General features: G+C 46.0%; 1 protein-coding gene across 1 annotated transcript; it reads right to left on the bottom strand.

Moving 5' to 3' along the window:
- Window positions 1-77,152: 77,152 nt before the first annotated feature.
- On the bottom strand, window positions 77,153-143,368 carry LOC149364870 (carotenoid-cleaving dioxygenase, mitochondrial-like). Its single transcript, XM_089574815.1, has 12 exons — window positions 143,157-143,368; window positions 96,318-96,454; window positions 95,562-95,686; window positions 93,988-94,129; window positions 93,146-93,287; window positions 92,781-92,989; window positions 90,428-90,585; window positions 89,248-89,341; window positions 85,596-85,707; window positions 84,341-84,441; window positions 82,764-82,878; window positions 77,153-78,682 (listed from the first exon to the last, which is right to left on the bottom strand). The coding sequence occupies exons 1-12, from the start codon at window positions 143,215-143,217 to the stop codon at window positions 78,528-78,530; spliced, it is 1,551 nt and encodes a 516-aa protein (XP_089430941.1). The 5' UTR covers window positions 143,218-143,368; the 3' UTR covers window positions 77,153-78,527.
- Between the last annotated feature and the right edge of the window lie 811 nt (window positions 143,369-144,179).

Genomic DNA, 144,179 nt, shown 5'->3' with positions numbered 1-144,179 from the left:
GAGTTCTCGTACTAGTGGTGCATAAGTGCAGAGGTTAAGCGATGCGTCATTGCCCTGCGATTGCAGGTGCTGCCACCGGTGGGCCTTGTACGACCCAGGTTGCTCTTACCAAGCAATCCCAAGGCCACGGAGAGAGGCTTCAGACAGACAAACATCGGTGAAACCTGAGGTTGGGGGCCATTAGTGCTAGCGTACTACAAGAGGTTCTATATTCCACTAGTGACGTAGCCATAACTGAACTTGAAGCTTCTGAGAAGCTATTCTATAAGACATCAAGCTTACTAAGTTTTGAACATTGTGGTATTCAAGAGAGCTAGCTAATAGTGTCCTCTAAAGTACGCCAAGTACCTGTACGTCTTCCCGCTTACAAAGTCATTTCTTGTTCCGATAGCCTTTGTACTTCGAAGGTTAACCAAATTTTCTCAACTATGACAGCTGTCTCATGTCTCTATGTTCTTGAACGATGCGCTGTTGCTCAATGTCCTATTCTCAACTTAGTCGTGCCTGCAATGCTTGCCGTCCACGAGAAGAGAGAGGGAGATGGAGAGGGCAAAAGTGGGGAATAAGTTCGTGTGCTTCGATATCCGGCGCGGCTATCGACAACGCGAGTCGGCTCCGTTGAGTCGCATCACTCCCGGCCCGGTGCTGCGGCCTCGTGTGGTGAAGACCCGTGACGTGAGCGGGCCCACGTCGGCACCGCGCACTAGGTCACGCTGGCAGGAGATTAATTTCAGCGCCCCGGTGTCAACAGTCGCAGCTAACTTGCAGCTGGTCGGGAAGAACCCGCTCAGACAGGAGGTCCCACGTAGAAAACAACTGGGACACATATAAATGGGGCTTCGAAAAGGCTAGCAAATGCTTAATGCTTGATCGATGTTTCAGCTTTGCAGGGTTATGACCACGGTTATAGCTTTTGGTTAGGCTGTGGAGATGGGTTAACGGATGAATTGAACGGGCGGGCACAGAGAAGAAAAAAAAAACCTTAATGATGTTTCTGCTATAGCTCTCGTAGAAAGTGTTTAAGTGTACACTTGCTATTATTTTCCCAGTGGACGCTGCGAGAGAGAAATGTCGGGGACTTGGCTCCGAAAAACTCTCAGTAATTAAACTTGTCAACAAGCTAGTTTTAAGACAGCACTGTACTTGTGCGGTTATTATATTATGTACCACTCAGGACTGTGTACTTTGTGTGGAAGACATAGCTACGGGACTCAAATATATTCATAAATTATATTAGTACGTTGACACCTGAACACATTCACCGGCGAAGAATTTCACTCACCATTTTTAAAGCTTTAAAAAGAAAGTTGCCTAAGAGTCTTCGTTCTCAGCGAGGTGCATACGACCAGATCTTGAGAAAGTTTAGCCAGAACGGTCGGCAATGTATTCCGGATTAAAAAGATATTGATTGAGTGGCCCAGTGTTCTGGTAGATTGTCATAAACCGAACAACTTTGAACGGAGGGTCTTAATCCTTTCTTATAATGCGGAAGCACTGTTTTTTTCACGCTCGCTTATTGTAACTATTTTCTCTATCACTACCAAAGCGCTCGCGAGAGTCGGCAGTCAAATGTCCTTTTGTGGTTTCGCATGGTTGCCTCACAGCGTAAAGCAAAATGAAAATAACCAAAAAGAAACGCTGAGAATAACAGCAGTTCCTGAGAAAATAATCCCAATCCGGTTTCTTCATCTGCTCTGCAAATATGCGACCGAATCTTCTCGCCCTCTCTCCTATTTATAGTTGAGTTATTCGGTTAATATGCACTGATGGATATTCGACCACTACACTGGACAAGTTATGTTACGACAACGTTTATCAGAATTTTTTTATTCACTGTATCACATTACGTTGTAAACTGTATATATTTTTCTTGTGGTGAAATTAAGCAATCACTTGCGTCACCCTGGCACGGATCGCGTTGTTCACAGATAAGGTGCACAGCAGCAGCAGCAGCCTTCAAGTACGGCTTCCGCGACAGCTGTTATCAATGCCGATATCCTGAGAAAAACAGCCGACTGCGTGATAGTATACTCCGTTCAAATCTAGTTGCGAGTTTCGTCAAAATAGGAGGAAACCCGCGACATATGCGGGCCCTTTTTCTAGACTAATCTGTGACAGCTTCAGCGTCACTCGGTTCGCAGGTCATCGCATCCAACAGCTTATGTGCTTGAACTCGTTGCCTCACTTGGACCCAACCAAGCGACACACGGAGCAGATAATCTTATCGCATGTGCGGGGCTAGAGCGCATTACCGTCACATACATGTGAAACGAATGAAGGTCGTGCTACGCGACGGCACTTGCGCCCTTATACACGCTATTGCTTCGGTTTTCGGTGTCTCCGGGCCGGAAGTCGCCTGTTTCTCAGCTCGGAGCAATTCACGCGATGGCTGGTTGCCCAACGCAATCCTATACCCCGGATGAAAACGTAAGTCGCTTTTCGGATGACTTTGCACCTTCAGCCTGCGCTTTTTATTTTATTTTATTTTTATTTTATTTTTATCAATAGTTTTTCTCTAACATTTTAGTGCTCTAGCACAAAATTTTGTCGGTCTTTCTCTGAAGCCTGCTTGACCGGTGGCAACCTGACCAGGTATTTGTGTACATAATCATCATCATCGTCATCATAATAATCATCATCAAGCTGACTACGTCCACTCAGGACAAATGCCTCTCCCATAGCTTTCCAATTAAATCTGTCCTTTGCCAGTTGCGTCCACTGTGTCACCGCAAACTTCTTAATCTCATCCGCCCACCTAACTTTCGGCGCCCTCTGCTACACTTGCCGTCTCTTGTAAATCCAATCCGTTATCTTTTTAACGACCATTTGTTATCTTGCCTTCGCATTACATGTCCTGCCCAAGCCCATTTTTTCCTCTTCATTTCGACTATGATGTCATTAACCAGCGTTTGTTCCCTCACCCACTCCGCCCGCTTCCGATCTCTTAACATTACACCCCTCAATTTTCTTTCCATAGGTCGCTGCGTTGTCCTTAGCTTAAGCTGAACTCTAGGTGAGCACCGGCTAGATACAGCTGTTGTATACTTTCTTTTGAGGAATATTGGTAAACTGCCATTCATGATCTGAGAGAACCTGCCATATGCGCTCAAACCGATTCTTATTCTTCTAGTTTTTTCCCTCTCACGATTCGTATCAGCGGCCACTAGCTGCCCTAAGTGGACTTATTCCGTTACTGCTTCCAGCTCCTCGCTACCAATTGCGAACTGCTGTTCTCTTGCTAGGCTGTTGAACATTACTTTGGTTTTCTGCATGTTAACTCTTAGCCCCACCGTTCCACTCGGCCTGTCCAATTCATTGATCATACTTTCCACTTCATCTCCTGAGGTACCCACTCCTCTTAATCGCTGCTGGGTTGTCTTGCATCAGTAGATCTTTGTACGTATACGCCGGCTATTGTGCAGGTCGACGCGTACGCAGAGGAATTGCGGTTTGTTTTGGTGAAGGATAAATCTGTCAGATAGTACGTCTAGTGTTATTGCTTCTCGCATGCCACATTCTTAGCAACAATGACTGCCTAGGAAAAAGCAGTTATTTTATGATGAAGTTCAAGTTTCCATTAGGCAATACGATTTTTTTGTGCGTGTTTGGTTGACTGATACTCGCTTCTGAAAACTCCAGGCCTTGCAGGACAGGCTTTGCTTGTCTTAAATAAAAGAATAAACGAACAGCGGCACGGCATCTACATTCTAAAAATTCTGCTGTGAAACGATAACAAGCGCAAAAGGAAAAAAAAATTGAGCCTACAAACCTCCTCACAATTTCAATAAAGTGACGTTAAAAACAGGTGAAAGCACATAAAAGACTTCGGTTAATCTATTTTTCGAGGTAATTGATCACAGGTCACAATACGAGTGTGGTGAGTATATGCTGGGAAGCAGTGGCTTTATTTGTTGCTTTGTTTGTTTTATGGGGTTTAACGTCCCAAAGCGACTAAGGCTGTGAGAGACGCCGTAGTGGAGGGCTCCGGAAATTTCGACCACCTGGGGTTCTTTAACGTGCACTGACATCGCACAGTACACGGGCCTCGAATTTCTCCTCCAAAGAAATTCAGCCGCCGCGGCCGGGATCGAACCCGCGTCTTTCGGGACAGCAGCCGAGCACCATAGCCACTGAGCCACTGCTCATTCGCGAATGAATGTCCACTCTTCGCACTTATGCAACACATAAGAACTGAGATGCCTTTCTCGTTGGCAATGATCTCTACGGCAGGAATCGGTACTGCCATCGCTGCCTCTTCTTTGCCTCAGGAAGAAGCAAAAAGTCCGCGAACTTTGATTTGTTTTTATGCGTGACTTCATGGGTGTTCGTGCGTCTGAGATTGGGATCATGTAAGAGTTTATGAGGTGTGCAGACTCACAGAGGCTGTACTCTCTCCCAGATAAACGGCTTCGCGTTCTGCGCAGTATGTTGTAGTCAAAAGCTCCCTTGCTCACTTGATGATTTTTGAAAATGTTGATTAGGTAAACCAGTGAGCTGTAACTATCGAAAAAGTGCCTTCGAGGTGACGTCATAAATGCATGTTTGGCGTAGCCTATGTAAGCCTGGAAGGGGGCGCTTACTCGCGGGTGGGTGGTCACGGTATCGCCGTCATTGTCGCTTCTTTACCCTGAAGTAGGAGCCTAGAAGTACACTCTTTGAGTGTGAAATCACTATTACGATGGGTAAACCCCGAGCATGATATTGCGGTGTTTGTGGGTTTGTTCCAAGTGAAATTAATAGATAAAGATTAATCAAATAAATATTCGCGACTGGAATTCGAACCAACGGCGGCGCGAACATCTCAGCTTCGCTGGCCACTGTACGAAAGCACTGTGCTGTCGCCGCAGCCGAACACGCCTCGTATTAAGCTGCAACACACTCTCACGCTGTGCATTGCACTTCGTCGTCTTCATCAACTGATGCTGCTACCAAACTTATAACCACGCTTTGAGCTATGGGGTGGCAGTGACAGAGAGATGAGCGGTTCACGGTTTGGCGTGGACAACGCTGTGGCAGAAACACGGCACTAGAGCAACACGCGTTGGCGCTGACAACACTGCTGCAGAAACGCGGCACTGGAACATATGCCGCCGACGTACATTACGTAAATTGGCATTGACGTTGAAAAAGTTGAAGACGCGCATAACTGGCTCCCTGAGTCATTGGACCTCGCTTTCAGGTATGTGGCGGTGCTTCACCTAAAAAAAACAAACAAAAAGAAACCTGTGCTTTCGCACAATACTTCGTGCTTAGCATTGAAAAGCCTCCAGCCGGTTTTTAATTATTGAAATGGACACGCTAAACTCAAATGCGCCTGTGCGGGAGTAAAACGCAGGTATATTGACTTATAACGCACTCCCTTTTGTGTAAGGGAGTGTGCTGGAGGACATTTTACTCCCTTTTTACTCATTTCTGTTTTTTATGTGCACAGGCGTCCACCCGTGAAAAGGTCACTCTGCCCCGCTCTGCACCTTTGCTCATCCTGCGCCCCTGTGCGGTCGCCTAACGTAGCTACACCAGCGAGCATTCCTTTATAGAGCTAGGAGTGTAATACACAGGCTTCAGAGGGCTTCAGTGCAGCTCTAAGCTCACGTAGATAAGAGAAGAGCACCTATGTCCCCTTCCCCTTACGATAGCCTCAAAGAATACATGGACATCTATGGGAGCTCCGTTAAGAGAATCACAGCAAAAATGTGTCTAACTTCAAAAAAGGAATGCGGAACTGTAATCCAACGTGACATGGGTAGACCCGCAAGCTTTATTTCATCATTTTTATAAATACGTAGCACCTTCATGTAATGCGACACTTACGGAAGATTGCTGGTAGATACTGATGTTTTGGAGTCCACATGTGTCCTCCATTCACAGGAAATAAGATTTGATCTCAGGCAATGTGCCAGCTATGTCTAGTGTTGCATATCTCGCAAGGTCCGACACCATGCCGAGGCGCACTTGCAAACGCCACGTAAACCGGTTGCTGGACTTGTGCATTCCGCGTTTGATAAGCGCAATGGATATGTCATTGTCAACACGAATAAACCCATATGGGAGTAAAAAGGTTACATCTTGGGAAATTCAGAGCCACAAAGAGACGAGTACTCGTCCCTTTGTTGCGCAGAATTTTCCAAAATGTATCCCCTCCAACTCGCGCCACACAACATAATCGTGCAGTAAAAAAGTTGTAGGCTGTCCTCTAGCGCACTCCCACTTAGGAGCAGGGTATGTTGCCGATGCTTCATAATAGATTTGGATTACCTAATATACGGAATGCTTAGTCTCGGCAATGGATGTATATTCCCGCTGCAAAGTATAGTAGCTTGATGTAGTTAGCATTGGAAGGAGGGTTTTAAACGCGGTACCGGAGGTTTTGAGGTTGTTAAGTAGAGGAGGCGGAAGCCTCGGTTAAAATCTTCGTAACTGATAGACACTTCGCATGTTTTGAAGAGGGAATTTGCTTCCGTTTCCAACCGTAAGTATTCCGTATTTTTAGTGATAGAAGTCTATCCCAGCTGGGCTTGGGCAGCATATCCTGCCCCGTAAAGGTAGAAGACAGCTTTTTCCCTTTCTACTCCCTTTTTTACTTTTTTTTGTGTTTAGAGCGTACTCTGCATGCCGTATACGAGGCAAATGCTCCACCAGTGCTCCGTCCAATGAAGCAAAGGACAAATTGCACTCGGTTAAGGCCATCACCGAATAATGGAGGCCATGGTAGGTTTCATTTTGGTTTATGGAGGTTTAACGTCCCAAAGCGACTCAGGCTATCAGCGAGCCACCGCGGCGGCTGAAGGCCTTGTTAAACTTTATCGAATCTGTGTCATGTCAGAAGATCAAAAGACTGCTCTCTAGAGCTATTAGATATTCGTCGTTCCGTCACTATTTCAACCTATTTCAAAGGTAAAGTTCAAAGGTAAAAACGAGCTATTCTTATGATAACTTATTCAAATAATACATACCGCAGCAGGCCACTCTTTCAGCAGCTTCGTATCTTACCCCTATCAATGGCATATAAACTGAAGATAGCTGAAATAGTAAACAATGTAATAAAATCTAACAACCCCCTGCCCCTTAGTTTATTTAGATTACCAATGAAACAAACAAGAGCTGCAACCAACAATCTATTTAATTTACCACCTTGTTACAATATGTACGGCCGGAGACTCCTAGAATTCAGCGGAGCCCATGTGTGGAATGAAATCCCTAATGAAGTTAAAGAAAAAAATAACTTTTCGGCATCTTTAAATCACTATTTAATTTCCATGGAAATGTAGGAATGAATTCAATTGTGTGTGTTAATCTTGAAGTTTTTTTTTATTTTACACGTTCTGCAGTAATATTGTACTTGTTTTGTATTTGGACCCCTCACTAGCCGTAAAGGTTATGGGTCCAAACAACAGTTTGTGTACTGTTTCTGAGAATAAATAAAGAAAAATTTCAAAAAAAAAGTGCCAGGCCATCTCCCTCAGCTTCCGAAGCGCCTTCTTGCTTTTTACGCTGGGTAAATGATCGCTACAGCATTAAGCGCATCCATGGAAGAACTCGAGCTTTCAATTCATCCGTGCTTCCATGTTTCATCGTTCTTTGGAATGATCCTCCCGACATTATTTCATCGATCTTCGACCATAAACCATTCCAAGAGAAGCTGCGCAATATATCGAACTCGAAGGAGGTTGCGAAAAATTTCGGTATATCGTAAACTCGATTGCATCCTATGTTCCCATTAAACACGATATATAAAATGGCATTGGATAAAATTATCTCTAACCTACAAGAAAGAACACATTGCACCAATGCTAGTGGCGCGCTTCTTGCAGCGTCGTGCCGCTCGCCGGTGGGCCGATAGCGCGCTGCTCCCTTTGCATTACTAAACCTTACTTGCTTCGCATCGAAGCCGCAGCGGACGGTGCTTTGGCAGTTGCCACGCTAAAAATAGAATACTCTCATTAAAATTAAGGTACAGTTGGTTTCCGCAGCGTATTCGGCAGTGAAGTGAGCGAAGCACGCCAGGCGAGGGCTGTCGCTATAGGCTTTAAGCAATTATGCTGGTTGTACCACCGCATGACTGCAATGTGCTGTGGAAAAAGCGTACAAGAAACCGAAGACCACCTTAAAGCACACCCCACGTTCATCTCCTCTGGCAATGGTAACCAGATCGTGCTTATATGACCAGCGGGAGCGTTGGGATTTTCAACGTAAGTCGCATAAAGTGAGAGCTTGTGTACGGGCCTAACGAAGTGCGGGTATGCGCCTGAGTGTAACAGCCGTACAGTCTTTGTCAAAAGTAACCAGGCTGCACGTTTTTCTTCTCAGTCGTATATTAAAGGCATTATGCCAGCCCTCAAGCTCTAAATCTATCTATTGTAAAAACAACCACTGTTCCCACCTTCAAAGGACGTTTTGGTCTTTAGGGAAGCCGTGAGGGCTCTTTTATACGAATGAGAAGCAAACCATGGAGCCTGGTTACATTTGACAAAGACTGTACATTCATACCGAGATATCTCAGTGCCATGCAAATTGTCGTGGCTAACGTCAAGGCTCCGATATACACCTTCCGCGTGTGTGTCCAGTGTTGATTATGGATTCGGATTCCTGGTGTGTGAGTTTCATTACTGAGTTTATCTGTTATGCATAGTGCGGAGGTGCGCATGTTTTACAACGTTTTCCACGTCTGCGTTACGCGAGTGATATTCAACAGCTAGTTTTTTTTACGAGGTTAATTGCTAGTAGTGTGAACTACCGCGTTGTTTAGCGACACATTTTATGCAGTCTTCGTTCTTTAGTTTTGTCTGTTCATAAATACGACTTTAGTCCTTGTGTAAAGAAAATAAATTGTTCGCAATCTTAGTCATGAGTGTTGAAGTCACAAACGTTGCAATTACTAGCGACACACATCGACGCAAATAAAAATTAAAAATGAATACTGTTTCACCTCTATTCTCAACACCTCCTTTAGAATTTTACACGGCCCCTCCCCTAATTTCAATTCCTTGCACAGAAGCCTTCGAAGTGAAGGGCTTCTATCAGTTTCGACCACCTGCATCATGCGTCGCATACCAGTGGAGTGGTATTTGCACTCCGCATTCATCGAAAAAAGAATGTAAAAATGCTCGTGTGCTCTGTAACCCCATTTGTGACGCAAGCCAAGAGCGACAAAGTTGGCTCGTCTCACTGTGGCAGCTTCGCTTGGCCTTGCGCTTTGAGAGTCGACCATGAGGTGTCATGATGCCGTCTATCCCATGTGCTGATTGCCACGCTCTCTCGAGCGTCTTTCCTATGGGATGTCTGGAATAAGCCTTTTTGGAGAACAGTGGACTTATATGCCAGCTGAACCGGCTAGCCTTTTTGCTTCATTTATCACGTAGGAACAGACGGCGTCTGGTGTTCCCCGAGCAGGAGCCCACTAAATTTAGCAAAGCAGAACAAAACAAAGAAAACAAAAAATGGAAAGTAACAAACCTGAAAGGGTGAAAGGAAGAGAAAATTCACGATGGTGAGAGCAGCCTCGTGTTCAAGCCGGAGCGGGCCAGGAAAAGCGTTGGTGGAGGGGGAGAGGGGGGGGAGGGGGTGAAGACAGGTGCTTTTTACTCGTGAGCTCCCTGCCGGAAAAGCATCTTCTTCCCCCCCCCCCCCCCCTCCCTCCTGTCTTGCCCTTGTGTAATTTTATGTTTGTGGTAACATTCTTTTCGGTGAGCAGCGTGCGTGCTTGTATTGCAAGGGCAGACGAAAGCTCGCAGCCTTCTTCTCCGGGAACACGACTGCGTCTCATATTTACTTTTTCTTTCTTTATCTTCGTACGCTTTTCGCAATGCGGGGACTGTCACTCAAGCCTTTTCTAGGAGTGCCGCGGTTCGACGACGCAAGCGTAGAGGGCTTCCCTACTGCAACATTGCGTCACCTTCACATGTGCCAGTTAGAAATCTACTCCACCTTGGGGGATCCGCCTAAACATTCGACCAACACTCTTCGCACTTCTAGTTATTGATAAATTCGCTCTTTGCTTACCATATGCTAGCCGTCCCGGTTAGTTATGTTGGTAGAGTGCCTGCTCCAGTGATGCAGTGGTCCCGGGTTCAAACCCCGGACAATGATGAATTTTTCTTTAATTTCGAAGTTCCTCTGGAGGCTGTATAGCTTTCCTTTGCTGCACTTAGATGGATGCCAGTGAGTAATTAGTCCCTTATTATAGTTAAGGAGTGGCTTATGGTAACATATACTGTAATGCGGTAACGCTGTAGTGAGGTTCAGTTATCAGCTTGCGTTTTGAGAAAGGGAGGCATCATCAAACGAGGTATACTGAAATCTACCAACGGCTCACGTTTTCGCTCTCTTTTTCAGTTTTGATTCAGTTCCATATATTGTTGCATACAATATAAAAACACGTCTGAACAGAACATCACGGTGCGTGAGTGGCAAGCCGGCCAGTTATTATTGAGCAGCGTCTTACCGGACTTTTTAAAAGTATATATGTGTGTGTAAGTGTGCGGGGGGTATCTGTATGCCGATGCTTACAGACCAGACTTGAGGTAGAGCCTGATCCCGGCGAAGGACATCAAAGACGTTTGCTGCGGTCAGCAGGGATGGCTAAATAAATCTCGCATTCGGGTGCTGAGTTCATGGTTGTGGGATCGAATACCCACCGCGGTGACCATTTCGATGAAGGCGAAATGCAAAAACGCTCGTGTGCATTGTGATCTCAATGTATGTGTAAGAAGCCCTAGTGGTCAAAATTATTCCAAGGCACTTCGCTACGATTTTTTTTTTCAAAACCAATGTGCAGTTTTTAACTGTCACCCCTTCTACCTCACTAGGAGGGTTCACTAAGCGTGAAAAAAGCAAAAACGCCTCCCTCTCTAGAGCGGAAGTTGGGCACCATGAAGTAGCGTGCGCGTGTGAGTACTCGCAGATGGTATAGAAAACGGCAGCGATGGCAAGAAAAAAAGGATGACGTCATCATGCTGCCGTATGACGCACACAGCAAGCTGAGAACCGCCACTTCATACAATCCTATGCACGTCCTTCGTCTATATGCACTCGCCATTGGCTGACCTCTATGTTGCGCCAGTTTTCCCAACATTCGTACTATAAAATTGCGACTCAACGTTTGTCGTACAACGACCCGGGTGGTGTCATACGATTTCTCGTTGCTTATAGCTTGCTTGTGCTAGTCAAGTTGGAGAAGGTGCCCGAAGGCGAAACGAAGATGAGGCAGGAAAGAGTGCTGAACTGACGACTGATGTTTATTGAGGGAAACGTACACATAATGCACAGGAAAGCAGCGACAGTGGCAACCATATGCAGCCAGGGTTGACTGCATTTGATTTCGCTGAATAACAATCAGTTGAAGTTCAGTGCTCTCTCCTGTCTCATCTTCCTGTCGCCTTGGGGCGCCTTCATTCGCGCTGTTTTACTTATGCCACCAAGAAACTTAGTTGAACGTTAGCACTGTGTGTATACTCTTGCTTTCCAAGTCTCCTTGCGTTGCGGTTTTATAATCAGTGTGCTGCACAAACACGCCAAGCACTCACTTCTGCTCGTCGTCTACTTGTAACAGGCTTTCGATTCTCCACCTCTCCCTCGAAAAAGCATTACTGACTTGGCGCCACACTCGAAGGGGCTCACAAGAGGTGCTCCGCTGTGCCTATCGGTGTGTGTGCGTGTGTGTGTGTGCGTGTGCGTGCGTGCGTGTGTGAGACACTGGGAATGTTGGCAGCAGCGCTGGCAGCAGTGTGTAGGCGTTGCATCAGCACGCGCTCAAGGGAAGTTCGGAGGAGGAGGAGGGAGCGAACGACACTCTTCTTAAGTGCGCGCCCTCTATCGTCCAGCTGAATGGAAGGAGCTAGGCAGCCATTACGGGGGCGTCGCCGAAAGGAGGCGGTGTTCCGGGGTCGACACCCCCTGAAACGATAATGGCTCCTTCCCTCCTCTGCCGCTTTCTCTTTTTCGGGCGCTCGTTATTTCCTGTTCATGTCGAGATCTCGAGACAATAGTGGGTACACCTTCTGTACAATGTTCTTGCTGGCTAATTGGCTAATTTTCAAGGAAAGTCAAGAAGGATCATCAATAAATAAAGAAAAAATGCCACGACTGAGATTCGAACCCGCGGCGGCATGAACAGATCGCGAGAGCGCTATGCTATCGCGCCAACCGATCACGGTTTGTATTAAACTGCAACACACTCTCGCGCTGTGCATTGCACATCGTCATCTTCATCAGCTTCCATCTCCGGCGCGAACAGATCAGATCGTCTTAACCTTGATCAGAGGTTAATTTGAGTCTAATATCACCGCCAGACGTGCCGACGACCCAGCAAAGAAAAACAATGAGCCAACCAGGCTAAGCACACGCTTTCGCACGTCTACTGGGTTTAACTACGTTAAAGCCCTATCAATTTTTTCCCGGCTGTCGGACGTTGCGTGTGAAAAGGGCCGCAGGTGGGCTTTACCGCACAAAGCGGATTTCGGTCCCTCTGGGATAGATTGTCCATAGAAGGAGGGGGAGCTGACCAAAAGCTACAGCGCAGTTCACAACATCCCAACAATTCAACGTCACGACCTACAACACAGTTCTCCTCAACAGGCAGAAGTCTAATTCTGTACCGTGTTACTTCAGTGTCCTTGTTAAGCGTTCGTTGTAATATGTTCCGAAAGAACACAGAATCACGGCACAGAATAAAACAATGATGGGGAGACATGGGAGAGGTCCTTTGTCCTTCAGTGGACGCAGTCAGGCTGATGATGGTGAAAAGGTCTCTGGCCTATTGGACAGGCGGAAATTCACCCTGCAAGGCACGAACACCACCTCAGCGTGAAGCCGTGCCTTGACACGCAGCGTCGATGTGTGAAATTAAAAAAAAAAAAAGGTTTTTGCAACAGACTGAATGCACATTCGCTTAACACACTTTATAACTGTGGAGTCAAGAAACCCCCGATTATAGGAAACAACGAATCATTAAGAACCTGAGCGGCTATACAGGTAATTCAAGAAAAGAGCACAGTCAGAAAATAGCAGGTGCCCGCAACTTCCATATAGGGAATCCCCCTAAAGTTCCACGTGAGCCTGTCCAGTCGGCGCGAACAGGTAAGGAAAATGAGCACTGAGATGACTAATAAGCACAGCTACTGAAATAGAGTGGTTTGCCGATCTAAAAAAAAAAAAAAGCCAAACAAGATGATGCACAACCAAGCGAGCAAGGCCTGCTTCACCAAGCTCTAAATCTAGAAATAAGTTGTAACGATGCATCGGCTCACACTGAGACCGCCACACAAAGGTTGCGGATGTTGTGTGCATTACCTGCACCTTCTTTCACGCACAGTGCAGGGCTTGCAGGGCGTAGGCAAGCTTTGCAACCAAAATGATGTTGCAGACTTGCGCCCTACCAGTCACTTAGAGTTCCCGATAATTTCAAGCTTGTGTTTTGGCGCGTTCACATTAGCGATTAACGGAGGTCGTGCGCGACGCAACTGAGCCGATTCATCTCAGAGGGGAAGCCCCGAACTCGTCGCCAGCGACCCTTTTGGGGCAGTCGCTCGCTGACTGATTTCTTGCGACGCGGCATCATGCCATAGAACTCCTCAACCGGTCCGCGGCGTCTCAGGGTATGACACCACGTCACGTGACGTTAATATCCGAGCTCTTGCTCTGCCGGGGAATTCGAGCCATGGTACGCGGCAGCCGCCTCCTCTCTCGCCCGTTCTAGGTGTCCTTGTTCAAACATACACGCTATACGGCGGCCACATTGCGCCTTTTGCTGCATACGCTGCTCTTTTCTATATCTGACGACATGTTCGTGCCTCTGTCATGAAATTTTTCACAGAGGCAGTCAACGGCGAGTGGCGAAACTCAGCATGTCGTATTCCGAGGAACCACGTCTTGCTCTGTTCTGTTCAGTGTACGGCAAGGCAGTGTTCTTGGTCATACTCCCTTCTCAATCTTCATCGACAGTATCACTGACAATATGAAATGTCTCCCTTTTCTTTATGGTGACGACATTTCGTTGCTGCAGCCAGCTTGCACCTTAGCTGACTATTCGACTCTTCTAATCGTGTTCGACACCGGTCACTCCTGGGCATAACGACACCAGCTACCCATCATCGTCATCAATATCATCAGCCTGACTACGCCCACTGCAGGGCAAAGGCCTCTCCCATTTCTCTCCAATCAACCCTGTCCTGTGCCAACTGTGGCCTCTGTATGACCGCAAACTTCATAATCTCATTTGCCCACCTAACTTCCTGCCGCTCCCTGCTACGCTTGCCTTCTCTTATGGACCATCGGTTATCTTACGGACCATCAGCCCTTAAGGAGCAGCTGTTATCTTGCGTACGCATTACATGCCCTGCCCAAGCCCATTCCTTCCTTTTGATTTCGACTAGGATGTCATTAACCCGCGTTTATTCTCCCACCCACTCTGGCCTCTTCCTGTCTCGTAACGTTACACTTATCATTTGCCTTTCCATAATTCTCTACGTTGTCCTTAACTTAAGCTGAACCCTTTTCGTTAGCCTCCACGTTTCCGCCCCATAGGTGAGCCGCCCATTAACATCAGCACATCTTCCACACTGACCTTCTCAACCATGCGCCACCCTCGCCAAATGCCGCCAGTGTTGACCCTTGGAAGCCAGCCCCTTCATGACGTCACCGCCACGACAGCCCTTGCCATTGAGCTGGATGCACACTCGTCCTTTTCATCTCATGTACACCACGCACTTGCCCAACCATGCGCGTGCTGGGCTTCAACATCCGCGTGACGGTAGTCATGTTCCCAGTGCATTCCGGGCCTTTACACTACCCTTGTGCTTCGCATCCTTGAGTAATGCCTCCTCGAGTTTGCCTACCCAACTCTGCTTCTCGTCATATCAGCCTTGCCAGCTTCCAACCTCGTCCTGCATATACAGGTACGTTCTACCGCCGGAGTACTCCGCATAACCAACGTCTGCCCTATGCACAGCTCTCATTCGCGACCCTCCTCGACATGCCTCCTGTGAGGCCTTCTCCTCTCGTGTAGCAGGGGCCACAATGCGTCTTTTTTTCCGCCGAACTGCGCCAAGTTAGCGAACGCTGACTGACGGGTCATGGCCCAACCGCCAGACTGGCTACGTAGAACCGCTTCTGGCACGCACTATACGTACGTTGCGAATCTTTCTGGCTCCTCCGTGTCATCTCTCTGTGGCGATGTTTGCGTGCCACCATATGTCCGGTAATTACCAACTCGTGCTTCTGATGTCCCAGATATTGCGAAGGCAGCACAACGGCTATAAAAGCCTTGCATCTCCCTCTAGCTCCCCATATTCCACATGCCATCACCCTGTACATCTTGGGCCCCAGGTAAGGGTCAGCAAGCCTTCGGGGTATGGGCAGCATTGCCTTCTGCTACCCATGCACGCCTGTACCACAAGCCAAGAATGCTAAATAAAATTATTATTATTATTACTATAATACTGTTGTATTTTTTATTCTTATGATTAAGCAGCACTTCAATTTCATGTGCCGTTAAAAAAAAAAGAAAGCTGCAAAGTAGAAAGAGGTATCGGAGTTGTCTGAACATTTATGCAGAAAACAGGTCATGCGTGTATTTTTCATGCTGGCTTTGTGATATAGGAACCATTACCGCGAGTAATTTTCCCGTATCGACGCTTAACGATATGCTTTTTCGCGATTAGGTTACTCTCACTACGCGTCGTCAGGTGACGCATATGTGTCATTGACCTTTTCTTCACATGTGGTAGTAGAGGAGTGTGTTACATGCATGGTGAGACGAACACGTCGCGGTAGCCTGAGAGACGAAACTGACTTTCGGTAGCGCCATTCGTTGTGCGCACGCCGCTGGATCTGGAGACGCTCGCGTGGCTGGCTACTTGTCGCCACCGCAAGCAGGGGCGCATACATAGGCACCGCTGGCCTCAGCTTTCTGGCGTTTCGAAGCCGCATGACGCTTGTGCTTGGTCGCTACTTCTTTTGCTCACACCGTCATGTGCGAGCTGAAAAGGAATAGGGCATGCCAGCGGCGCCTCTCCTCCCCCGAAAATTCGCATTCGGAGGGAGAGGTCTCGGTCGGCACCCGTCGCGAGTTGGCCAGAGTCGCGTCGCCTTCTGGGCTGACGAGTGTGAACGTGCCTTAAGTCGTTTCGCAGAGAAGATTTGGAAATTCCAGTATGCCCCACTGTTGCGAACCTGGCGCAGAGAAACCTCTAGTTACTGAAGGGCGTCACAGTCCCAGCTTATGGCACCAAAATCACTTGACCTCGTACCCCAATTACCAACCAAAATCCTATGGCTTTATCTAAATTAAGAGCCGAATCAGGTACCTCGCCAAACTGTTCAGTCGAACGTAAAGCCTCACGTGCACTATTTTTGTCAGAACAGAATAGGGCGACGTCATCAGCATAGGCTTTATCTCACAAAGAGCCGGGGAGAAACCACGAATGGTTACGCTGCTAATTGCACTGCGGTAAAGTGATTCAATACATAGGGCAAACAACTAAAGGCGAAAACGGACATCATTGGTGAGCAGATGATTTCAGTTGTGTACGACTGGCTCGCTCTTGATTAGCAATTAGCCTCTTATACGAATCATTTCAGTCCAGCCCACCCCTGACTAAAACATCAACATTTGAATGTTCCGAGACAGCTAACAGAAAATCACGACGAACTTTATTAGAAGCATTGGTAAGGCAATCTGAGCTACTTGGCCGTTCTCATCTGATACTGTTTCTTATACCTAACGTGCAGTATGGATATGGGTTTGGATACGAAGCATCTAAAACCTCGGATATAAATTTGCAAATTATGCGGATATTTCTGGCCCTTTATGCCAGAAATGTTACATTTAATTTCTTGAAAGAATGTCGTACGCCAAAAAAGGACGAAACAGGAAGGAAAAACACAGAACAGGAAAGAGGCGCAACTTCCAACTTTAATAACAGGAGAAGCGACCTCCTTATGACTTGTTGTGCTGTGTTGTAGTGTTGTTATCACTCGTCCACCACCGCATTTGTTTTTTAGTTCACGCACCCTCATGCAGCTCAGCGGCTATAAAAGAGCGCCTGGTTTCCTTTCCTGTTATTAAAGTTGGAAGTTGCGCCTCTTTCCTGTTCTGTGTTTTTCCTTCCTGTTTCGTCCTTTTTTGGCGTACGACATTCTTTCAAGACAATGTACCAACTAACCCGTCAAAATGTTCTGCTCCATTTAATTTCGTTCGAAGTGAACGGTCTTTCCACCACAGCACGCTGCTCACCGTCAAGTCGAGGCTAGGCTTCTAGTAAGCAACTTAGTAAATTGGCTGCTTGCTGTCGGAGACTGCTGTAGAAAAAGTGGCTGCCAAGAATGTTCGACGCAGTGGACGGCAGTATCTGAGCTAACAAGACACGGCGGCCTGGGCACTTATCTGCTCGGGACATCGAAGCTTATTTTACAACCGATGCCGCTCACAAGACGCAGCTGCGCAGCGACGAATCATAGAGCGCCAACTCATCCCCCGACGGATTAAAAGGGCTCTGCAATCTTAGCTTGGTTTCAGTCCGGCGGAGTGCTTGAACGAGAGCTGATCGACTGTGTGCCTTTGATAGGTAAGGATTCGAGCGTTCTTTCTCTTAGATTTGCCCATTGCATCCCGCTGGACTGCACCATAAGCGTAGTTCTTTGAGATGTCGGGCGTGCAGGCGTGTCCAGCGTGTATGAAGGCTGCTGCGGGAAAAGAAATGAGTTGCACTGCATGCCAAAATGTGCACCACATTGGTAAATGCTGCGGCCTAACAAAGCAGGGTTTGAAAAATATGTCAAAAGTTGATGTAGCTTCTTGGCCATGTCTAACTTGTTTGTTTGAATCAGGCATGAACTTAAGGAAAACTGTGAAATTGATTGCGGTACAAAATGAGTTATCATTAAAAGCTGTGTGCGATAGCATTCTGGTGATGTAAGCAAAGCTGAACGTCGTACTGAAGCGCTTGGAAAGGCTAGGAAAAGCAAATGATGTGCAGTCTATGAAATATGACGACTTTCTTGCCAAGCTATAACAACAAGAGAAAAAGAAATTGGTGGATTGGAAAGCTCGTCGGGGTATATTTCTAGCACATACAGTGAGATGCTTAAATCAATACAAAACCAGAGCAGTGACGTAAAGCGGCTTGAGGAGAAATCGAACATTGGAATCGAGCCTTCAAGATCAAAACTAGGGAACAGCAAAAGTGAAGTCAGAGTTCCATGGCTTCGAATAATATTCCTGCAGGAGAAATGTTGACATCCATGATTTAACACAAGAACTGAACAAAAATCTGTGCGAAATCGTAGTGAGTTGGGCTGAAGCAATATGTATTGAGAAACTAAAACCAGAAGACATTAAGGTGGTGCACAGACTAAAGGCAAAGACTGTTTACCTCCAATCATTGTAAGATTCTTGACAGAAAAACACTAGGAATGCGTGGAGCAGCAAAAGAACACATCTAAAGAACGATGATGTTTACATTTATGAGAACCTGACTAGCCACTCAAGAAACTGCTCTGGTTCGCAAAAAAAAAGGACAAAGAAGAACCCTTACAAGGACCTGTGGGCACGCAATTGTCACATATTGTGAGGAAATAAAAAGGTGCAGGCTCTATCAGGATTGAGACTGAAGGCAGACTCCTGAATATTACATAAGATGGGTCACCAAGTTTTGTAAACTCGTTCAGGATGGGCTTCAGAATCAGATAGAGAGTTACCCTGATTTAGCTCATGTGAACATAGAAGCATTCAGGAACTTTAATTTGTTACATGTATATTTGGAAAGTATAATTGCAATTTAGATGTAATTATTTTAAAAGTAACTAACACAAGCCGCTGCAGAGCGCAACTTTTCCAAATTGGTAATTTTGCAGCAGTTTTCTACTTGTCGTGAAGACTGAAGAGGTGGCGGGTTGATAATGTATATTCGGGATTCTTTGCTATGCGATAGAAAATTGAATTCTCTGATTGAGGCTAAGGTACTTCTTACAATTGAAGATTATTTTAAATGCTTTGTGATATACGCTGTGTATAAGTCGCCACAAAAAAATTCGATTTTCCTAATTGCATTAGAATGCCTTATAGCACAACACAACAAATATGATGAGCTTATGTTAGTCGCAGAATTCAATATAGATTTATCATCCCCGGATAACCACTGGGTCGCACGTTACCTAAACCTAATTTCGGCATGTACTAAAATTGTTGTGCAGCATCTTCCGATAGTTAATTTATAATTAGAAAATAGATTCTTTGTACAGTAAATATAAGTGGAGTGCATTAACGCAGCTGGACCATATGGACGTGAACAAAAAATTTTTGTCAAATTTTCTGACTTTCTGTGGACTTTCCCAGAGAAAAGTGAACATAAAAAGAAGATATGTTCATAAACCATAGATAAACAAGAAAAAATCGAACTAAGATACTAAAAAATATGAAAGATGCATAAAGGACCAAGAAAACTTAGTGTTGAAGCAGGGGCTAATACAGACTATATTTAAACGAACCTCAACGTTACGAACTGCACGAAACCGATACTATCAAAATCCGTTCAGTGACTGTAAAAAGGACCCACGCAAACCTGGGAATATTCTCAATTTATCAGGTAGGAGGTAGAGACAGAGCAACATTGATGACGCTGTCTTTGTTAAATTTTGTAGCTATAACAGTTCGAGCTGTTCACCCGCAAATTTTGCAGATAATTTTCTTTTGTTGCCAACAGACAGAGAAGATATTCAAGTTACTGACCTCACCTTGGAAGTCATTACCAATGTGCAATCAACATAATGCTAGATATAAATGAAGGAGATGTGAGAAGTGCTGTTTATAGTTTTTTTGTCAGGCCTACTGGTTATGATGGCATTATAATGAGAGATATCATTCTGAACTTTGATAAACTTAAAGCTCTAGCTTTGCATGTATTATAGAGTATAGTAAGGTATAGCAAGATCCCAGCAAAAATGAAAGTATTAGTGATGAGGCCAGCATAAAAGGGGGTAATAAACATCAGTGCTAATATCACAGACCTGTTGCTACTTGATATTCTGTTGAATTTGTAGGTGACAAAATATTGTTGAAAGAAATGTCTTCCTTTTGTGAAATGTTCGCCCTCGTGTCTGACGCGCAGGATGGCTTTTGTAGCGGCCACAGTACTACTATGTTACTAGAATATTTCCCTGACTTCGTAAATCAGAAAACTGATGCAAATAAAATGGTACCGATACTTTTCCTAGACATAGAAAGGCGTTTGACACTTTTGACCACCAGCTATTAAATAGAAATCTGTCCATCATAGGATTTCGTGAACAGTATCAATTTTTATTTTCTGATCATTTTCACCGAAAGCACAATGTGGTTAGAGTAAATAATGTGAATAGCTTCTTGTAGCCATTTTTTTTTCATTAGCTCAAAGATAAATTTTGAGTCTTTTACTTTTTAATTTATATATAAATGACATCTTGCAACTGCCACTAAATTCTACGTTTTTTTCAGTACGCCGATGATTAGTTGTGTGATGTGCTGTGTGCTTACTGTTCTGTATTCATTTGTAATGCACAGTTTCTCGCTCTTGGTATTTAACCGTGCTGCGCTGTCCTGTAAAAAAGCATAAATGCTTGTGCGGACAGGTGTTCACTTTGAGATTCCAATTGTGGGCAAATAAACAAATAAAATTACAAACTGAAATCTTATCACCCATTTTGGCTCTCACAATTACAAAAAGTTCCGAATAATGGTCAAAAAAATGAATCAAGAATACCATACCAAGTGCTTTCGTTGTACCTGCAACCTCTGTATTGAATTTCCAATATTTCTATCGCAAGAGCAGTCTGCCTTTCATCACCTAGGGCCCGACGAGGTGGTTGCTCATCTAGATGGCTATGGCATCGAGACCTTATCAAGTCCCCTTTATATCTTTTGGTTGCAAACTTTTGAAGCTGTGCTTTAACGCTATTAATTTCTCCCATATAGGCACCTGGGCTAATCTTTTCTAGCTAGCGTCACTCAATTAAAGTATGCCCGAGCTCACGAAGGTGATGCCTCTTCAGGAACGCGGTTCTTGCTGTGGCATCAATAGCAAAATTCTTGACCCTTGCTTAATTAAGTCCCATTCTTGAGAAACAAGAGATCATCGCGTGACCATGCATTTTGCGAGGAAGTAGTTGAAAGATTTCACCTGAGAGTATGTAGTTACTCGTATTCCACAGCGCCCATCAAGGGTGCACCATGCGTCGACTGCACTTTCCTATTTGAAGAGACACCATGTAGGGATCACTGCAGCATATGGGCTGCACTCAGTAACCAAGCACACTAGCTATCGTATCTGCCGAAGCTGAGTACCACACGAAGAATCAAAATGAGTAAAATGGATACTGTCTTCTTCTTCCTGCCCAACATCCACAAGAGTGTATTCACATGACAAATTGGAAAGTAGAGCAGAACTAGGGTCACAAAGCTTGTACGGCACTGCTGGGTCGCCATCCTTAGAAGCACAATTAAAATCTCCCAGCAGTAAAATAATTTTGCGGTTCATGCCAAAACTGGTCAACTAATGAATAGAAAATTCTTCTATTTCGTTTCTCAATAGGTGCATAAACAGAAATAATTCCGCACTGTGCACCTGAAATTACGAGGTCAGAGCATATAAGTCGCCCCCTCATAATTTATATGTTCTACGACATGGCAGTCATCTTCAGTGTTTTTCCTAGGAATAGCATACACGTACGCTCCAGATAAGATTCTCGAGTGGCTAACGATAACATTGTATTTTGGCAAAAATGGCTCGAGAGCAGCTTTCGTCTCTTCATCAGAGCACAGCTTGGTTTCCGGATGACCGCCGCACTCACACTCCATTTCTTTAGAGGGTGCCTTAACTGATGTAGCCCGCGTCGATTACGCCTACCTCAACGTTAAGGGTAGCGACTTGAAATGCTGCGACGCTCGCCAACGTCGCAGCCATTCTCGCCGCGTGTCAGCCTTCCGCGCTGTGCTTTTGAAATCTTTATCAGCTTTCATCCGTGCGCTATACAGTCGAAACGCACCAGCACGCGAACACTTGTTCGTGACAGTTTAAGTTCGAACACGTGACCTGTTTTGTGCAACCTGTTAAAACGCAAGGGCAGGCGGGCACTTGGATGCGCGAGGCAAAGTTCGAATGCGTGGCTGATCTGAAGCCTACGCTTGATGGCACTGCTCAAACACCTGATCAAACTGGACACCTCGTTTTAACAAATTAGACGATGTCCCAAATGTTTTCAAAGAATTGGAAGATACTTTAAACAGCCTTTTCCCCCGCATGTGAAACTTCCAGCCTCTCGTGCTGTGGCACTAGTTTGCACAGCAGCGCACGAAAGGCGCCAAAAATCCGTGGCTCATGCGCTAGTTTTCGTCACCGCGCAAAGAGGGCGCCAAGAATCAGTGTGGTCACAAAGTCGGAGCCCACATGCTAACGCATTCCCCTTCACATCAGTCGCATCTTTCGCCCGTGAATTTTTTTCGCCTAAACAAAACAGAGTCCTATAAAAATCGCGGAATGTTATTACATTCATATTGGCCATGTAATGAGCCGCCTTTCATATTTTTACTTCGAACAGCTCAGTATGAAATTTAAGGCTGAAGACGCGGAAAATTGTGATTTCTTGCAACTTAGGAAATAAAAAATAAATTGAAAAAATATTTTATACAAATTACTTAATTTCAGAATTCAGTTTCATATATTTATTGATAGAAATGTTTTTCTCATCAACAACTTTTGAGTTGTCCCGCAATGTTGGACATTAGACAAAGACACCACCTATTTCGTGTCGCAAAGGTTCAAAACGTTTATCTAACATCGGCTTTAATGTCACATTTCGCATCACGCGTAGTTTTTTTCTCCATGCAATTGTTATCTCCCTTTTTTCTTTTCTCGGCGAATGACAATGTACTAGATGTGGTGGAATCTGCTCACTTCTTCCACTGAAGACTGGCGCCTCTTTTGAAAACACACAGCATACAAGACTGAACGCATAAAGTACAACGCTGACAAAGGAAAAGTTTATAGCCTCTTGAACCTAGGCAAGTGGGCGCACGGTTTTATGCAGTAAACTTTCAGAGTTACTGCACAAAAAAGGCGATGTCTTGCATGTAAGACAGTAGATATATGTGGATTAATTTATCCTGTCCTAATCGCGATCAAACATTTTCACCATGTTGTGCATGTCCCAGAGGGCTGACGACGTATTATATCGCTCACGAATGTGGCGTACGTTTCGTGAGGAAATTGCAAGAATATTTTTGTGCTGAAATAAAGACATAAAAATATGTCAAAGAATTTCTAGTGGCTGTTTCTTCCTAGCTGGTAGTGAAGTACAATACTTCTAAATTGTTCACGAAAAGTTTTAGCTGTAGAAGTACGCGTTATTTTTGTAATTTTTGTTTAATGAGACCTGTTTTGCACTCGTCTAGAAAATTCAAAGGGCTGTCACACGACATAAAATTTTGTGTCCCTAATTAAGTTTTGGAAAATTACTTTAGACCATGCGTCAAATGTTATATAAATTTTCTGGAGCAAATTGGCAGGCCGAGCACTAACTCTCGTGCGTTTCGCATGAAATGATCCTTTTTTGAGCGCTTGTACTCACATAAACGCAGACGACGAACTAAACCAGTCTGCAAACCGAAGATCTTTCTGCTTCTGTAACGGCGCCAGTAATGCAGGATACTACCGTACGCAAAAATAGGAAATAAATTGATTAATTACGGAGCACTTACCTGCAATACGCATTTACAATGCTTTGGAATTTGAAGCTTTTATGCACTATGTAGCGATTCGCGCAGGTTCGATGTTTCTGGGTGGACTTTGCCCCTTTTTGAGAACTCTGCTTTGTCTTCATTCTTCTTGTTAGTCATTATGTCATTGTGCTTACTTGTTTGTCTTAGCCATCCTTCGTCATTTTGAATTTTGCTGAGCCATTCCTCGTAATTTTCATTTTTACTGAGCCATTCTTTGTCATTTTTTTTGCTTGCTCATTCTTAGTCATTACTAGGCAATATCTATTTTGCAAAGTAATTTCTTTAGAAGAATCGTGGTCTTAGCTAGTAGATAAGAATCGACATTAAAGAAAAACCCCTGCAAAAACGGGACGAAGAAGACGCGGTACACTCAGGGGTATGTGTGTCGCTTCTTCTCTTCTTCGGCCCGTTTTGTGCGCTGGTTTTTCTTCATTTATTTAGTCACATTTCTCGTGGCTACCTCCTTTCGGCCTTTTCCTCCGCTTCCCTACAAATGGAGAGGGGGATTCCCTCTCCTCACTTTGACACCTGCCAACAATGGCAGGTGGCTGGGTCATCATCATCAGGGTCATCATCTTCATCATCATCAGCAGCAGCAGCAGCAGCCTGACTACGCCCACTGCAGGGCAAAGGCCTCTCGCATGTCTCTCCAATTAACCCTGTCCTTCGCCAGTTGCGGCCACCGTATTCCCGCAAATTTCTTAATCTCATCCGCCCACCTAACCTTCTTCCACCCCCTGCTACGCTTGCCTTCTCTTGGAATCCATTCCTTTACCCTTAAGGACCAGCGGTTATCTTGCCTTCGCATTACATGCCCTGCCCAAGCCCATTTTTTCCTCTTCATTTCGGCTATGATGTCATTAACCCGCGTTTGTTCCCTCACCCACTCCGCCCTCTTCCGATATCTTAACATTTCACCTATCATTTTTCTTTCCATAGCTCGCTGCGTTGTCCTTCACTTAAGCTGAGCCCTCTTTGTTAGCCTCCACGTTTCTGTCCCATAGGTGAGTACCGGTAAGATACAGCTGTTGTATACTTTTCTCTTGAAGGAAATTAGGTACACAACCTTAATCCGCCTACACCGACGGGTGCACACAACAGAGCTTCTAACGCATTAATAAATGAATAAAAACACTGTGTCACCACCACTGAGCGTGCCTTTCTTGACGAAGAACTCAACTCTAAGGAAAGATTAGCGAGGTAACGTCTCCCTCGGAGCGAGCATACAAACAGCCGTTCAGTGGTGTTTCGACAGGCACTGGCATGTTGGTGCACGTTCAGTGGAACCTTGGAAATAATGAAAGTTCTCTTTCGCCTTACTTGCGCAATTTCATGTGTCTCCATATAGTGGATGCAACATGATTATGCAATAAATTTATGGCTGCGGCTAAGCTACAGGTCGGGACCTTCCGACTTGGAAAATAACTGACGCTGCGATGAAATGTTGCAAAGACAGAGGATGACAAAGTCTACTGAAAAGAACAATGGAGCAGAAATTCTTGTATTTTCAAGCGTCTTCAGGAATATGTGTGCCAGACACTCTTATTCACTGCAATCTCCATCTTCTACAAGGTTATTCTACAGTTTACAGTCTCTTCATAGTATATACAAAAATAACCACTTGCGTTGCTTCCTTCCTGACGAGAATATAATGAACACCCTGACGCAAAGCTCACATCTATCGTGAATAGAAACGTTTGTACAGCGCAAGGAGAGATAACAAGGGTGTGGCGCGGATCAAGACACACAAGTCTGCGGCGTTCTAGCGCAGCTCAGGAGACACCGAACGTAATCTTACGCAGGACATGCTAACCTAATGGCGGCCGACACAAAACCACGCAAGGCGCTACAGGAAAATTTGCAGTGATAGGTTGTATGCATAACTGGCGGTGGACAGACGTAATTAAAGAGCTTCGGGACACATTGTGGTTTCTGTTCTGCTGTGGAGCTGGCTTGGCTGATTACAGCTATGATAGACGATTAAACTCTCCGTGCAGAGTTTCAAGACGGGGACAGGAAAGGGGGTTGTGCCTTCCTGCAGCTGCACCATCATGCCATCCCTCTCTTTCCTGATTTGAAGCCCCGAAAACTGCGCTGTGGTACCAGCTACTGGTGCTCACTGAAGCTCTGTGTAGCCACGCCGACAGATAAGAAGCAATGACCTGTGTCGTGAATGAGCCGTTCAAGAGAAACTGAGCCGTAATCTGTAGGAAGCGGCAAACCTTAGCCGCGGCTAACCGATTCTCCCGACTTCTCTTCCGGGCAGGCCCCGCCCATCGTACGACTCCTTCTGCCCCTCTGCTCTTCCAGGGCCCCCCCTCCCCCGGCTTAGGTTCCTGCTTTGACCTCTCCGGTCTCCTTGGTGAAGCGGGCCTCTGGCTTCGAGCGCCGGAGTCTTTCGGCCGGGACACGAACATGCTGTATGCTCAGCCGACAAGGGGAGATAGTGCCACAGCTCAATGGTTTCACGGCACGTGTACTGACACATACACGCTCGCGTGAGCCACGTCACAGCGACGTCAGGGCAGAGAGGGCGCCTGGTAAGGTCGCCGGAAGAGCACGTCGTCCCGGCGTATTACCTTGCACGCGTCATCCCGCTATCGGCGTACACTGAGCCGTGCGGCGGGCACGTAGGCAACGCGCCGTGTCCTCGAGAGGCTTCACCCGAAAAAAAGAAGGCGGTTCCTCACATGCTCGGTTCATGGTGATCACGTGCGCTAGCGACTGCTGCTGCTGTCCCAGGGATAAAGACCTGCCCCCTCCTCCTCCCCCCGGGCCAACGCTGCTCCGACGTCGCCTCTGCCCGAGATACTCCAAAAATGTCCCCTGTTCGAGACGAGCATTCCTGAGAGGCGATGACACGTGCGCGACGATCCAGAGATTGTCGCTACGACGAGGTCGCAGGAACGGGGCGACCTTTCTGCTACACTCTCCGCCTTGTAGCGATGTCCATTAGCGTGTTTAATACCCGTCTTTACGCTTCTATCGTGTACCTCGCGCCTCCGTTGGACCGCCATCCGCGAATTTTCGACCGCCGTTCACATACATGCGCATTTTGAGAGTGCCAGCTTGTCATAGAAATATGGGAACTATAGCCTCACACATACGTCCCAGTGAACAGTGATTATTTCTTACTCCGAACTAAGTCATCCTTGTGCTGCCTTAGAGTAGGCGGAAGGTTGGACTAGGTTGTGCCGATTTATATTTGAAAAACACAGTGGGCAAAAAAAAAGAAAGAAAGAATGAACGGAATACTAAGAAAGGGACAGAGGGCAGGTCAGTCCGTGACTGCGACTGCTGTTCGCATTCATACCCATTCTTACTGGCCCGAATTTTCTTTGAAGCGAGAACATCGCAATGTCCAATCACTGAGGTTGTCGCAACATTCATCGTTGAAAGGAAAACTTGGACTTTTCAATACGTTTCTGGAAGCGTTTCTATGCTCCTCATAACAAGCTGTGTTCCACCTTTCGTACAGGGCTGCTTCATTTGATTGAAGGTCAACGAAGCAAGAGGAAGCGGGCAGCCGCCTACCCCTTTACCAAGGTCCTCCTTTTCCCTTTGCTTCTTATCACAGCTCTCTCTTTTGTTTCTGCTACTCAGCTAATTCACAAGCTAAACGAAATGCAGCGCCGCCTGGTCACCACCTGAGCCCTCCTTCTGCTGGTCCACATACTTTTTACAGCAGTCCCGCTGCTGAAAACCAGAAAAAAAATTATTTCTTAGGAAGCTCATAGCACCCTAAAATCCCTTTCTTTTGGCGAAGTCCTGTATTGAAATGCTTTTTGACTTGAAATCACAAACGGAACTCAGCACCGGCTTAAACAAACGTCAGTCTGGGCTAGATGCTGCATATTAATTATTCGAGGCCGAAAAGTCAATAGCGCTAAAAGGAGGCATACACAAGAAAGACTGACGCAGGACATGCGCTTGTCCCGCGTCAGTCTTTCTTGTGCAGCAAAACTTTTGTGGGGCCTAGTTGGTACATGTTACTGTTAAGGTGAAGGTTGCGCAAACACGGGACGATCCACAACGAGGAGACACAGACACATACACAGGCGCACGCACACACGTTTCTTGTGCATGTCTCTCTTTAACGCTATTTTTTAATTCTAAAAACGGATCGAAACATGCTGCTGAGAGAAGAACAAAAGGAGACTTCTCATTTCTCCGCATTAAGCGTAATTGGCGCTGGATGCTTCTCGATGGCTACGCCAGCCACCTGATGAATGTGAGAGGTTAGAAAATCCTTTATTGCTTGTTGACGCGGTTATCATCATGAAAGGTATTTTGCGCATTGCGGGAGGTTTTCGCTCGTTAATGGAAGCGACTCGTTTCCAGCGGGTCAGTTATCGATTGAAAACACTCGACTCCTGCAAGCTGGAAGACCATTCCCTTGCTGAGATTATCGCTGTACTACTACTACAAATGAGTCCAGCGTTCCAACTGGGCGTGTGGCCTGGTATTTCTTGCTTGGCAAAGCAGGGCCATCGAGAGCACTGTCAGGAGGGTTGGGAAAGGAGATGGACTTTTGAATAGCTCCGCTCATTACAAATATAAGAGAATACACATGATGGTTACCATAGGGCAACGCTGGACTCAGCGACAGCTACTTGCGGTGTTGAATATAATATTTTTTATTCATTTTTATTTCTTTGCTTCTCTGGTAGAGCGAGCGTGACGTCACTGAATGATGGCAAATCAGAGGGGTGCGTTGTTACGCCAACGCCCGCGGCGCAGTACCTGGAAACATACCCGTAACAACCATCGCAGTAAAAAAAAAAAAAAGGGGGGGGGGGGGGTGGAACAGCGAACCCATTTAAATACCACTTTCACAGTGCTCAGCCAGCACAAGACAGAAAACAGCGCCATACCCACGCACGTCATCGTTTAGGCGTCCGAACCGCGGTATCCATGACATCGACACCTCGCGCCTGAGAATATCCGCTCCACGCGCATTCCTGCCTGCTCTCCTTACCTTGCGAGCAACGACCGTAACCGAGCACCGGAACGCCTCGGGCCCACGGTCTCGTGGGAAGGTTCGCGCAGCGCCAATTCCCTTCTCGACTTTCCACGACGACCGGAAACCGTAGCTTTTGCATAGGGTGGGAGTCCTCGTTAGGGCTGTAAGACCGCAAATAAAGCTGAGGTCTATAAGAAATCAAGTATACGAGGGTAGTTTGCCTTTTATAGTCAACAGACGTAGGCAGTGGTGTGAAAGTGTAAACCTATAGCCACACGCTGCTCGTCAACAACTGGGGCAGTCTAGAAATTGCAACTTTGGCTTCAACAGGCATGGCTCTTACTTCTGCGTTTCATGTATGCCCCTCCCGCTAGGGCTTCGGCCTGCAGTATTTCTTAAATAAATAAATAAATAAATAAATAAATAAATAAATAAATAAATAAATAAATAAATAAATAAATAAATAAATAAATAAATAAATAAATAAATAAATAAATAAATAAATAAATAAATAAATAAATAAATAAATAAATAAATAATAATAATAATAATAAAGAAATTCCATATGTGCGGTTGTCGTACGCTTAAATGCTACGTCAGCTTACTTCAACAGGGCCCGTCATCAGTGCGTCAGCTTTCGGATTACCATTTTAACCCGATACAGCTCTGGACCACCGTTTGATAAGGGGTCGATAATACGCCAAACATGGGAGGAGAGATGATGCTAGATTTTCCATGGGCGATATTTTTGCAGCCGATGCAGCTCTCCTCCGTCAAAGGAAGCATCTCTGGATCCCTGTTTAGCAACAATGAAAAGGTCATAAAATCGTATTTCCTCACGTAAACCCTGCAGTGTTCTGCTTATCACGTACGATACCGGCTGTAAGCACACATGTGAGAGCAAAAGGACAAGGACAGTGTAAGACGACAGCCGACACGCACTCGTCGTAGCGTGCTGTGCTGCTTAAACGCAGCGACCACACCATTGATTTCTTTGGACATCATTGCATAAAAACATTTTTGTGTTCATATAACCTTCCCGCTTTTATGCTCTGCAGCAATGAACACCCTATAATAAAAAAAAAGGATCTAAGTTCAGAACTTTTATCAAATATTTTTGCTTTGCCTATAGGCGTAACAGGACTGAAAAAAAAACAAAAAAAACGCAAAGCCAATTTACTATCATTTTCCGTGGCGGAATACTCTAGTGTGTTGTATGTGTTGTATGTTCCACCGTGATGGCCAGGCTGTATGTTGCTGGGAAAGCAGTCAGAACACTGCATGCCTTTTCCTTTCTCCTGTCGCCATTCAGTTCGCTCATCATCCCGACCCTACCCCTCTCTCTTGGCGAGCATGACTAGTATCCTCCGCATCGGAGGGTCGACGGGCCCTGGTCCGACAAGCGCCGACCTCCTTTGCGCTTAATTTTGCACCAAAATAAAGTTTAATACTATTACTACTATGTTCCGCAAACGTTTACTCTTCAAAAATCTCTGCCGCGGTGTGAAGATTGGTGATTCATTTCTACCGAAAACGTACTCTTGTTCTTTCGCTGCTTCTCTTTCGCTGTCTCAGCAAACTAGATCGAGGCACATAGATTGAAGCCAACCAGTCCGTATATCCTACGCGTCACGAGCACACACTACAATTGCGTTTGAGCACGCTGCCTCGATCACATGATATCTGGGTGCACCTTTCAGCTTTCTGGGAACGCAGTGAATACGAAGACAGGTGAGGGGGTGTCCTTCGGAGAAGACGCTTCCAATCGCAGGCAGAGGCATCGCAGGTGTTTTGTTGCTAGGGGAGAATGCCGCGCGCAACAGCGGCAGCCAGTAAGCTTTCGTCTTTAGGGGTGTTCTATGGCCCAGTTATACGTGCTGACGCATGCATGGACGGCTGCTCGAAGGCGGTGTCTGTGAGACGGTTCTCTCGTTTGGTGTGAACGATACCATGCCGCGTTTCTACGTCGCTTGCCTTTGGGTGTAGAGTATCCCGGTTTGTCGTTGGCCGAGCCGGCGCCTCTGCTTCATTGTTCTGGCAGGCTCCTCTTGGTTCCCGCATTGTTCTCTCTGCGTGTCAGTAGCGAAATTTCCGGACTATAGCCCGCATCCGGAATATAGTCCCCAGGGCTCCATCCTTACTGAGAAAAAAAAAAACTTTTTTTTTACAAGATAGTCCACACCTGGGATATGAATGAATGAATGACTGAATGAATGAATGAATGAATGAATGAATGAATGAATGAATGAATGAATGAATGAATGAATGAATGAATGAATGAATGAATGAATGAATGAATGCTTATACAGTCAAGGTACAAAAAAGGTCTCTCTAAGAGGCTGACAAAAGAGCACGAATGCCTGACCAGGATCAGTATTCCTTCCCAAAACACACGTACGACGCTCAAGCATGCGGTGTTTGACCAAGGAAAAACATGAATGAATAACATACCTTGAAATAGAGGGTGAAAGCTCTACACACCACACACGCACTGAAAGCAGGGCGCGGTAAGAGGGTAAATAATATATTACAGGCACTGAAAGCGGAACGCGATAAACTCCATGTAAAGCTCCATGCACTGCATGAATTGGGGAAGTTTTTATTTTCCTTTATTTTGATTTAAGTACCTCTCAGGCAGTGAAACTTATCTTTGCAGGCACTTTTGTGACCTCAACTTACAAACGAATGAAAAATGAACTGGCACAGAATAAAACACATTTTAAACACGATTGTGTTGACAGCTTGCCTACGCCGAAAACTTGTCCCACGCATGTACTACGCAGCGAAAACTCTCCGGCGACAGAAAATAAAAGAAAACGACCTGACTCTACAGGAAGCTTGTGGTGAAATGATAAACTCAGCAACTGCAGGGATTGCATGTTAACCACGTTGGGTCAATAAAACTTGGTGCTGGACTAGTTAGTGCCTCATACTCATCCTTTCGCCCTGTGGTCTTCGTTAAAATGCTACCTTCCCTTTCAAAAACCGCATTGGGTGCTTACATGTTGCGCAGAATGATAAATTGTTCTCAGTGAATTAAATAAGCTCTGAATAAGAAATTGTTCTCATTGAATGAAATAAAGTAATACCAATAAATTTTAAGTAAATACTGATACTTAAAATTAACTATTATCCAAACTAAACAATTCTCGCTTAAACCTGAGATCTAGCGACCCGTGGCAACTCGTTTTATTTCTGAACTCACTTTCAGAGACTGTGTTTTTTCAATGAATAACAAATAAGACAGTTTCATGGAACGCACGTTTCAGGTTCGTGTTATGAACGATTGCTTTGAAAGTGGCTTTAACTAAACATTTTTAACAAAATGCCTGGACCTTTTTTGACCTCTTTTTTCATTAGGTTTTCGGGACGTTTCCATTTCTGTGTGTTCTATGTTTGCTCTTAGCGTTGCCTGGGAAAATGGCATGAAGGGAAATACCATTGGTAACTTTCTACTATAGCACTCTAAACACAAATCAGCCTATATAGGAGTAAAAAAGGTATACGTTGTACTCCAGCGCACCGCCTTTTAGGGGCTAGGTATTCTGCATAAACCTTGGGGTAGATTCGAATCACTGAAAATGTGGAATGAGTAAAGCTGGCAAAGGAAAGAAGCTTCGTTTTCAAAACATGCCAAGCTCTAGCAGTTACGACGATGTTAATCGTGGTTTCAACCTCCTCTATTTGCTAACCGCAAGACCTCCGATGCCGGGTTAAAAAAGCCTCCTGCCATTCTTAACTGCATCAAGTTCCTATGCTTTGCAGTGAGAATATTCCTCCGCTGCCAAAAGTAAGCTATCTGTATATTTAGTGATCGAATTGTAGAATTGTATATAATTCTGTATAATTAGTGATCGATCGGACAGCATACCTTTCCCCTAAAAGGGATTGTGCTAGAGGATAGCTTGCTTCATTTTCACTCCTATAGAGGATAATTCGGGTTTAGAGTGCAGGCCTGCAGAGCCAACCAAAAAATTTGGCTCTCTTTTTGGTATCTACAACAGTCTACAGTCGTACAACCCTCTATAGTCTATACTAGAAGAGCCTACAGCTGAAGAAAACACTAGAGAAGGCAGCAATTCCCAACACTCGCATATATCACAAAACCCGATATTATACGGGAAATGACATGCACAAAGCAACGGTAATATGAGTTATCTGCAGGACATGCATTCTGAAATTGGCTAGTGGTAACCTAAAAAAATCTAAGCGTTAAAGAGAGAAAGAGAGAGATAAATGTCGGTGTCGGATGGAAACTGTAACTTCCGCATAACTCCTGCATGGTGGTTTTTGATATTCATGCGTTAAACGAAATTATAAACTAGTTATATGTTGCGTTCAGCACCGAAGATGCCTCATACTGGCTGTCACAGCCGCCTAACATCTGGTGTCCGCCGTGCATTCGAGCTCCTGTTGACACAGGGCTATAGAACCTCAGCAGCTTCACGTGTACAAGGCACCCAAGGAGCAACATTCCAGACAGGAGAGGATGTGAGACGAAACTGAAGACTCGGCATCCTTCAAGAGATACGGCGGTGGGACTGGGCCGAAAATGTGAAAGTCATGGTAGAGCGACATGTTTAACTTTCCCTTTCTTGATCTGTGGTTGCATGGACCCTAAGGAGACCTCGATTTGGAGAGCGCACTGTTTGCACATGGTACGGGTCCATAAAGAGATACAGTCTATCTTCTACCCCGGTGATAGCGCTTTCACAGAAAGAGAGAATGAAGAAAGTTGAAAGGTGAAAAACGGGCCCCATAGAGGCGTCGCTGTGGAGGGCGCCAACTACACTGGGTGAAGTGTTGAGGCCGAGTGCAGCTGCAGCGTGAGAAAGGGGGAGGCTGGCAACTCGTCACTGGAGCGGGAGAGTTTGCGGTGCCTCCGATGGTTTTAAGGCGGCGGTACCACGCTAGCGGCGGTCAGCAGCCGTTTTTCGTCATGTTTGTGTGAGCGGTGTGGCTCATCCGTTTGTGCTAGAAAAATGATATTGAGCGCATTGTAAAGATAATTGTATCTTCTTTGCGATAGTATGTGTCGCTAAAAGCTCTTCACGTTAGTATAATAGCAGTGAGCAAAAGAGCGAGGGGCATAAAACGATATTTTTGCTCGACTTGCCTGCGTTTGCTTTGCTGTTTACGAAAACTACTGCTCCGAAAAGAAAACTGCTTCTGCAGCTTTTAGATGAAGTGTGACTCGAGAACCTCACAGGCAAGTTATTGAGTTATATTGGGTAGTTATTTAGAACTGGTGCCATAAATAAGTGTGAAATTTAAAAGAATGACGCATTAATAACTCCTAGTACAATTCATAAATCACAAATATATTTAGCAGGATTGTAGATAGTACCCATGTTGTTAATTCTTGAAAATTTCATTGAGCTACATGTCATAATTTTTTAGTTTTCATTGTTCAAAGTTGGTCGTAGCCTAGAAACTGCGCTTTTTTTATCTGAGTTGTAGAAGCAAGTAAACGTCGTATAGGTAACAAATTCGGCACACGAAATATTTATGAAATATTCCAAATCCTCTCAAGTCGGCATTTCGCTATGACAAACAGAACGGTAGTACTGCGCCATTCAATTGCGCCATTTTTTGTGCTCCGTAACCTCCGCAAAATACATCCAGCGCGAAAGATCGCTGCTATATTCCAGGCTTTTTTGACAGGAACTGTAGTCGCCGGTCTTAATACTACCAGTGATGTAAATTTGGGTATGATAAACGACTCATGTTAGCTCGCACTCGCCCGCTTTGTTGGTCGACGGGGCTGCTGCGTTTGAAACTCGCGGGCGTTTTGACTCAACAATGGAGTTCCGCCGGTCAACGACAGTGGCGCTGTCAAACATTTTGAAGCAAGGCGGTCGTTTCTTCGGCTGCTCAGCAGGCTGTCATCGGCGTATCGTGCTGTTTTGCTTGTTGGTGTTTTTTTTACTGTACTTTTGTATTTATGTGCAGCGCCGTTTTTTATCACGTTATCTTGCCAGTTTTTTTGTGTGTAAAAGTGTCAAATGGGGAATCGGCGGCGATACCTTCAGCGCAAAAGGTCGACGATGACAAAGCTTCGTACGCGCATGGCTGATGTCAGGGCCAAACGCAGGTGAGTCATTCGGACCGCAATTTTGTTATTAGTATGTGCATTGAAGTCCCAACTGTACCTGTGTCGCGTGCGTGAGCTACCTCGTAGTGTGTGTTATGGAGTGCGGTTTTTCATGAACGCGTGTGCAAGATTACGAGTGTCACGGCACTGTGACATTTCGTAAGGCGAGAGCAGAAATCTGCTGCATAATTCTTTGTTCCTTAGCTGGGGTACTGTAGAAGTGGCTCTAAATTGGAGAGTTGAGGGGCTTGTGTTTAGAAATAGGCGATGAGTTTTAAAAGTCACAGAGGGCATTGAGGGATATTTTATGTACCTATATGACGACTCTCGTCCTGAGCATGCGCACGTCGCGGGTTGGATCCCAGATGTGGCAGATGGAATTTTTTTCTTCACTCCGCTCTGAAGTAAGTCTATAAACTGTTGGCATTTCTAAAAAATATACTACAGCTTATACAGGGCGATAAAATCACCTGCTGATTCTGTATTGCGCAAAACATTTCGCGTTTGTGTTTTGCATTCCTCCTGAGCTCGTTAGGAGCTCGCAGTGCGTGGAAGCGGCAGTTTACGTTGTGGGGGGATGGACACCTTTCTATGCGAGTGGCATTTGGCAGCACGGGGAGCCTAATTTCACGGGGAGCCTAATTTTTATACGCACCACATCTAGCGCTGGAAAAAATGCTGGTACTGTATTTTCAAAATGGCATGCAACATGTCTGCACTCCCTGAAGACTTGCCGCTGCAGACCATCAGACCTCGCCTAGTCGTTTGCTCTTTTGCAACAATATAGTTTTTCTTTACGCCCTCCTGTTATGGCCTCGTAGGTGAGTATATGTTAGGTAAAATCATTATAGAGGGTATTTTTGCTATAAACTTATCACTTGTTTCATACAAATGCTTGAAAGCTACACAGCCCTCCTTGAGTTGGGTGTTTTCCTTAGCTGAAAAGGCGCTGAAGCACATTTGTGGATGAATGCACTCTAAATATGTTTCTAATTGATTTTCAAATATAACCGTTGAGATCGCTGCTATATGAAACATGAAACAGTGTGTTTTCATTTTTTCCCGCTTTATATTTTCAAAAATGTGGGGCTTTTATATTTGCGTTGCAACGGCACTGTTGAGTTGTTTCTTTTTCCCAAGTATAGCTTAGTTGGACATGTTGTACTTCTTATGCCTGCCCATTACTTTCCTTTCTTCTGTTCTATAGCTGCGTCTTTTCTTTTGCTACTAGCCCGCTTGTGGCGTTCACTTTCCTTGGAAGCACAGTATCAATATACACTTTCAAGGGATATTCAACCTCACAGCTCACATTTTTCTGCTTGTGTGTAATGGATACAGCCTTCTGCTGGTAAGCTTTTTCTTCGTGAACTTCTGGTGAAATCAAAACAAGCAGTGTATCATTGTTCCAGCAGCTTTGTATCACCCTGTATGGCGTAAGCAGAATATGTTTCTGTCGTGCTCAGCAGGCTTTTATCCTAACATATCTGCTCTCATTGTTACAGTGGCAGCAAATTACTTAGATGTATGTAAGGACTTTTCAGTCCACTTGCTATGTTTAGGCACATATTTTCTTTCCTTTTCCATTACTGCCCTCACATTTTTGTATGACGGGAGGTAAGCATATGTCTTTGTGTGTTACTGAAACACTAAGTCAATGGAAAGTAACTGCAATGATTGAGCAGTAAAGAACAAGCTAATACCCACTTTTGAGCACTGACATTTCCTGTCACTTCCTGGAAATAGACTCACATATGACATTGGTATGGACTTGTTTGCTTGCAGGCAGCCACCATGATGTGTGGGGGAGTTGTGCAAGGCATCTGAACATGCTTAGCAGATGTTGCAATAAAATGGTCCTGTTTTTATAAGGAACATGCGTTTGTCTTTTGAAAATGCACATCAATGGAAGTGAATGAAGCCTTCTGCTTCTGCCTCTACCACTGGCGAAGTGCATGTGTGGACAGTGCGATTTCACTAGCATTGTAGTGAATGCAAAGCATGCCCCCAAAATTATATGTCAATCACACACTTCAAGAAAAAAAGAATGAACGGATAACATTCTTGAAAGGTATATGGGAGCGTAGCTGGTGATATGCATGCGCACAATGCAGCAAAAACAATGCCAGCATCTCTTGCCATTGTTTGCACTGCATAAAATACCAGTACTTTTCCTCAGCGGTGTGCAAACCACGGGTACCGAAATCGCTAGAAATGCAATCAGTTGTCAGTCTCGGCTACAGGGTATTATGATTCAAAACTAGCTCTTGTAAATGGCGCGGTTTCCGGGAGAGCTGCTCCGCAATAGTACAGCGACATTTGCTGCGCATGGCGCTGCACGAATGCGCGTGTAGTGTCTAGATAGGAGTAGGTGAGTTGCATACATATGGAAGTCTGCTATGGTGGGCTTGCTGCTCGCACCGCTGGCACTTCCTCTATGTGCACGTGCCAATCTGCTCGCGGGTGCTCAAAAGGGGTGGTGTCCCTCATTGTTAGTCATGGCTGGAATTCCGCTCCGGTCAAGAATGGAGAAAATTGTGCTGCGGGCGTGCGGGGCAGCTTGGTGCATGCGAGTGAGAGGGGAGCTTGCGGAGCGGGCGAGCGTAGTGTAAGAGTGTGTGAGAGAGAGAGAGCGCGGTCGCCCTCTCCCGAAGTGCGCGCCTCACGTGTCAGGTCGCCGGCAACGCGAGGCTGCTGAAACTTTTCGCGGTCCTTCCCACTGGCTGTATCGCCTCGCGTAATGGAAATACAAGCAGGTGGGAAGGTATTCCCTTTTTCCCTCTCTCTCTACCCTTTGTTTTCCCCTTCAATGTCATCTCGCTTTCCATTTCCATCCCCCAGCCCCAGCTCAGGTGCTTCTAGACATGATAGCAGATGCCGGGGCTGGCAAGAATCCTTTTACCTTCTTTTGCATTTGCAATAAAAGCCACTTACTACTACTACTCAGGATAGTTCCGTGAACACGAGGGGCCGAGAGCTTCCGGTGAAATTTCTTGGAAACCGGTATGAAGTCCTTTGGCTGCGTGGTCTGTGGATGACATTGGTGAAAACATTTCGTCTAAGAGCTATTTTTCAGCAGATTTCAAAGCCCTCTCACCAACACCATCAAGGACTTCAGGATAATTCAGCAAGGTTATGTGGGAAGCAGGTTTTACATCGCAAATTGTTTTTCGACCTGGTTTACAAAGCGGGGAACATAAATTGACGTTAGTGTCGATCCGTATTCACAAATTAGAAGAAAGACCATAAATATTTTCAAAATTGTGCTCGTCTAGCTGATAAACATTTACGACCAGATTTTCATTAGCGTGGTTATGAAAAAAACCTAATTGGAAGGGGCCGGAACTCTACATTTTACCAGATCTGACGAACGCTTCAGCCTCTTGCTCAGGACGGTTCCTCATGCTTGTTTACAAAAAAGCATACAGCAGCAGCATGCTTGCATTGTCTTCGCATTCCGGCATTGAAATAGCATTTGCCACAGCGGTTGCTTTTGTGTGCATGGTCATGAAACGTGAAAAAAATCTGCCATCATTTACACACACATCTATTTTCCTCAATATTTCATGAAATTCTAAGATATTACGGGAGTAGGCATTGCTCTGGCTGAATGTAACTTCTAAGTCAAAATGTTTGCTTGCACATGAATGAGCACATATAGCTATGGCTCTGCAAATAAAGTGTTCCCGCATGCGCGGTAATCTCTTCAGCTTCGCATATCTGTTTAGAGGCACTTTATTTTATGCTCGCATAAAGATTGTGTTTATTATTATTAGCGCAAAACGTAACAAAACCCCATTGTATTGGCCTCGAATTTCAAGTTGATTCACTTAGGACACACACTTCCCCATTGAGGTAACAGCGTTTCATTGACAATCTGCTCCACGGAGTGCACGTGATCAATTAGCAATTTTCGCTCCTTCAAGTTGGAAGAAAAAAAAATGTTTTCACTATTTTCGGGGATACACATCTTAGGCTCTGCATTTTTCTCACCTGAAAAAGAAAAAAAAAAAACGCGACTGCGCATACAGATTTGCAGGCAGGCCAACACGTGCAAAGAAAACTGACTTCCTTCAAGACACACGTCATCAACGCACGTGTTTCTGGTCCGATGGGCAAAACATGCGCCGTACCGAGAAGGCTCACACTGGGAGAAGAAAGGCTGCTAGGCGTTTCGAATCAGGGAACAAAGCTGGTGGGGAATGCTCGGCACCTGAAAAACCGGTTCAGAACCGAAAGTCGACGATTTTGCCCATCGGGGCACACCTTTTTGACGTCACACTGTTTACATCAGGGAGAGGTCTATTATGAGGCACCGGCCGGATTCACTGGCGCCTGGAGCGCGCTCCTGCCACCCGCCCTAAGTCATTCAGCGCAAGCGTTTCCCCCCTTCTATCCTGTGAGGGCAGGCGAGGCGTCTCGAATCGGGGTAGAAAGGCGCCGAAGGAGCCCTCGGGACCAACAACACCTGCTCAGAACCAAAAGTTGTCAGTTCTGCCAACCGGGCCACAACTTTTTGACGTCACGTTGCTTACAATAGGGAGGGGGTTTCACAGTTCTGCGAAGCTGATGTTTTGCAAAGGCGATTGACATGCGGCCGTTCCAATCCAAGGTTCTTCTGCAGCCAAGGCCAGGCTAGAAAGAGGAGACATACCTGTGTGCCTCTGCTGCGGGGAGAAAGAGCAGTATTCGAAAGAGCAACTTTTGAGAAGGAAAACCGAGACTCCTCTACTCTCTTCCTCGATTTTGTTTTTCACATTCCCTCAAAATGCGGACTGAACTCGACTTCTGTCGGGCTTATGTATCCACGGGACGAATGCCCTGTGTTGGCTGACGCTCTGACAACCGGTGCCGTTGCGCAGTTTCCACAGCTATTCTAAAAGATTTTTTTTTTTCAGCGAGAGAGCTACCGGGCGCTCCGTGTTAGAAGGAGCACAGGGAACGCTGTGAGTAGCGAGACAGGAGGCGGCCAGAGATGATTATCCTAGGGCGAAGACACGATCTTGCACCCCTGCCTCGCGCTATGGCTCATCGGTTGAGAAGCGCTGTCTTGAAACGCCGCCATATATTTCGCATCGGCTCCTGGACAATGCAGACCACTGGGAGGCCAGATCTGCGAATTTCCGCTACCTATCGCCGAAATTCACTAATTGTGCAAGGACCGATTCGCCCCAGACCTCAGGGTGAGCACAAAATGTTTTCTTATGCTAGATCAAACACGAAACAGAGCAAACGAAACAGAGCAGCAGAAGCGATTTCAGTTGAAAAGTGACGTGAAAGCAAAAGTCCACTGATTTTGCGGACATTAGCTAGAGGACTACCACGGTGCGTATAGTTTTGACTTCCCGCATTCCCCGGAATGGAGAAGAAATGAGCCTTTTACTATACAACTTTACTGCACAAACAGTGCCAGTACAAAAAGATGGGAGGGGGGGGGGGGGGTAGTGCAATATCCACATTCGATCGCTTATTTTCTAGACAGATGCTGCCGCACGCTCACATCCGTGTTCACAAGACAGCAGGGAATTAGAACTGTTGGAATATCACAATTTCGTGCTGATCACTAACGATATCACAAAAGCAGGAACGTTGCCTCGTGTGGCTACAAAATGCAGTTCCAATGAATGGATGGAAATGCTATGCTAAGGCCACAGTAGGGAGAAACTCGACGCGATTGTAATGAGTACTTATTAGCTCTTTCCAGCTATGTCCCGCAGTCTCCAGTCGAAGTTTCACAGCCAGTGTTTCCTTTTCGTTTTTCGAACCTTGGTGGTGGTAGCAGTTTATTTGACAATAAAAAGTGAACGAAAAGAATGTTGCCGGCTGCGGCCGTAAGCGCTTTCGGGATTTTTGTTATCATGCATGGATGCGCGGACGGAAAAAAAGAAAATCAGCATTACTTGCAACGTATCTCAACGTCACAGACTACCTCGCCCAAGCTATTATCGGGAACGGGTGGGAGATGAAGGGGGCTAACACACTGTGATATTGCTTTCTTTTCCTCTCTGCAGCTACTGACCCAACGACTTGAACGCGATATGTTTGTACCATTCTGATATGCCTTATTCTGCCCATTTTCTCTTATTTACTGTTACCATATCAGCTGTCTCTTAGAATTCTACATAGCACTGGCAGTGTGTGAGTAAACAATAAAAACACTCGCCATGCTTCGAAATCTCGGGTTGATGTTTCACTGCAGGTGTTTTTCCTGGAATTGCGAAATAAACGTTTGCATGGTGAACGGGAATCAATAGCACACAAGCTACGCGCCACACGCCTTTGACCTCAGAAAAGGCTGTGACAACACACATGGCAACCGCCCTTTGAAACCAAGAGGTCATCTACTGTTCCGCTGCATCCATTTCGACATCATCCATAGTTTTACGAAGGCCATAGCCCATAGATGTCTTGTGGCCCTTTGTTATGGATGCCAGTGGAACCTACGAAGCTTTATTTTGTAATATTGCTTGCCGTGGCTGCCGCTGCTAGTCATCAAAATATTTGTCAGGGTCGCGAGAAAAGAATAACTATAAAACAACGTGTACAACTCTGGAAAAAAATGGAAACAAAATATAATTTCTATAAATGTCAAAGATATAGAGACTTCGTGTTCAGTAAAGTAAAAACAGCGCTAAATTCTACACAAAACACACAGAAAGACGGACAGGACGGGCGCTGACTCCAACTGAACACAATGTCACATCAACTAGCCCCGCAAAAGGTCACATTCGAAATAGTGCCTCCTAAAAAAGAATCGCCAGGCACCATGGCAGGGCCAGTAAAGGGGTGCGTAGGGGCGAAAGAAGCAGTACGGGTGTGCCAAACACGTTCGAGCGCGGTCGTCATTGTCGTGGCGTTTATCCCCCCTCCGTGACTAACCGCCTCCTTCTGCCACAACGCGAGGGAGAGGAGGTCAAGGTAGCGCAGAGAGGAGTACCAGACCGTCTCGGAGGAGCGCTTTTTCGCTTCCACGGACAAGTGGAGCCGCCCTGGTGGTTGAACTAACGTCTTGTCCAAGATGGCCGCCGTAGTACCCCCGCCTTAAAAAAAGGCGCTGTCACCTCTATTGCAGTCGATTTGTAATCAGAAGATTCCCACGTATATGCGGATACACGATATTCCTATGGACACACATCGATACAGGAGTTGTTACGTGCTCAGTTTCTTCATTTTGGCAATTAATTTGCCGTTATAATTTTTCCATCTTTAGTTCAGTCACTTAACGATGTCCCAAAACACTTCCTGTGCTTATTTCTGCCTTAGTAACGAGCAAAACAAAATTACGCGCTTGTTATGCTGCTTTTCATCAAAAGAATTAATCAAATAACTAAACGAAGTATGATTTTATGCGATGCTTTAATGAATTTACAGAATGAGCTCCACACTAAAGCACAGCTGTATAATACAATGCAAAAGGAGAGGGAAGGGGGAAGAGGGAATCAGCCGGGCCACCAAATCGGATGTCGCTCACCTTATAGTGATGCCTCGAGCCGCGTCGGTGGCTCAGTGGTTAAGCGCTCGGCTGCTGGCCTGAACGACGCGGGTTCGATCCCGGCCACGGCGGGCGAATTGAAATGTAGGCGAAATTCTAGAGAAACGTGTACTGTGCGATATCAGTGCACGTTAAAGAACCCCAGGTGGTCGAAATTTCCGGAACCCTTCACTGCGGCGTCCCTCGTAGCCTGAGTTGTTTTGAGAAACTTGAAAAATTTGGCCATAGGCGTTGCTGTTTGTTGCTGCCTATACTTGCGCGGGTGGAGTTAATTAGAATATGGTTGAACAGCATTGAGTTGTGCGCGCTGTTGGGTTGATTTTGATTAGTTGCGGGTCTGCATGACATATTAGATAGCTGTGGTAGTAGCACACCCAACAATTCTGGACAAAAGTGTTTGTGAGGGGGAAACCGTATATGAACGCAGTTTTTTCATATAATGGAATATTTCACTAAAACAATCAATATACCCGCAGATAACCCGACGGCAGTCTTGTATATTTTTTTTCTATTAACCTTTTGCTATCGTCAAAAGTGTACCCCAGTGGTTTTGCTGCGGCAGTCTTGTTCGATGAGATGTAATCGATGGAAGCACTTTAAAAGAAAAAAAAATTGCCACATATCAGAAAATAGGCCTTTAATTTCAATATTTCTATAAGTGTCTTACAACTATTCTGTTTTAAAAATTTGTCTCCTAGAATGTTGGACATGAACATGACTATTCATTTCGTCAGGAAAGTTTCCTACAAGTTTCTAAATTACTATAATCTACGAAAGAGTAAAATGAGAGTTGCTTGTATTCTTAGGCAACTTTATTTAAGAAATGTATTATAAGTTAAGGTACGATAGAATAAATTGGCCTACAGCCAAACTAAACCGAGTGTGAAGATTTTTTATGATTTCGAGCCCAGATGATGTCTACTGACATTAGGCGCCCGTCCCTAAAAAACAAGATGTTTTCTAGAGGCGCAGTTAGTTCTTTCTTTCTTTCTTTCTTTCTTTCTTTCTTTCTTTCTTTCTTTCTTTCTTTCTTTCTTTCTTTCTTTCTTTCTTTCTTTCTTTCTTTCTTTCTTTCTTTCTTTCTTTCTTTCTTTCTTTCTTTCTTTCTTTCTTTCTTCCTTTCTTTCTTTCTTTTCTTTCTTTCTTTTTTTCTTTCTCTCTTTCCTTCTTTCTCTCTTTCCTTCTTTCTTTCCTTCTTTGTTTCTTTCTTTCTTCTTTTCTTTCTTTGTTTCTTTCTTTCCTTCTTTCTTTCTATATATTTCTTTTCTTCTTTCTTTCTATATATTTCTTTTCTTCTTTCTTTCTATATATTTCTTTCCTTCTTTCTTTCCTTTTTTTCTTTCCTTCCTTCTTTCCTTCCTTCTTTCTTTCTTTCTTTTCGAATCAGCACTTTCTGAACCAGCAGGCATAACCATTATATCCTCCGCGTAACCAACACACTAGCACAGATTTATAACAGTAGACAACAATTTGTACGAAATGACAGCAGCCTGGCAAGAGGTAACGTGAATGTACATTTTGGAATAATTAATGAAAATTTAGTGCTACTTTTCGCAACAAACTTCCCACCATGATGCTGTAGGTGTTAGCAGCGCACAAGAAACAAGGACGGACAGAAAAGGGAACGAAGCACGTCCGTCCTTGTTTCGTGTGCGCTGCTAACACCTACAGCATGAAAAACCAACTAGCCCAAGAAAAGACGATTCCCACCATATTTCTTAAAAGTTTGTAGACCTTTATTAAAGTCTATCTGCGTGTCTTTTTTTGTTCAGAGCATTAGCCATTTGAAAAAGCAATGTTTGCCTTCCGTAGTTATAACTTACTGCATTTTTCGTTTTGGGTTTCAAATGGCGTAATAACTTCAACTGCGTGCTGGGGAAGCATATAACTTGGGTTTACACATACACTGAGTACTTTAAAGAGGTACAAGAGGTACTTCTTTAGGTTTAAAGAGGTACAGAATTTAATAAATATCTTAGAAATATTTATTGTTTTCTTACAGACTGCTTACTATATTTATAATCTTCCAGTATGCGTAATAGTTGCTTTAGTAATACATTAATTTATCCTAATTAGACATTTTGTCGTTTCCCAAATAACGATAACATAGCTTATTCTGGAGTTAACTAGTGAATAGTATAGTGCCTCTTTTAAGCGTTTGGGTATTAGTTGTAATACTTATTAATACTGCCAATAGTGCTAGAAAAACGTGATTAAACTTAACATTCTTTGAAAGATCTTGGCTGAACAAGAAGCCAAAAATTTTTTATTCATTAAGCTGTTACAGCGAGCATCCTTCAAATGTAATGCTAACCGAGTTGCAGTATTTTTTATTTTTTGGCTAAAATTAATGCATCGTTTTAATTTTAGCCAACGATGCATTAATTTTAGCCAAAAAATAAAAAATACTGCAACTCGGTTAGCATTACATTTGAAGGATGCTCGCTGTAACAGCTTAATGAATAAAAAATTTTTGGCGTCTTGTTCAGCCAAGATCTTTCAAAGAATGTTAAGTTTAATCACGTTTTTCTAGCACTATTGGCAGTATTCATAAGTATTACAACTAATACCCAATTAATGCATCGTTTAATGCATTAATATTAATGCATTAACGATGCATTAATATTAATGCATCGTTTCCAGAACAGGATTTGGCCACCCTGGTGTAGTACTTGGCCACAACCTTCTATGAACAAACCAATTAACCCTCGGCCCTCAGTCCCCAGCGGCTGCGGAGCAACTGACCAAGGCGGCGGTCAGATCTGTGACGCAGCGGAGGGTGCTAAGAATCTCTGGCTCCGGACAGGCCGCCATTGGAAACTGAACCTGGCAACGTTTAACGCAAGAACCTTATCAAGTGAGGCTAGCTTAGCAGTGCTATTGGAGGAATTAGCCGGTATTAAATGGGATGTCATAGGCCTTAGTGAGGTTAGGAGGACAGATGAGGCGTATACAGTATTAAAGGGCGGGCATGTACTGTGCTATCGTGGATAAGTAGATAGGCGAGAACTAGGTGTGGGATTCCTCATTAATCAGGATATAGCTGGCAACATCGAGGAGTTTTACAGTATTAACGAGAGAGTGGCAGCTATCGTAATTAGGCTTAATAAGAGGTACAAGCTGAAGGTGGTGCAGGCCTACGCGCCTACATCAAGCCATGATGACCAGATAGTTGAAAGCTTCTATGAGGATGTGGAATCGGCAATGACCAAAGTAAAATCACAGTACACTGTACTGATGGGCGACTTCAATGCAAAGATAGGTAAAAAGCAGGCTGGAGACAAGGCGGTAGGTGACTATGGCATAGGTTCTAGGAACAGTAGGGGAGAGTTATTAGTAGAGTTCGCAGATAGAAATAATTTACGGATTATGAATACCTTCTTCCGCAAACGAGCAAACAGGAAGTGGACTTGGAAGAGCCCCAATGGTGAGACTAAAAATGAAATAGATTTCATATTGTGCGCACACCCTGGCATCGTAGAGGATGTGGAGGTCCTCGGTAAGGTCCGTTGTAGCGACCACAGAATGGTAAGGTCTCGTGTTAGCTTAGATTTGAAGAGGGAACGGAGGAAACTGGTGAAGCGAAAGGCTATTAACGAGTTAGCATTAAGAGGGAAGGTAGAGGAATTCAGAATGTCGCTGCAAAACAGATTTTCCGCTTTAACTGATGAAGACGACCGCAGTGTTGAAACAATGAATGATAATCTTACAGCTATCGTTACAGAGTGCGCCGCAGAAGTAGGTGGTAGGACGGTTCGACAGGATACCAGCAAGCTATCTCAGGAGACTAAAGATCTGATTAAGAAACGCCAAAGCATGAGGACGTCTAACTCTACAGACAGGATAGAACTAGCAGAGCTATCGAAGTTAATAAATAAGCGCAAGGTAGCCGACATAAGAAAGTTTAACATGGAGAAAATTGAGCATGCTCTAAGGAACGGCGGTAGCCTAAAATCAGTGAGGAGAAAACTGGGCACAGGTAAAAACCAGATGTATGCGCTAAAAGACAAACAGGGCAATGTCATCAGCAATATGGATAAGATAGTTGAATTAGCCGAAGAGTTCTACACAAATCTATACAGTAGCGAATGTAATCATCAAGTTACTGAGGGAGGCAGTCAAGCACAGCAATGGGACATCCTGCCAGTAACGAAGGAGGAAGTAAAGAAAGCCTTAGGAGCAATGCAAAGAGGGAAAGCAGCTGGTGAGGATCAGGTAACAGCAGATTTGTTGAAGGACGGAGGAGAGATTGTGCTACAAAAACTAGCCACCCTCTATACGCAATGCCTTGTGACCTCGAGAGTACCAGAAGCTTGGAAGAACGCTAACATTATCTTAATTCATAAGAAAGGAGATGTGAAGGACTTGAAGAATTACAGACCAATCAGCTTATTGTCCGTTGCCTACAAGGTATTTACTAAGGTAATCGCTAATAGAGTCAGGACAACCTTGGACTTTAGTCAACCAAATGATCAGGCAGGCTTTCGTAAAGGATACTCGACAATAGACCACATTCACACTATCAATCAGGTGATAGAGAAATGCGCAGAATATAACCAACCCTTATATATAGCCTTCATTGATTACGAGAAAGCATTTGACTCGGTGGAAACCTCAGCTGTCATGCAGGCATTGAGGAATCAGGGTGTAGAAGAGTGTTATGTGAAAATATTGGAAGATATTTTTAACGACTGCACAGCTACTATAGTTCTCCATAAAGTCAGCAATAAAATTCCAATACGGAAAGGGGTCAGGCAGGGAGACACGATCTCGCCAATGCTCTTCACTGCCTGCTTACAGGAGGTATTCCGGGGACTGGAATGGGAACAGTTGGGGATAAGAGTTAATGGAGAATACCTGAGTAATTTGCGATTCGCTGATGACATTGCCTTGCTAAGCCACTCAGGACAAGAACTGCAAAGCATGATCAATCAGTTAGACAGGCAGAGCAGAACGGTGGGGCTAAGAATTAACATTCAGAAAACCAAAGTAATGTTCAACAGCCTAGCAAGGGAACAGCAGTTCGCAATTGGTAGCGAGGTGCTGGAAGTAGTAAGAGAATATGTCTACTTAGGGCAGGTAGTGACCGCAGATCCGGATCATGAGAGGGAAATAACTAGAAGAATACGAATGGGGTGGAACGCATATGGTAGGTTCTCTCAGATCATGAATGGTAGCTTACCAATATCCCTGAAGAGAAAAGTATACAACAGCTGTATCCTACCGGTACTCACCTATGGGGCAGAAACGTGGAGGCTAACAAAGAGGGTTCAGCTTAAGTTAAGAACAACGCAGCGAGCTATGGAAAGGAAAATGATAGGTGTAACGTTAAGAGATCGGAAGAGGGCGGAGTGGGTGAGGGAACAAACGCGGGTTAATGACATCTTAGTTGAAATCAAGAGGAAGAAATGGGCTTGGGCAGGGCATGTAATGCGAAGGCAAGATAACCGCTGGTCCTTAAGGGTAACGGAGTGGATTCCAAGAGAAAGCAAACGTAGCAGGGGACGGCAGAAAGTTAGGTGGGCGGATGAGATTAAGAAGTTTGCAGGGATACAGTGGCGGCAACTGACAAAGGACAGGGTTAATTGGAGAGACATGGGAGAGGCCTTTGCCCTGCAGTGGGTGTAGTCAGGCTGATGATGATGATGATGATGAATGCATCGTTTTATTTATATTTAAACTCAAGCGGTTTTACGAAGCCATTTAGATACCTGTATTATATACTCATTAACAGAGTTCTGTACACACTGCGCAGTTTCTTCGATTAAAATACATTTGTATTTGCTGCATGCATTGTTATTTGCTTGGACCCAGGTATTGTTGCAATGTCATTTATGCAAATAAGAAAAACGAGAGATCCCAAAATAGAGCCCTAGGGAAGGCCGCGTTGTGCTTGTAGTTTTATCGAGGAACAATTACTAACACATAGATATTGAAAACGTTTCTAGAGATAACTTACGCTCAATTTTAGCACCTGTCGTCTAATGCCATGATTTCCAGATTTCTTAGTAAAATATTATGATGAACAGTATCAAATAACGTTTTGCTTAAATCTAGAAATAAGCCAAGAGTGAGCAGTTTTTTCCTATATTTTCCTATAACTTTGCACTGATGTCAATGAGTGCACGCTAAGCTGATTAGTATGCTTGAAAGCCGTTTTGAACTTAAAAAAGCTTAAAAGGCTTTCTTAAAAGAAAGTGTTTAGCATGTGTTTGATGGAGTTCGAATACCTTCGAAAGCACTGCTGGAACTGAAATTAGCCTGTAAGTACTAATTTTTTCCTCACTGCTCCATTTATAAAGAAGTAAAACTTTTGCAATCTTTAATTCGTTCAGATAATTTCTGCTAAAAAGCATATGATTTATTATCTGCGATAATATAGGGCTTATCAAGAATAACACGTGCTCAGTAGGCAAGGCTTTTAACACACAATCACCACAGGCGACACGTATTTTGATATCTCAAGATTATGTTTATAATGGTAATGATATTTATAATGTTTTATAATACTATTTTTTTTCAGTTCCGCAGCTTGTTGTAGGAGGAAACATAATGAATCCTATCAAGCTGTTTACACTCAAGCAGTCATCTGCACTGTTTTATCGTCCTGATAAAGACCCACTTTGACAAGGTGCTTACTCATTGCATTTAGTAGATCGTTCCAAGTTAGAAGCACATTGTCAAGGCTGATTTCCTTCAAAATACAACCAGAGTGGTTTTTTGTGAACATGCTATTTATCATGTACCATGTCATTTCTAAAGCCGTCATTTTGATCGTTTTGCAAGGTTTTTTGGAAATAATTTGATGTTAAGCTCTTGAAATTCGAGTTTAATTTGCTTTTTATTTGTTTAAATTTACTCACTAAATATGGTTCTCAATTTTTTAAGTTCTTGAGATTTTTATTTTTCTCTCTCATTCTGCTACACAGCTTCCTTGTAACCCATGGCTTAATTCGTTTCCTCTTGCGAATTTCTCGGAGCGCAAAGGCCAAATCGTAGCAGTGCTGAAATTTCTTCAAAAACACCTGGTAAGCTTGTTGGGCGCTGCACTTCTCGAACACATTAACCCAGTTCTCTTGCTCTATAAGGCTGTGAAACTTCATACAGGCTTCGTCAGTTATTGCTCAATACAATTCTTTTTTTCCAAGAGGTGAAACACATATCTAGGTCAAAGAAAACCCCCCAAAAAATCTAGGCATATATGATCCCTGACGTCATATACGAGAACAACACACATAAAACATTCGTATCATTCATGTTTGTGATGCACAAGCTCATCAAGACACGTGGCAGTATCTGCTGTAACTCTTGTTAGTAGTAATATCAGATTAGAACAGGCGTCGTGGTTCAGGATGTCACGAAAGTCTCTTGCGTATGGACTGTCTGATATGGTATCAATATTGATGTCACCAAGAAGCGTGAATGATTTCGTAACAGTATTTAAAGAGTAAAGTGAGTACGTCGTAAACTGGATAAGCTCTTTCGGTTTGCTTGCACTACCCTAGCACAATCCACTCGCCTTACCTTCTCTATCTCGGCTTTCTGACATATTGGAAGCCAGTGGCTCTAACATAAATGTTGGCAGTCAATGGCGAGACTGATGTCAGCGCGCACTTGCAAGAATGCCTACGAGAGCCCTCTTAACGCCGTGAGTTTCGATTTCTTGGCCGTTTCCACAAGATGTGTAAGAGTAAGGAGGAGCATGCGGCTTAAAGAGAGTTTTGAGACTAGATTCTCAGTGGCGTATGTACTTTTCTTTAAAAGAACAATGAATATTTTGCATGGTACGCTGTCCTTACAGACCCTTCTGTTGCTGTATCATCATTACCATCATCGTCATCATTTGGCATCTACCCTCCTTGCCATGTCGCTTTTCATCCTGCAGTTCTGAGCAGCAGCTCAGCAGCAAGGGAAAAAATATGCATTTGCGTGTCCCTCTGCAAGCTCTGCAGAATCCGCCTTTTACCCAACGCCGCTTTGCGCATGCGTGCCTCTCTCCCCCAGCTCCACTGGTTGAAAGTCAAGCCGCCAGCTTCACCTGCCCATGCGCAGTTCGTGTTAGTGACAGGTGCATGAGACAGATGGTGGCAGCTCTCTGGCTTTTCACAGAACCAGATCGCGCCTGCGTCTCCCACGTGCGTTTGATTTCAACCATTAGCAGAAGGATTTCCACCACTCCCCAGAGAGCGCCACATCTTGTGAAAAAGGGGAATTCAATTCATTAGGGAGAGAATGAAACGCTCTTAAAAAAAAAAAAAAAACAACTGCACACATCGTTTGCAACCAACCAATCTAAGACAAATATGCGAAGCCCATTAGAACTACTAATATAAAATTCCTATCAAAGTGATAACGTTGAAAACACATTATGTCCAATCGCATACAAAATCAAGTGCGACCAATATGTACACTATACGTGCGTGGGTGTGCGCTGTACGCTGTTCAGATACTTGCATGATGATCACGAGTTCTCAATGTAAGCCTGCGTAGTGTGCTTGCTGTACGGTGATGATGATGACAATGATAATTTACTGCTAAATACTAATCAGCACATCTGTTCCTCGGCTGCTTCACCCCAACCGCAAGGACCGATTGAGCTGCATTTCGCATTCAGTGCGAGCGGTGCAATGCGAAACGTCTTCGCCACGCGATTTAAACCAAGCCGGAAGTACCCGACACAGTACTGAAATGCTATAGCCTTTCGAAAGCTGCGTGACCACTGTACCGCGAAGTGAAACAAGCGCATTTTATCGAGTGTGTTGCGTAAAACTCTCCTGCACCACCGAAGGAAACACTTTCCTTGTCACAAGCCGACGGGAGAGGGATCAGGTTCCCAGACGGTGTCCGGTACGCATCGAGTGTGCTTTGCGTGCTCGGTGGGCGCTCCCTGAGGCAAACCGCCAAGGCGGTGGTTTTATGTCGCAATTTTAGGAGTGTATTACGCTCCCTTGCACGAGTCTGAGGGACAAACATTCACCTAAAAACTATCGACCCATTTCACTTGTTAGCATCCCGTGTAAGATCATGGAACATGTCATCCGCTCTCACCTTGCCAATTTTCTTGAGTCAAATTCCTTTTTTCAGTCAGTGACAGCACGGGTTTTGTAAAACACTTTCTTGCGAGACTCAGCTTCTATGCTTTACACGCGATCTTCATTTCATCCTTAGCCGTGATTGTATGGCAGACAGCATATTCCTGGATTTTCTAAAGTCTTCGGTAAAGTTCGTAACCAATTACTTCTTTTCAAATTGAGTAATCTTAATCTCGACTCGAACGTTATTTTATGGCTGCATTCTTTCCTACTAATCGTTCTCAATTTGTTACTACAAATAAAACGCTCTCTCGTTCCTTTCCAGTTCGTTCAGGCGTTCCCCAGGGTTCGGTTCTATGGCCCTTACTTTTTCTCATTTGTGCAAATGATCTACCTAATAATATTGCCTCTTTCCTGTGTCTTTTTGTCGATGATAGCGTTATTTACTATGAGATTACCAGTGAATCTGACGCTTCTCTTCTTCAATCTAATATTAAACAAGTTTCAGATTTTTGTAAATTATGGCATATGGAACTCGGCGTTAATAAATCGACACATATGCATATTTTTCGGTGTAATGCAGTTACAGCCACTTATGAACTTAATAACACCGCTCTGGAAACTATGTCTTCGTACAGATACCTGGGTATATATACAGGGTGTTTCACCTAAGACTTTCTGCAATTTTTTAAAATAAGCTATTTGAATTAGATGCGCGCTTTTTCTGGCATAGCATTGTCAGCGGTGTAGTACATCATAATGCAGCTAAGACGTGCTAACTAGCAGGCTTGTTAACCAATATTCAATAGTTAACTTTTAAACTATTACCGTTGGGCTCCTTAATTATTGCGAGGCATGTAGCCCACCGTAAGTAATGTCCATATCCGTTTTTAGAATTTCGAGAACGCGATTATCCTCGGCGCTGTGGCCCAACAAATTTCGCTTACATCGCGCCAAAATACATGCGGTTTGAGAAGCTTGCAGGCAAAGCAACCTCTCCAGTGAACCTAACTCGTCTTAATAGCCAAAATTTGTTGGGCCACAGCGCCGAGGATAATCGCGCTCTCGAAATACTAAAAACGGATATGGACATTACTTACGGTGGGCTACATGCCTCTCAATAATTAAGGAGCCCAACGGTAATAGTTTTAAAGTTAACTATTGAATATTGGTTAACAAGCCTGCTAGTTAGCACGCCTTAGCTGCATTATGATGTACTACACCACTGACAATGCTATGCCAGAAAAAGCGCGCATCTAATTCAAATAGCTTATTTTTAAAAATTGCAGAAAGTCTTAAGTGAAACACCCTGTATAACCTCTAATCTCCATTGGAAACGGCATTTTGAATTCATTGCTTACAATGTAAACCGCATGTTGGGTTATCTTCATCGGAATTTCTACCTTTCGCCTAGTTCTATGAAACGATTTCTAACTTCATGAAACACTCGTTCGACCTAAATTGGAATATGCAGCACCTCTCTGCGCCCCTTGTTTTGAATCACTCTTACCTGTCCTTGGACCTGTTCAAAATCTAGCGTAGGGTTTTGTGCTTTACAATTATCACCGTACCTCTTGTGGCACTGCTGTGAAAAGTACCTTATCATTCATTGCTTTCCCACCGCAAATTAATTTCTGGCTTGTGCCTATTTCATAAGATCTACAATAACAGTCCTGTCCTAAAGAGCCGGCTACTAACTCCCGCTACGTACGTTTCAGGCCACATTGATCATCGCCATAAAGTAGGTGTTCCCTCATGCCGCATTAACATTGTTTTATTCATTTATCCCCAGCACTTCTGAGAGCTAGAACCACCTACCCAGGTATGTAGCCGACTTAACTAACTTTAACACCTTTAAGACAACTATATGTAATTTCTCTTTATAAACGCAGCTGATGTTAGATTAAACCAAACCTCATGTTGTATCTGTAGCCCCACCCCTTATGTAATACCCCTGAATAGGGGTCTTTAAGGAATTAAACTGAACTGAACTGAACTGGACTTCCCTTTCATTTTTTCTCGCTGTCACTTTTTTTCGGCTCAAAAGTGTGTTTCTTTTTTTGACATTCTAGGCAAAAAAAAAAAAAAAAAACAGGAAAAAGGAGGAACATAAGAAGGCTTAAACAAATTTGATTTCTATATTAGTCTCCTTGTCATAAGTATAATCAGACTCAACGATGACCGAGTAGCGGTGGTGATTTCCATGTGATCTCGATGCAGAAGGGAACATTGAGGCCACAGTGGCTTGACATCGATGAGGCTAAATGCAAAAAGGTCTGTGAGCTGATATCTCTGAGTATGTTTAGAAACAACCATAAGTGACTAAAATTGTGTCACAGCCCTCCACTACGGCGTTTTTCATCTCCGCTCCTTCTCCAATGAACTGTACCGCAAATATCCATTGATTAGGAGCTTTGACTTTGACAAGAAAAAATTCCTTGATTACATCACACACAATGCCGCTTGCGTAAGCTTTAGGTTGTCCAGGGGCGTGGGTCAGGCAAGGTGCACTCTGTAAAATAAAAAAAATAAATAAAGGAAAAGAGAAAGGGCGAGGGGAAGGACCTGACGAGCTCAGTGCTGAGAGCGGCGCCATTTATCTCGCCTCATGCACTATCTTTCGAATCGAATGGGAGGCCAGGGGAGTCAGCTTTCCGTGTCAAATAACGCATCGTCACCGCCGGTTCGCCAGGTTTCCTTTCGGATAGCAAGGCCAATTTAGATATGATTTTCGCTGACTAACGTGCTGTAGGCTGCACTGCATACTCCAAGAATCATTCAGACTCATCCTTGGGCTTCGTCAAGGCAACGCACCCGGGTGTGCAAACAACTGCCCCTGCCCGTGATCTTAAGGGCAATAAAGATTCTTGAACTGTGGAGGAGGGCTCTCGTAAACTTGATGCAGACGATGAACTTATGAAAGGCGGGGATACAGGGAGCCTTCCATGAACGGGTTTTGTTTTTTGTATACATGTTTACTATTTAGGCCGCCATTTCTGGGCTCCTGAAGGACGGCTAATACGCGACAATTCGAGAAGCACTGAAAAAAAGTTAGAGCACAGAATCTGTCATTAAAAAGGAATCAGTTTTCTGTTTACTCTGCTGGCTCAAAGTCACCGAACAGTACAATGGTGCGCAATTGCAGTCAGTAAAGCGTGAGGGGAAAAAGAAGACGAACGTTTTAATCCATTATTACTTTTATGCCGGGCATCCCAGCTAAATGTAACCAAGCATTAAAACAGACGGAGTGTCGTCTCAAACTGAGACCAACAAAATGCCGTTAAAAGACACTTCCGTTAGCCACCGCCGCGGTTGCTCAGTGGTTACGGCGCTCGGCTGCTGTTCCGAAAGATGGGGGGTCGATCCCGGCCGCGCCGGCTGAATTTCGATGAAGGCGAAATTCTAAAGTCGGATACAACTTAAGTCTGCAGTGAAGCTCCGCCCACATTCAGCCTATGCGCACAGAATTCTTCCACGACGAAAAAGTAGTCCGCTGCTTTAACGTCTCTTGTTACCTAAACAAGAAGCTTATCACAAGAAAAAAGATTATGGGCTCTAATATTTTGATACGTGGATTGTTTGATATAGTCAAACATTAAAAAGCTAATTTCGTTTAGAGTTGCGATTGGCCAGCAGAGTAATACAGGATTCCACGGACCGCGGCCCAGTGTTAGCAAATGCTGTTTTTTTTTAAGTTGTATCCTACTATAGAGGCCCGTGTACTGTGCGATGTAAGTGCACCTTAAAGAACCCCAGGTGGTCGAAATTCCCGAAGCTCTTCACTACGGCGTCCCTCATAGCCTGAGTTGCTTTGGGACGTTAAACCCTAATAAACCAAACCAAACTTGAGTTAGTCTGAAGTACATTTTTAGTTTCCCAAAATTTAATTATTTAGTAAGTAATATTTAGCTATTTTTTAAAGATTGGCTTCATGAGCAAAGAGTCAGTTCAGAAGTTGTAGATCTCCTTGAAAAACAGTTTGCTGAATTGCTGGCACGTAGGCACAATTTACGCAGCTTATTGACTGCCATGAAAAAAAAAAAGGCCTACGAAATACAAAAGCTACCACAGGACAGCTGCTGTCGCATATATATCTTTCACAGGGCACACGAGAAACCTCGTCGTGGGCAGCACTACTGAAGAGAGCAGATTTTGCTCCTCACTGAGGCTCTTGAGACGGTAATGTAGCACTGCTGCCACGTCGCAGCTTTTATATTTTGCGTGCTTTCTTTTAGGACAAGTGTAAAAATTTGTGTAAACGGTGCTTTGGTGCAAACATTTCAGACTACAACCGATCTACAACCTGCGCTATGACTCTGTATTCGTGGCACGAATGTTAAAAAAGTCATGTCTAATTAGCTTTCATTCATGAATTAACTTTGGAGAACGAAAAGTATACTGCATACTAAATCACGCGACTATCAGCAGCAGTCAATTGGTTTGCTTCGCCTACGACAGTCCGTCTCTTTAATAATTTGGATAGCTTAAGGTGGCGCTCAAACCTTCGAGGTTGAAGGAGAAAAAAAAAAACCTTAGTAGTAAAGCTTGTGAGTTGACACTCACCTTTAACTTTAAATCCTGTGTGCCTGCATTATTATAGATGGCGAAGATGAGCATCGGAGAAAACCAATGTTATTGAAAATCGGCATATGGTACGGGTAGAAGGTCAGAAAAAGGTTTAAAAAGCGAACATGTCAGTGGGTTAAGCGCTGAATTCGTAGCGATGTATTTATTTACGAAGAAATAATGAATATACCATGATTAACGACAGGCTTACTACAGGCAAAAGCGAAAATGCGGAAAGTTGTGTGTTTAGAGGTGATGTTTGCATTTTATTTTAAGAATAGTCTTCTGGCGGGCTAGTTGGTTCTTTTCGTTCATGGTTTAACTGCGCGAAGGAAACAAGGACAGAGACAGAAACACACGTACACACTGAGCGCAGAACTTCCAACTTTTATTCGAAAAAGGCTTCGGGCATTAGCTTTTATACGCACTAAACAACCACCACATGACACAGCCGGGATAAAAACCGATAAGTATTGACAGTAACGTGTCCATGATGCGCCGACCCGCCAGAGCGCCAATCTAAACTATACCAGTGTGTGCAAGCTTATGCACCATTGATACCTAGATACAAGGAAAAAGAAAAGGGAGACTGGAAGATTAAGATCCTAAAAGTGAAGATAAAACGAATACCACCAAAGAGGTCATCAACAAAACGCTGTATTACTAGCGCAACCTACTCAGCAATGGGATGAGACGCGGAACAACAGTAATAACAATTAACGATGAAGGTGCAAGGCCACTAAAACACGTAGGCTGAAAAGAACTAAGAAAAACACTAAGAAAAACTAAGAACTAAGAAAAAATTTTATTTTAGCTCGATAGATACTGTAAGGCTGTGATCAAACGGTAACATAGCACAGTAATAAAACATTAATCTTCCCTTCTTTGCGTTTTTTTTTTAGTGATCTCCTAGCATAATGGAGGATGCCATTGAAGCGTAGTCCAATAAGTACCGGCTACACATAGATGTTTCATAAGTCCCTAGTGAGAGAACGATGCATCGTTTGCCTCTGTGAAGAAAAAATTGCGAAGCACTTGAGCTCAAAGGTCAGCTTAAATTGTCCTTTGAAACGTATGGACGATAGAGAGAACAATACTCTGAGATTATTCTTTGCAGCAAAACACATGTTAGAATGCTCCCTTCGTGTTATATCGAAAAACAATGAAAAAGTTTGTTTTCCTGTTTCTCGAAGCCCATTTGGAAATACTTCAAGTCAATGACCCGTTCGTGCTCAAAAGTCCATACGAAGTTACTGACTTTCTTAAACCTCAGAAAGGTGAGGGATTTGTGGCATTCTCCATAGAAATTAAAGATCTTTATTATTCAATCCCACAGGACAAATTGCTCTAGTGTGTCGGAGGGAGCATAGATCACTTTGGTAGCATTGCTTTCCGAAATGTTTCTGGCATATAAGTGGAAGGATTCTTTGAATTGTTTTCTTTGTACCTCTCATCAACGTTTTATCCCGGGGAAAATGATAATTACCGCCAAAAATTTAGCGGATCGGGTATCGCGCTGATCCTAAGCGAATTTTTTCCTTGCATTCGCAGACAGGGTGGTGGCTCCTATTCTTGACAGCACTTCTGCGATGAAGACGTTTCGATATGTCGATGACTGTTCAGTTTTCGTAAATAATCACAGCCACGCCTTTAAAGCAGCTGTACAGGAAGTTTTTAGGTTTTGAATTCGGCCCTGACCCTTCTGGCTCTGGCACATGAGCTGCACAAAGATCAGAACATCCAATCCCTGAATGTCAAGCTGTAATTAAAAGCGTAGGACTTTTTTAAGACCTCGAAATATAGCAAAAAAAAAAACTTTTTGCCTACCATCCTGCACCTTCGATGTTGGTGATGTGTGTCATACCAACGCTGTGTTTTTCCAGCGCCTTAAAATAATCATATCGACGCAGTTTCTATTCTAGCTCTGAAAAACCCTTATTTTCTTCTGATTTTAGTAGCAGAACTCCAGAAAAGCAGGCAGAAACATTGAAGTCAATCGAAATGATCAGGCTTGGTAGCTTTGAAGCAATCAAAAAGAAAAAAAAATGGTAGTTGACATCCCGTATTGATACTTTCGTGTAATCTCAAGACGCACATGAATCTTTCAAACATTAATGTGAATTTTTCCGCTCCATAAAGTACGTCCATGATATACAACCGCGTCAATCGTCGTCCTAAGTAAGTAATAATTTGGGGGGAAGTAATAACAAAAAACAATTCGGTCCATGCGAGGAAGAAATGATGGATTCAATTCCCTTGAAATGTGGTCGAAAATACATTGGGCGAAAGGGCAGGTGACAAAATGACTGGTTGAGTGAACTCAGGAATGACGTGAACAGCGGTGTCAAAGATCATCAGCAGCCCGCTTCAGAAAAGGCCGCGAGCGCCTTCCAGGTTTCATCCATTGTAATGTCTTCTATGGCCACTAATATCAGCTCACAGGAATGGTAACTGAGGCTAATATAATACCTAACGAAGACATGTGTTTAGTGCACCATCGGTGCTTTTATCCGGCAAAAAAATGATGCTCTTTTCTGTTAAGAGGTCGAACCTGCTTGACGAAAGTTTTCTTTGATCACTTCATACCTTCCCTTTTTTTTTTGGTTTAACTTTTGCGTATTATCCTCTTTATTCGGCGGCTACCTACATACGGGTGTTTTTTAACGTTTATAGATTTTTATTTTAAAAAGTGTGAGAGATAAGCCGGTACGGTCTGTGCAGGTAAATTCTGCAGCAAGGCGGAGATTATGTAGGCAGTATAGTTCAATAATTAGCTGATTATTAATTAAGCAACCTTTTATTTTTATTTTTAGGAGTGATTATAATAGCATACTCTAGGGTTCGACGAAAGTTCGTCTGATGCCCCAGGCTTGATAGTGATGAAGTAGGCCACTGACCATGCGATGTTACGATCTGTGTTTGCGTGTGTGTGTGAGTGTGCTAGAGTGAGTGTGTGAGTGTGAGGTGTGAGTGTGCGTGTGTGTGAGTGTGTGTGTGAGTGTGTGCGTGAGTGTGTGAGTGGGAGTGTGTGTGTGTTTGCGTGTGTGTGTGAGTGTGTGTGTGTGTGAGTGTGTGTTAGTGTGTGTGTGTTAGTGTGAGTGAGTGTGAGTGTGTGTGTGAGCGTGTGTGTGAGTGTGAGTGTGTGTGAGTGCGTGTGTGTGCGCGTGCGCGTGTGCTTGTGCGTGTGCGCGTGCGCGCGTGGATGGATGGGTGGTATAGCAAATCCCCTTTGAAACAGAGTGATGTCAGGCACCAGCAGGCGCGTAAAATCAATGCATTTGTGAATTGTGAGCGCCACACTGCGGTTTTGATCAGTCAGCGAAAAGACCGCAGAGGGAAGAAAAAAGGGGAGAACGCGGTGAGCCGTGGTTCGAGCTGCCAATCCTAAGGTCGTGTCATCAGTGGCACGCGCTCCCTAAAGGCCGATTCACACGACGGACCGTTCGCCCGCGGCCCGCGCACTACGTGTGCATACGTCAGCACTTTGAGAGGCGCGCTGGATGCATGGATGGATGGCGGCCGACAGCGCGCCCCTCAAAGTGCTGACGCATGCACACGTAGTGCGCGGGCCGCGGGCGAACGGTCCGTCGTGTGAATCGGCCTTAACCAGACGCCGACCGCCGATTGCTTCCCATCTAGCTGGGGTGGCGACGCGACCAGCAGTTCGGGCAGCAGACCTATGCGCTGCTGCCTCGTCCACTGGCGGCCACTTTCATCCCCTGCATTTAATCCTTCCTTCTGTGAGCCAAGAGCGAATAAAGTTCTTAAATGTCAGCCCTACCCACAACTTCCCATGGAAGCAAGCTCTATTATTTATCTATTTAAGGGCTCGTATGAATGGCCCAGGCCAAAAAAGAAAAAACAACCTATGTTCGAGGTCGGCGCGAAGGGCTTGATAGTCTCTAGCCGTCCACCGATTCCTCGGAGCGACCGATAAGAGAGCACTCGAAACAGGGTTGCTGCGCGCTTTGGCTTACTGCCTTGATAAGAACGGCGGGAGGCATCAGAGTAACAAGTCTTGGCGGACGCCTTTTAGAGCGAGAGATAGAATTGTGATGACGATGACGTAGCGCAAAAACACCGGAAGTGTGTGTTTGGACGGGAAGTAAAAACAGGCTTTATTCAACAGGAGGAAGATATCGCTGCCTCACGCTATTTCTTAGACGGCAGACTGCTAGCAGTTACTTGCCTGGTCAAGCACTTAAACCTTTTGATACATCTCAAATACGGCTTATAAATTCATACTCAAGTGATAACTCATATAGGAGAGCGTTATGAAGTCGCTTTCGTGAGGAAAGTCTATAAGCATTGAACAGATTATGCTGGTACTTTCAGACCTTTTCATTCGTACTAAGCTGCGAAGTTAAAGCCTGCGCTGTCCAAACCAGCACGCCAGGTGTTTCAGGGAAGGTGATCACTAATTTCTAAAAATAGGGTTTTTGAGGCAAAGAGTAGCTTTTTGCGGCAAAGTAATACCAGTGTTGGCGGATGTCAACAAACAGGCTAATCATGTTAACTAGTGAATGGATTAACTAAATTCTAATGGTTAACTTTTTAACTATTACCATGCACCTGATGGTAATGAAAAATTTGTAGGCGTTCGTTAGTAATAGCCATATCAGTTTTTAGAATTTCGAAAACGCGATTACCCTCGCCGCTGTGGCTCGAAAAAATTTGGCTACATCGTGCCAAAATACATGTGCTTTCGAAAAGCATGCAGGCAAAGCAACCCCTTCAGGGCACGTAACTAGTCGAAATATATAGCTAAATATTGTTGAGCCACAGCGCTGAGGGTAATCGCGTTTCCAAATTTGTAAAAACTGATGTGGCTCTTACTAGCGGCTAGCTACAAATCTCTAATTGCAATCAGGCGCCTATCAATAATCCTTAAAAACCTAGGCATTACAATTAGTTAATCACGTACCAGTTAGCATAATTTGTCTGTTTTTTGACGTCCTCCAACACTGGTTTTACTACGCCGCAAAAGTTTCTGTTCACCTCAAAAACCGTATTTTTAAATATTTGTGATCACCTTCCCTGAAACACGTGGTGTAAATAAAGCAATGCCTCTGTTCAAAGTTTCTGTTCACGCCGTAAAAGTTTCTGTTCACCTCAAAAGCCGTATTTTTAAATACTTGTGATCGCCTTCCCTGAAACACCTGGTGTAAATAAAGCAATGCCTGTATAAATACAAACAGCATATGCGCATGACTTCTAATTTCATGTCCACGTAAGCCGCTTTGGTGTGCGGCGCTTAGAAAATTACGGAACAAATTGATGCGGCGGAAATGGGCTCTCCAAAGTGCGGAGATGCGAAGACAAGGCTTCCCACCACCTTTTTGTCTGCTCTCGATGGGACAGTGAACGAGTACCTCTGAAGGCAAGCCTGCCGTCGCTTGGACTCACGCCCTCTAACGCGGCTAAGATTGGATGACCTTGGCCCCAACCTTTGTCTGCTAGGAGAGCCGTCAATGCGCTCCTTATTTGCAAGAGGGACACATGCTTGAGCGTCAGACTGTAGACTTGCAGCACGAGTACTTAACGTGATCCTCCGGTGGTCCACAAAGCAGTGACCGTGTTAAGCCCTTGAGCTGCGGCCGGCGGAAATTACAGAGACGACGGCTGAGATAGGGAGGAGAAACGTAGAAGAGATAGCGAGAAAGGATAGGGGAAGTAATATAAACAACTATGTATAATGTCTCAATCACACGCGCACGCGCAAACTAAGAAGGGCTACATCGCTGGAATAACGGTGCCGAGGCCCAAAGGGAACATTCCTTTTGGCTTCATTTTCGCCGTCATATGATTTCGCCACCAGCAGCGCGTGTTTAAGAAAGATAAGCGGAGCCGATAAAGTCAGAGTGACAGAGAGCAAAGGAGAAGAGAAAAAGGGTTCACCGATGCCAGTGTTTACATTCGGCTTCAAAAGCAAAACAAATCTCTCTCTATCGGGCGGCAGTGGGTTAAGGAACTGCTACTGTTTGCGACAGAGAGGGATGTAGAAACGGTGGCTCGTAGAAGTGCGCTATCTCGCGGCGCGATAAGGAAAACTCTTCCTCGCTCAGTTATCGTCCCGCGAGCAGAGTGGTGTGGTGTGACTGAGTATGCCAACATAGTGCACACACGTGCGGGTCCCGCTTGTTTTATCAAAATACGCATGCATGCGATGAGCGCGAAACGGCGCGACTACGCAGAAACGAGTCCGGAGGGGCATTAGCCTTGAGTGCACCCGGAGCATTGAAACAGAGACTAACTATGAAAAAAGGAAAATCATATAGTGCTGTTCGCATAGCGCGAAGTTCTGAGGGCACTAAGGGAGAAATAACACAAGCGGCCGTGCGTAACGAAGGAGCTAGGTATCAGCAAGCCGACAAGGACTTGATACGGGCGTAGAAAGTGATTCGTTTCGGAGAAAGTGATGTCTTATTTTGGACTGGAAAGCACAACGCTTTGAGTGACATTCCCGGAAGCACGCTTCTGCTGAAAACCTCTGCTTTACGTCGTTCCTTCTGTACTCTGCGTTGAAGATTGCAGTTGCTGTTTACTATGCCACAGACGTTGTTGGTTTTAGTTGGGGATATGAAAAAAAAAAAAAGGTGACAGGCGTCTCGAATGCGACTGCGCGTATGCTATGCGTAGAAAGCTGGGCTAGTTGGTTGCTAGTACAATTGTGAGACATTCCAGCGGCTAAAAAAGACACGGACGAAGGTAGACGAGACAGGATGAACGCCCGGTGGAGGTGGTGGTGAAAACTTTTATTTTGTGAAAAAGAGTTTGGGAGCCACAGAGTGGCCCCGCTACATGGTCGGCGTCCCTAGTCCGGGACACCGCATGATGAGGCCCCGTTCTCAAGAGACGCCGGGTCCGGACCGGCGTTCGTCCTGTCTCGTCTACCTTCGTCCGTGTCTTTTTTTAGCCGCTGGAATGTCTCACAAGCGTATGCCATGTACCGCTGAGTAAATTGCATGCGAGAAAATAAAACAAATGAGCAACAAAAAGTGTTACCACTAACAGCACGCTTAGCTCACACCACATATCCTCGTCACATGATAAGCACCCTTTACACGTCATATATTTCCTTCTGCGTTGGTTTATTATTCCTGGAATGGTCACTACTTCCATGCCATACAGCGTGCAAAGAAACGATTGCTCACCAACGTTGCCGCTGGCTCCTCTTCAACGAGTGACTCTGCAGGTAGCACTGCGCCGTTCGGACTCACGACCCCTGCCTTATCGGGGTTGAGTACGCGGTCTTGGTAGTTTAGAATCTCACCGAAGCTCGCGTCAAATATTTAAGAACCACAGGTTTGAGATTAGACTGTACACGGACTGTTGACATCGCTTTTTGTTACAAACAGAAATACATCACAAGAGGGCAAATACGGGCTGGTTGGTACATGTTTTACGAATTGGAAAAACAGCGCAATCAAAGACGAGACACAAGAGAAGGTGTTTTGTCCTTCTCTTGTGTCTAGTCTTTGATTGCGCTGTTTTTCCAATTAGTAGAAAGACATCACGGGCACGTCGCATACTATGAACTGAACTGAACTCTCAAACCCTTCTTTCATTTCTCCTCACCTCGTTCAGAGTCGCGAACTGGGCCTTGCCTTGTTACCGTTCCCTTGTTACTCTTGTCACCAGTCATATCTGGCATATGAGAAGGAAGTATTTCAGGTGTCCTTTTATTTAATTCCTAAATCGATGATATTGTCGATACTGACACCTCAGTTCAGTTTGTTATCTATATTCGGACAATAGTACCGAACTCATTTCTAGGAATAATTCAGCATACGTGCAATGATTTTGTCGCGTAGTGGTGACAGCAGTCCGCTAGTCAGGAAGGCGCCGAAAATTATTATTAATATTAGATTCTTTATTAATAAAGTTACAATGCAAGAAAAAGATGCTAGCCGCGGCATCTGACATCGAAACCTGAAGCATCTGAGCTGCGGCTAGCGCGTGTAAAAGGACAAAGAGAGGGAAAGAAAGGTGAGAGTGGTAGTAAAAAAGGATAGGAGTAGGGCAGTAAAAGGGCTATCAAAAAAAAAAAAATGTTTATTGGGCTGATTAGTGCCAACATAGAACTGAATCACTCGGCGGCGGCGTTAGCAACAAGCGTGCTTGGCGGTCGTCGAACAGAATGCCTGCAGCTCTCGGACGCGCTCAGTTCGAAGATGGCAAGGAACCATCGAGATAAGGCGCCAAAGCAACTACAACAGTGTGAAACAATGGGGAAGCAGTCTCGACTGGCCGACATCATTCGATAAAAGTCTGTCGCATCTGATCAAGCCGAGTGCCGGTGGCTTTGCGCGTGAACAGACAAACAATGTAAACATTCGAGGCAATGTACATACTAATTTGACACCGTAGCCCAGAGTAAATCAAATTAAGGTAAACTCAATCAAATCAAAAGCCATCGTCTTTCGTGCATACAGTAGTTCTTCCACAATGCTCATTTTTAAATACCAGCACATAGAGATAGTTAACGAACATAAAATTCTCGTTATATGCTTTTCTTCTCACCTTAAAAGAAAGAATCATATAGTCCATTTATAAAAAGTGCTTCACTGTTACTGGTGTAATCTCATGCTAGAAATACATCTCGCATTGTTAGCTTCCAATATGAGCTTTTGCATTCTAGTATGGGAAACAGGAGCTAAAACAAATATAAACAAGCTTCTCGTTTTGTGAAGAAAAAAAATATTGGTGTCATCGAAAACCTTGAACCTACGTCGAGTGTTAATCCTTCAATAGCATTACTCCGTACGATCCGCGTAGATAATATTTTAGTTTGTCGTGATTACCGTACTTTTTTCAACATGTATATATAATTTCCTGGCACAACTTGCATCTCTTGAATATGGAACACTATGACTCAAGGCCTGTGGTTTGTAATTAGCGCTAAACTGCGGTACAGACCAAGTACTCGTACATCAAGTGTTAACATTGTTAACACTTGATGTACGAGTACTTGGTCTGTACCGCAGTTTAGCGCTAATTACAAACCACAGGCCTTCAGTCATAGTGTTCCATGTTTTCCTGACAAATATAGACACTGTTTGAGTTCAAAGCAGCTGAGCACTTACTTTGTTCTAGTGTAATATGTATCCTTCCCTCTTTTATTACTTCAATTGTTATTTAATTCTTCATGTCTATATAAACTCTTGTTGCTAAACTTGCTATATCATAATTCTTCACAAATTCTGTTACTTCGTTCTGTTTGCTGCTGCCATGCAATGTAATGGTACAGCTTTCAGCCAAAGCGACCGTCCCTTTCCGAAAATAAATTTGAATTTCATTTCATTTCGTATGCACGTGCGCAGAAAAGTAAAAATAAAACATGTTCCGAAAAAGCAGACAATGTCCGCTAGCGTGAGAGCGAAGGTTCCACGTCTCTCCTGACAGCTGGAATGAAGTGGGTGCGCCTCGCTCTGTCGCGCCGTTTATTCTCAGCACTTGCAGAAACATGCGCGCTTCTCAGAACTTGTAATGCGCCCCTGACGGCAAAACCGGGGTCTCTCTACTTAGTTTTCTCGACAACGTTTTCTTGCTCTACGCTACCGCCGCGACCGGACATTGAGGACGCGATGGTTGCCCAACGGGCAGGCAACGACACTCAGTGCAAGACTTCAAGAGGCGAACAGTGCCTCGACAGAGGGCGACCGTTTTTGCGCATAGCGGCTGTTCGTGAACAGCGGGCCCCTTTCTCGCGCGATTTTTTTCTTGGGAAGTTTTACGCACTCCCGGTGTAACGTGGGGAGCTTTGACCGCTTGATGAGGGACTTAACGGCAGCTCGCCCCTCCGCTTAGGCATGCAGCTATCTCTTTGGCGGTGTCCGGATGTGCAAGTCCTTGTGGAACTGCTGGTTGCGTGCGTGCGCCAGAAAGAAGCGCCTTATGTCAGTGTAAAGTAAGCACAGCAAACGCTCTCGAAACCTCTTCATATGACCCCAGAGAAATTGCAATCGGAGCAGCTAGAACAGTCCGACCAAGAGAAGTACTCACTCGAGAGAACAGTCTAGGGAAGATGGAATTTTAAAACTCCACGTTACGCTTCTCGGCCTTAAACAACATTTTATGTACCATCTTTGCCCGGAGTAAACAAGCAACAGGGTTTACTTCTAAGCCGTATAATGGAGCCGTTACGGCACCCCTAAAGGCCAAAAAGACTTGAAAGGTGAGGACAAGGATACACCTTAACACGAGACGAGGTGGACGTTGCTTGAACGTGAGGCTTATGGAGCAAGCGAACTGCCTTGATAAGGGATACACTTCGAGCAGTTTGGTGCTACATTGTCGCAGCTGGAGCAAGCGCAAGGAACGGTGCTCAGTGCTGTTATCGAGAACGAATGTTTTTTCCGTCACCGTGATCGAGGGACAGTACTTTCGATATATCGAAAACCGGGCCTTCATGAAATGAAATGAAATGAAATGAAATGAAATGAAATGTTTATTCGGCCATATTTACAATATGCCCCCGGGGAGAGGCAAAAGGAGGCAGACAAAGCATGCCTCCTGACGAGGCCAACACCCCGGCTAACACATCAGGAGAGAGGTGACAAGACGGCATATCACATATGCAAAAAAAAACAACAACTTTACAACAAAAGAATAGCATACCTTAAGGTAACCTGCCTAATCTCAAAAAGAAACAAAGAAAGACACTCCTGATATCTTAAAAAAGCAAACATGACACCGTTACGCCCGAACTATCTAACCAGAAAAGTACAGCACAGCTAATACCAGCAAATCGAAGATCATTTGCAAAATTGACAACAGACAATGAACTACAAATATGCAATAAAGAGAGAAATCCTCAACAATGATAAAACAACAAAAAACAGCAAAAATCAGTGCCAACCCACTCAAATAAACACAAAATTACAAAATAGGAAAAAGCAGCTTCAATTTCTTTTTAAAAGCAATAGAACTCGTAGCTTCCTGAGCTATTTCCACTAAAGATGGGTGTGTATTACACAAAGCTGCAATTTCATTATTTACACTTTGCGTTCCATAATTTGTTCTGGATCTTATGGTAGATAGAGAAACCGTGCGCAGTTCGTATTTAATATTTCTAGAAAGATACATATTTCGGAAAGAAGTGAAATCCTCTTTGGTTGGTTGGTTTATGGGGTTTAAATTTTATGAAAAATGTGAATCGCTAAACTAAAGTTGTAGGAGTTAACGAAACTGCGTGCATGAAAAGTTTTGAAGAGATTTGTTTCATTAGTTGTATTTGGACATAATGCTCGTAAGACTCTTTTCTGGAGAGAAAATAATTGCTGTGAGTCAGTTTTATTGCAGGTACCCCATACTAGATTGCAATATACTAGGTGGCAGTGAACCAGAGCAAAATATAATTGTTTTTTAACCTGTTGCGGCAGAAGGTGTCTAATTCGATAAACCACACATAACGATCGGGCCATTTTCAATCTGACGCTGTTCACGTCATCGGTCCACCCAAGATCACTGCGGAAATACACACCAAGAAACCGAACGCTATGTACTTCTTCAATTCTTAAGTTATTAAACTGAAGTGAGATGTGGTGATCTACTGGCTTATTTTTTGCGTGGAAAAGCATAAATTTGGTTTTGCTAACATTCAATACAAGTTGATTAACTGAGAGCCAGATCATTAACTCTTTCAGCAAAACATTAGACTGCTGTTTAAGTGTTTGTAGATTAGTGCCTGAAAAAAAACACATTTGTGTCATCGGCATACAGCACAACATTAGTAGTTAGAGGAATGTTCGCTAGCGTGTGCGCTAGCAATCCGTCGGTCAGCCTATCTGGAAAGGAGATAAGTTTTATAGATGATAAAATGAAAACTGCATGTTAATGTTTTCCTGCCGGAAGTTTGACACATGGAATGTGATTGTTTTGAGTTGTAATTTTTTTTTTGCGTATATATTTGCGGAACTCTTAAAAAAAAAATCTTCAGTTGCGAGTAAGCGCTGTGCTCTTCTTTGGCGTTCTTTGCTAGCGCTCAAGAGAAAAGTATAGAACAGCTGCATCTTACCAGCACCCACCTATGGGGCAGAAACGGGGAGGTTAACAAAGAGGGTTCAGTTTAAGTTAAGAACAACGCAGCGAGCTATGGAAAGGAAAATGATAGGTGTAACGTTAAGAGATCGGAAGAGGGCGGAGTGGGTGAGGGAACAAACGTGGGTTAATGACATCCTAGTAGAAATCAAGAGGAATAAAAGGGCTTAGGCAGGACATGCGTAATGCGAAGGCAAGATAACCGCTGGTCCTTAAGGGTAACGGAGTGGATTCCAAGAGAAGGCAAACGTAGCAGGGGACGGCAGAAAGTTAGGTGGGCGGATGAGATTAAGAAGTTTGCGGGGATACAGCGGCCGCAACCGGCAAAGGACAGGGTTAATTGGAGAGACTTGGGAGAGGCCGCCTTTGCCCTGCGGTGGGTGTAGTCAGGCTGATGATGATGATGAATTTTTCCGATGTGAACGTTTACAAACTTGCTAATTTTCCTCCGCGTTGCAATTTATTTGCCATCTATCACCGTGGACGGGTTGTGATGACGTCGCAAGCTCACGTGACGCATCGATCAATCACGGTGGCCCGAACGGTTGCGACGACGTATCAAGGTAACCTGACCTCTAGCGACTGATCAGCCCAATTTTGTGACACTGGACATCGCGACATCTTTGCACCAGTTACAGTGTGTGTCATTTACAGCGTGCTAGCATTGCAATGCGAGTGAAAGGGTATTGTCCCCTACCCGCCTTTTCACGCGGCTCCCTGCATTGTCACGTTAGCAGGGTCATGCCGTTTCGTTCTTCAGTTGTATCCGACTATAGCAGCCCCGACTCCGAGCGAGCTCGTCGTCGCCTCCCGGTCTGCCACTCCGAGAGCTGGCCGGCGGCCAACGCTGTGGCAACGCTGGAAGGAGGGCCATCCGCCCGACCACGCGCACGCTCACGAAATCGCAGCACATTGTGAAAGAAAGCTGCGTGTCTATCGTAACACCGCTCGTGGATGCCGTTTCACCCAGAGCTGCGGCAGCTGACGGCTGTCACCAAACAAGACGACGACGTCTTCGTGACGAAACACTGTTTTGATCTCTTCGCGTCCAGAAAAAAAAAAAAAAAAAAAAGCGGAGGGAGGAAAGTGCGAACGGCCATCGCTTCCGCTCGCCAGTGACCGCGAAGTGTATGTTTACCCACGCAGCAGTCTGGCCGTCACTTTGCGGTTGATTTGTGGCTATCCAAAACTGCGCCGGCTGTTCGAAAACACTGCACTTGACGCACCTCGGGGAGTTCGTCAACCAGGCGCTTTTCGTGCAAGAGCGGTCATCCGGTGCGGGATTGCCAATCCTGACAAAATAAGTAAATCGTGCTTATACAAGAACAAAAAAGTCCCTAGATTTTAGGAAGGTGTTTAGGAAGATGCGAGCGTTGGGGATAACTGCGCGTGTGTGCTTCCATAGAGTTTCTAAATATTACCTATATATGATACACTATGAAGAGAAGCTTTCGCCCCGCCGTGGTGGCTCAGCGGTTACGGCGCTCGGCTGCTGACACGAAAGACGCGGGTCCGATCCCGGCCGCGGCGGCTGAATTTTGCTGGATCCGAAATTATAGAGGCTGTGCGATGTCAGTGTACGTTAAAGAACCCCAGGTGGTCGAAATTTCCGGAGCCCTTCACTACGGCGTCCCTCACAACCTGAACCACTTGGCGACGTTAAACCCTAACAAACTAATAAACCAACTATAGAAGCTTTCGTTTACGCATTGTGAAAAATATATACGTTTCACTGGTGTCGTCTCCTATTACGCGTTCTGCCCCCATGTCCATGCATAGGGTATGGTTCTTACCACGAGAAACTTGCCCGAGCACTGTGCGAAACTAGTATGAACGCATCAAGTGCCGGTTCTCGTCATGTCCTGGCAACGTGGTTAAGAATCTTGCCAAGCAAAACATGAATTAGGAAGTGGAAACCTGTCCTACACGTAAGTGACGACAAGTGCAACCTGCGGACATTTGCGTGAATTGATTCATGAAGTTGAAATCGTTCCTGCATGCCATGCGTGGTCACTGCCAGTCTTCGAAATGAGCCAAACGGAATCCACGGAGAATATGGTCAACATAAGTGGCGCTTGTCGAAGTACTTTTCGCTTTTAAAGGGAATAGTCTTCGAGGCTCTGCGAGAAAAGTGCAGTGGTCTGAGTAGCAGACTGTTGAGATCTCAATTTACAAAAGAATTTTGTTTCTTTCACCTTTCAATGCTCAGGTAGCACAGGTTCTCGCTGAGCAAACTCAGCTGGCTGTGTAAATGGCTCCCAGCGAAGGGGCGAACGGACTCGGGCCTAGCAGGCACCAGACACTGTGCTCAGCTGACTTCAAGGATGCTTCGAACCTCGAATGAACTGGGTGCGTAGCTGCAGGGATAACCACACCACCACAAAGCACGCAAAACACCAGTAAAAACTAGAGTGGTGGAAACGAAACTGAACAACCAAAAAAGTCCAAACCGTAGCAAAGTCCACAAGCCACGAGATGTCAATCCGTAGCGCTGTCTTCCCGGCATGCCTCGGGTGTCCATGGTGGATGAAGTGCAGAGCCTCCAGCTTTCCCTCTAGTGAATAGTAAGCAACTCTATGTGTGCTTCTTCACCAAAGAGAAGCTCTGAAAAAGTACAGAAGAAAACAAGATGCGCGCAGGACGAGAAACTAATAAAATGAAACTAATAAAATGAAAAATAACGAATGAACGAAGAAAGAAAGCACACAACGCAAACATTGCCGGTACATGAATAGCAGGCACACAAGGAAATCTTCAATAGCCAAGCCCAGAAAAAGTGTATGGAGAAGCACCCGTTACTAGAGGTCGCGACCGATCACACCTTACATGCTTCCCGAAAATTACGTCTCCTTTTCATTTAGTGCGACTGAGTGTTGGCTTTTGCACATGTTCTTCTTTTTAACCGCAATCAATGGAATCCCGTCCTTTGCTCACGATGACCTCGCCATTGATGATGGCCAGTCGTGTATGGAGGGAATTCGCCTTGTCCCCGTGTCCAGAGGGGATACGCTGCGAACCAAAAACTTTTGTTCAATTCGTCTAAAAAGTGCGCGCTAAATCATACTGACACTCTGGTGACACTAAACAAAGGTATTGGCACGGATATTGCCGGTAACGCATTTCTGCAGTTTTCAGATTTCTCAGAGTTTAGTTTAGCTGCGGCGCGAGCCGCTGACATGATCCTCTCAACGTTGGAGCATTCAGTAAAAAGTTACCTATGCAAGTAGCATCGCATCACGGGTTTAATAAACCTGTTCGTTAACCTGTTCTGGTTACCAGCGTCGTTATGCAGGGTGTTCTACCTAAGACTTTCTGCAATTTAAAAATATAAGCTTTTTGAGGTAGAACTGCGCTTTTTTCGGCTCAGCATTGTCAGCATGGCGTAATGCATCAGAGCACATCGAAGACGTGCCAACTAGCATGCTGGCTAACTAATACCGAAAAGTTAACTTTTTAACTATTACTGTTAGGCTTTTTAATTATTGACAGGCGTGTAGTCCACCGTGAGTAATATCCATATCAGTTTTTAGAAATTCGAAAACGCGGCTACCCTAGGCACTATGGCCCAACAAATTCTGGCTACGTCGCTTCCGCTTAACATGCGCTTCCGAAAAAAATTGCAGGCAAAGCAACCTCTCAAGTCCACGTAACTCGTTGAATTGTCCAGAATTTGTTGGGCCACAGCATTGAGGGTAACCGCGCTTCCACAATTCTAAAACCTGACATCGATATTACTTACAGTGGGCTACACGCCTCTTTATGATTAGGGAGCCTAACAATGTTGAAAGACGCGAGCGGACATAAAAAAAAAACACAAAAGAGCAGTAAAATATCTTTTGGACATTAACTTTGTATAAAAAAGACCAAACAGTGGCATTACGTTCTTGGAAATGATCTATGCAATGGACGACGCGCCTATGCATTTTCTTCCTTATTTATTAAGGGGAAGGCTTTTTAGTGGCTCATACTGTCGTCCGTTAACAAAGCATGTGACATTTTCAGAAGCGCTAAAACAACAAGGACGCAGAGGAAACAGACAGGGACGAGCGCTACTTCCAACTGTTTATTTCGTAAAACCGCAAGTGCTTTAAACAGTTCTCGAACGCTTTTATGACACGGCAGTAAACTGCACGTGCGAGATTACACAGTATAGCTACCGAGACTAACAGAACCAAGGAGATAAGTGCACGATTACGTTGATACCCTGAGGAAGGCAAGTTCTTTTTTTGACAATGAAATAGACGGTGAGCTTACACAAGTGCTACCCAGTGATGCTATGTTCTGTGCTTCTATAATCTCTCGGGTTAGTTGATCACGACTACGTCCGATGATGTGGCACTGATTTAACAATGGAGCACAATTGCGGCACTTACTGCAGTGAATGGCTAGGTTGCTTCCACAGGAATTTTTAACATTGTTGTTGTGCTGGCGTAGCCGGTCATTGAGACAACAGCCCGTTTGCCCAACATACTTTTTGCCACAAGATAGAGGGATGCAGTACACAACACAGTCTACACAGTCCACGTACGCTGTTTGGTGTTTGATACCACATAATTGTTTGACAGAAGAGTAGGGTTTCGTCAGCTTGCAGAGCTTGTTTAGCTTGTTAGGGGCCGTGAATACAACTCTAACATCTGCTTTCTGCGCTACCTTTTTCAGGTTGTGTGAAACAGTGTGCACGTAAGGGAGCACAGCAACCTTTTTTCTCTCACTAGACTTATTTGCGATTTCATCACGACCGTTCCGGTTCCTAAGGACGCGTTCTGCTACCGAGATCTGAAGTGGAACCGGGTAGCCAGCGGCGGATAACCGGTTCACTGTTTATGAAAACTACGGGGCATGTAGTGGTGGCAAGATTTCGTCAATGCATTCCTGAAACAAAGTGCAATCACTCCTCGCTTAACCAGCTTAGAGCGGGCGGAGCGGAAAGCTAAGAGGGGTTTATTGCCCAAAAGATGCATAATTTGGGTATCGATATAGCCACGGGAACGGTGTGACGTCACATCCACCGGAAGTCGTCCCGGCATAGTGTCGTCGGCTTTCGCCTCTCAACTTTTGTGTGCCAAAGTGTCCTCGCAATATTTTTGTCGTCGTATTATTTTCGAGGTTTTTTGCCCATAATTAGCCTTCACACACGTCTCGTATGGATTGAAATCTTACTGCCGCCGCTGAGAAGAGCCCAATACCATTGCCACATGTCGTCACTTATCTGCTTCACAACACGGCTGCTATTGCCTTCACTGGACAATGCCATGCGGGAAACAGGTTTTTTTTTTTTTTTTTTCAAGCAGAACGGTTCTATCTGTAGAGATGGCGGTACGAAATCTTGGCTATATAATGTAGATGAATGGCAAATAGACGCCTTATTACAGCGAACATGCCTATTTCATCTTAGGCGGCACAAAAAATTAGTACAGCAATAGCAGGTAGAAAACAATGCTCTCGGGTGGACAGCAATTTATATTTTGGAGGGGTTTCTTGAGTTATTCCCAGTCAAAACTAAAACTAGACCATTTGACATTATCCTCAGGCTCACTGCGCCTACTAGCTTTCAAAAACTTATCGCTACATCCGAAAAGACGACAAAACCAAGGTGATTTGAAATACCGTTCGGACAAAAAAGGAGTTTTCCATGCGCATCAAAATTTACCGCTTCGCATCAGAGTTACAAATTACTTAAAAACTGGAAAGAAAGGGAATGGTAAAATTCTTAACTCTCGGCGCACACCGGAGACGCACCGTTGATTAGCGATTGAGGAGAGAGTGGAAGAAAGAGACTAAGCTTTCGTTGGAGGAAAGCGACGAGCGCTTGTGTAACTTGAGAACAGTGGGGCTTTCTGTAGCAATAACAATAACTATTGGTTAACGAGAAAGCATACGCACAATATCTGTCTCACCCTTGGTGGAAACTTGAACCGCCCCATGGGGAAGGGACGCAGGAGGGTGTGAAAGAATATGAAGAGAGAAAATAGTGCCCTAGTGCCACTGCATTAGAGCAGCGTGCCATCGCCGCAGTCGAACACCCGGCGTGCATGCTTTAGCATTCACGGCACGCAAGTTGCCTTTAGTGCCCTCCGTAATTTTTGTCTGCGAGTGGAACAATGACCCTAAAACTGACTTGTTTATTTGGACTGTGTGAATACGTTTTACATTTCTCATGTACATGTACTCACCATTGTCGTTTGCCCCTTCCTTCATTGGACGAGACAGCGAGGTTAGGAGCGAGGTTCGCTGTACTCGTAAAGCGTTGGATAACTGTTGCTTCATAAGCAATAAAAATCTCTGCAATCAATCCGCGCGGACCTGTTCTGGTCACATCAAAAGGGTGAATATAGCCACCGAACACTTATCCGAGAGTTTTGTTTCAAAACTTGCTGCGTTCCCTATAGATAACATCTTGTCACCTTGAACGTTCTCAAATTCTTAGGAATATTTCTGTTGAAAAAAAAAATAAAAATATTGCACAGTACTTCACGTCCCGTCGCACTCGAAGTCCGTTGCACAACTGACACCATGAGTGCCTCCAGTTCACTCTAGGATTTCTTTTTTTTCATTGCATTGTTAACTGAGAACTAAGTGAAGACACGGGGCTATTTCTTTATTTCTTCCTTTTTTTCTTTTGAACAGGAGGAAATTGGTTTCTATGGTTTGGTTTATGGTTTATGAGGTTTTAACGTCCCAAAGCGACTGAGGCTATGAGAGACGCCGTAGTGAAGGGCTCCGGAAATTTCGACCACCTGGGGTTCTTTAACGTGCACTGACATCGCACAGTACACGGGCCTCTAGAATTTCTCCTCCAAAGAAATTCCAGCCGCCGCGGCCGGGATCGAACCCGCGTCTTTCGGGTCAGCAGCCGAGCACCATAACCGCTGAGCCACCGCGGCGGCAAATTGGTTTCTATGAAATTGGTTTCTATGAAATAAACTAGCGCAGTAACTATCTCACTTCTCGGCGGCAACTCAACCACGCTAACTCGAGGTTGCTTGCAGCACACACAACGCCGTGCGAAGGATTGAAAGTCCTATATTCGCAACACGCCGTTCAGTGGCGGCATCTTTGGACCTCTGCTTGCAGTTATCTTTCGCAGTGGCGCGAAATACAAACGGCTATGCGTGGAAGTGTTCTAACTGTAGCTGAACTGCCGAGCGCTTAGGCAAGTTAGTGGCCTGTTAGTACGTAAATTTCTCTGCGTCGTTCTCCTTAGGTTTTAGACGTATTTAATGCTCTTCCTTCGGAAATTAGCTCCTGTGGGTGAATAAATCATATTCGTAAAGCCTAAAGCAATCAAAAATGGACTAATTATGAGATGTTTTCGATGGCATTGTAAAATTTTTTGTGCTTAATATGTGTGTTTTACCTTTATATTTACTGTTTGTAATTAAGATTGCTAATTTTCATTATTTTTTCTCTAAAACATTCATTTTGTGGCGAAATCCTGCTGATCTCAGTCCGGTTTCGCGTGACAAGCTGCCTAGATTACTTAGGGGAACCTGATTTATGTTACAGTAGTCGTATACATCTTTGATTAAATTACTATTTTTGGATATGTCGTTTCTTTCAACAAAGTTTTCTGGCTCCAGTGTTCTTTGTATTTGTTGGACGCAACTTTTAGGACATTTTGTTTCTCGCTTCTCTCCTTTGTCTTATTCTATATTTCCACCACCTGTTCGCCTGGACTGCTCTACCTTAAAATGTGGTCCGCAGTACTCGGATGTGACTCCCTTTTTTTTTAATCTCTCGTGTGCCTTATCTGTGTTGCAGTGTATCTGTAGGTATCGTACTTGCTCTGCATTTCTCCTACTAACTTTTTTCTTCCTCCTTGAGTGCACCAGCACAAAGGTTCTCCCTGCTTCTGAGCAACATACATAAACACTGACTGAATTAATGATTGATTGAATGATTGATTGTGTTATAAGATAATATACATTTGACGTTATTCTGGCACAGCTGCATTAGTGCCACCTTGTTTCTTTAACCACTTGTGGCAGGCCAAATACACGGAATATATGCATAGCCTCTACATAAATATACGTAGTTTATACAAAGCCCAACATTCATTTGAGGCATCATTCTTACCTTGCGCAGGGATCGGGCACCGAGACAAGTTCGATTCAAGCCAACAAGTAGGCAGAAAAAAGTACTAGTCAAGTGTATAAAATAAAATCCTTTCGAAAAAACAAAAAAACTTTATTAGCAGACATGGGAACAGAAACGCCCGCTTAGTTATCCCTGCTTTGCCTTCAACCCGGTAACAATGCCACAGACAACGTCAGATATCGCACCTATATAGGCAAACATGCACAACACACACACTGGGGCACAACCGCGCGTTGGTAATATTCCGCTCAAGTTCGAAGACAAAGGATGGTCATAAGTCGTGTAGCAGAAGACGAAGAAAACACACTTTCACAAGAAGCCGGTAGCCTCTCCTGTGTGGCCCGAAGTGAGAGTCAGAATCAGTCATAATACGAATTAGTACCAGACACGTATCGTGTACCAACAAGCCCAAGTGTCCACCCTTTTGAATTGCTATCAGGATCGCTACCAGTGGCAGTCAGATAAACTGTTGAGAGTTGTTCAACAGCTAGTAGACGCTGCCAGCCAAAGATGCCAGCGCCGACAGGTTGCAGTCCTATACTCTTCATACGCCCTCAAAAGAGAATCCTAGATTTAGACCTTCCCTTTTACAGCAAGTCATTTAAGAACCTTGACATAGACAGCGCTACCTACACCGAGCACTTCAGCTTATTCTCAGTAGCCTTAAAAAAAAAAAAGTTGTTATGAATTTCAGACAAATATTAAACCAACAAGGATACTGTAAGAGCTGGAGCTAAAAAAAACAATAACAATAATAAGAAACAAAATCTTTATGACCCAGCACAAACTTCTTGCACAAAACTAATGTACTATCGCGCTCAATATGAGTTGCAACGCGCGGTCATCGACCGGGGCTCGTTCCGTGGTGTTCCTCCTCCAAACAGCCGCTCGGAATTCTGGGAGAAACTGCTGTTCCAGCAAACAACAGCACCCCCGCTCAGGAAAAAGTTTCTCCCAGAATTCCGAGCTACTGTTTGGAGGAGGCACACCACGGAACGAGCCCCGGTCGATGACCGCGCGTTGCAACTCATATTGAGCGCGATAGTACTCTTTTATCTGCACGGCTCTTGCCAGTCAAAGCAAGTGACTGAAGTTAGTGTGTGAGTGCCCGAAAAGTCATGAAAAATCACTTCTTTTCAACACAAGTGACAAGTACTCAAGCGACGAAATGAGAGTCAAGGACACGTTACAACCAAAGAAAAGCGGTAATAGCATATGAACGTCTCCAACGTATATGTATTATGGCTGAATGAATCCATACTGACGCCGCTGTAGCTTTGTATGTCACGAGTGTTTCTTTGAATCGAGTGCATGAGCATCAGGGGTCACATAGCACACAGCTTAAACCACGAATGTAAAACAACAACAGCGTCTCCGCTGGGTACACTTCAGACATATAGGTCTGAAGGCACATAAGTTACAAGTATTTACAGAAAAAAAACACAACTCCATAGTATTCGGAATGACGAGAAAATCATTGACGCCGTTGGGTTGTGGAAATATTGACTCGATGATCAGGCACATTGTACAGTGCGGCGTGTCAGCAGTAGGTCGAACAGTATCGCGCAACCCAGTTTCTGACTCACCCTGTAAACTAGAAGCGCTAGTTCTATCGCGTGCTCTGTTTCGAATCAACCGATACTTGCGCTTCTAAGTTCGTGGAATTCTGTTTTTATTTTTTCTGGCTACTTCCGTGAGTAGCCACGAAACGTAGAATCTTCGAAAGAAAGTCAGCTTCTAATTTCTGTTATAAGGGGAATGCTCGCGGAGTACTGACCACCAACAACACTATTATAAAACGTCTCCCATGTCCTATGCAACGACAATATTATTAGGTAAAATCTATCCATAGGGAACGACGCGAAGCACGCTTATGCTGAACACACGGCTTCAAGATACCCCAGCACACACTGAGTATTCAACACACCCACGCACTTTGGCTTTGACACAAGTTCACAACATCTTTCGCTGGTCCTTCAATCATAGCGAGTCAGCAACCAGCCAGCGTTCCAAGTCGAAAAACACCACCGAAAATTTTCTGTCGTCACAACAGATCTTTTGCAATATTTTTGTCCATAAACCTGTAGTCACAACAGGAATGTTTGTGGTAAAAACAGAGTATTCTGTAGTATTGCACTGTCCTTTGTCGTAGACACAGAAATAGAGATAAACACTTTAGTGCTGCAGATGGATACTATATTACTACAAAAAATTCTGTCACTGCGACAAAAGAACAAAACTGTTTGTCATACTTTGGGCAGCATTCTGTCGTTTTACTCAACAACTGTAGAACAAGGAATGGGTAGTTCTTTACACGCGCGTGCCGTCGTGAAGGTAACAGCGTAGTGAAAAAAAAAAGCAAAATGGACGCACCGAGAAACGACAAGTGGAAACTCATTGCGTATTCTCAAAATGAAAGACGTCGAGGCAGTCCATTTGGACCGAGACTGCGTTCACAAGGCGGCAGCAGTCCGAGCGATGCTCTCGAGCGGAGGTCATCAGCTCTTGACGAAGCAGCCGTGGATCGAGGTACAGGCGCGCACTGAGTGGGGCACTTCCGCCCGGGCGACTTCGGTCATCGTCTTGGCGTCCAGCACCAAGAGGAAGTCCGGTCTGCTGTAGTCTGTCTCGTTCACCACCGACAGGAGAACGCCTGCAGGACGGGTGGCAGACATGCGCGGATATACGGACCTGAGACAGAAGCTCTTCACGCAGTTCAAGCAACGACAAGCCGATATGCTGAGAGGCTGTATCCACGCAAGTCAGAGCTTAATGACATAACACGTGTTTCTCATAGTGACTCGGCTAGGCAGCGAGCAAAGCTGCCTAGTCTTGATCTCTCACTTGTTCAACTGATTCCCTCATTTATTACTTCAGTCGTTCGCCTCTTCCTCAGTTCTTTCATCATTACTTCACTCATTTACTCGCTCAGCCACGCTTTCTCTAATTCAATAATTAATTTCTGACCCTTTTCCTCATATTATATTTCATTCATTCAGTCATTCATTAGAATGCTCATTCTTAATTTCCCTTCAATTACTCATCAAATCACTCACCAACTCTTTCTGAGGGCTTAAAAAAAGCTGTACAGACCGCCCCAATGCTTAAAAAGCTAGAGCGCCGGATGAGTTAGAAACTGCCTCTCAAGTCTAAGTGCTCCGCCCCATGCAGACACCTGAGAACCTCTGAAAAAAGTGTCGTGTCCGGCCGCTGTGTTGAATGCAGCGAAAGACGCACACGGTACTTTTAGACTTCGTTTATTTAAAGCCGATGAGGGTGCGACCAGCGTCGACCGAGGCAGGAGCCGAACTGGCCGCCCGAAGAAAGGAGGGAGCTGAGAAGCGTCCACGGGAGGGAGTGGCTTCCCAGAACAGGAGGAGGGTGCGGGGGCGCACCGTGGGGGGCATCCGGCGACAGCGTGCGACGAGGGGCAAGCGGTCGTTAGGAGGAGGATTGAGTGGTCGTTAGGAGGAGGATGCGAACTGTCGTTAGGAGGGGAATGCGAGTGGTCGTTAGGAGGGGGCGCACACACACAAAAGCAATAAGGGGACACAACACTTCCTTCCCCCTTAGAAAGTTGCCTGGTATCGTGCAGGGGGTCGGCGCTCACGCGTGGAGGCGCGCTGGCTTTGTGCGCTCGGGGGAGAAACACTTGTAGGCTGGCTGTTGTTCGCTGTGTCTCCTAGGTCTGTCCTGGGCGAAGTCTCTTCTTCCGGGAAGAGGTGCCAGGCTATGTGGGAAAATGGTGCACGTGTTCTCTCCGCTGGCGGACAGCTCTCAGACGGCGTCGTAAATCTACGCAGCTGGTTGAGATGTCGGCGTGCTACTGTGCCATGTATGTTGACGAGCCAAGAGCGCAGGCCTATGCGTCTGACAATTGTAGCTTCCTCCCAGCGTGGCTTTTTCAGAAACTGTCGGGCGAGGACGCGCTGCCCCTCATTAAGCGTGCCGCAGCGCGGAATTGCTTTTTCTTCCCGGAACGTCTCTGCCTTTGGCTCGGGGAGGATGGCTGTGAGCTGGGTTCGCATTTCACGCTCGAACATCATTTTCGAGGGGGTCTCGCCTGTTGTGCTCTGAACCGTCGTGTGCTGCTTGAAGAGAAAGCGCGCAAGGCGGCGCTGCAGCGAGCCTGTCTGATCTCTTTCAAGGGCGCGTTTTAGCTCGGCTACGTAGCGCTCGGCTTGTCCGTTTGTCGCTGGGTGGTAGGGGGCCGATGTAACTGATGAGATCCCGTTGTCGCGATAAAACTTGAGGATCTCCGCAGACACAAACGGTGTTCCGTTGTCCGACACTACCTTGCGCGGCAGGCCGAACGTTGCAAATAGTGATCGGAGGTTGTCAATGACTGCTGCCGAAGTCGTCTGTCCCATTTGCCTTATCTCAAGCCACTTTGTGTAGGCATCTACGACCACAAGGAAAGTGCAGCCCTCAATTGGTCCTGCAAAATCAATGTGCAGTGTGTGCCATGGTGTGTCTGGCTTTTCCCATTCTGGGACAGGAGCTTTCGGCGGGGCGCTCCGGCTGCTCTGGCAAGGCTTGCATTCTCGCACCACTGTTTCGATGTCGTTGTCAATGCCAGGCCACCACATGTAGCTTCTGGCACACTTTTTCATTGCAACGATGCCCCGATGTCCGGCGTGGATGAGAGACATAGCTTGTGCGCGTAGTTCTCTCGGCATCACAACTCGGGACCCAAATATGGTGCAGCCGCGATGGGTGCTCAACTCTGTAGCTCGCCTGCGGTAAGCGTCGAAGTTGTCCCCTTTGAGTTTATGCACGTTGCCTTGTTGAACAGCTGTGTAAACTAGCCGGAGAGCTGCGCACTTCTGCGTAGATGCTGCAACTGTGCCTGCTGTAAGCGGAGGTTCTGGCAGTGCTTCGAACATCAGAACGTCTCCTGGTGGAAATGGTTCGTCAACAGTTGCGTCTAGTGGCAGACGGCTTAGCGCATCGGCGTTTTGATGTTTACTAACCATGTTCTGGCTCGGCGTCTGGTGTATGCCGCATATCATCACGCCTAGTGGAGAAAACCAGTTTCTCCCTAGAAGGCTTGATCCTGTGCCCTTCACAACAAGCAGAGGTAGCGTATGGGTCTGGCCGTTGTAGTTAACCTGCACGTTGGCAGAGCCCAATAGTGGCAGATTCTGTCCTGACCACGTTCGCAGGTGCGTGTCGTCTTGTTGCAGGGCGGGTGCGTCAGATGGCCATGAAGTTCGGAACGTGTCCTCACTGATCAGAGTACAGGCTGCGCCGGAGTCCACCTCGAACTTAATCAGCTGGTGATGTACGCTTACTTCTGTAAAAATCTTCGGTCGCGTGCCGAGATTCATGGTGTTCAGGTCGTACAACACAGATGGTGTTGCTGATGTTGCTCCATGGAGATCAGATAGCGGCGTATTCTCTGAGGCGTTGACGCTGTGATTAGGCTGGGAAGGTGACTTTATCTTGGCAAGTCTCCGTTTCGTAATGCATGCTCTTTCGATATGCCCTCGCTTGTGGCAAAAATTACACGTGGCTGACTGGAATCGACATCCCTGGGGGTTGTGTTGGTCGTCACACCGCCAGCAGCGTTGTGCCTTTTTGACCGATTTTACAACAACAGAAGGCTTGCGCACCTGGTTGCTTGTCTGGTGTACCGGCTCGGTGTTCCGGCGAATCCCTCTCTGCTGGTGACCGGCGCTCTCCGCTCGAACGGCGATGTCGTAAGCTTTGCTGAATGTGAGGTCCTTCTCAGCGAACAGGCGCTGCTGCAGTGACTCGTCACTCAGTCCGCACACAAATCTGTCGCGTAACATCACGTCCAAGGGAAGCATGGTGGTGTTAGCAGAAGAAGCTGCGTCTCCCTCCTGCCCGGTAGCTGTTGTCGACAGCGTTCCAAAATTGCAGTCGGCAGCGAGCTTCTTGAGCGCGGCTACGTAGGCGCTCACAGTTTCTCCTCCCAGTTGATCTCGTCGTTGGAAGCGAGCCCGGCTGTAGACCTCGGATGGCCTTGGGTCGTAGTGCTTTTGCAGCGCTTTTACGATGTCGTCGTAAGACACTGCCGCTGGTGTGCTTGGCTGAATAAGGGCGCAGACAGTATCGTAGGTCTGCTCCCCGCACAGCGTCAGCAGGTTGGCCCTCTTCAAGGCTGGGTCTGTGATGTTGTTAGCTTCAAAGTAGAACTGAAGGCGTCCAACCCACGATGACCACGATGAGCCGTTGAATTCTGGTATCTGATTGGGAAACCCTCGCGTAGCCATGGCTTGTCAATAGCGTTGCGTAGCGCGGGTCGAATCCACTTTCTCGTCGCCACTGTCGTGTCCGGTCGCTGTGTTGAATGCAGCGAAAGACGCACACGGTACTTTTAGACTTCGTTTATTTAAAGCCGATGAGGGTGCGACCAGCGTCGACCGAGGCAGGAGCCGAACTGGCCGCCCGAAGAAAGGAGGGAGCTGAGAAGCGTCCACGGGAGGGAGTGGCTTCCCAGAACAGGAGGAGGGTGCGGGGGCGCACCGTGGGGGGGCATCCGGCGACAGCGTGCGACGAGGGGCAAGCGGTCGTTAGGAGGAGGATTGAGTGGTCGTTAGGAGGAGGATGCGAACTGTCGTTAGGAGGGGAATGCGAGTGGTCGTTAGGAGGGGGCGCACACACACAAAAGCAATAAGGGGACACAACAAAAAGATAAAATTCTCTACACCGCGGACAGATCAGAGCAGCATCAGCCCAGACCAGCATGCCTCGTATACGGCGCTCACCGTCGTCCTCGGAGGCTGCCTCCGGGTTGGGTATGAAGACAGCCTCGCTGGGGAACTGCGTGTCCGACTCCCGCCACAGCTGCATCTCGCGCCTCTGGACATCCAGCTTGCAGATCTGCACACACCGTCCGCGCGTTACGCTTCGTCCAGCTGTTCGCAGGCTTTAGAAGCTAGCCATGTGGACGGATGCGTTGGCTGAGGGCGTGCTTCACTTCATTCGAGCAAAAAGAAAAAAACAATCTAGACTGCTGCTTGAATAGGCATTCCAGTTTTGCAGTGAGTACAGATGTGAAGTGAATAGAAATTTATCCTTGGGCGCTGTTGGAGTTCAGGAAGACTTCATTAAATAGTGCACGAAATTTCCCGTTGAAAATAACGCAGATGTATAGTACTAACGGCCATTCTTAAGAAATTGCTTCATAATATAGTCGTGGCGTTGGAATCGTAGTAGACGACAAAGCCTGCACATATGATGCCGGTATAAGCTGTCTACCTTAACATATCCGCAGTAGAAATGTATGACCAACGTGCGCTCCCGAACCACAACCGTGGGTAATGAGGTACGCCGCAAGGGCCACGGATTGATTTCGACCACCTGTATATTCCCACTTTTGCATATCGGATCCATCGAAATGTGACCGCTGCTCCTGGGAGTTGAACGAACGAATTTGTTTGAAAAAGATAAAAAATGTTGGCACCAGAGGGTTGAAATGTTAAGTACGAATGAAGAATACAGTGCGTTAATCGGATCCCTTAAGCCTTCTCCCCAAGTATTTACTCTTACACGATAGTTCGTAATACTACAGGCTGTCTTGAAGATAAAAATGATCACGCAAATAACATGGTCAACGAAATATTTGCAACTGTGATCACGCGACTGTCCAAGGAACGTACAGTCTTGTCGTGTTGAACAAAGATTATGTGAAGAGCATACGCCGTATGAACTGTCTCACGTACAAAAAGAAACTGCATGTGCACATTAAAACATGCACATGCCCACTACATACATACCACATGTGCATTGCAACGAAATAAAAGCAAGCTACACATGCACCTGTAAATTAACAGAGAGAGAGAGAGAGAGATAAAACGCATAGAATGAAGCCCGCGATACTGTACTCAGAACCACGGCCGCTCGATCTCCCGTAGGGAGATCAAGTGGCCGTGTTAGAACCATATCGCTCCTAGACACTGAACAGTCCGATATATTCTATTGCAATATGCTATGCATTGCACTTATTTCTTCTTTTAAGAAACAAGGTCCATGAAGGAAATTGAGCATGAAAGGTGACGTACGAGTCAGCAGATCCTTCACACGAATTTGGTTGGTTGAGTTCACGAAACAGCCGCGATAATAATCAGGTTCTAACTGCGGCATGGTAAGACATTTCCGTAACAAACTCGTCAAAAATGCGAATGTGTAGGGGGCCACATTTCGACAGCGTGAGCAGGGGAGGACATGGAAGGACATGCGGAGGACGAATGAGCCAGAAGGAATAGAAGCCTTCTAACCGGTAAGGTGACAGCGGTATGACTCGCACATGGAGAAAGCATCTGCGAAATATGTTAGTGGTTACCGCATTTCGGCACTCTCCGAGCCGTTCGAAGTTGCCGCTGCCGTAGGTGTACCGGTAGGGCTTTCCTTGGTACTTGGGGTTTATGGTCGGCAGGTCGTAACCTGAGAGCGAAGACGGAAATCATTAGTTCCGTTCAATTGCGTCCTATTTCGTTTATTTATTGCCTTTATCGACGTGAGATTCAGGTTTAAGAGGCACTGAGAACAACTTCATCTAATATTTGTTCTTAGCATAAAACGATTCCATGGATCGTCCTGAATGTCTTGCATTTATTCCCGACAAATTGTATTTAAAAATCTTGCTTCCAGTTGATTCAAACTCATGATGTCTACACTAAAAAGTACTCCGTGATTACAGTTCTGAAATTAATGGCGACGTAGTCTAGCGTGTGAGATCCACGACAACTCTGTGTCGACTTATAAAACCTTCGTTTATAAACTACCTATAAAAGCTTCGTTTTCAGCGAAAGCAGAGTCTCTGTCTTGAGGATGAGGTTATCTGTGGATACAGAGCATCTTCATTTCGTCCTCAGTGTCCCTTTAAAAGTAACATATTTTCACTCGAGCTGGCAAGGGTAGGAAAATGAAGGGCTCATTTTGACATGCAGATCAAGGAACTCAACCGTAACCGAAACCAAGAAAAGCACAAGGAAATGTTACTCTTATTTTAAAATATGTCGTGTGTATCAGAGACAAATTCGTAGTGTAATTGTTTCATGGCTGAAAGATAATTGATTAGAAAGCAGGAGAAAAAACAACCACCTGCCGTCGGTGGTATATCACACTATTAATTCCCATTTCAATTTTAAAAATGGAAACATTCTCCTGTGCTTTCGTTGGTTTCGCTGGCTGTTGGCTTCTTAGATTTGTATATTTTCACTTCAACAAACCCAAGCCACCCGAGCGACAAGCCGAAGGTCGGAGTGACAAGTCTGTTGACACATCTCGAGCTCAAATTTGGGGGTTCGGAAGAGAAACAAAAATATGCTAAGAATACCCAACAAGAGCACGCAAGGAGAGCATTCAGGTTTGTGAGATATGGCTTCACATGAGATATGCTATATGTGAGATATGCTATACTCGTGTGAACCAGCTGAACAGTATAAGAGAAAGGTAAAAACAGAGCTAAATTTAACACAAACCGCACAGAAAGACGGATGGTTTGTGTTAAATTCAGCGCTGTTTTTACTTTTTGCTGGACAAAGCTCCACTCACTGGCCCCAGCAAAATGTACAGCACAAGAGAGAGACGCGCACCTTTGAGTCCCATCTCCTCGTGTGTGAGCCAGATGGTGGCGTTGTCCTGTCGGTAGGCGGCAGCCTCGGTGTAGTCGAGGCTCACCAGGTTGCCCTCCGTGGTGCTGTTGGCCTTTGTTTTGTTTGGTTGGTTATGAAAGGGGTAGAGAGGAGAGGGAGCACACAAAGCGAACGCGCAGCCAGCTTTTTTTTTGTTTGTTTACGTGTACCATATGCGGCGTGGCAGAAACGGAGTCGGGGACAGTACCTTAGACCACGCTCCCGCCTCCGACACCAAGCAACAACTACTCCGCATGCATATACGCAAACAAGGCAGTTCGTTAGAATAAAACTAGCAAAACGATCCGCTGTTCTGGCAATTCTGGAACTACGGAGTGAGACTACGCGGTAGCGGACATTGACCCCGCTCTGCCGTGGCGCGTTAATGTCACAGTCGGCCAAGGGCTTTCTCGCGTCCTGACGAAACCTGGAGGTGGGAAATATCGCCGTCTCCAATCACCTTGCGCTCTTTTTTAGTGTGAGGAGGGATTAATGCTTGCAAAAGAAACCAGGAGAAAAACCTTAAAGCCCGACTTGAGTTAGGTTTTGTTGTCACTCTTTTTGCCTAACGCACAACACGATATTTGTAACTTGCACCGACAGATACCGCCTCTGAGTACGCCTCTATCAGCGTTACTTGTTCACATGACGTTATGAGACCGTCTGCTTTTGGTGACGCCGATGAAGAATTCACATCCCTGCGTAATCTTACTCCGTGGCCGACACACACAATTGCCGTTCTGTCGCGTTCCCTTAGCTAGCTGTACTGTTTATTTTGCTTACTAAAATATCGTTCTCTCAGTCTAGCCCCTCGAAAACACAGCGCTCAGAAATGTCCGCTTTTCTCGAAAACTGTAGCTAGGACAGGTCAATACCGGCATAGTATTGATGTACAAGAAAAAAGAAAGCTTCCTCCTAGAAGCTTAAGATAAAAAAAAAAAAAACTGCCGGAACACACAGCGCTCACCGCCTAGTACGATTGCAGTGAAGTTATCGGATTTGAAACTCCGAACTTGAGCTCAGAAGCAGAAAGCCATAGCCGCTAAACCACACCGCAGAGGTCCGCAGCGCTCAAGCACAAAGAAAAGGAGTTGTAAAGTTATTCTTGGATGCGAGACTGAAAAGCGCCGCCAGTCGAATCTAAATGCTTTATTAGACGTTGATCTGAGTTATAAACTAAATAAATAAATAGCTGCTTGCTTTACCGGATCTCCACCGCGGTCATTATCATCATAATAATGAGTTAGCGTTGGCTGTGTGATGTAATTACATGGTATAAGAACTGAAACTGAAGTTAAACATAATCATGAGCCCTAAGTCTAAAGCCCCTCTCCGTTACCTGGACCCAGCCCTATCCTGTGATAACCGCGGCCAAACCACTGCAGCACGTTTCATCATCTAGTCTTTCTGACCAATTTGCTGCTGTCCTCGACCAATTTTCCATTCCCTTGCCATCTACTTTTACTTGATCAAACTTTTCGTTATTCTTTCCAAGCTTCATATATGGTGGCCAAATACGCATCCTTATCTCAGTTTCATTTAGAACGATTGCATTAGCTTGAGTCTGTTTTGAATTCGTGCTTCATCTTTCGCATCAACTTCCATGCACCGTAATAACGAAAAGCACTGTAACGCAGTGATACCGCAGCTTTCTGTCTTGACGCAATGAAACGCCCATCTCATTCTAAAGCAAAACCTCTTGAGACTTGTGCAGTTGGGCTAGCAGATATATATATATATATATATATATATATATATATATATATATATATATATATATATATATATATATATATATATATATATATATATATATATATATATATATATATATATATATATATATATATATATATATATATATATATCAAAAATTATTTCTTGGCAGCTGATTGATTAATATAAGATAAAGTCACCAGAACTTGAAAAACATAACATAATCTTGTTATGTTTTTCAAGTTCTGGTGACTTTATCTTATACAGGGTGTCCCAGCTAAATGTAACCAAGCTTTTAAAAAACACGGGGTGTCCTAGCCGTGTGAAACCAAATGAGGGTTGTTTAGAGTCGCGTGACCTAGTCTGCAGTATTTTTTTCGTTCTTCAAGGTTGAATAATTAGTGAAGCTTAATTAACTAACTTTTTAATTATTGACTTGAGGAACAAAGTGTCAATCGAAAAGTTGTGGACCGCTTTGAGAAACAGCTTACTGAGACATTTGCAGCAAAGTAATACTTACGTATAGTAGCTTTTTTACCGGCCTTTAACCATAACCCGCACAATAAGAAAAAGCTTCCACATGACCACTGTGCCACTTCAACGTCCCAAGACGCGCCTTAAAGAATAAAATCAATTTTTTCTGAAGTCCTCTCCTCGATGAGACTTTGGGTGCACATCGGGGCAGAGAAGTGAGCGAGCAGCTGGTCACGTGACAACTTTCTTCTAAGGCCAATAAATGAAGCTACGTAAATCGTAACTTGACGGAAATAGCACTACTAGCGGTTTTTTGAGGTGATCTAAAACTTTTGCATTGACACTTTCTTCCTGAAGTGAATAATTAAAAAGTTAGCTAATTAAACTTAGCTAATTAATTAACTTTGAAGAGCGAAAAAAATACTCAAGACTAGGCCACGCGACTATGAACAACTCTGAGCTGGTTTTACTGGACTAGGACACTTGGCATTTTTTAAAAGTTTGGTTACATTTAGCTGGGACACCCTGTATATATATATATATATATATATATGAAAGAAGCCAGCAGCCACAGACACCAAAGGGCACAGGGGATTTTTTTTTTTTTAATTAATTTATTTATTTTGTGGTGTTGATCAATTTAGAATATTACTGACCATGTTATCGCTTAAAGCTAATTGATTAGAAAAGCAGAAGAAAAAACAACCACTGCCGCCGGTGGGATCCGAACCCACGACCTCCGAATTACGCGTCCGGTGCTCTACCTCTGAGCTACGGCGACGGCTGTCAAATCTTCTGCTTTCGGGGGTATTTATGTTTACATGTTACCTAACCTTGAGAGTGTTCATCAGCGCCACCCACTCTCAACACTCTCAAGGTTAGGTAACATGTAAACATAAATACCCCCGAAAGCAGAAGATTTGACAGCCGTCGCCGTAGCTCAGAGGTAGAGCACCGGACGCGTAATTCGGAGGTCGTGGGTTCGGATCCCACCGGCGGCAGTGGTTGTTTTTTCTTCTGCTTTTCTAATCAATTAGCTTTAAGCGATAACATGGTCAGTAATATTCTAAATTGATCAACACCACAAAATAAATAAATTAATTAAAAAAAAAAAAAATCCCCTGTGCCCTTTGGTGTCTGTGGCTGCTGGCTTCTTTCATATTTATAACGAGCCCCTCATTCCCCTTCCCCTATATATATATATATATATATACCGTCTGTAGTCCTAAAGTTGATTTATGTATGGGCTATAGTTAATTCGTGCCCTTTCCCGGATGCGTGGAACCTTTCCGGCCAACTCTGGAACTTTTTATGAGTTTGTAATGTGTGCAAGCCGGGAGACGTGAAGACAAACTGGGCACATTAAGCCAGCTCTCGTTAAGATGCACAGATCACTTAATTGTAGAATACTGCAAAAAGATACCTTCGAGACAGGAATCACAAATCGTCGAAAATGTCCTTGGCTGTATGGGTCGAAGTCCTCAGCCGCCGCGTTCCGAATCCTGTCCAGGTAATACCTGCATACATATGAAATTAATGAAGGCTTGTCGAGGGATACGCGCTAGCGTAACTATTTGAAATTCGAATTTATTTTGTAGGCTGGGCTCTGCGAAAGGAGGTCCCGCACAGATCGCAAGCACTTTCTGATCATTTTTGGCGCACAATGCGTAACGCATGAAAGTAAGCACAAGTTAGTAACACGCAGTCGTATGCCGCATGTTATGAGGCTAACAATGTTCGGAGAACTTCTTATCTCCCGCCCCAAAAAAACTCTCAGTGGGCCTATCTCACATGTGTACTGAATATTTGGAGCTCATCGCGTCATTATTTATTCTGACTGCACCCGCCAGCTGTCATGCAGCTCGTTGAATTTCTTTTTCTTTCTGGCCCATGCCTGAGATCTGCGCAGCGCTTCAGTGGATGCGGCATTATTTACAGCAGTTGTTATACCTTAATGTTAAACGACCTCACTGAGCGAAATTGGTCTGTGTGCTGATCCGTCTGACTTTCCGCTCAGGGTCCAAAACAAATCTGGCTTCACCTGATGAATTGTTGTTCCAGAAGAAAAAAAGTGCCTTTCGTAAGCTCAATAGAAAGGACGCTCCTTTCGTTAGAAAGAGGTAACAACGCGAATACGAAGGGCAGGAAAGGAACAGGGTGCGTATCAGGGCCACATGGCTCCTAGACATGACAACAAAACAAGAAAAAAATGTTGATTATAATTGTGTATTACTTCTACTTCTTCTAAAATCTTTTTCGTGCGCTCAGGGCCTGCCTTGTCCTTTCTGCTCTGTCCCCTTTTCACGACTGTTTCGTAGTCATGACACGACAGAAACGCAGAAAGGACACATCAGGAGCCGCGAAGACTCGACACGTGCTCTGTATAGTGCCGTCATATCTCAAAGTTGAGCGAGGTGGTACATACTTGAAGAAAACAGCGCAGCAACAGGGACAAGAGAGAAGATGAGACAGGTGCTGACTAGCAACTGAAGGTTTATTGAAAAGGAACGCATAAAATGTACTCTCTTAACAACCAGGAGCACGCATGAGCTACACAGGGAAGATGAACCGTGTACTCCCGCGATGGAACTCTTTCTGCTCACCTGTCCATGATGGAGGCGTCATCGTAGGCGACCATGTCAAAGACGATGTGCCCATCGTCCTCGAATGCGTTCACCGAGTGGAAGAAGAAGAGGGGCTCCGCCACGAACCGCGTACGCAACACGCTGCCCGTGGTGCGGTCCAGCACTACGAACTTGGTCTGGTAGGGGGCGCCACATGAGAGGCGGGGAGCACGGACCACACGCAGCCAGAGAAGGGAGGAAGGGGAGGGGGGGGAGGAGACATCGAGGAGTTGGGCAACAAATGAGGGAGAGAGGACAAGAGAGAGAGAGAACAAAAAGAGGGAGGGAGGGGGCGGTGTGCCAGTAAGTGTGTGTCAATCTTCAGGGCATATGGTCGTGCTGTTGGTCTTTCTTTCTGGCTACAGTAAAGTGCGCTTACACACACTTCACCCCCGCAAGTGGGCTGATAACTAAAGAGGAGAAAACGCCAGCTAAATGCATCACGCGATGTTTAGAACAACAAGCTGTGCGCAAATAAGGAGCGGATCCAGACTTTTACCGAGAGTATGCTCCTGTGTGCAAAACGCGTTGCTTAATCATATGATCCCCCACGTAATATGTGCAAAATGGGTGCTCATGGGGGCCTGAAACACTTTTATTATTCTACCTCTATCTGTAGGGAGCAGTCAGCGCTGTGCAGGATTATTGTGCACCGCAACACTTCGAACACAAATCCTACCGTTACATTCACGGCTTAGTCCGTGTGTGGTGGTACCCGCACCACCTGCACTTCCTTCTGTCTCCTCGTTTCACTCATGGAGCAGTTCATGCGTCCCCACAGCGAGGCAGTTTTCACGCCTACTTTTTATTCGCGGTCTAACGTAACTTAACCCAGCATAGCCTATTCATATTGCTTTAAATCTTCCTATTTTCTAGGGCTTATGCTGCGTCGCTTAGTATAAAATGCAACAGTTGACAGCTTTCTATGTACATCCTGGGAGCGCACTTTCACGAGCGCTTTTTCGTAAAAGTTTGATGCCTGACGCTGAGCATGACTGGCCGAGCAATAAATGCGTTCTCTGTGTAGCGCGGCGCCGTGCCAAATAACCACCAGAAGGCTAGCAGCGCCGAAAACACAAGCAAAGGCCAGGGGACAAATTATGCATCGCCAACAAAAGGCGTTTGTCTATGTATCCTTTAAAAAAGACGTCTGTCCATCTGAATATCATTCAGGAGACTGCGCACAGGCATGAACGTAGGAGCGGAGTCTATTCCGTAATGGGCCTCCCGACCAGGCAGATCTCTGCCAAACTATATTCCGATTCAATGCACCTTTCTGTTCTGTACATTTAAAGTGCTGCTTTTGCAGCAATTTGTGTCACAAGCTACATGTACAAGTAGCACAAGAGAGAGCCCCTTATTAACATGCAATCGACGATACATCCTCAGCTACGAGTTGGAAGCGTAGTCTGAGAACCATAGATTTTACAATTTTCTGAGCAGTGTTCTTCCAAACGCTTGACCCAATTACACTCTTGCAGATTCAGTGCACAGCTAAAAATAAATTTGATTCTCGCAAAATAAAAGTTTTCGCTCATATCGCTTGTACCTACCTGCATGAATTAGCACGCCTTTTTCTCTCCCCGGATCCGCCCCTGGCTAAAGCTGTGCAGCCTAAGGCGTGCCAGCAGAACGTTGAAGGGACACTCAGGGCAACTCAATGCAATTTTCGTTATTACCATAAATCGATCCTTTGGCTCCTTCTGGCTATGCTGGTGTTTTCTCGGCAGCAAAACACGCATTTATTGCCGTGAAAATTGCATTTAAAGTCCTTCCCGCGACTCAATTCAAACTCGTGACTTCTACACCTAACTAGACTCCGTGATGACCATTTTGAAGTGAATGGCTGTGTAGCCTAGTTTCTGGAATTCGCGCAAAAAAAAAAAAAATAAACTGTCTTGACATACCGCAATTTTCTTGCGAAGTAGGCCGGTGATGGCGACACGTATATTTAATTTATTATTTGCCTTTTCTAGCTTATGAAAGCTTCATTTTCATTTAAAGTAGCGTCCTTGTCTCACAATGCAGTAATCTATTGTCACCTGTCAACTTCAGTCCGCCCTCAGAGTTTCTTTAAAAAATCAGCGTAGCACACAAACTTCCACCAAAATCCCCGTAAGCAAATGCAACCATGTAATTACTCATGGTCGCGTCTGTTCATGTGAAATATTGCTAATATCTGTCTGCTGCTTCTAACGTCCAGTTCCAAAGCTGATCGTTTGTGCATTGCAAGATCCTGCACGTGTTCTACACGATAAGCTCTATTCTATGTATCCGATAAGCTCGTTTCGCTTGTTCTGAAGCGGTGTCCAACTCGGCTGAAGAGTATCACCTTCTCCTTTGGCGCCCAGTCGAAGCAGTCCTTGAAGGAGTATCCCTTGATGCGCGAGCCAATCAGGCGCATGGTGTTGACCAGGAGTGGCTGCTCGACGAACACCACGTAGTTGCGCGTCATGCCGAAGCTGTGGTAGTAGCTGAACGTCGTCTTCCAGCTCGACGGAATGTGGTACGCCACCGACGCTCGCTTCAGACCCGTGCAACCTGCGCCAATAGCATCGAAAGATTAAGGCGCAGCCACGGAGCAACGATGCGGGAAGCCACACAGCAACCTCTACAGGACACTTGCCCTACTTCACTTTTCGAAAAGAAAGCGCGGATCTTACACCGTGGTGTAAACATGACCACCAACTGCGGTACCTTTGCCGGGCGCTGGTATCTTGATGATGTGGTACTTGAGGCCCGATATGAAGCTGGCGCCCAGGTTGTAGCTGGTGCCGTCTTCCTGGGTGATGGGGTGCGCGCTGGCCAGGTTCACCGACACCAGCTTGTTCACGTCGAACTATAAATGCAACGAACAAAATACATCGCTCAAGTTCGGCCCTATAGATCTTTTAGGGCACAGCCATATTTCCACGGGGCTGTGCCAGCAGCGTTCTGATTGGCGGATTTCATACAGATATCAACTGCGCATGCACAGCACAGTCCAACACACACACGCGCACAATCAAGCTGCAAACAGTGAAAAGGTCTATACGTAAGCTAATGGTTAAACTAATGCTTACGGTTCTAATACATTATATCCCGAGGTTGAATTCCGCCGTTCAAAGTTTATTTAATTGTACAATATGGTAGGATACAAATTCATACCGTCAAGGTGCAGACAGTACAATCAAGGTACTAAGGTCTCGGACTTTTCGATACAAGCAATTGCGACAGAGCCTATGGCTAATGTATGGCTATTGAGTAATTTTCGACATAATTGATTGAAATTCGCTCTTTATTAAATCTGCTTTATAAGCAGATAATTTATGTTAATAAAACTGTGGTTAGTCGTACGCCCTTACACGCTCAGCGAGAGGTTTCAAACCGCACCATCTTACTGTTACACGCGTTAATGCACGTCGAATGTGTCGCAGTATTGAGTGCTACGAATTAAAAGGTTGTTGCCGCTCAGGTGGCTTGCTTCACCCTTACCAGTTCATTCCGCACAAAGCGACTGTCCAGACTAGGTATCATGCCTTCAATGGCGACATACGTACCCTCTGGATGGCCTCCAGCGAGTCCTGGTCGACCTTCCACACGAAGCACGTCTCCGACGTGCAGAACAGCTCGTCTCCGAGTGTGTACACGTTGCCGAAGTTGTTGTCCGTCAGATCGCTGGGCACGAGGGCCGCGAAAAACCTGCGTGTTTCACACGAGGTCCGAGCGTCTGTACGGACATTCGTACGCAGCCAGTGATCAAGGGTACAGCTCGCTTAAGGCAGCATCGCACAGTAAGGGTGGTCTGTGCGAAAGAAAAAAGCACAACATACTTTCATGGCAACTGTCTCTACAAGGACCGAATTCATTAGGTCAGGGCTATGACGTCTTCGGCTCCTCGTTGTATGATACCCAAACACCGCCATAACTACAACAGTCAGCCATAATTGTGAGTGTTTGAAGTCTTCATAAAACTAAAGAAAAACCAACAGTATCGTATTTGAGGCATAGAAAACCCCATAATTTATTTTATTTGAGAAGTGAAATTGCTTTCCTCTTCAAAAAAAGAAAAACTCCACACCTAACTTTGTTTAGAAGGCTGCTGGGTTGTTAAATATTCCAACGAACCACTGGTTTATGTCTATGCCAGTCTGCTCAGGCAGCCCACAGAGAGGCGCACAACTGAATGCTTGATTGGTTGCAGGTTTCCTCGAGCTCATGCTGTCATGTGCAAATTTTTCATTATTGCTTTCTTTACCAGTTTTGCGTCGTGTGTCGTCGTATAAAAAATGATATTGTAGCTTTTTCTTTTTTTTTTGTTTGAGGTCATTTCTCCCCAGGGAATGACTCAAATGGTGGCAGCATAATGCTTGCGTCGAAGGTGGGCTCTTAAAATTAGGCAAGGCTGATTATTCCTAACGATTAGCTGTTTATCGTATAAAGTTGTGCTGCTACCACATAAATTTTGAACGCATCCTGCAACGAGTTCAACATATCAGTCCACTATAATCAGGGAAGGAAGGAGTCGATAAGAAATGTTACGAACCGGACGTTTAAGATAACCACACAACGAGATAGCTGCGTCGACTGAGCAGATGTGCTTGTGGCAAGGCTCGTTCAAGCAAATAATCTTCGGCATAACAATGTGCGAATCTACCCTATTACAAGAAAGTGTCTAGTGTATGCATGAGCCAAGCAGTATAGACCAGTTTAAACTGTGGACAATCAGGAATCCCAAGAACCCTTTGCGTCGACGGCCTATATCTAAATCTTGATTCTGGTGAGTGTTTATTATGGTTTGGGTTTTGTCTCGTGCTCGAATGCGAAATCTTCATGACTAGTACTGTTGAGTGCATGACTCATGCATACACCAATGGAGAGAATGCGTTGATGTCCCGATTCTAGTAGTTTGTCGTTGGCCGGCCACTTGCTTTTGGAAATGCCACCTCTTGAAATCGCTACCATACTTCCTTGTTTATCGTCGCTGAGAAGAAAAAAAAAGTGTCCAGTCTAGTAAAATCCAACACTGCTGCTCCCGTCAGACCTAAGGCTGACCACCTAGAGCGCATCAGGTGAAGATTGTCGATAAGAATCACATGTCAGTCTGGTAAACTAATATGAAGATCGTACTCACCTAGAGAATATGTTCTTGCACGGGTCCGGATAACACTTGGTGCCGAACTCGGTGACCACGGGCCGGTTTACAGTGCTCATCTTCTTGTACGCTTCCGAGTCGAGATAGCGTGAGCTGTAGTACACCTGCGCGGAGTTCAGCTTGATGGGAAAGCATGGGCCACTTTCGTCCATGGCAAAACTCTTGGTTAATAAACCCGAGGAAAAAAAAACGAGCGCAATAAAGGGGAACACACACGAAAGACGACATGACTGCGTCTGGTGTTGACAGCTTTCTATTCACGTCTCGCTATTGCAACTAAACCAGCAGGCAGCTTCAAAACGATGCACATCACGAATGATCACGGAATGCACCAATTTTAACAAAATTTTATCAGAAAGTACGCAGTCACGCAGAAGTGCGTGTTATTTCACGATGACCGCGTCAGGAATTTCACAGTTCACTATTTCAGCAAGTCCCAACGGCTCTACCCACCTCAATAATGCTCACTGGGAATTCCTCACCTGTAGCGTGACACTCTTGAGTAGAATAAAATGCCCGAATTATGCCTTAATAATCAGAAAGGATCGCAGAAACAGTTCTTGTTGTGGTGATACAGTTAGCAGGCTGAGGCTATAAGAGACGAGCCTTCCCCCACCACTAATGTATTGCGGGTTAGCGGTGCAACAGAATATACAGTGAAGTTAAAAGGAGAAACCTCTCCCGCTGCACGCCAATCTTTGCCCGCGCATGCGCAGAAAGTTGTGCCGCCCTCACCTTTCCCTTGTGCATCTCGTAGGCGGAGAGGATGGCGGCGCCGTCGAACCAGTGCTCGAGGGAGAAGCCTCCGCCCAGCTCCCACATGCCGGGTCCCAGCCGGAACAGCTTGCCGCTCACCCACTCGGGGATCTGGCCTGCAGCACAGCGGGGGAAAAGCAAGGCTTAGACCTCTTAGTCCGGCATCGGGAAAGGCATTCGCTTTTTCAATGCTGTAAATAGCACTGTTTACTATAATTATGGGACGTATTTATTTGTTTGCAATACGTCCAGAGCTGACCTAGACTGGCGAGGCCCGTAAACCTTTGCACGACAGAACACTCTTGCAGCGGCAGTTAACAGTGAGTGAGTAAAAAAAAATATTTTCAGAAAAGGTCAGAGTGTGCTAGCGGTTAATGGAGTCCCTATTCCAGGACTCCAGCTGGTCTCGGCCATCGTCTACGTTCGCTGGGCGAGGCTGCGCTACGATTCTATTCAGAGATGGGCAAGCCGCTCGCCCCACGAGGTGGGGCTGTGTTTGGGTCTACACCCTGTATGTTCGAGCATTGTCAAGTGGCGTGATTACGTGTGGTGCCTCCCCACAGCTGCTAGAGCCTCAACTGCCGTGATCGTGGACTCGGGGTCGTCCCCGGCGTCGTCAGTGAGAAGAGTGCGAGTGAGGATCGAGATATCGCGTGGCGAGAGGGTGGGGAGGGGAAGGCTCTGCTCATTGGTTGGCGCCAGGTGCCTCCTAAGCGCGAGTCTCGTGGTGTGCGAGATACAACATATCACTATGCATGTCGCATCTCTTCCTTGTTCGTCCGCGGCTTCATGTACGTACTTTCAAGAGCTAATTAACAAACTCGCCGAAACCAAACTATTAATTCTTCTTTCTATGTCTTTGCTCTGTGTAACGCGCCTCCCTCGGTGCCCGCCAACTGCTGGTGGCAGTGAACCAGCGAGTGTGAACCGGCGAGCACTTCAGCACTCCGCATTTCGTGCGGCGCAGATTATGAGGCCGGCAGAAGTAGGCGTCAAGACCTCGCAGTGCGCGCCGCCGGAGCTTGGGCGTCAAGAGCCCACAAAGCGTGCGGTAGAATTCGAAGCAAGATAGCGTCAGAGGCGAGTGGAAACCGAAGCAGTCACGAACCTGTTTCACAAACGATTTCTGTACAACTCATTTTGGTTAAAGCTGCCATGTGTTGGATCGCCTATGGTTCAGCAGCGGCCTCAAGTCATTACCGTTGACTTCAAGCTGTACGCTGAAAGGAGGCATTTCCCACTGTCGACGTCTCTGCATTCCGCCTGTGGATCAGCTGGGGCTGAATTTCGTGCTGCATTGCCGAAACCATGGCGTCCTTGTTTTTCTCGCCCTATCCTTATTTTTTCTTGCGAAAAAACCAGAAATTAACTGACACTGAAATCTAATTAACGCCACGGTGAACTATCTGATTGTTCATCCGTAAGTTTGTTTGACGAAAATAATGTAACAGGGCATAGGCAGTACAATGAGAACGAGACAAGCACTTGTTTTTTTACGTCATAACGCCTTAAACGTCTTAGCGCTGTTTACCAACCAGAACGTGTTAGCACTCTTCTAGATGTTTGTTTGGTTGTTTTTGTCAGTTCAACTATTCGTTTGATTTTCCGATTCAAGAGCGGATTTAAGGGGAACTCTTCATGAAAATATTTTCTTCTTGAGGGGGCGGGAAGGGGAGGGGGGAGGTGCGGATCATCGCTTCCTTTCTCTTAAATACCACCCTGTTCTGGATTCCTGTCCGAACGACAAGTAAATTTTTACACACATTGTACACGCACACACATTAAACACGCACGCGCACACAGAATGCACCCCCTTCACAAACCCCCCCCCCCCCCCCCCCCCCCCAGGGGACGAAGTAAGAGGATAGCCTCACACACTTCAAAGTTTACGTCCTATTCCGTCGCCAACACCTAGACATTTTTACGCGCCGCATTATAACTACGTTGTGATGCAAAGCCACTACTTTCAATCGAACAAACGCAGGAAGAATATCCAATCCATTCCAGTTGAACCAAAAACTTTTCTGCCAGCACTGGAATGGTCTGTTTTGCTGTGGCACTGAAAAAATAGGAGTCGATTCCATGGCACTCAAACAAATTTGGCGCCGAGGAAAAAAAAGTTATTGCTGTTGCGGTTTTCGTGCCTGTAGAAACGCTCAGCCGGTTTATATTTGCACAAAACCTCCAGTGCCTATAGAGACAGTACTGTAGGGCGAAATATCATAAAAAATAACAAATAGAGTATACGTTAATATGATTACCCTGCAGCTACTGTCTCGAATTTCTTTTTACGTTCACGAAAGTTAACTCCGTTCCTAGTAAGCTGCACGCTACACTTGCTAGTAGTCCCTCCTATTGTCTTGCATTTTCACTGTTTGTCCGGCAGTTTTGCCGGGTTCGCGCACCCAGCTAAGTGAAAACAGAAGCCAAACACGCGTTCCCATGTTTGCACACGAAATTGCATCAGACAGGCGATCAGACGACGCCAGAAATGACGAAACATCCCGCGTTCGTGACGGCACGTACGAACCAGTGTTGTTTTTCGCGTCGCATGTTTGCTTTCCAACGGATCGACACGGACCCGGGCATGGTATTTGCTCTGTACGCTCCAGCTGCGCGATGTGAGCAAACGGCAGACAGGATGATGAAATAGGCGGCTATGCGAGGGACCGATTCGCCGGACTTCCAAATTGATGCGTGCTTACCTGGTGCAGTCGTGTCGAGTGCTTAGTCATGAGAGTTTGACAGAATACGAGCTGTACGAACCCTGCTCTCATTTCAATGACTACGCCTCGTTTTTCACGAGCGGGTACTACTAATAACGGTGCTTGTGACCTCACATCAAGGCCTTTTTGTATTCATTCATGCAGAATGCAGCACGACAGAAAAAAGTGTCGCGCGAGGAGAAATGTCGCGCGATAGAAATTTCTCGTTATGCGACAGAAATTTCTTGTTGTGGGACAGATACTCCTTGTCGTGAGACCAAAATTTCTGTTGTGTATTTTGATCGGGAGGATACAATTAAAAAAAAAAAGACTCAATCGGCAACAACAGCCCATAACCTGAAGGTTGCTGTTTTAGTCCACTAACCAATCGCAAGCAGAAAACGAAAGCAACATATTAAGGTTCCACTCTGTTAAGTAAGTCATAGCCGTAAAAAAGGTTTGCGCTTAATTTCGTTTTGTGATTTCTTTTTTAAGGCGGAAGCCTTTAATGTCTCATCGTTGTAAGCAGCAGTTGACAGAAAATGTCACGCTTTTCAATTGGTGGAAACGGTCGTGACGTCACAGTGCGCGAATTTCAAACGGGGCCAATTGTACTTTGGCTAGTAACCATGCAACCAATTGAAGGGATCGTATAGTGATGCTTTAAGTAAGTGGGACTGAGCTTAGTTAATTGCTTAATTACCCAATTAGCCTAATTAGCTTTACTAGTCAGGCCATATAAATAAATAAAACCGATTAAGAAATTGGTCGAGCTCAGGAATCGAACCCCGGTCTTCGGCGTGAGAGACGAGCATGCTATCCACTCCGCCATGCCAGCTCGATGGTTTGGAATGAACAAAGGCGCGTCTAGTGAATACGGTGTCTTCACTCACTCTCATCCTCCTCCATTTCCTTCCGGCGAGGTTTAGGTGTCCACCGACAAATGAGAGACAGATACATTTACTTTCCTCAAAAACCAATTTACCGACGAGCGAGGCGTAGAACCGAAAGGGCGATGGCGTTCTATGGACTCCTTGGCAGCGTTGCAAGACGCTGTCGCGTTCCACTCTTAGGGGCGAAGCTTAACATCTTAATCACACATCAGTGACCACACTTTAGGTCAAAAAAGTGCCCCCCTGAATTTTGTGACACAGTTACTGCGTAATTTCCTTTCCTCAAATACAATTTTCATGTTCTTCATTACGGCTCCTCTTTATCTATCTTCTTTCACTCCCACTTCCTCCCTTCCTCTACGGTGCGGTTCAGGTGTCCACCGAGATGACAGAGAATTACTGCGCCATTTCCTTTCCTCAAAAAGCGTTGCGTTCAAAGGGCAAGGCACGCGCCGAACGGGTGGTGGCGTTCCGTGGTCTCCCTGGCAGCGCTACAACGCGCTGTCGCGTTCCACTCCTAAAGGCGAAGCTTAAGCGTCATTAATTAGCAGTTAATTAGTATTCAGGCATTAATCAGTAATTAACCATTAATTAGTGATTTGTCATCACTTAGTAATTAGTACTCAATTACATGTGACGCCACCAGTGCAACAGAAACAGCGAAGGTGGTGCGGAAAATGCTTCCGCCTCTACCCACTTTAGACAGCCAAAGTGCCCCCTGAATTTTTGTTTAGGTAAAAAGAAAAGCAGTAATGGACAATTTTCTTCTCACGGAGGAACATTGTGTGACGGCCATGATTGCATGCGGAGCTGCACTGCAGTCTTGGATTGTATCCGGCCACAGAACCGCCTTTCTTCTAATAATGCAGGTGTCATGAATCGGTGTTTGTTCCGTCAGTTCATTTCATTTGCGTTCATTGTTGCCGTGAGTTTATCTTTCGGACTGCACAACTCTTGTGCTAAACACACAGGTGGCATCGATTTTTCTTTGTATTGGAAATAAATCGATCTACAAACAAACGAACAAGCAAGCAAGCAAACAAACAAACAAACAAACAAACAAACCAACAAACAAACAAACTGTAGGATGGGGTTGTGGCTGAGGAGAACCTAGGTCGCTTTGCAACGTTCAGCAAAGGTGCAGGTCAAGCGTTCGGGCTGCGAGCGAGCGTCACACCTCAGGATCGTCGTCTTCTTTCACTACTACAGTTCACCACAGTGAGCGAGCACGGCTGCTACACTACAATTACCCCCCGGCGAAAAAGGAGGCATCCTGCCGACTTAGGGCGCACAGATGGTAGGCGGATCGTAGTACGGCTTGAGACGGTCAACGTGCACTGTTTCACGGCCACGACGGCGCGCATCTTGCGGCGGCGAAAGCGGTTCAATGATGTAGTTGACTGGAGAGGTCTGGCAGACGACACGGTACGGGCCGTGGTACTTTGAAATGAGTTTTGTGGAGAGACCGGGACTGGTGGAGGGAACCCAAAGCCACACGAGCGAGTCTGGGGTATAGGACGGAAGCGGACTGGTAGGGGCGCGAAGGTGCTTCTGGCGATTCTGATCTTGCGTTGTAAAAGAGCGGGCAAGCTGGCGGCATTCTTCAGCATAGGTCGCTGCTTGAGAAAGGGCAAGAGACTCGGAGATATCTGGGCGATACGGAAGCACGGTATCCATGGTACAGGAAGGCTCGCGGCCGTAAAGAAGAAAGAACGGAGAGAAGCCAGTTGTGCTCTGTGTGGCAGTCATATGTCACAAATGGGAGAATGCGGTCCCAGTTTGAGTGGTCCGAGGCAACATACTTGGCGATCATGTCGGTCAATGTGCGATTGAAACGTTCAGTAACGCCGTTCGTTTGAGGGTGGTAGGCCGTAGTAGAGCGGTGAACAATGCGGCATTGGCGAAGTAGGGCTTCGACGGTGTCTGAGAGGAAGACACGGCCGCGGTCACTCAGAAGCTCCTTAGGAGAACCATGGCGTAGAACGAGATGATGCAGGATGAAAGACGCAACGTCGGGCGCAGACGCGGATGGCAAAGATGACGTTTCGACGTAGCGGGTAAGGTGATCGACGGCCACTATGACCCAGCGGTGTCCAGCCGGAGTTATGGGAAGGGGCCCGTAGAGATCGATGCCAACGCGGTCGAATGGGCGCATGGGGCAAGGCAAGGGCTGCATCGGAGCAATGGAACGGCGAGAAGGGGTTTTGTGGCGTTGGCATTCCGGGCAGGAGCGAACGTACTGTCGAATGAAACGGTACATTCCCCGCCAGTAGAAGCGGAGTCGAAGGCGCGTGTAGGTCTTCACCACACCGGCGTGAGCGCACTGGGGGTCGGCGTGAAAAGAGGCGCAGATGTCGGAACGCAGGTGGCGAGGAATGACAAGGAGCCATTTGCGACCGTCGGGAAGGTAGTTGCGGCGGTAAAGGAGGCCATCCCGTATTGCGAAGTGGCGGGCTTGACGACGGAGAGTGCGGGTCGCAGGTCGCTGAGAGGGTGTAGACAGGAGAGCGAGGAGGGAAGCGATCCAGGGGTCCCGTTGTTGTTCAAACGGCATGTCGGCAATATCAAGGGAGGACGCATCAGTGGTGGCGAAAGATGTGGAGTCTAAGTCACAAGGTAGCGGGGACCGCGATAGTGCGTCGGCATCAGAATGCTTACGGCCAGATCGATAGATGACTTCAATGTCGTATTCTTGTAAGCGCAACGCCCAACGAGCAAGACGGCCTGAAGGGTCTTTGAGGGACGACAGCCAGCAGAGGGCATGGTGGTCGGTAACGACAGAGAACGGGCGACCATATAGGTAAGGGCGGAACTTTCCAATAGCCCAAATTATTGCCAAGCACTCCTTCTCTGTCACGGAATAATTGCGCTCGGCCTTTGTCAAAGTGCGGCTGGCATACGCAACAACATGTTCGGTGCAGCCGGGCTTGCGCTGAGCCAGCACGGCACCGAGGCCCACGCCGCTGGCGTCAGTGTGAATTTCAGTGTGCAGGCTGGGGTCGAAATGGCGGAGGATCGGCGGGGACACAAGCAGGCGCCGAAGCGTTGTGAACGCCGCGTCACAGTCTGGTGTCCAAGACGAGAGGCTGGTGTCGCCGGCAAGCAGATCAGTCAGGGGTGACAGGATGGAAGCGAAATTGCGTACGAAGCGGCGAAAATAAGAGCACAGCCCGATGAAGCTACGCAGCTCTTTCAGGGAGGTGGGTCGGGGAAACTCGGCGACTGCGCGCAGTTTTGCAGGATCGGGAAGGACGCCTTCTTTGGAGACGACGTGGCCCAAGATAGTAAGCCGCCGGGCTGCGAAGCAGCACTTCTTTAAATTCAGTTGCAAGCCGGCGTCGGTCAAACATTGCAGGACACGCTCGAGGCGGGCCAGGTGGGACGAAAAGTCTCGAGAAAAGACGACGATATCGTCCAGATAGCACAGACACGTGTGCCACTTGAGTCCGCTGAGAACTGTGTCCATCATGCGCTCGAATGTGGCCGGCGCATTGCACAAGCCGAACGGCATGACATTGAATTCGTAGAGGCCGTCGGGCGTAACAAAGGCCGTCTTTGGCCGATCAGCAGCAGCCATGGGCACCTGCCAATAGCCGGATCGGAGGTCCAATGAGGAAAAGAATTCCGCGCCTTGCAGGCAGTCGAGGGCATCGTCAATACGGGGAAGTGGATACACATCCTTGCGCGTAATCTTGTTGAGGCGACGGTAATCAACGCAAAAGCGGATGGATCCGTCCTTCTTCCGCACGAGAACAACGGGAGAGGCCCAGGGGCTGTGAGAAGGCTGGATTACGCCGCGCTGAAGCATGTCGTCCACTTCCTTGGTAATGACGGTGCGTTCAGGGGCCGACACGCGATAAGGACGCTGGCGCAAAGGGGCATGCGTTCCGGTGTCAATGCTGTGTGTGACGACGGATGTGCGGCCAAGAGAGCTGTGCGGGAAGTCGAAGGACGTACGGAAACGTTGAAGTAATGCGACGAGCTGATCACGTTGGTGCGGCGAAAGGCTGGCATCGATAGATCGGGAAAAAACAGAAACGGTGTCTTGGTTTGGCGTAGCAGGAGGCGAACCAATGGCATCTATCTGGAGAGGGGCAGGTTCGTCAGAGACGGAGTATGGAAGAGCGTGATCGACTGATTCAACATGGCCCAGGCATTCGCCGCGGAGAAGCGTTGATGGACAGGAAAAAGGGTTCGTGACATAGATTGCGCTGTGGCCATCGCAGACAGTCAGAAGAGCGAACGGAAGGAGGAAACAGTGGCGACGGGCAGCGGCATCGGTCGGAGTAAAGAGAACAGTTGAATCAGGATCGCAGGCGCAAGTGAGGGGGACCAGGGCAGCAGAGAAGGCAGGGATGTCAGTATCTGCAGCGACCAGCATTTTACCGAGGCGGAGAGAGGTGTCGGACGGCAGAGTAGCGCAGAGCGGAGACAGTTCAATGCTGGCACGGGCACAGTCGATGATCGCATGATGAAGGGTTAGAAAGTCGCAGCCCAGAATGACGTCATGAGAACAGGAGGACAGCACGAAAAACTCGGCGATATACACAACATCCCGGATAACAAGGCGAGCTGTACATAATGCTAGAGGTTGAATGCGGTGCGAGCTTGCAGTGCGGAGGCAAAAGTTCGAAACAGGCGTCGTCACTTTACGGAGTCTACGGCAAAGGGCTGCGCTAATAACGGATACAGCAGCGCCCGTGTCTACAAGGGCGAGAACGGCGACGCCATCAACAAATACTTCGATAACATTCGCAGGTGAAGACGGAGGACTTGGGCAGTTCGATGGAATCGCAGTTCTTGCCTCCGGAACTGCGGCTGTTAGTTTTCCTCCGGACGAGAGGGTGATCGCCGGCGCATGGGAGAGATAGATCGGCGACGGGGAGAAGGCGACCGGCGTGAAGAATATGAAGAGCGGTCAAGGTGGAAGGAGTCCGCAGGGGTGCCGGAGGGAACTGGTTGCGAGGGAGGCGCAGGGTCGTAGTGGAATGGGCTTGCCTCGTCCCGGAAACTCGGCGGGTGTTGGCGACAAAGCCGGGCGACGTGGCCCGGCAAGCCACAGGAGTAACATATGGGGCGGTTGTCGTAGGTACGCCATGGGTTCATGACGGCACGGCGAGGCGGCAGGCGACGACGGACAGGTGCCGGCGGAGGTGGTAGCGGTGCGACAGATGGGTGGTTAACGTAGACTTCGGGGCGTCGGGGTCTGGCGGCAACCTCAGCGTAGGTGAGGGGGGCAGCCACAGGCGGAGGCCGAGGGCTAGAGGGCAAAGCGTCGGCGACCTGCTCTTGGATGGTGCGTCGAAGGGTGGGATCTATGGGTGACGCAGGGTCGCCAGACACAGGCAGTAGGGACAGTTGGCGGGCCACTTCTTCCCGTATGAAGGCCTTGATCTGGGGAAGCAGGGAGGCCGAGTCAGAGACCAGACTGCAGACCGCCGGCGCAGGAAGGGACTCGTCGAGGACTCCGGAACGGCGAGTAGAATGCCTCTGCTTCCTGAGGACGTCATAGCTCTGACAAAGCTGAATGACATCCACCACCGTTTGCGGATTCCTGGCGAGCAACATTTGGAACGCGTCGTCGGAGATGCCCTTCAGGATGTTGCTAATTTTCTCGGCCTCCGGCATGGATGGATTGATGCGCTTGCACAGGTCTAGAACATCTTCTATGTAACTGGTGAAGGTTTCAGTGGCGTGCTGAGCGCGAGCGCGGAGGCGTTGTTCGGCGCGCAGTTTGCGCACAGCTGGGCGGCCGAATACCTCCGAGAAGCTGGTCTTAAAGGACGACCAGGTAGGCAAGTCGGCCTCGTGGTTGCGGAACCACAAGTTGGCAACGTCGCTGAGATAGAATAGTACGTTACCAAGCTTGGTGGCATCGTCCCACTTGTTGTGGGCGCTGACGCGCTCGTAAGTCGCCAACCAGTCGTCAACATCGTGGTCGTCGGCACCGCTGAAGACGCTGGGATCTCGCTGCCGGAGCCCGCCAGAACACAGGATGGTAGGCGACGGGATGGGGGCTGTCTGGCTGGTGACTTCAGGCATAACTGGCGGCGAAGGTAAGGTGCGGCTACGGAGCTCCAGGATGAGGACGAGAGGGGGAACTTACAGCAGCCTCCACCAAATGTAGGATGGGGTTGTGGCTGAGGAGAACCTAGGTCGCTTTGCAACGTTCAGCAAAGGTGCAGGCCAAGCGTTCGGGCTGCGAGCGAGCGTCACACCTCAGGATCGTCGTCTTCTTTCACTACTACAGTTCACCACAGTGAGCGAGCACGGCTGCTACACTACAAAACAAACAAACAAACATACAGTTGACGCCACCTGCATTCCGTAACAGCATCTCATACCCCCTGTTGAGCTAATTTTCAGATACCGACCTTCGCCTCACGACGAACCTTCTATGGCTTATGTGAGAAGCGTTGAAGGCAACGGAGACCGGACAATGCTCATTGTAATCGTATATGGAAAGCTGAGCTTTCCTTCCACCCGTCATTATTCGGTAGATTATGCTGCGATTAATGCGCATGAAATGTTTTCTACATTTAATTATTCTGAGAAGTTACTATTAATTTCTGAGAGAAGTTATTATAAATTTCGCGCATTAATTACTCTGAGAAGTTATTATTCTGAGGTAAGGGAACCACAGTCACCACGAAGGCCGGCCAAAAGAGAAGTAGAACTCTTGAATAAATGCTACCTCAAGACTGGAATCACTGTGACGGCTCATACAAAGCCCCGTGCAGGGAGGCGGCTGTTACCCGACGGGTTATTGCCGTCGTAATTCACACAGAGAGCCGTAACTTCGGAGAGCCCATTCAAAGGAACGTCATCTCCGAAGCGGGAATTGAAACGAGTTGAGGCTCACTGTTGAATGCAACGACGAAAGATGGGAAGAAGGGAAATAAGTATGAGGAAATGCGCGTGCGGCAAGAAGGGAGCAGCTTGCACGCGTTCGTGCGCTGCCTCGCTTTATTACTTCCAAAATAGCGTGCAAAGCGCCATTCCGATTCGTCGGGCACCATTGAGCTCCGACTTCGCCGACGTGGATATGATTACTGGAGGACTCAGCGGCCACCGCAGCGCCACGCGTCGTTGGTTGCCGGGGTGCTGTAAATTGACCGTAAACAGGGCATTGCCTCCTTCGCCGGTCCCGTCTTGGCGGCGGCACTCTGGCATTCGTAAGCCTCGGGCCGCCCCAGACGCGCGTGTCGAAATACGATACCGCATTACTGGCTTAGCTTCGGAGATCGAGGGGATGTGACAAAAGAACGGTCGGGGGAAATGAAAAGCTAATGCGGTGTTATTCTACCGCTACAGTGTAAGACATTGCTTGCTTAACAAAAGAAGCTATATCTTGCCGTCGTTCTTGATTTTGTTTCCTCTTCATTTTCGGGGAAGGACGACGTATAGAGCTGCATAAGTCATAGCACATGTCAACACAAGCTACTCTGGGAGTTCTCATTCAAGAGATCAAGGAACTTTGACCCGAAAGAAAGTGCGTGCAATGTTCCGAACACAAGAACATTTTGAACAGGCAAGTCAAGCATGGTTCACGCCATTACACAATTTCATAGCTCAACGGTCGCGACTTTTGTGGAGAAAGGACCAGTTTCGCTCAACGGCAAGGCCAGGAAGAAACGCCGCGTAACGTAATCATTAAAGAAAGAAGATACACGGAGTGCTTAATGCGCAAAAAAGGTAAACGAACGCTAAAACTGGGAGCCTTTGCCCTCCACGCAAGATAAAGGCTTCGCCTGAAGACATCGTCATTGACTTGCCGTTGGTGGAAGAACGAGAAATTCTGACGCACTTACTGACAAGAATATGTCTACTGTGTTCATAGTAGATAACCGCTACAGTGCCGCCAGCTTTGACCTGCAAGCATGCACAAGGGTAGAAACTTGGGCGAGTCGGTAACTGTTATTCATGGTATGTGAGGTAGCGCAAAACGGGACAAGGGACAGAGAAAGACGTACACAACACAGGCGTTGTGTAGCGCCTGTGTTGTGTACGTCTTTCTCTGTCCCTTGTCCCGGCATGCACGAATCGTGCATAATTTGGGGCCGGGGCGACCTAAAATAATTACGCTCAAATCTTCTCCACCATCGGCTAATCGAAACGCAGACGCACAAGTGTTGAGCGGGATCGGTCTATGATCCTCCCAGTACACGAGCTGCCCTCATGAAGTTAGCTAACTGGGGCCAGGAGCTTGCTACCGATCATAGAGATTTGCTATATTCATTACCGGCGGCTATCACTTTTTCTTCGCCTCGGGAGGAGTAAAAAATCTAGAATGTTCTTCTGTTTGTAGGTACAACTGCCTCAATGACTTTTTCTTCGTCAGTAATAGAAAACTGCAACCTCGTAATACCACGTGTTCTACCTTCGCTGTGAGGTCATAACATTATATGGCCTCCTGAATACTTTTTTTTTTTATGAAAATCTGGACATATTGCTGCTCAGAAAACATGATCATCTGAATGCGCGCATGAATAAGCAATTGTAAAAACGATGCACCTTTGTGTGTTTGTGTGCATGTGCGCGTGTGTGCGTGCATGCATGCACGCACGCTTGGCGATGCGGAAAGCGCTGTAAAGCAGTCACAGTACGCACTGTTAAAGAAATATACTGAAGGCCTGTCATAAATGCCTGTAAAGTGTCGTCATCCCTTTTGATAAAAGGATGTATACAATGGCTCAGTGCATGCTCAAGGATTTTATCACGGTGCTTTCAGCTGCAAACTCCCGCCCCTTTTTTTTCCTAGATAACAAAGCACATTAGCCTTATCTTTCTCGATGTCAACATGACGCTATTGGCGCACCGGGGATTCACCATTACAGATTACCAACATATTATCTTAATCAAGTTAATTATATTTGTGAGCTTTAGGAGGTGCTGAAGGAGAGACCGCTTAAGGCCCTAGGAGGCTTCAATATATTGGTTTATTATTTTGTAGGGTACAAAACCGGGACGTCAGTGTGATGCACAGTTTTATATTATTTTCCGTCCACACTAAATCGACGTCACAGCAAGGAGCTTCGAGCTAATTACCTGCTCTGAGCACATCGCTTTGCCCTTTTGCAACGATTTTTTCCCTGCCTGAAAAGGTGAGATAACGAAGTTCGTCGTTAGCGTGTAGAATCGCGAATATTGAGTTTCTTTTCTCTTTATGCTACTATGAATCCGCTTTAATGGCGATCATGTTCAGGTATGTTCTTCACACCTGAATTAATACAGGTGCAGGCTTCGAGTGTCTGTCTCCTGTTCTGGGGCTGATAAGTGCTGTAATCATTCTGTAAATAAGCCCGCGTTTCTGCAGACTCTCCTAAGCTTTCATATGATAAGGGTATATGAAACGCTTATGCAAATAATTTCCTACTGAAGGCATCGGAGTTTTTGACGCGCTTGCACACAGACAAGGAGGATACGAAAGGAACACTACGAGCAGCATAGCTTAGAAATTGTTGCTTATTTTGCATGGTTGCAAAGTTTTGGTTTATACGTGTAATGGGCCATAGGTAAGGAAGAGAAAAATCACGGCGCCTATAACAAGTGGATGATTATCACTATCGCTTTACTCGGCGTTTCCTTTCATTCTCGTTCCTCGAAGCCACATTTTCGTAAGCGCCAGGACACGCGTACGTGGCGTTAATCATACCTATAGTTTCCGATAAGGCAACGAATCCTGCTTTTTCTCATTCCGATACTTATGACGCAATTAGTGTTGAAAGAAAAAGCAGGCAAGCTTTGCACAGATGATAGCTGCGTGGCGATTCGTGTTATTCATTGCATTGTTCCGTGTGCAAAATGTGAAGGCGATCTCCTCCGTCGTACACTGACAGTTCCAAGAAGAGCATGAGGGTGCTCTGAGACGTTGTGTCGGTGAGAAGTTCATTGCATTGCAAACGCGGAGTGCTGAACATCCATTTCATCATCGTTGTTTTCGCATGGATCCTTATGTAATGCCGTACGGAGCTTACAGGATATTATGAAGGATTATGAAAGAGCTATTCGACCGACAGCCAACAAAAAAATCTTGTGTCCATGCTCGTTCGTTCGTACTTTTTCCGCGCATGCGATGCCTCAAGCCCTCATATGTCTGTAGTCGCATATACTGGTTACAGTTATTTATGATAATGATAATCTGTACTGAGCGTTTCGCGTGGACCTAGTATGAAAACCAAAGCTGCATTATATGTCTAATGAAAACACTCCCGCGAAGGAAAGCAGTCTACAATCTGATGAATAAAAAGACCACACACACAAACACGTACCCACACGCGCGCACTAAACTGAAAATGCGTTGTCGAATATATGCCTACAAAATATATATATATATATTTTTTTTGCGTCAGTGGGCAAATGTTTCAAGTAATTTCTTCTCTATTTTCCTTTCGCTCGACCTTGAATAAAGAGAAAAGAGAGATATGACCGGCCATGCAAATTGAATGTCGCCGAAATTAAGCGAAAGCAAAGAAGTAGTCGCGTCCCGACCATAATCCCCACTCAGGGAAATGAGAAGCAGGGCTGTTCGCGCAGCCTTTTCTGTTTTTGTTCTTTTATCTAACGCTCTATATTTTCATGTGTTACGTCCAACAGTCTGACCGAGCGGTTACGCTCAGCTTTCCAGCATGTATTCACTGAAGCATAGTTGACTGAAAAGCTTTAAGATAAAACGTAATAACCAAGAGGTAATGTTTTAAGCTGATGAAACGGTTTTGTCTACATACTAGATATATACGACGCGCACCGACATCATAAGAGTTTTGCTGTGAATTCCGCGCTGATTTTCGCTTGCGCCCTTGAGGGCGCAGTGAATCGTAAGCGCTTATTATAGCGAGCGCAACTGGATCCATCTTCCTGATGGGCGCGTATATGCGGGGTTCGGAGATTGAGATACGCCCGCCGTGTGCCTTCATAGGACTGGCGGGTAGTCTGATGCCCCGTTCGATGATGAGGCACTGAAAGCGAATCCTCCCAATGACGGGCTTTTCCAGCAGCTCGGCTGGAATGGCTTCCTCTGAAATGAAATCAGAGCTGTTCGGTTGAACGATACCGTCTCCGACATTGATTTGCCTTTCGCTTAGCCGAAAATAGAGCGTAGGACGCAAGCGACGGTGGGAGCGTACTTATAATTATGAGAATGACTATCCGGGTAGATGAACATCGAATGGAGGAAGCCCTAACAGGAGGGGCGAGCGCAGTCTACATCACATAAAAATAATGGAAAGAAATGAATGGCTAATAATGAATACATTAACGATAGCGAAAAAACAAACAAGTAACCATTTAGTTTTTCCCTTCGACGTATATCACTTCTATCAGGTCAAAAGAATTTGCCCGGCTGCCTGCTTAGTTAGGCAAGGTGACAAAAAGGTGCAGTTTTGGCAACCCGCAACATTTTGGCAATTCTTAGCAACTGTCGATCAGGAGAAAGGGAAAGTCAGGGTGCTTCAAGGAAATTTATTCATTTTCCTTTGGGTAAGGAAGTATTAGGATTCTGGCTTGTTGGCTCACCTTACTTCCAAGAGAAACCACGAAAGAAGGCAAAGGCTTGAAGAATCCGATAGAGAGGGCGCTGACTCATTCCTGCCGTACCAAGTTGGCCCTTAGGAAATTTCTCTGAACGGGACAGAACTAAAGTATAAAAAAAAAATCGTTTTTACTTTATGTTTAATCCTTGTTTTTATCCACTATAATATGCTGTTTATTGAAAGAAAGGTGGCTGGACGCTGTATGGTGTTCGTGTTCCATGCCTTTTCAAACGAGGACAAGGTACAGTACATCCCTGAGGGCTTCCGAAGGAACTGGAGAAGTGAATTCGCTGGACTCCTCATATATATAAATGCATAATTGTCAAAACGGGTGCGCCCAATAAAGCATATTTTATAATCCCAAACTAAACTGCACCGCATAAGTCAAAACAACGACCCTTTGTTTGGTTTGTCTTCTATTAGTGTCGAGTGCTGGGCGGACGTGGCGGGCGCCTTCTGCGCTCGTTTTTATTTTTTCAATGTTCCTCAAAAGACTAGTACATAAACTGGTTCGAGCAGAATATTCTTGAGTACAGCACTAGTTATCTACGCTAATCTAACATTCAGAATAGCCAAGGCAGCCAAGCGTTATGTTAACCACGCTGATGCGATTGAAACAGACGGGCGAAGGGAAAAGAAAAGCACGGTGCACAAGCACTGGAGTGGTGGAAAACGGGGAGCCTAGAATAAAAATTTTTCTCACCCTCTCGGTCTCTACACGGTGACACTTAAGCTAACTAAGGCCCTCCTGTAGACTTAACTAACTAAACTCCGAGTTAACATTAGTGAAGAATAAAGCAGGAGCAAACACAAATGTAAAGTATCTAGTTAACGCCCAGGAAACTACAAGAATCATGCCGCTCCTGGCTGCACTAAGATATTTCGAAAAGTTTAACTCTAGAAAACTTGGGTGTGCGCTGTTTTCTCCTGCGCTTGCTTATTGTTCGCCGGAAGTACTATCAAACTTTTATGATGAGAGCTCCGTTGGGACACCAGCGTTGCTATAAAAACAATTAGTTAAATCAGTGCACTTACCGTGGAGCTAAATCAGTGCGTTTGCCTTCGGCTTTACAATAGACGTCTATCCTGCCACCTTGCGCAACCACTTTGCGATCGAGAGGTGTATGGTATAGAGGTCTTTCTCTCATTTTTTATTTCTAAAAAATCATTGGGGTACATCTTAGAGATTGTCTAGAAGTTTACACACTAGAACGTTCCTCCCACAAAGTTTAGAATGATCCAAATTCAAGTCCAAACTCATTTCTTTTTATATGTAATTAACGCAATTATTGATGCGAAAGCATCATATGCTCCGTTAGCTCAAATATAGCACCCGTCGCCGTCCATGGCACGAAATTCAGATATCGCATTACGCCGGTATACGAGTCACAACACATGTAAACGAACATGTATAGTCATGAATTATGAAACGTAACGTACTATGACCTATGAAAATCATGACTCATAGCCATTCTTCAACGTATTGTGACTCAGCCCTTAACAAGACGCAGAGAAATTGTACGAACTTTGTGTGGCCATCACGCGTGCCATAGTCATGACTCATAATAATTCCGCAGCGTAGCAATACTCAGCACTTTAGAAGTAACGTAAGGTAAGGTGTATACGAAACGACCGACTAGTTTGTCTAACGTCTTCGTTTTTATTATGCGATAGTTGATGATACGAAAGCCCTTGAAGAACACAAATTATGTTCATAACTGAACGCGATAACTTGGAAGCCATTGGTGAAGCCTAAGTAAGGCCGGCCGAGTTCTTCGTCAGTAAGGTACACTGACGAAAAATAAAAGTAATATGGAAAGTATATAGCCGTATCTCAAGCAGTCTTCACTCTGTTTACATTCAAGCTGTGGTCAGGCGCGCCACGTAGATGTGCCCCTCTGCACCAATTTCTCCCCATGAGGGCACTTAGAGCTTATTCTGCAAGCCTCTTCGGACCACGCGCTAATTAATGCCAGGGAAGCCACAACGTGCGAAGTCGGAGAAGTGCCCCAGCGGGACGCTATATTAACCCGTCAGCGGCGAGGTCGTTTAGGGCGCTGGCTTTCGTGGCCGAGTGATATGCGGCAGCGTCTTCGTGCCAACGCCTGGAAGCCGAGCGCACTCAGGATGGTTCACGATGCAAAATAAGAGCAAATGCGGAGGGATGAAAGCGAAGTTTTCTCGGGTCGGCCCCGACATGAACGTGGCTATTAACCGCACGATGTACACTGCAAGGAGGTAGTATGAAAGCGCAGAGCCGCATGGATCATTTTCTCTGGGCAGTCTTTGAAGGTTAAAGACCTTCATAAACACTAAATGCGTAAACACTAAAACGTAAACACTTAAAGCGTAAACACTTCATAAACACTAAAACGTGGGGTGGTCGTGCTAAGTGATAGGATGAGATACGGCAGGTAGATTCTGAAACGGACATAAAAGAACTGTGCTCTTCTTTTTTCTTTTTCTGGTTTCAGTGAGTCTGCTACGTTAATCGATCTTTTGGTTAAGTTATCGCGCAGTGCCAACTCATACAAAATTAGCTTGCGCTCGTGAATGCTGTCGCAATTCTGCCGAAGCAGAGGCGCGCAGAAAAGATAAAGTTGAGTGGTCCTATCTTTAGTGGAATGCGGGCAAAAATCAATGCCCTACTTGTCCATGATAAAGACTGAAAGCTTTGAAGGAGAACATGAATGCTAAAAGTGAATGCTAAAGGTGATTACGGGCTAATTCTACACTAGTTAAAACACGTATATGCCAGGCAAAACGACAATAAGAACCTAGAAAAAAATTTGAAAAACATTTGAAGAACTTCGGAGAGGAGTGCATGTCAGGTCTTATGGCGTCATTGTGCCAGATCTAATGCAACAGGCCTCAAAAGAGAAAGTCTCAGCCATTCTTTGTATATTTTTATTCTTTTCGTGGGGCCATTGAAAAGTTTCAAATCCCAGCTCGCCATGTCATTTGAGAATTTCTGCATGTTTCTCTTGCGTCAACGAACTGCATCGCATGTCCAAGGGGCTTCGTCCAAAGAAGCCTGTTGTACTGCAGACGTCATCCGCTATAGTCTGAAACAAATTCAACGCCTGCTGGTGCTTCTGTCCTCAACGAAATGAGAAGTTTTATTATTTTACTTCCGCAGGTGTACACCTTTGTTGCGAGCTTAAAATAACAGGTACCTGAAACACACGTACCAAGTGTTTCAGGGAAGCCCGCCACTAATTTTTAAAACTAGGTTTTTTGTGGTAAAAAGAGGCTAGTCAAGTTAAGATGTGAAGCGATTGACTAAATACTAATAGTTCATATTTTAACTATTGCAGATGGGCGCCTGATTGCAATTGCAGATTTACAGCCGGCCGTTATGATTAGCCATGCCAGTTTCTAGAATTTAGAAAACGTGATTACCTTCGCCGCAGTTGTTCAATAAATTAGCGCCACTTCGCGTGAATTCCAAAAAGCGCGCTCTTGCGGGAGGCCGCACAGTGACGTCAGTCAAATCGCTGCACTCCGTGACGCACGCACCACATAACAATCTCAGCACTGCTCATGCTGCAGTGCTCCCCGCTCCTCTCCACTTCACTGCTCCAGAGCGCGGGGCAGAGAATGTCACGTGGTACGTGCGTCACGGAGTGCAGCGATTTGACTGACGTCACTGTGCGGCCTCCCGCAAGAGCGCGCTTTTTGGAATTGAGCCACTGCGGAGGAGGTAATCGCGTTTTCGAAATTCTAAAAACTGATATGGCTAATGATAACGGTCGGCTGTAAATCTGCAATTGCAATCAGGCGCCCATCTGTAATAGTTAAGAAGTTAACTTTCAAAATTTAGTCACTCACTTTAATACTTAACATGGTTCGCGTGTTTTTTGACCTCCGCCAACATTGGCATTAGTATGCCGCAAAAAGCTTCGCTGTACCCCAAGACCATTGTATTGAAAAATTATTGGCAGGCTTCTCTGAAACACCTCGCATTATTTTCACTTTGGATTAGTCTCTTTTCAAGAGATGTGTAGTTGAATTAGAGAAAAACTAGCGCCAAACCATGCACACCACAAGAAAGGAACGAGGACGGGACACAAGCGCTTCTGTCTCGTCCTTGTTCCTTTCTCGTGGGGTGCATGGTTTGGCGCTATTTTTTCTCCAATTCAAGTATGCACCAACTAGCCCAAAAAGAGGTGTTAATCAAGAGATGTGACCATGGCTGAGCAGTATTTTACTCGACAAGTTTCTGGAGTTCTTTCAATAAAGTACGTATTGGCGGTGACTGCATTGTTATTTATACTAAACAAGAACCTTTCACACCAGAACCTTTCACGTTGACATTTCGTAGACAATAGGTACTTTCTTTTATTTGCTGTGTGTTTCGTGAGCATAAACAAAGAAGCACAACGCTTCTAGCAAAGTTTTCTTTCTAAACTGTTTTTACGGGCAGGCGGACACAACATGCGGGCGTAACTGTAACTGTAAATCGAGTGATTTACTACATTTTGCCATTAAACTGGTAATTATTTAATTCATCAGGTGAGTTTCTACTGCTGGCCAGGAATAATAGCATTAGGTCAGCGAAATTGGTTAATTTTGTGGAAAAATTTTTGTTCATCATGATCTGACAAAAATTAAGAATATCAAGGGATTTTGAAGTGAGTATGCGGACAATGCTACTGAGAGATTATAATATTTGAACAGAGAAGAACAAGAACTGAGAAGGTCAAGGGATTTGGGAGTGAGTGTGTCGACAAGGCAACAGTTCTTCTAAAAAAAGAGGCTACTGAAAGATTCGAATATCTTCCTGCTTCTCCTACCTGCAATTTAAATAATGGAATACTAAATCTGCAACCCTGCTATGCTTTACTATCCTGGGAAGCATGTCTGCGTCTGTAGTATGTCGTTAGCTTCAGGAAATCGGCTGGCTCTGCTGTTCCCTTCGTTGTAAAACTTGCAGAGAACTAGCACGTTCTCTCTTAACTTTGTTTCAACGGCAAAGGCGTAAGTGCGGAGAAGTGTTATTAATTTGCAAATTGTGCCTTGAACAGTGATCGAGAAAAAAGGAACGAACCACCCCGAAGAAAAACACACAAAGCTCCCAACTCTCTTTTAGTGTGATCAAAAGGTTCGCCCTCAATTATACTTGCAGATTTTGTTTGGGGACTCTTCGAAACAAAAGTAGCGCATATTAAGGAAGCTGAAGCCTCAGACCTGATTACCAGTACCCGGACGGCAAACTTGATCAGTCAGAAACTTTCTATGTGGAAAGAAAGCGAGAAATGAACGCAAAAAAAGGCGCATCACTCACAGAGCAAGAAAAACAACAAACAAACTTGTTGGGTGCTTCGTCATGTACGTCAGGACATACGTGCTGGCTGCAACAAATGATACTTCCGCTTCTACAGGAGACCCCAGTGCGTACGTTCTGCATATGAAAGACTGCAGGCTTGGAAGTTTATGCCTGCCTAGTGACTTGCATATTCAAGCTGCTTAATTGCCAGATGGTGTCCCTTGAGTCTATCGAGTGCCAGCTTTGCATTTGTTGGGTTAGTGGTATCGTCCATCCCATGAAGTCTCGTTTTTTCGGTGGTCGGTCGTGGTTACGGAAACGAGGCCGCTATTCTCTTAGTTAAAATGCCCTGGCCTAAAGGATACAGTTGTTTTCTGTGTATTAGGTTCACATACGATATTTAGGACAAATCTCATTTTAATGCACAAGCACTTAAACCAGCAATCTAAGATATCGCCTATGTTGGTCTTCCCGAAGTCTCCGTGACTTTATGGTTGCCCGGGAAGAGAGACCTGGGTTTCACAAGCTCCACCGGTGGCAGCAGCTGCCATCGCAGGGCAGTGGCGCATCCCCTAGTTCGCATTTGGCCTTACCACGTTAATCGTCCGCCATGTTTTTTTTTTCTTTCTGAAGAATGCAGATATATATTAGTATGCTCGCATGATCACTTGGCACGAAAGAGCGCAGAGGCAAGAAGAAAAGAAAAACGGACTCCTTGCGCTGAGAAATGTGCGTAAACGGCTTTGGAATAAACGTTTTCTCATGGTATGCTCATAGCGTTAAGCGAGCTAAGGCGCAAATAAGTCGACAACGCAAGCCCTGAATGCCATCTACCTGCACCAGTCGACAGAACCAGTGGTGTCTTCTGTCGTTCTGAAGTGTTACAGTTCGCTGAGACTCTTAAGAAAATAAGACGCCAGCTATATCACCTTCAATTGGCCAGCTGATACAGAAGGTCGAGAAGGCTCAACATTTCTGAGGCAATGAAATTCACGGGAATGACTTTCGCTTTGTTAAGGATTCACGTAAGCAACGGGGAGTTACATCTTAATCGAACAATTTTCGGTTCAAGCCCAGATAGCATTTTTTTTTTATTGTTCTCTGAGCAGTGACGTGGGGAACACCTTCGGTTCTTTGGTATTGTTGCATTATGTTCTAGCCTCTCTTCAATCTGCTGCAGAATGCCGACAACAAAAGCACAGAACTTTTGAATACGAAGAGTGTAAATAAAAAATAATATTATCGACACTCTTACGTCGGTGTACCAAATTTGGTCTTGACGGTGTAAACAGTGCGGCTTCCGATTATTCAGGGGAAAGTCTCGGAGCAACACACTACGTTTCATACTTGTCGTTCAAGGCTGTAGAAACTACGAAAAGAATGCGCGAAAAAATATAATATTTTGCCGAACGTTATTCTTTCTGGGTATTCAGGGCTATGAGCATTCAGGAAAAAGTACAGAGTACACAGCAAATTTTATAGATTAAAAACTGAAGTGTTGTAATAACAGTAATACCCAGACTGCAAGAACAGGACCTGCTTAATTATTTCCTATCCATGCTTTGAACACTTGACAAACTATTTAATGCCTCTAAAAAATCCACCTAGATATGCAATATATCTTCGGCAGCAATGCTTGCTTTTTATAAAACCGATTACGAAGTCCATTTTATTTAACCTCAATGTTTTTAGGTAGCACTGAAAACAAACCAAAGATGAGAAGCAAAAAAAAAAAAAGCTTGGGCGTTGTGTGTAGGAATCCACCTGAACAACTTTGACATTTCGTGCCGCGATATTTTTCTACAGAAGATAAGCAAAGGGGCCAAGCCCTGTATTCACGTTCTTCATTTTCTCACTGAATTCAGGCCGCGCGCATGCCCACTCCAAAGGCCGAATCCTTTTAGAATTCTAAGTTGGAAAAAAATACATAAAAAATCAAGAACGAAAATGCGTCTCAAAGAGGATTTCTTCGCTCGGCGATGCATTATTCAGGGGCATATCTTTAAGGTTCTGCTTATCTCTGCCAGCGTTCACCCGAACGCTGTACTCAGAGTTCAGAACCACTCCCCCACACCCTTGTTATCGAAGCTTCGAAGAGAACGCAGGGAATCTAACAGCCGAGCACGAGCGTGTTGTTGCAGCAGAAAGCAGAAGCAAGCGGAGTGCTTCTTTCATTCGAGCGGAAGACACGTGGAGCATTGGTAGTGCTATTGCTGAGCTTAAAGCCCGTGACAGCTGGGGCAAGGAAAAAGGGAGAACTACGAAATAAGCTGGCTGCTGCTTTTTGAGGTACCGTATTATGAACGAGTACTACAGACGCCTTGATATCTAACGGATGCGGCCGAATTCTTTTATTCACTGCCTCGCTCTCACTGGATTCGTTTCTTGCACTGTCCAAACTTTATATTTTCCATTTGCTTCATCTCACCTTAAGCACCAAAAATTAGGCGTCAAAGCTGGTTCGAAGTTTTATCGGACTGTTCCACGATGTTATCATTAGTTGTGAATGCAGCTATAAATCTTGACTACACGTAATACACGAGCATTTGTTGACCTCTTCGTCTAATGAATACACTTTGTGGAAGTGTGGGGAGCAGCACAAAAATGAGTGCTGCGAAAATAAACGAGTGCCATAGAGAGCAGGACTCGAAACGCAGACTTAGGCGTGGTAATACATCTGCTTATATGCCGCACCACAAAGCAGAATATAAGCACATCGCGCTTCTAACCTCTCAGCGACACGCGCCTCTAGCGGCGTTGCGAGCCTCTGGAGGGGAAAGGCGACAGCGATGGAGAGGCGTCTTATAATTTGTAGCAGATTTTTTTCAGTCACCTATGACGCGTAAAAAGAGTAACGCTAGCTGTTGTGTTGGCTGCAACAGCACTGGTCGGAAAAACGGGGCACCAAGTTTTGCCGCTTTCTAACACAAAATATGGAGCACGAACGGCGAAAACTTTGCAGGGATTCAAATGATTCACTGCCAGAGGTAAGGTCTCGTTAAATTCTGTCTGCGGAATTATTTTCATCACACATACGTTTGATGTTGTCCTAAAAAATCTGTAAAAGGCTGCTTTCCTGTTACATATGTGCTCTTTGGAGTGTAACAACACAGTAAGACGCTCGCTCACTCACTCACTCACTCTCACTCACTGTCACTCACTCACTCTCACTCTCTCACTCACTCTCGTACTCACTCACTCTCACTCCCACTCTCACTGTCACTCACCCTCTCACTCATCCACTCACTCTCACTCACTCACTCACTCACTCTCACACACTCTCACTAACTCACTCTCACTCACTCTCACACTCACTCACTCACTCTCATTCACTCACTCACTCTCATTCACTCACTCTCACTCACCCTCTCACTCACCCACTCACTCACTCTCACTCACTCACTCGACTAAAACTTGGAAGGGTTCTTCTCCACAGTAGCATCCTTATAAAGGAAAAGCCATCGTTACAGGCACAGTTAGTGTATAAGGAAAAGAAGACAGAACTAAAGCCCTTAAAAAAGAAAAGGGGGGTGGGCTCTACTATGAGCGCCACGGCTACTAACGGCTCAGAAAAAGCCTAAGAATGCGTAAATTAAAAAAAAAAATGCGTCAAGACACGTAATGGCTCAAAGGCGAGAGTAAGGTAAGAGACAGGGACACCTGAAGAGGCTGTCAGGTGTAGAGAGGGAATGCACCTTCTCCCCCCTAAACACGCCGCGACCGGTTGGCGACGCCGACGGAACCGCGGCTGCGGCAACGGCGGCGGCCGAGGAGGAGGGTGCGCGGGCGTCCTCAAAATAGCAGCCTTAAAAGGAAGGCTAGCGAAAGCGGAAGCAAACGGGGCCTGCGGAGCAACGCATCGATGCGGCGAGGCGGCCGCCGCACTGGTGCCCGCACGCGCGGCCGCTCAGAATGCGGTCGGGTCGGCTGCTGCCCCTGCGACTGTCACCCAGTGGCCTTCCGCGCACGTAAACAGCTCGGTTTGCCACGCGCGAGATGAAAACACGGCTTCGCCTAGGATTCCGACTATGGACGAAGAGCTCATGAGAAGTAGTGCAGGGTATGCTGGGATAGTTGCTGTAGATGCTCCGAAGGCGAAACGGAGGGCTTCAAAGGAAAAAGGCTGGCGGTGTTGTAAACACGAGGCTGCTTATTGGGTGGTCCGTTATTTGGTGTTTAACTTTCCGAGGTTAGAAATAGACTATGAGTACATCGTAGCGGAGGGTTGCGGTTTAATTTCTACCAGCTCAGGTTCCCTAAATGGACACGAGGACAACTGCACGCAACTTTGTTCACAGTGCAGATTGTCTCCATGTCTATTCTGCCTCATGTTGGTGTTTGTTCGCAAGGAAAAGACCTGCTTATTCCAGCGAAACTTGGGCTAAAAAATTTTCCGCCACTCTTTTCAAACACGTGACGTCCATATGAAAAAGAACTCCGTGATTTGGAAGTGAATGCCAGCTCTGCTCAGCTTCAGGGATCCGCAGAAAAATAAAAGTACACGTTGTGACCCACAGCTGTTTGCTTTCGAAAACGGCCAGTGGTGGGGACATCTTCATTTCAGATTTGGACCTTTTCAAGCTTACAAAAGCTCCATTTTCAGTGAAATCAGCATCTTTGTCATCAGAGCGTGGTATGCTGTCGGCACAGGTGGGCATAATGTCCTTTTGCCATGTCATTAGGTGAGCATCATCCTGAAAAGACCTCACAGAATTCAGCCTTCCATCCTTCATAAAAAGCGTAGGAAACATTTTCAAGTGCGGAGTGTCAAATCTGAAATTTAAGCTCGTTTGCTCGTGGATTTTGAATTCATGGCGTGCGAAGTCATCTGACGTTGTTGTTAAAGGTGTTAAGTCAAAGGAATTCCAAATGTAGGATGGAACCGATGACGACTTCATTTACGCGAAAGATGAAGAGACGGGTAAGATCATTGGTGCACGTGATAGAGGTGAAGAACGTTAAAAGCATATGCAGTTAGGCTCCATATGTTATATACCGTCCATATGATTAGAATAAAACAGTTTCTCTCGAGTACTGTCGGAAAACTCAGTTGAAAAAAAAAAACACTTTAGTGTAAGGGCCGCACACCGCCAAAAGCGCGAAAAGAGAGTGCAACCCTTAGTAGAGTGATTACGACACTTTGAGTTCAGACTCTGCGTTCGGTGTGGAATCAGTATGATAATCACGTATCCGAGACGTCCAAAAACCAAACATGACCAGGACACTTCATTTGATGTATTACTTCGACCTGATGTGAAACGGAGTGACCTTATACACATAAATATTTAATGCCTAATGCTGCCCTCGGTATCCGAACGGACCGTCACTTTTTGTTGCGATCGTTGAACGCTCCGCTTTTTTTATCGCGCCTTACATCGTTGAAAGAGGGACCCAGTAAGTATCTTATTCTTCTTGTATTTACTTAGAAGCAAAGCATCCTTCCTGAGCTGAACGCATTTACGAACAATAAAAGAGACTCAGGGAACAAAAAATAATAACACAATCTCGAATGTCGTAAAATGTTGCTCCTAGCGTTATCAAGCATAATAGCTCACCAGTATGCGTGCTATAATTTTCATCCAAGTGCCTAAATCACGCAGGTACACCCAAAGGAAAAACAGGAACAACAGCTCAATCTGGCTGTGCTCGGATAATTTCCAGCCGGCACCCGTAATCCGCCCAGGTCACCGACAGACGTGCTCGGTGGACAGGCAACCTGGTAAGGAAACGTGCGCGTGGGTGTTTTGCACTGCCGGAATTACCGCGCCAGTGAGCACACGTGGCTTCGACTGGACGGCTTCGTCCCTGCGAAGAGGATAACACACAAAGTAAAACGGAAAGATATAGCGAGACGAGACACTGCAAATAATTCTCACAGTCGGGCTGAAGCAGGAACCAAGGCTGCAAGGACCGAAAGGAACCACTTGGCATCTTGGAAGATGACGCCATACATAATGTAGACGGGCCAGTGCAGTATCGCGGAAGCCGCAGGCGGTCTATGGGCTTGCTTCGTAGCGCCGTGTGAGGTAAATATCGGGTTACGTGTACGTACTACGTAATAACTCACTGGCAGTCACTGTCTCTGTCCTTCGACTTTAAGCGTTTGCCATTAACAGCCAATAAGTGTTTTTATTTTTTTCATGGCGCCAGAAACTTAATGGCAGCTCCTTCTCCTTTTTTCGTACTCACCTCACACTCATCTGATGATGTTTTCCTCACGTGTTTGTTTGTGCTGTTGCATCGCTGGTGATAATCATAGCGATAATGATAGGGGGGGGGGGGGGAGCAGAGATTAAATGCAAAGATGTAGGACAGCCTCTTTCTTGATTCCTCCTCCAGAACGTGTAGCAAGGAAGAAAAATGAAGAAATCAAGAAATGTGATTATCGCAGATAAATGAATTACATGAAGGATACGCCTTGTTTCAATTTAGTCTTTCATACGTATTCAAATTGTCATATCTTGCTCACAGTTGTGTCCCAAATTTTTTCTGTACTAACACCTTGGCTGTGCAGGCGAATCCAGACTGTTTTGTACAAGCCTCGCACTCAGTTGCAACGCCTGGCTGGTCTTTTTTTTTTCTTCACCTGTTTCTGTGTTTTGGTGCCGCGATCGCTCGATACCGAAGATATCGATTACCCTCCTCCGCTGCAAAATTGGCAGCTGTTCTATGAATAGTGCATTGTTCGAGTTTTAATGTCGCTACACATTTAGTGGCTTCAACCCGGCCCCTCTGTGTCCTTACGTTCGTTCGCGAAAAAAAAAAAAAAGTTATGATTGATTTGCGTAGCTAGCCGAAATGCGAATCGAGTGCGCTAGCACTGTGCGGCCATCGTTTTGCATTGTTTATCGTAGTTATGCTTTGCTACTCGTGACATTGCCATGTGATTAAAGTGATATATAAAGTGCATTCTGTGCGCTGTGTGCGCTTGAATGGCATGGATGAAGCACAATAGATACATATAACAATGTTTAATTCATTCATTCTAATCAAGCAGTGCAAGTTGGGCGAGTTGGTGGTGATCCACTACAACAAACAGGGTGAAAAACACAAAGACAAAAAGAAGGACACACGGCCAGCACTTGTCGTATGTCGTCCTTCTTGTCTTTGTGGTTTTTTTTTTTCGCGCAGTTTTTTTGTAATAAGTCGTTCTATGCATGCATATCAGTCATGGCTCCCGTTCTGCACAAAGTCGAGCGCTGTCGGCGGTGTTTTGAGCGGGAAAACGGGATATATACTATATATATCCCAAGAAGGCTTCAATGGGACAAACATCGCCTAAATTGATGAGTGGAGTTTCATTGCTACCGCACTAAAATGATTGCTTATCAGGAATTTAAATGCGTGGTAATTGTCTCTCTTCTTGGTGAACACGTCAGACGTGCCGTGTTGGAAGGGAGGAAGGTGGGAGTGAAAGAAGAAAGAGGTGCCGAAGCGGAGGGCTCCGGAATAATTTCGACCACTGGGGATCTTTAACGAGCACCGAGACCCATCGCACAGCACAAGGGTACCTTATGGGTTTCTCCTTCACTAAAGCGCGTCCGCCGCGGCCCGGTTCGGACCCGGGTATACTGTCTCCGCTTGACTGAGCGTAGCCAGGAGGAAAAGGGTGAGGAGGTTATCGGGAGAGGAAAGGCGCATGTATTTCTGCAGTATAGTCCTGTCCAGCGAGTGAGAACATGCCTGCGACTGTTCGTTGCATGAAATGCTCTCGGCGAATGTGAAAACAAAAATAAATAACACCAGCTATGGTAGGATGATCTTGGAACGGCGCTGCGCCAGCTTTCGAATCGGGGTCAGGGGGTCTATCATTGCCTGAACCCGCGATGTATGAATTTATGATTCACCAGTTTCGCATGTGATTTCAGTAGAGTTTAGCATACCGGAGGCTTACTAACGTGCATATATACCTAAATACGTGCCCACCACGCATTCGCAATGGCGGATGCGTGCCACGCCCTACCTGACCCCTTCTGGTAGCAAATCGTCAACAAAACGTTTGCCCACGGCTGTACGGCTGTGCTACAACTCTCTGATGACTAGTGATGCGCGGATGGCGTGCGAGGCTAAACAACTCAGTATCGGAATATGAAACACTCTAAGACTTTAGAAATGTACTCGCGTGCAGGCTTGCACAATTTGTTCTTCCTGTCACGATCTGAGACTGAATGCGAAATCTCGTGTGTTCTTTCGAATGGGAATGAAACGAGACGATCACTTCCACACAAGTACCCAGCCTCTTTCCCATTCACGTCAACAACACCTACAAAGGAACACTCCTTTTGCAAAGATGCACTGGAACACAAAACGACAGAGCTTTGTCTTTGGCATGCGATAAATTCTGCCTTTTTTCCTCCCATCAGAATCATAGTTCAACAGAATGGAAAGCTGGACTAGTTGTAGGTTGTTCATGATGAAAATTTGTGGGCGCGAACAAACGAAAGACAGAGAAGAAACCTCAGGACAAGCGCCTTACGGCGCTTGTCCTGTGGTTTGTGGCTTGTCCTATCTTTTGTTTGTTCGTGCCCACAAATTTTCATCAGAATCATAGGTCGAGAATCATAGAACGAGGTCAAAAACAGCCAAAAGGACGTTCATGACTAGGGTGAATTTCGGGCAGTTGGTTTTGACAACAGAGGTAGAGCACGGTGCGATATTAAGAAAAAGAAAGATGTTACGGACAAGGAGTAAGAGGTAGCTGCAAATAACAAGAAAGAGGAAACACTGTCAGAGCAGATGCGCGCCTCTACTACTCCGCGATTCCGCACTAACGTGCTAGGTCAAAGGAGTGTTGTTACCCTTTCCTGGAGAAGTGCTCTCTCGGTTCTGTGCGCCACTGAATATGAATGGACGGAAGTATCTAGACGGGCACCGCCATTTGAATACGATTCCCACATCAGCTTTGCAACGCCGCTGCTCAAAAAAAGAAGAAAGGAAAGAAGGCAAAGAGAGAGAGAGAGAGACGGTAGATAGAGAAAGCTCACAGCAGAAGTGGCGCGCGTGAGAAACTGGGGCGTGAAATCTACCTGGCGGAGTCCATCCCAATCTCGTGGGCGCAGGCCCGAGCTCCATTCCTGAAGAGTGCCATCGTCGCATATAAAACGTTCTTGGTTCCTGTATCCTTTTCGGTTTCTTTTATTCATTTATTCGCCTGTCTTCTCCAAGTTCGCTTATTTCCTCTCTTGCTTGTGTCCTCAAAGAACGTACCTCGCAATGCCTTTCGTACTGCCAGGTCTGACTGACTACGCGATGTAAAATTATGAAGCATGAAATGTTTTCAGCTCCTCTCCTTGGCGATCTCAGTCGAGCACTTTACCGGAATCGTGGCGAAACTGAAGACGTGTCCAGATCAAGAAGAGAGGCCGAAATTGAATTCAAAACTGGAGCCAAAGGCTGTCATTTACAGCAAAGATTCCCAAAGCGCATCGAGCTCGCGTTGTCGCAGATCCAGCAGCTAGCTCGACTGGTGTGTTAAAAGCGACTATGACATCGCGGCATGGATGAAAACAGTGTTTCTAAAAGGTATTTCCACAGACCAACCGCGATTGCTAGAGGTCAGGTGGCCACAATGAATGGCGCTACACAGACCGCATTTCTTAGAAGAGTGTAGGTCGTCGCGTTGATAACAGGCTTTAAATTAAAGCACTTACTGTTGGGCTAGTTGGTTTTGGTTCATATTTAAATATTTAAATATGAACATGCTTTAAAAGCGCTGTCAATGAGTTTGCGAAAACACGGGTGCCGGCGCTTACAGCGTTGATTAAAAATTTCCTTGCCGCAAGGTATGCTTTTTTTTTTCTTTGTAGAAGGTAGAGATGTAAAACTTTCGAAATGTTGAATGCCGGGAAAAAAAATTGGAGGCGATAGTTAAGCTCTGCCTTAAGGGTATGAAGCGATAGCTTAATGGGTTAACGTTGTTATGCTCATGCATAATTGGTCATTTTCTATTTCATGCGTCACGAAAAGAAAAACCTAAATAGAAACTTTTCTTTTCTGATGTTCCCTGTTCTTTTTTTCAAGCCCTCCCATCACTTGTAGGGGTCAGAAGAAGTATCATTCTTACTTCAGTGAACCTTAGTAGCTTCAAAGGCGTCTTCAGTGCCACAATACACCACTGAAAAGCATACCCTGCGGCCTGCGAACTTTTGAGGTGCCCTTAACGTAGGACGTTATAGGGGTCCCACGGTGGAGCACGGACTAATCAACAACAGTGGCATCATGCTGCCGCTCTCGTACGCGAGAACGCAGCCAAACGTGTCACTACCGGCAAAAAATAAAAACATACCAACGCCAGGACAAGTACGCAGTGCATATGTAGCTTGGCAGAGAATGAGTAAAAGGTTGTCCTTTTTTTATTGTCATTGCTTGAATGCCTCCCATTGCCACGCATGAAACTGTTAGGCATGTAGGCGCATCGCTATTGCTCTTCCGGACACATCATTTTTTTTTTTTTTTTTTTTGCACTGAAGTGACACGCATCGCCGCACGCAGGTACATGCATATCAAACTAACGCTAAGCCAAGTTTTCCCAGCCTGCGAGTTTTTTCTCATGTTACATTGCATGCATATCCACTTCGTCACTGCCAGTCCCGACCCGCAGCAGCATTCAGGTCAGTGCCACAGCAGTAGTGATGTAGGATGAACCATGCACAGGTGACACTTTTCAAGAATGAAGCATGTCGCTAGTTCCCACCCCGAGCTGTGTCCAAAATCGCTGGTTTGGCACATTAGACATTTTGTCGTGTGCCTAAGCGCCTCTTGCAAGTTACTCTTACACTTCACCTAATATACGAGCAAAACGGCTGGAGGGAGCAGCACGAAAATCAAAAAGAAAATTGAACGAACGCTAAACCTGGCAAGGTCTCTGAAACTTCTTGGCGCCGCTCGTCTGCAAACCAGCATCGACAAGTTAAAACTTGAACAGGAGGAGAACTTCCGTAGAAAAGTTTTCCTTCGAAACGTGTCACCTCGCACACGTGTTTTTAACGACTAAAACTGCCAGGGTAACAAATGAATCTACAGGTACACTTGACCGAACCAGCCATAAACAAATAGCAGAGATAATTTCATCTTCCAAAAATGCATAATTTCAATAGGCTTAAAGGCAATCAAGGGATTTATAACGAGATGTATACATTTCGATCTGATTGAAGCCGTCTAGTTGTCCCTTCATAATTTCAGTAACACATTCCCTGCCAAAACAAATGCCTCGAGCATAGGTACCGAGTAGTAAAGGCCCGACATGAAAGGACGCCCAACGAATTGTCGGACAATAAATAAGCTCGCACGTTGAACCATAGCTATAACTTGAGGGTGCCTGCAATCCACGAGTTGTCGTAGAGTGCTTCCGATTGGACGGTGCCACTTTCTAGGCGAAGAGGATCGATTGCGACGTTGGGGTTTCCCGGTCTATGGAGAAATCTACCGTGCCTCTCTGAGCGCGTGCAGCTTCATATATATATGTATATATATATATATAGTAGGCGACCTTTAGCTTCTTGGCCTTTAGGGACTTAAGGGCAGCTACAGATAAAACATGTGAGTAGTACGCCGCTGAAGGGCAATGATATAGGTCAACCAGTCCTTCGAAGTGTTTTGCTCGAAAGCTCAGCACCGAATTTCCGGGCTACCGGCGTGTGAAGGAAATTGATCGGGGCTGAGAAGTGTTATTGTTTGCCTTCAACCAAAGTGGAAACTATATAAAACCAAGTGCGCCATGGGAACGCGTACCATTTCAGCTGAAGTAGGGTTCGCACGCGCGAAGGTTCTGAAACCTTCGGAACATGACGCCGAATTGCTGGCGTTTATTTTGTCCTCCTCACTTGTCTCTGCGACCCCCTGCTTCGTTTTCATCTCCTTGGGACACGATCCGTTATCCTAAGAGGCTATCAGTTATGTTTTCTTTGCACTACATATCATGTCCGTGCAATTTTTCTTCGTGATTTCAGCTGGATATCTTTAACTCGCTTTTATTCCCTCGTCCCATCTGCTCTCTTAGAGCCTCTTCACTTTACACCTATCATTTTTCTTTCCACAGCTCGCAGCACTGTACTGAACTTTATTTCAAACATTTTAGTTAGACTCCAAGTTTCTGAGCCCTATAAGTGGACACTGGCAAGCGATAAACATTCTCACCTGCTGTTTCAAGGATACTGGAAAATCGGTATTAGTTATTCCGATGGGTCGACCCTGAGCAAGATCTTGATATGTTTGTATGCTTTCGGTGTCTGTGGGTTTGTGCCAAGTGAAAGTAGTAAATAAAAAGAAGTCAAATAGATATCCGTGACTGGAAGTCGAACCCGCGGCGGCGCAAACAGGTCAGCATCTCAGGCCACTGCGCGAGAGCACTAGTTATCGCCGCAGCCGAACACGCGTCGTGTTAAGCTGCAGTACACTCTTGCATTGCGCATCGTCTTCTTCGTCCACTATTACTCCTATGAAACTAATATTCGCTTCTTGGAGCTATCTAGCGGTAGTGACAGAGATATGTGTGCTGCATGCGTTGGCGTCGACAACGTTGGGGCAGAAACAGGGCACTAGAGGAATACCCGTTGGCGCTGACAACACTGCTGCAGAAACGCGGCACTGGAGCATATGTCGCCGGCGTACATTTGGTAAGTTGGCATTGAAGATGAAAAAAATTGAACACGTGCATAACTGGCTCCCTAAGTCATTGCAAACCTCAGTCGCGCTTTCAGGTGCTTGGCAGTGGCGTCCACGTGCGAAAAACTGCTTTCTCACAATATTTCGTGCTTAGCAATGCTAAACCACCAGCAGTTTCTTTTTTGTGACCGGAGCTCTGACATTAGGAGCACATGAACTCTAGTATCGTGTTCGTTATTCGTGCTCACCCGATAGCTCTTCAGTTGTTGCTTTGTTTTAAGACTACCTGTCTGTTCTTCTACATGTAGATAGCTTCAAGTATTTCGAACGTATTTGTTATATACGGGAGCTGCTTGTACGCAGACATCGTATGTACGTAAGCACATTCTATCAATTGTCATAAAGGGGGTTTGTAACGCTACTTGCAAACCCCCTAGTCTGCGGTTATTTAGACGGGCGCGTAGCCAGATTCTGGCGCAGTCGACAGGATGGCTAGTGAAATGTGCCTATCGAACATTTTCTGACAGCGCTGATTCGTCAGTTACGATGCACGAAACGTGACGCTGCTTACCGCCGCATGCTTCGCCAGTTTTAATCCTCCTTGCTGCCAAACATCGCGTGAGCAGCGGTGGCGACGTCTGGTGCGCTGAGGGTGAACCTCGCTTTCCCAAGAGATGAGATCGTGCCGAACACAGGACGACGAGAGGCGCCGCTTCGGCGCTCGTTCGAGGCGACAGCGTGCCCTGCGGGGAAACCGTTGCCGAGCAGTTCCCGCTGCTCGTAACGTGATTACTCGGTCCCGCTTTTCCCCCAAACGCAGCCACTTTATCGGACATCACGAACGGCATCTTGAGCGCTATGCGGGGTCGATCGGAGCCACTTTATCCGACATCTTGCGCGCTATGCGGGGTCGGTCGGAGCCATTTTATCCGACATCTTGCGCGCTATGCGCGGTCGGTCACAGCCACTTTATCCGACATCTTGCGCGCTATGCGGGGTCGGTCGGATCCACTTTATCCGACATCTTACGCGCTATGCGGGGTCGGTCGGAGCCACTTTATCCGACATCTTGCGCGCTATGCGGGGTCGGTCGGAGCCATTTTATCCGACATCTTGCGCGCTATGCGGGGTCGGTCGGGCACGCATCCACGGGTTGAGTACGGTCGGAAATGTGGTAGCGCGTTTCATTCCGGGGAATGAGGAGGGCATCGAATCGGTACATCGTTGCGAGGCACAATCGGAAAGAATAATTGGCATGTTATTTGCCACTGGAGTGAGGCAAGCACAGAGTACGCTTCGGACATAATCAGCCTCTGGCACATACAATGTGCAATTATCAATATTTTTGTGATAGTCTTGTATCGCTTACGATCCGCGCGCATTTTTTTTTTTGTATTGGACATCTTTGATTAATTTTAACCACGTATATATAATTCTCATATTATGAATAAAGAAAGAAATGAGCTGAAACCTCCGGCAGTATCTTATTAAGACTTGTTTTTATTTCACTAACGTCAATACGTAAGAAACGGCTAGTCCCTGTTTGAACAGCGGATACTTCTCGACAGAAAAGGTAAGAAACCCGCACTTAAAGCGGCACATCAGCTGAATAATCATGCTAAACGCAGCCACGTAGCTGCAATAAACAACAAGCAACGCCACTAACAGTTCTTAAACGCAGAAAAAATAAATCCGATTAAAATCGCTGTAAAGTATTGCATGAGACTTGTTGACTTTCAAGTCGTGTCGGTTGCAGGTATACAAGCAAATAATGGAAGCAGAAGACAGCGTTCTCGCATTCAGGTTTTTGCTTCAGTGTGCTTTTCTAGTAGGTTCCCCTTATCGTACAAGAGCTGTACGGGCTAGCATGTTTTCTGTGGGCCTACAAGTTGGCTTGAGGCGCATCCAGCGGCTTCCTAAAGCCTAGCAAGACTGCTTTACGTTTACTAACGAGGCCCACCTCCTGACGTGTACTTAGCGTTTGGTAATGCTTTGAACGGTGCCTCAGTAAGTCACGTACACAAGCTCTTGAAGTCTTCTGCACGTGTGCCCGTAATCTGTGTACCACCCTACTCGGCCTTCTGATATGCATTGCATTACTGGTTGGGGAAAAAAAACTGAAGAGGCAAGTGGCAGAAACACGGTTTTTTCTATAATCTCCTTTAACAGATGCACACCGATTTCCCCCTTGTTAAAAGACGTGCTCAAAAGCAAGAGGTCCTTGAAAATTGTACACCGTGCGATTTAAGCCGAGTGTATTTGCGGCATAACGTAGATTCGATCAAAACGCATGAAGGCGGGCTAACAAGCTGGCGGCCGTGTCTTTTTTAGGAGCATAACAGAACACTGCACGAATCATGGCACGCAGCTAAATTTGAACTTTTAACCGTGCTCGTCAGCGGGAAACCATGAGCACGCGGGCACCTGCGAAAGCAAGCCCAATTCGAACACGTGGCGGTTTTGGAGGGTACACACAGCTACAGCACTGCACTCTTAGGCGACTTAAGCGTCCCCATTTTTCTCTGCAGTCATGTGAAAAAAAAAGGCTGCCTTGACATATAGGGAGGATATTTTAAATTAAGCTTAGCAATTATAAGCCATTCAGGAGTTGCATCTGTACAACTGGCAATGGGCATTTGCACGCAAAAAATAATTATAATGGGCGTGTAAGAACGTTGTTGCAGTGGTTGGCGTTGCTGTTGTCTTGAAATGAAAAATAAGGAACATATATGCGTTAATTGGGGGCTCCCATAGAAGCCTGTGTACCCCATCCACACTGTCGTCTACTTATTCCTCCCTTTCATCTTCCAGGCCAACCTGAGAACTTAGATTTCAACCTTCTTCTTTCATGACCTACGTGCAAAGTTTTTTACCCTGCCGCCGCGCTACACCAGACATCAGAGAATACGGCGGTTGACCCCATAAATGCTTCCCGTTTACAACTGGCTCCCGATTTATCTGGTTAAGCTAAATTCGACTTCAGTTCGCTACCACGTTTCCCCTTGTTTTGCTTGGTTTATCTCCGTTTAGCTTTCTGTAAGCTTGAAAATTGAGTTGCATCTAAATGTTCGCGCAGTTGTTCTTCGGCTTTCCTCTTGCGATAAGCTGTCTGAGCTCCTCGTTCCGAGCCGTCGTTCCCTCTGTTTAGCGGTCTCTGAAACCATGTACACATGCCTCCGCACTCCAAGATGATGATGATGTCCTCAGGCTTAATGGCACATAAGTGACTTCATCATCACCGCCTCTTCCTTCTCGCTCGTCTTTGCGTTTCGCGCTCTTCATCTGTTCCCGCATCCCGTTTAGCAAGGTTAAGCTCTGTTTCGGCTTGCCGCCTCGTTATATCCACTGGGTCCGCTGGCTCACGTTGGCGCGCTCTTCTTTTGCGTTGCTGTTCAGCTCGCCAAGCATTTCGATCGGCTTCTGAATTTGTCGAAAGACAGGCATCACCTATGATTTACCCTCGGCTCCACTGATCTTTCCTTCGGCGACTTCATCCTGCGCCTCTTCTCCCTGGCATCCGCATGTGCAAGCAACTGCGTTTCTCGCTGTTCATCTTCACACCCCCTCTCCACTCGGTTGCTGTGGACGCTCCCCCCCCCCACCCTTTACAAAAAGTTTTTAGTCTATAGACTCTCTATAGACTTCTGTCTATAAAGTTTACAGACTCTCTCTAGACAAATCCTAGAGAATAGTCTATAGGCAATACAAATGCTACAGACAGTCTATAGACAATCTGTAGATTTATGGCCATAGACATTTAGTAGACTTTTGTCTATAGACAATCTATAGACTATGAATGCTATGAATATACAAAAATAAATATCTATAGGAAGCCAATAGAGTCTATAACAGGTCTATAGACTGTCTATAGACCATTTTCATAAGGGCTCGAGTTTACCTGAGATGTCTTCCATTGGCTGCAGCTAGCGCGACGCTCCTCCGAACTTACCCAAGCTACTCCGAGCTTCACCTGGCCATAACGACTTTTTCGATAATGACGCATCTAGTGTTAGCGCAGTAAAACGTGCTAAATGCGCACGATAATGGGCCTACCACTCCTAGAAATTTTAGGACAAGGCAACTTGGTGCCTCTGCCTTCGATGTGGAAATGCTCGAGAAAATGTCAGTCATAATTCTACAGAGGTGGCTTGTATTCATAAAGACTACGATTGCGGTTTGTGGCACATGTGCGGGCGCCGGAGTCGCGGCTGCTGTAGCGGCAGCGACCGAGCCGTTGATGGCTCATCTTTCGTCATCACCCTCAGACACCTTGACACGGTTCGCTTTTTCAGCGCTGCTTACCTAATCTTCTCTTCCACCCGCATACAACCACAAAGAGCGGAATGAAACAAGAATCTACCTCTGAGGCAGGCTGCCTCGCCCGTCGTCGTCGAGTCGTGATGAAATGCGCCCGTGGCGTGTTGGCACGACCCCGCGTATTTCGCATCAACGGCTCTTCCACTACCGCGCTTGGCATGACCGATGGCGCGCCCGACGGGCGGCTTCTGGACCACTCGGTTAGGCTCTGATTGGTATGCTCGGGCCGAATTTCCACCTCATTGAGTCTCTTAGTCGGTAGATCAGGCGATACGCTTTGACAGGGTGCGTGTTTTAGAGGAAATTAACTACTCTGTTCTAGTTCTATTTCGTTTTGCCTTTCGTTGTTGGCTATTTCCTTGTTACCGCATCTTTCTGTTCGTAATCATCATCGCTTTGCCAGCTAGCTCTGATTTTTCGCATTAGCAGTTGCGTATTCACTATTCACTTCTTTCCCTTGGTACCAGCCTCCCCCTTTTATGCCCCGAAGCAATAAGTATCGCTTTAAAACAAAAGTAGGCAATAGTTACGTCACTGCAGTAACTGCACCGCGCGTGTCGCAAGAGAAAAGACGATGCGGATCTGAGGGAATAAAGACGCGGTTCCTTTACCCAGACGTGCTTAACGTGCGCAGTCTCGCGCCGGTTTTCCTCGCCTTCGGTCGCAGGGAAGTCGCAAAGTATACGCAGCGGTAAGACACGAAAGCCTCTTCCCCGGAAACGTAACCGGGCGAACGGAACTGGCACATGCATGCGGCGGCCTTCCTGTGGTCCCTGCGTAGCTCGCGGGCGGCGGAGCGAGCAGACGATGACAGCATCCCGTGGCGTAACCCGGGCGCTCGCGCAGCCCTGCCTCGAGTAGCGTAAAAAGTGAGCTTTCGCTCTTGTTCTTGTCTAGCGAGCGGATTGAAATCTTCGTCGTGACGCCCGCACCGCTCCCGCACGAAAAGCAACAGGAACGCTTGCGCCGTTGTGCGAGATTGCAGACTCTGTTGTTCAACTTCCTCTCGGATACGCGCCGACGGAACCAAATCTGGACGGGGAATTCCGCTAGCCGGTGTGTTGGCAGCCCTGTTTTTATCTCGCGTTCTTCCCCGCACCGGCTGCGAATTTCCGAATGGCGAAACAGGCATAGCGGTGCGCGGCGTGTAAAGTGAGAGCGGAAAATATTTAAAACAGAAACGAGTGGAGCTTCGGAACGGAAAGCTCCGTCGACGTCGACGCTGCATCCCCCCCCCCTGCCATCCCCCTCTGCCGTCACGTTCACTGTTGCGTCGGCTGCTGGAAACGAGGAAGCCAGGAGAGTGGGGTGAGGAGGAAAGGAATCGGACGCCTAGAAACGTCATTATCTCTGGCGCAAGGTTTCCGTGTCACGGTTGTGTGCTGCTTTCCGGCTGCGCCTGCTGTGTGTGGTAGGAGCCGGTCTTTACGGGCTATTTGATAGTTAAATGAGACTAGCTAGGTAAGAGAAGCATATTGCACCACATTTCACACGTTGACAGTTGCAACAAGTTGTCGGTGCAGTAAAGTGACTTTAACGCGCGTCCGGAAATTGAAAGCAAATACGTCCACAAAAACGTGCCATATTTTTACGACAATCATATTAAAGTCCAACAGTATCAGAATAGTAATATTTTAACTACTGGTGATTAAGCGCCTGCTTTCCAGCACTATATATCTGCCGTTTTTCCTTATAGTACCAGTGGTGTATGTAGAAGTCTTTATTTACTATTCGCACAGTGACGTTTTGAAAAAAGATGGTCAGTTAAAGTTGTCAGGCATTTCTTTATACAGTGACTGACGCGAAGCGAACTGTAAATCAAAGACAACTCATTCCTGAGGAGCGAGTGTTTATTTTTTTTTTTCGCCTCTTTTCGAATTGTTTCCTTTTACGAAATCAAGCAGTAAGGGGTAAATCCGGGCAAGTCGACGACTGTTCTTTGCTGCGAAAGAAAAAAAGAGCCAGTGTCCTTCACTTCTTACGTAATCTCGTGACACCGGCGACGCCCAGTGGCGCAGCTCTTCATCCGCTCTGAGTGGAAGACGTATAAAAGTATAAGCAAAGCGAAGAAATCAAAAGAAAAGAAAGAAATGAACTCAAATACGGGGGACGAAGTAGCAAGAAGGAATCACCGACAGCCCGCACATATTGAGAGCCCGAGGAAATATATACGGCGTCCCACTGTACGGACCAGCGCGCGTGCATATATATGCACAAGCATACTACGCGAGCGAAGTCACGTTTCGTAACCTCTGCGCTGATCCTCGCGAACCTGTCTCGGACGAACTTATACGCTCTACACGCAAGATGGAGAGGGACTCCCAATTCGGAAACACCGCTGAGAGAGTGCTCATTGTAAGCGGACTAGGTTTGTCCCGAAGGAGGAACGAAGGGCGGAAGGAGTGACGACAACGGCGGAGCCGTAAGCAGCCTCTCTTTCCTCGTCATGCGCACTTCCTTCCTTCCTTCCTTCCTGGACGCCAGGCGGAAACGGACGGAAGTGGCGCGAGCTTGCAGCGGCGGTCGAGTGCGTGGTGGGATGAGAGAGAGATTAGGGGGAAGGGTGGCTAAGACGGGCACGGCGCTCATGTTAGCGCGCGGGTGTACGCGCACGCTGAGTGCACGTCATCAGATTCAATCCGATGGCCCGACAAACAACCAGCGAGGCTGTTTTCGTTCGCAGCCTCGCGGAGTCTGTGGGGAGCGCCCTTGCAGCGTTGTAGGAACCGAGCCGTAGGCGTCGTATAAATAAGCTACGTATAAATACCGGACCTTAGAGTTTTATCCTTGTGTCTGAATGCGCGCTGCATGTAGCATCAGAAAGGGATGAAAAACGATGCTCTGTACGCGAGCGTCTCAATGATGTTCATGTTTTTCCTGATTCAAGAGTCGGCGCGAGACGAGGATGCAGCGTACTAAGGGCCCGGCGGCCGGTATTCTCCACGTGATTTGTCAATTACTTCCTGCTAGGTACACGTCTGTGTGCGTGATGAGAGAGCTTCCGCGCTTCGGTAATGCGCATGTAACAACTTCCTTGGCGCTTCCTCGGGACTCGGTTGTCTGCGGCTTCAATCTTGGTCGCTTGTCAAGTGAGTCCACAGGAGGAGGAGGAGGGCACCGTCGCCGTGGCTGCGAAGATTTTATCGACTGTGTCAGCTGCTCAGACGAGTCTCAGTATCCACTCAGTCGACCCAAACATTTTGCTCGTTTCAACCTTTGCATAAAAAAAAACAACAATAAAAACTGAAAGTCAACTTCAGAGAGTCATCAGGCGAAATACTGCCTAGTAGCTTCGCAGACTTGTCCAGGGCTTTAGTCAGCGTGCACCAGCCACCTACGCAGCCTTGGCAACCAAATGACCCAGGTCGCCAGCCCGAATTAAACATGTGGACACATGGCCCTCAGCATCGCGCACTGCTAGACCATCAAAGGAATGAGCCACTACTTGTTTGTTTAATTTCAGCGGCATGAGAAACTAGCGCACAAGGGTCAGAATTTTGCACTCCTGCTTTGTATATCAGTCAGAAAAACTTCCCCGAACCCAAAGGCTTTCCTCAGCCCGCCCAAATAGCTTGGACACGCATCTGCAACAAACCGTCTCCTCTGCGCTTCTTTCAAATGTTCGATGTGTCTTTTTGCAAAAGCACTCAGGCAGTGCCACTCGTGACGGTTTGGATTTATGCGCAGGGAGACAGAACCAGCATCTTTTTTCTCTGTTTCGCCGTGTACGCCTGTTGAGAAACCATACACGCTATGTGAGAGCGTTCGACATTTTCTACTACACCGCCTCTTCGCTGCTGTGAGCCTTTGGTGCTCTTCGAATGCCATTCATTGTTGCCCTGGTGAAGTGCGTGCCTGACGCGCAAGTCAGCCACCAGGTGTGTTAGTCCATTGTATTTAGGAAAACATCAAGGTGGGGCAGACTTCAGTTGGGGAGTAACTACGCTTTAGCATCCACCTGAGCCCAACTACACGGCTACAAGGGAAAGCTATAAAGCTTTCACGGAAATTTCGCAGCTGAAGAAAAATTCTTCCTGGTCCAGAGATCAGGGCTATTTAACGAATGGAAATACTCAGTTGATGCACAGTTGAAAAAAACTCATTTGATGCACATTTGAAACAAACTCACTTGATGCACATTTGAAGCGAATGTACTGTGCGAAAACCATTGCACCGATTATGGAAGAGGGGACGAGGACGGAAGGGCGGGTCACAAAGCGGGCTCTAGGCAGCACGTCTCCGCAGCCACCCGTTGCGCTCCGCCTACCAAAACAGCTTGACGCGACCGTTCCGACGTCAGTCATTGCTACTCCGACCTCTCCCACTCGTCGCTCCGAGTAGCAATCAGGTGTCGGCAGCAAATTAAAGGAACGCGGGCCCCAGTAATCGGTGGTCACATTGTGCTAAAGTTGCGCAATCCTAGCGGCATATTGTATAAGTAAGGTATAGAAAGACGAAAAGGCAAGACGTTTCCAGGTTCGCAACATTGCTCTCCTCGCTGTAACAGTGCTGAACAACGCCATTTCCAAGAAGCAAGTGTCCTGTGCTGCCACATGCGCATGTATGGGAATTGTGTACAGCACGCCCAAACCTCACGTCGCTCTCTCCCCAGCCTTCTCTTTCTTTGTTTTTTTTCCACGGCACAGAGATATTTGAAAAGTCCTGAAGCAAAAAGCGCCGCTTCGACTCGTCATGTGCACAAAGGCACAAAAGAGGAGGGAGTACATAGTGTGTGGGCGGAAAGTTATCAGTGTCCCTGCTATAGCTGCCCTTGCAAGGGGGCCTAGTTTTGTCTGCGTTTGATTTTTCCATATATGAAAGAAGTGGAGAATCCGAGGTATATACGTGTTACTTGCAACTAAGCACAGTACACGTGCTAATGAAAAGGGAACAGAACAGGGAAGTACAGATAGCACATTATGGCTACCACCCAAACCTGATAAAAAAAAAAAAAAAACAGATGAGCCGCCCTTCGCAAGAAAGGTTTTAAACTCCCGTTCTCAAGGGAAGCGCCGGTGCATTACGCAAGGCGGCAAAGCCTTGAATTTCACACACGCGTCACGGGAAGAAAGCAGCGAAGCGTCTTCCGTACTCGACGACCGGCGGCGACAGTGGTCATGCCCTTGCCTGAGGCGCGGTGTCTTTCGCTGGATATTGGGCGTCGTGGCTGCGCGCGCGGCCGCGAATATAAGTTTCCTTTTTCGCGCTGACCAGCGAGAAGACACCTTGAGGCACGTGCGCGTGCACTGCATGCATGCGCCCCCCCCCCCCTCTCTCTCTCTCTCTCTCTCCACTCCCTCACGGCTTTTCCTTGGCCGCCTCTTCTGCTACTGCTGTGCGACCGGTTCTGAGGCCCAGAGGGTAACCAGACTTAAGACCTGCGACACACTGGAGAATGGTCGAAAGATAAAGGATGTTATATGAAAGGAAGACAAGCCCGAACGACTAAGGGGTCCGCCGATGACTCTTCCTTATTTTCTCTACGTTTTTTTTTTTTTTTTGGTAACTGCACCTGCGTGCCCCTCCCGGTAACGAGAAGCAAAGTTCTCTTTTGTCGAAGTGCTTACATGATCCGAGAGTGATCTGGTGAACACAACGCACTTAAGGCTCACTGGCTTCATGTATGGAAAGCGTCATACAAGAAGCATGCAAATGAGGCGAAAATCGCCTTTGTCCCTCACTGCTCGCGAATTGTCTTTGTGAATGCGTGCACGTGCTTTTAATTTTTCGATTTGACATCTTCCTTTCATGTAAAATTAGCGTGCAATGTTCAGTTAAACAGCTAGCAATAACCGTAGCAGTCGGTTTGGTCTCCACTTCTTATCGTTAACACAGTAAGCTCGGGAACCTAATTGCGTATAGAGGTAATCCAGGTTTACCGGCTCATCTGCAGGCGACTTGAATATTAACACATTTTCTTTTTTTGCATTCTTCTCCGCCTAAACGGCCTCACTAGATCCTTGTTCCCGCCCTTCCCAAGAGGGTCCAAGTTGCACTTTTTTATCCTGGTGCATCGCCATCGCTGCACCGTGCAAGCGTAACTAGCATATTCCCACGCATATATACCATGCCTGCAATTCGTGTTCCCGACGTAGTTCCTCGAGACGCTGCTGTGCTGCCGAGGGAATAACTACAATGAAGCGAAAGGGTTGCTTCGCTTCCTCTAACAACGGGCGCTAGCCGCCTTATAGCGCGCAACAATCACCGGTTATCAGTCGCTCCCAGCACCTTACTATTTTCGGTGCCGCGCACGGAGCCTTCCCTGCTGTTTTGGTACGTGCCCCCGCTTACGCGCATTCTACTGCTGGGCCAGCCTAAATAAAGCGTTTGCGCAGAAACCTTTCGGGCTGCTCTCTCATTCACTTTTGTTGGCGGGAAAAATAAAAGGTGAGCAATGAGTGGGCGTAAAGGGACGCCGTTGGCGCCTTCAGTGAGATCGCGCAGACACAATGACCCGAAACTTCGTGCAAGGAAAGGAAGTCTTCTTCTACGTGATGTCACTGGCCGATTCGCACTCCTCTCAACAATCGCTGATGAAGAAATGCACAGCTTCTTGATAAAAGTGCACAGCGTGAAGCGCAAAACGTTCTTTCTTCCTCCGTATAACTTTTACTTCTTGCGTCATGCCCCCAGCTACATTGCCTCATCGTGAAACTGACTTTCTCTTTGTGTTTATTATCTCGACTAAATTCCCCGTTGTGGCCATGGTTCAGGATCTCAACGTTGCTGTTTTTCTGTAAACAGCCTGGTAAACATTGGTTAGAGGATTTAAGCGCGCACTATACAACACTTCCTTAGTTTTTCGCGGTGGCTTTCACCCTGTTCGCATACAACGAGAAAAGGAAGTTTGCCACCTGTCTGAGTGGTTAATGCGTAGCGTGTGTTGTGTAACGAAGCAACTGTAAACCTGCACACAAGAGTGACCACAAGCACAGGCAGAAAATTAAAGGGTGCCGAGGGTCAAATAGTGCATTAGGGGACCTGAACGTTTCGCAGAAGGCATGCCACTATATCGTGCAGCACTGGTCACATTAGTTATCAGGCGAAAGAAGAAAAGCCCGCGTCAGCTTGAAAAACATGAATCATCATCATCATCAGCCCACTGCAGGGCAAAGGCCTCTCCCATGTCTCTCCAATTAACCCTGTCCTTTGTCAGTTGCCGCCACTGCATCCCCGCAAACTTCTTAATCTCATCCGCCCACCTAACTTTCTGCCGTCCCCTGCTACGTTTGCTTTCTCTTGGAATCCACTCCGTTACCCTTAAGGACCAGCTGTTATCTTGTCTTCGCATTACATGCCCTGCCCAAGCCCATTTCTTCCTCTTGATTTCAACTAAGATGTCATTAACCCGCGTTTGTTCCCTCACCCACTCTGCCCTCTTCCGATCTCTTAACGTTACACCTATCATTTTCCTTTCCATAGCTCGCTGCGTTGTTCTTAACTGAAGCTGAACCCTCTTTGTTAGCCTCCACGTTTTTGCCCCACAGGTGAGTACCGGTAGGATACAGCTGTTGTATACTTTTCTCTTCAGGGATATTGGTAAGCTACCATTCATGATCTGAGAGAACCTGCCATATATGCGCTCCATCCCATTCTTATTCTTCTAGTTATTTCCCTCTCATGATCCGGATCTGCGGTCACTACCTGCCCTAAGTACACATATTCTCTTTCTACTTCAAGCACCTCGCTACCAATTGCGAACTGCTGTTCTCTTGCTAGGCTGTTGAACATTACTTTGGTTTTCTGCACGTTAATTCTTAGCCCCACCGTTCTGCTCTGCCTGTCTAACTGATGGATCATGCTTTACAGTTCTTGTCCTGAGTGGCTTAGCAAGGCAATGTCATCAGCGAATCGCAAATTACTCAGGTATTCTCCATTAACTCTTATCCCCAACTGTTCTCATTCCAGTCCCCGGAATACCTCCTGTAAGCAGGCAGTGAAGAGCATTGGCGAGATCGTGTCTCCCTGCCTGACACCTTTCCGTATTGGAATTTTATTGCTGACTTTATGGAGTACTTTAGTAGCTGTGCAATCGTTATAAATATCTTCCAATATTTTCACATAACTCTTCTGCACCCTGATTCCGCAATGCCTGCATGACAGCTGAGGCTTCCACTGAGTCAAATGCTTTCTCGTAATCAATGAAGGCTATATGTTGGTTATATTCTGCCCATTTCTCTATCACCTGATTGATAGTGTGAATGTGCTCTATTGTCGAGTATCCTTTACGAAAGCCTGCCTGATCATTTGGTTGACTAAAGTCCAAGGTTGTCCTGACTCTATTGGCGATTACTTTAGTAAATACCTTGTAGGCAACGGACAATAAGCTGATTGGTCTGTAATTCTTCAATTCCTTGACGTCTCCTTTCTTATGAATTAAGATAATGTTAGCGTTCTTCCAATTTTCTGGTACTCTCGAGGTCACAAGGCATTGCGTATACAGGGTGGCTAGTTTTTGTAGCACAATATTTCGATAATTTTTGCATACAACTCAGTCGCACGGAAATTCTCGATGGATGATAAGCATGCTGTAAAAAATTACGTGACTGTCTTGACGGTTCCGTATCACGTACTTGTTGCCGTGGCAAGTATAGTTTACTTGTCGGTGTTCTAATACAGCAGTCGGGAGTACGAAACACTTCTTAAAATAACGATGAGAAGGACTGAGCTGCGTGGATTCGGTATGTTATGCAGAGAGTGAGTTAAAACCATTAAATGCGTTGATTTATGTTTTGGTCGTCACTCTTGCTAGGATAAAAGGCAGCAAATTACTTCTGGTATCGTTTTTTTCTGTTTTTTTTTTTTTTTTCTGCTTCTGTTGGTGAACTAGGCACGGAAGTTTAGCTCTGAGGAATGCTCACTACATATGTGCGCACTGCGAAGAGTAAATTGCAAGAGCACGATAAAAGCTACATTATTAAACCTTCTCAGCTCCCGAAGTCTCATTTGAAATAATGCAATCCGATGGAAACTAGAAGAGGATCATCATTGGTTAGTATTGCTGCTTGTTCAAGGTTTTTAGTTTACGTTTCTCATTTACATTACACTAGAGGAAGTTTAATTGAGATTATTACCCGGTTTCATTCAACCCTCTTGCATTGAATGCAAGCTACGCAATGTTATAAGTGTTAGCAAAATTAATGATCGATATTTTATGTCACTGACTGCTAAACCTGCAGCAATAAACTTATTTGTAATGTAGCATCTAGCATTATTGTTCTCCTTATGCAATCATTCAGTGCCAAAGTTCGTCAGATGACAGATCTCTAAAACCCTGCCTCGGACGGCCAGTTTGACAGACCGCACAACCGGCAAACGAAACGTACGCACACGTGACCAAACCTGTCAGCTGTCTTGAAGCGTGCTTTCTGTATCCAGCACGTCCCGTCAGCGCATCGCAGAGAAACGTTCACGTGTTTCTTTGGGAGAGAAAAGAAGCCAGGAAAAAAACAAACATACCCGGGCATAAAAGCTCGCCGTGCGTCGCAGACATCACTCACCGGTGACGTACGTGAGGACCGGCTCGGTGACCTCCTGGCGGTTCTCGATGAGCCTCTCCATGGTCTGGCCGATGTGTTGCCGAGTGTGGGCTGACGCCTCCGCCCCGTGCGCGTAGCGTTGACCGAGAGCCCGCTCGGCCGGTCACTCGCCGCGTTGCCGCCTCCAGTCGCCTGTGGTCCCGTTGTGCGCGCACCCGACGCGCGCTCTCACTCTCCACTCGGCTGTGTTTCGGTCGTCGCCGCTTGTTTCCAGGGGGGCGCTGCATGACAGGCGGACGCCGCCTGCCGCTGCGTGGCGCGACGGCGAGGCGATACACGCACCAGGCCGGCTGCTAGCCACGTGCGGGGCAGCTGTCGTTTCTACGGCGTTCTTTCTCTAACAAACCCGTTTGTAAAGCTCTCTCGAAAGGTTCCCCGTACTCTCTCTTTCTCAGTTTGCGTCATGAAAGGTTGCGCTTGAGTGGTTAGTTCGGTTAGCTCGTTGCGGCTGTCACCGCAAGGTTGCAGTTGTGCAAGATGCGATAAATGAGCGGTCGATTGGTGCCGACAGGGTTTCCACTTAATTGGGCCAATCTACCGAGCGCTGCACTCGCTTGGAATTTGCAGGGAGGTGCGAAACGATAGACAATTGCACCCCGCGTGCGGTGCAAGGGAGGTTAGGAAACGTTGACCGGCGAGAGGTTCGATATTTGATCAGCAAGTAACCGGATGCTTGTTGGCACCAAGACGGTTTTCTCGAAGCTAGCCGCAATAACACAGGGTAGCATTAACAACAAAGGTTATTCAGTACGGTATGGTTTCTTGGATTTAACGTCCTAATGCTGCGCATGGGTTATGGGGGACGCCGTAGTGAAGGGCTCCGGATTAATTTGATAATGTTGATAATGTTAATATTCAACATGAACCCTGCACTTTGTATTTCTTGTTGATGTTAGCGACCACTGTATTATGTAACGACTGCCCCCCCCCCCCCCCCCCCCGCCCTGATGTAATGGCCTAAGCCAAGGGCTCCATGGGTAAATA

This window comes from Amblyomma mixtum, chromosome 2 (genome assembly GCF_055824585.1).
Source record: "Amblyomma mixtum isolate Tamu chromosome 2, ASM5582458v1, whole genome shotgun sequence".
Taxonomy (NCBI): Eukaryota; Metazoa; Arthropoda; class Arachnida; order Ixodida; family Ixodidae; genus Amblyomma; species Amblyomma mixtum.
Note: the sequence above shows the minus strand (reverse complement) of the source record. Positions and strands in the feature narration are given on the sequence as shown.

What these genes read in the sequence shown, in the direction of transcription:
- LOC149364870 (XM_089574815.1), bottom strand. Translation starts at nt 143,217, where the DNA reads ATGGAGAGGCTCATCGAGAACCGCCAGGAGGTCACCGAGCCGGTCCTC. An exon ending in GGTCCTCACGTACGTCACCG is followed by an intron (nt 96,455 to 143,156) that starts GTGAGTGATGTC and finishes GCTGTGCTGCAG; the next exon opens with GCCAGATCCCCGAGTGGGTG. An exon ending in TCGGAGAGTGCCGAAATGCG is followed by an intron (nt 82,879 to 84,340) that starts GTAACCACTAAC and finishes CGGTGTGTGCAG; the next exon opens with ATCTGCAAGCTGGATGTCCA.